Source organism: Gymnogyps californianus, chromosome 13, assembly GCF_018139145.2.
Source record: "Gymnogyps californianus isolate 813 chromosome 13, ASM1813914v2, whole genome shotgun sequence".
NCBI classification, from domain to species: domain Eukaryota; kingdom Metazoa; phylum Chordata; class Aves; order Accipitriformes; family Cathartidae; genus Gymnogyps; species Gymnogyps californianus.
The window spans coordinates 8410342-8554520 of record NC_059483.1 but is presented as its reverse complement, the minus strand read 5'-3'; the positions used below and the strand labels follow the sequence as shown (position 1 = coordinate 8554520).

The window sequence follows — 144179 nt, the reverse complement described above, 5'->3', positions numbered from 1 at the left end:
TTCTCCATCTCTTTATTAAATATGTTTGGTTTTGTCTTTTCTGACCTCACGCAACACACGCCGCCGGGGCTGGAGCATGTTCCTGGCAAGTGCCCTCTCCCTTGGCGAGGGCGAGCCAAGATGGGTGGGTGGGTGGGTGGGTGGCAGCGGGGTTGAGTGGTCCCCGTGCATCACCCCACCCCATCAGCCCTGGTCCTGCCCCGCTCCCCCTGCCCGCGGCAGGCTGCCTGCAAATTGTCTGTGCCAGATCTTATAGATGGGGCGTGTGGGCGCAGCATCGTATGCGTCCTCGTGAATTTCTGCGTGGGGAGTTGTTAAGGTTCAGCCCTGCGTGCTACCCTAAGTCAAAGCCCTTTTTTATCCTGTAAGGCACTACGAGTAGCAGCCCGTGTTTTCCCTTGCGCTTTTGTCTTTGTCATTTGTAACAAGACAAAAATGTAGTTGGTGCTTTTGGAGCGAAGCACGGCTAGCTGTTGTCATTGCAGTGCTGGCTGTGGGGTTGTTCCCCTGCCTGGGCAGTGCTGGAGGAGTGGGGACACCCAAGCTGGGCTGTGGGGCAGGCGCGGGGTGCTTGGCTCCTGCAAAGGGTGTTTTTGGGTGCCCAGGGCTATCCTGTGGGATGCAGGATCCCACCCAGCCCAGCCTGGACCACGCTTGCTTGCCCAGCTGAGCTCCTCCAGACACTGTTTGTTTTTAAATGATGTCTTTTGCTGGAATTGGGTTTTAAACACAACGCTTTTTGCTGGTGCCTCTATTTTGGGGTTGGGGTCTTCATCTAGGTCATGGGAGAAACTGTTCCCTTGACTGTTTTGGCACAGTGTATTCCTAAGATTGGTTTCTTTATATTGGGTGTGAATTATTTAGAAGTTTGCTGGAAGGAACTGTTGTCTGCTGCATTTTTGATAAGTGCTTATATTTGTTATGTCGATTCTGATTGTTTTTCCTTCATTTAAGTCATTGACTTGTAGTTCTAGTGTTTTAGAATGAAATAAAGGAGAATCTGTTTTAAGTTGGGCAGCTCCTTTGTTTCTTTAGGAGCAGTCTTTTTTTTTTGTCTTCTGTTTCTTTTTTTTTGAGTCACAATCACTTTTGTATTGATTGCACAATAAGGAATTGCTTTGATGCTTTGCAGAGAACTGCACATAGATCTTTTGCAGCAGTGTTTATGTTATTTGCCTGTTGGCCTTTACATTTGCTCAGAGGCCTATTAATTAGGTTTTTTTATGACAGACACTTTTAGGCCTCTTGCATATTTTTCTTTTGAATCTTGTCCCCAGCTATATTTCTTGGGCAGTGTGCTCCAGAGCTGCGGTATGCTGTTTATTCTTAGCGTGCCTTGTTTAGGAAGAAAAGGATGGTTGGGTTTTTTTCTGCTAAGTGAGGCTGATGTTTCGTACACTCAGGCACTGCGCACACGGGTGAGCGTTACTCGTGTGAGCAGCTGAGCTGGGATTAGCTCAGAAAAATTGAAGAAGAAAAAAAATTGAATCAGCTCCAATGTCCAGTTATTGCAGCCAGTCCCTCCAGCGCTGGGTGGAAGGTGGAAAGTATGTGCAGCTCCCTTGTAAGCAGATAACCTGGCTGTCACCTTAGCTCTTTTCCTAATCCCTAATAAAGATTGGTTTGCAACAACAGCTGGAGGTCTGCCTCTCTTCCAAAATTCACGTCGTTCATAACTATTATGGCTCTGGCCATTCTTACTGTCCGTAGAAATACCCACGCCCTGTCAACGTCGCTGTGTTTTTAGCATCCACAGTTCATTGTGGCAGTAAAAGCCACAGTTTCATTATGTACTGTGGGAGAAGAAGTTTTTCATTCTCCCATTTCTGGATTTGCCACTTTTTAATTGGCCCCAAAATAAGTTGCTAGGTGTGAGAAGAGTAAGGGAGCCGAGTTTTAATTTTCGTGGGTTTAGTTATTGCTAAAATGTTGTCTTTTGTTTTGTAACCATATGAAACACTAGTTAATTAAACCCCCCCAGCATTTATTGTCTGTAAATATTTGCCCACATTTTCATATTTATGTATATGTAAGCAATAACTGGGAGCAAGGGAGCCGGCTACACGCACGTGACATTCACTGCTAAACTTGAAAGGAAAGTCAGAGAGAATATTTATATCTGAAATATTTATATGAAGAAATAAGGCCTTGTCGTGACCGTAATTCTCACATGGCCTTACAACATTCAAAAGGATACAAATGAATAAAACCTTTTTTTTTTTTTTTGGTCAAAATGGACCTCAAATGATTGTTTCCTTCTCTGCAAGATGTGGCAGGGCTGCGAGGAGCCCTGTGGTGGCTCCTAGTAAATCTAATAATGCTCTTGCTTGAAGCGTGACAGTATGGATATGCTGCACGTTGTTTAAATGGCATAATACACCCTGGTTATCCAGCTGAAAGTAGGAGCCAGCCCCTTTTGCAGCTGGCAGGAGCTCCCCAGCACCTCCCTATGGCTCTGCACCAGCAAAGCACTAATCCCGTCCGCCTTCCTGCTCGCACCAACCCCAGGAGTGGCTCTGGTGGCATTCAGGGCATCCAAGGAGGTCTCCTCTGCCTGATGGTGATTTTGGGGGAAGACAGGTTAAGCTGCAGTCAAGCTTAAAAATAGCAAAATATAGTGGTATTTGCTGTTGACAGGCCAGCGCTGCCTGCTATGCAGCTGATGGCTGCGCTCCTCTCGCCGGGAGCGGAGGTCTGCCATCCGCTCGTTAAATCAAGGGGCATCGTAGCTCTCTGGTGTCTAAGAGGAACAGACACACTGCCTTTTCCTCCCTGTGGCAGAGGGCTCCCTCTCCCAGGGAGTTGCGGAGGACGGTGCAGACCCCGCGCTCCCCGCAGTGATGCTCACGCACACGGAGAGGTTCGGTTGCTCCTTGCAGTTCCTGGGTGGACACATCTTGCACGGTCAGTACCCCAGAGAGTCACAGGTGCTCATGGGCACCCCAAGTAATGCCACCCTCCCTGTTCTCATTTGTGCAGCCGTGGGAGGCCACAGACAGAGCTGGAAGTGCAAATAAAGATTTCCAGATCTCCTTTCCCAGTAATAGCTGTTACTAAATGCTACCCAGAGCAAGGTGGCTTTCCATGCCCCTCTCTGAGGTGCTCCTTGTCGTGTCCTGGCCAGCCCTTCGCCCTCAGAGCCGTGCCCAGGCCACCCCGATGTCCAGCAAGGCACATGGGCTGCAGCGTGTCCGACTGCGGCTGAGCTGCCACAAGGTGACAGTGTTTTAGAGCAATAACTGCGCCACGTCTCTGCCTCCTGGGTGTTTGGTTTGCTGGGCTTTTTTTTTCCCCCCGGCTTGCAAAGTGAAGCCCCGCTATCACTAAATGCTAAATGCTAACCGAAAGCTTTGGGGACCGCCAGCCTTCTGCAGGGGCACAGCTGGGACAGGCCACCCGAAACGTGCCGTGTCCCCCTCCCCAGCCACCGCCTGGTGTCCAGACTCCTGTGCCCAGCCGGACACTGACTTGCTGCTTGCTGGGAGCCACCCGTTATGGCAGTGTCAGGATCCGAGAGTTTTGCTTGCAAGTGCTGTCGATGGAGCCAGGGACCCTGGCTGTCACCGCTCCCTCTGCTTGTCCAGCCCCGCCGGGTGTGGGGGTTCCTCTCTCCTGGCCCGCAAAGGGAAAAGCTCACATCACCTCAGAGTACGTGGCACTTGCCAGCAGCAGGTCACAGAAGTGCTCTGCTTTCCTCTCCAAGGAGGTTCTGTGGCACTACGTGGCTCTCCTGGGCTTCAGAGACAGGGACCACCCCGGCACTGTGAGCATCCTCTGCCAGCAGATCAGGATCCGCAGCAGGGCCCGGGATTGGACCCAAGTGTTGCTGGGTGGCTTTAATTCCCATCGCGAAAGGCGTGAAGGGTCCTGGGAGCTGGTTGGCGTGTCTGTGCTCTAATGAAGAGCTCTTTGTGCACAACCATCACACCGCGAGCTGCAGGCTCACCACGGTAATACCAATTATGCTTTCTTACCTTGCTGCGATCCTCGGGCATCTTCAAGGCTGATGCATTTGTTTCATTTGCAGGGCTGTTTTAACTTAACTTCGGAAAAGATGGCACTTGAGTCACGTCTGGCTTCGTTCTTCATCCTTCGGTAGTGGAAGTGTTGACAGCGATACTCACAGCTGCGCTATGTAAACCTACAGGTGTTAGGCATTGATTTCTTCCGAATAAGCTCCTGGAAGTTATCTGTTTTCATAAGTAATTATTGTTGGCATAGAGATGGCTCTCATCTTTGCAAGTCTGGCTCTCAGAAATTATGGTCTGTATTAGCAAGGAGTGAAAGGCACAGGGTCAAGCCCTCTGCCAGCCCAGCTCGGCTGGCCGGCTGGCATTAGACAAGCCCTGGCACAAGTGTAAGAACAGTTAGAAAATGCCCTTGGAGTGGGATTTCTGCATATCTTGACCTCCCTGATGTTGTTTTGTCACCCTCTCCGTACTGCTAATTGCATCTGATCAGCCAGGTATCTGTTTCACAGCAATTAGTGTTGTTTATTTATTTATCTGCATATTTTCAAATCAATAAATCCTTCCCCACTAGCGCATCAGGATGCTTTGAAGGACAACATTTCACATAGTCCCCAAATTAAGTCTTTTACACCATTTAAGTCTGTTAATCGGGGTTTTCCAACACACAGCCGTGTTAGGGGGACTTTATTACCCTGGGAAGACAGGATGAAACCGCATCATTAATTAGAGACCTGAAAAGCTATTAATATCTAATGGCCCTAAGAAATCAAACTGGCAGGTAGGGATGGGACAGCGGGGGAGCCTCTTCCTTTGCCCCGTACCTGCGGCAGCCCTGGGTGCAGGGGAGGATGATGGCACGCTGCCGCCTGAGGCTGGATTTATTTAATGCTGCTGCTTCAGGAAATCTTGGGGGGAAAGCTCTTTTTGAACAGGTGAGACCCCACTGTATTTGGTGCCACGAAAACATATGTGAAGAGACAGCTCCTGGGTGCAACGACTGCAAATGAGGAGTGGGAGAGTGCTGCCGGCACGGGGAAGCGAAGTCCTGCGCCGTGTCTGTCCCGTCATCCAACCAAGAGACAGCGAAATGATGTTTGTGGACATGCATAAATATACACACACAAAAATGATTTATGCTTGAACCTTTTATTTTAGGTCCTGTATTCTGGCCTGCCTGGTTTTAATGAGGACTGATGGATGCAGACGTTGAACGGTCTGTACAAAATGGTGCCCTGTGAGCCTGAATTTCAACATGAGGTCTATTTACTGCATCTTTTCTCCTAAGTATAGATTTACTTTCAGAAAATTGGTACTCTAGACCAACCCGCTGGTGTATTTGTTTCATACACAGCAGCAGCACCCAGGACATAACCGGTGTTTCCCTTGACAAACGGTGTGAATATTGTCACAGGCTGGTGCTGGATCTGGCCCTTGCTTCCCCACATGGAGCACAAATATTGATACCTCCTCCAGACTGATGTGACAATTTTGCGGGGTGCCACCCACGGGGTAAGGTCTGCTGCTTTTTAAGGTATCCTATTGCATGTAGAAATCCACAAATCTTTATTAAGATTTGTCAGCTCCAGCTGTGTGTCTCTATCTGCCTTTGTTTTTTAGGTAATTTGTGCTGTACACTTTCACCACATGATTGCTTTTATTGTATGCGGTTCCTTCTGTTGGGCACTTTTCTGTTGACTATGATTACTACCACATCAACTGAAAATGCTCCGGTACTGTATAATTAACTTTATCTGCTTTGCTACAATGCCTCTCGCTGGTAATTACACACACTTCAGCTCTTTCACTACGTTTCTAAGACTTTAAGAAGTGCTGATTACTCTTGCCCAGTCTCTGTCCAAACTGGAGGGTTTTTACATGTCTACAATTGTATGTTTTTCCTTGCAACAGCTCTGCTGTAATCTGGATATTGATTATAGTACATATAATGTGATCTTTAAATAAACCATCTGTTTGGAATTCATTGGGGTTTACATGTGCTGGTAGCAAAAAGCTTATTTAAATCCTCAGGTTGTTGGCCGGTTGATGTGATAGTTATCAGTTTACTGAGATAATTTGAAATGGAGAGCAAGGATTTTGAAATCTTTCAGTCCTCTGGGGAGTTACTCCATTTTCCTCCTCCTTAGCTCAGCCTTGTCAGCCTTCCCTGCGGTGCCTTAGTGACTTTTGTCCTTTGATGATTTTTTAAAGCCTCTCTTTCTAAGGCAATAGCCTCATGAAATTGTACTCTCTGCCCATCAGTCTGTGTTTCTGTGCTCTAATGCATTTGAACTCCTTGGTCAACTTGAACCAAATTTGGTAGATGTCATGAGCTCTCAATAATGTCCAATTCCTTGAAGTTATGTGCAGATCAGGTAGGGCAGATCCAAACTGGAACCGATCAGCCGTTCTGGCTAACACACACCGTCCTGTCCTGCAGCGCCTGTAGTTCAGTGCCCTGCGCTAGCAATGCCTTTTGCTTGGCTGGTGTTCAGGGAACATGGCCAGCAGCAAGGACTGCTGTGTGGCCATCGCAGGGTACGTGGAGGGATGGGAAATACATAGGCATGAGGCACATAGGAAGGAAGAGCTGGGAGTATCGCCGTGGTGGGGATGGGGGTGAAGTGGGGAGAAGGGGTATGGGATCTGTGGGAAAGCAGCCTTCATGCGTGACTGCTCGCAGAGCAGCAGCTGCCGCTGTAATTACAAATATTGATGTACTTTCCACAGCTTCTTTTCAAACACACAGCCTCGTTTATTTTTTTTTTTCACTCTTTATAACGACAAGTCATTTTCACATCATGCAAAGAAAAGCGCTTGGCTGAGAAGCGTTGTATAACTTCTATTGAGATCTCGTAGCAAACCAGGCACACATTTATTAATCGAGCGAAGTGATGTTTGATGCAAACACCAGTGCGATGATTTACTATCATGTTGTCTTTTACCAGAAACCCAGAACTGTCTTTTACCACAGAAACCCAGTGGTGGAGTGGACACAGTCTGAGCGACCTGCTAAGTTCACGGGGCAAGGTACTTCTCTAAAACGTATGGGAATTTACCTCTGGCCATTGCTGCAGACTGTTGGTGTACCTGGAGAGCATCTACCAAATGCCCATTGACTTGAACATCAATTTAACTGAAGAAGGTGCTCTTGTTTCCTTCTCCTGAGTGCATTACGAGTCCAGAGCGAGTGGGATTTGAGGGTGCACACTCACAGCGCTGTGCTGTGCTGCCCCGGCACCGATCGCCCTAAGTGTTGCACTTTTACTAATGGGCAAGTCGCTAGCCTGAGAAACTTCAGTTAGAGTGAAAATAGCTGGATTATTACTTAAGGGGGTTTTGTGTCAGTTTTGATAAGTGTGCAGAAAATTCAAACCATCTGGAACTGAGAGTCCATCTCTGTGTGCAGTGCTGGAGGGTGCTCCTCGGCTGATGGAAACTGCTTTGCCATTGCACAGAGGTGTCTGAGTGACACTGGGAAGCGGAGAACTCGGATGCCCATGTACCTCCAGTATCTTTCTTTCTTTTATTTGGAAGACTAACCCTGCTTTCCCAGAACAGGAATATCCTTCATCCAATAGAGGTGAAGAAAACTCTCCAGATGATTTACATCATGTCTTGAGATCAAACCTTCAAAGGTCAGAGAGAAGGGCCTTAAGCAAGGAAAGCATGATTTAGCCCTCTATAAATGCTAGTGTTATTAGTGGTATTACAGCAATGTAGGTAACTTTTGGTTGCATATTTAATCTTCTTCAGCTGCAATTTGACATTATTGAGTAAAAAACCCTATGTAATTAGTTCCTTTTGGTGTCTTTCTATGTTGTAACTGCTCAGAAGTAAAGAAACCTGTGCCTCGATGGTATTTCATAAATACCTGGTTAGTGCCCTGTAAAGCCCCGGCTGGCTGCAGCATCCAGCCTTTGCTGCCGTGGCAGTTATCAGCCCGTCTCCATGGCACGCTGCTCTGCAGCTGAGGCTGTGTTTAACTCTCCTTTGGAGCTGACGAGAATTGCCTCTTAGGTGGGGTTCTTTTTCTCTCAACTTCCATTTTCCTTTCACCTCTCCCCTGACTTTCCCCTCCTCATCTCTTGCTCTCTGGACCTTTCTTTTTTCCCTGTTCCTTGCGCTTGGTGGTAGCAATCACCTCCTCTGGTAAATGAGATGGTTATCCCGCTCTTGCCTGCTTTTGGGGTGTAGTTTGAGTTTCTGATCGTTATATTTTACATGGTATGGATATGACCGACTTCTAAAATCCCCCCCACAACTCACGTGAACCCGGTGCGATGCTGGAACACCTCTCAGGTACTCGCCCTTGAACCAACCTCTTTTTGTCTTGCCTGCTGAGACATACCGCTTGGCAGTTACTAGTGCACAGACACCATTTGCTGTTGCAGGATTATTCCCATTTATTCACTGCTTATTCCAATGTGGCATAAAAAATGGAGCAGTATTATCCTGGCCCCAGCCAGCAGTGTGTGCTGGTGAGTGATATAACGTATATTCTGCTGCTTCTTGCATCTTCCAGCTAACATTTTTCCCTGCTACAACTCAATTCTTTCCTCTCTAAATGCATAAATTGCGCTTCAGTGTTTGCCTGGTTTGACCTGCATGACAGTACCTCCACATCTCATCTGCTTTCCTCCGTGTTCACGGTGAATCCTGCCCTGCCATTCCCAGCACCTACAAAGGTTGTACCTGCTGCTCTGCTTTCCCGACTGGCACCCCATACTCCTTCCCCTGCGCATGCAGCTCATGTGCATCAGCCCACCGGCAATTTTGGCTGGAAGAATAACCCCGGACGTGCCACCGTCCGTCTGGCACGGGGAGGTGTTCCTCCCAGCAAAGAAAAGGCACTTTGTGAAACGCGGTTTGCTGCTCTCTTGAGCAGAGACAAAGGTGTCCTGGTTTGTGGCCATCAAATGCTTGCTGTTAATTGCAGAATACCTCCCAGTCGGCTGGAGGCTGGACCCCCGCTTTCCGCCCATCGGGGCTCTCTGCAGACACGCTGAGCTCCCTGTTTCATGCATTTTCTGATTATTTCAGTTCTTTGGCATCCATCCATTCTGCTGTTGGGTGGCTGGATCTCACCCTCACTGTGTATTTTCTGGTCATAACCATCCTTGGTCAGATGCCATTTAGACACCGGTCCAAGTCATCAAACAACTTGCTTTCCTGCTCAAGGCCTTGGACTTCAGTCAAGTTAACTGAGAAACCCTCTCGTCTTCATTTTGATGCAGGAAGTATTTGTTTTGTGCTGGCTTCTTTTTTCAGTATTATTTTTTCAGTAGTGTATGTATATAGTGTATACATATATATGTATATGCACTATACTCTGTAGTTTTATATATAACTATATATGCACACTATACTGTATATATGTAATCACACACACATGCGTAAGTTTATCTATCTATACATATGTAGGTATGTATATAATAAAGCTTGCAGGTGTCTTTCTTACTTGCATTCATTTTCCTCTCAGAGCTTTTTTCTCCTGGAGTTTTCGCTGAGCCATAACTTTCTGGTTTGCTCCATTTTGCCCTTTAAAATCCATTTTCCAAGAATATCTAAAATTACTAAACTGTTTATTCAATTGACTTTTAATGCCTATAACCTTTGCAAAGAAACATTCCTGAAGCAGCTATTTTCAGCTACCTTTTTCATACCTACTTGTGTTTTGTGCTACTTTACTTGCAGTTTCCGTGACAATTACCCCCAGATTAGAGACAGCCTTGCCCTTAGTTGCTGTTTTGCAAAGCTGCCCTTGCTCTTGCCCGTCTGAGAATCTGACTGCGGAAGTTCATGCTCAATTCAATTTTTTATTTTCGTATCTCCTGTATGTCCCACTAGCACTATACGGGTGCTGCAGGCTACCGTAATATATATTGCATTCCGCATATTGCCGTGGAAATGATTTGGAGGGGAGAGCCATCTCATCCTCGAAAAGAGCAGCATATTCTGGCTAGTGGAAGAGGACACATCACCCACGGAAGGACTCATACAAAGGATTAGCTTCGCCTGGTGCAAGGTAGCCCACTGCCCAACACGAATTCCCAACAGCGCAGTGGAGCCAGGTTTGGTACCCGCTAGAATAAAAACGGAGGGTGGGAAGAGCAGGCTGGGGCTATGTGTGGGTGCCGGTTAGCGCAGAGCCTGAGCCCTGGCTGGCTCCTGCCCCCACTGCACCCCAGCACCAGGTCCCCGCTGGGCACAGCCTCTGCCCAGCCCCGTCCTCCCTCCTGGGCACATCACTCAACTGCCGCTCTCTTACTGCAGAGTTGTCCAAACATGAAAAAAAGTATATTGAATATTTTGAACTGTATATTGACTATTGCAACATCTTTTAACATTTTTAGCATCTTCTTGGTGTTTTCCTCTCGCTCATTCCCCTTTTCCTGTTTTCTCCGTCCCACAGCCATTCCTGAAGTGCCAAGCAGCAATCCTTTGATACATTATCCTTATATATTTCCTTATTATCCTTATCTATTCAGTCTGGTACATATAACTCTTGAGCTTTCTGTATGATCTACTCTCAATCCTGCCAGTACCTCCTCACCCTTTCTGTGCATTGTTTTTTTCTTCAGTTGACCGTTTCCTTCCATTTTTCCATGCGCTGCCTCCTTTCATTCTTACCTACTCGCATCCTTCCCTCCCGCCACCCCCAGCTTCCTCTCCTGAATCCACTTAAGTGTAATCTAAAACATACTGCATGAAAGTGGAAGCCCAGAGAAATATTTGCTCTGGCTCTCGCTAGCACCTCGCGATGCCAGTGAGCTCTGAGACGGTGGATTCTCAACCCTGCAGTAAAATGAGCCTTTCCCGTAAGTTTAAAATTTGAGTCTTTCTCACAAACTACAGTCAAAATGATTGTCAGCTCAAAAAGTGCCTTTTAACTAAATTCAAAGGAACGCATTCAGAGCAGATTTTTTAATTTCCACCATGATAAAACTAATTACAATTACCAGCCTGTTACTGAAACAGAAAACATCCAGAATGCCACAATATTTGAAGTTATATTTTAAGGAACAGACATACCAGATCAGAGAAAAAAGCTTCAAAGTCCAAAGTGGTCACCTTCTTAAACAATCTTAATTGCTTGTAAGACAAACGGGAATCAAGAACTAGGGGAAAGAGAGAGCCTTGCAGGTAATCCACGTGGAGAATTTGATCTGCTATAGCAAATGAGCCGTGTGTGATCCAGTACTGAATCGTCCCAAATTACCAACCCGCCTGCCCAAATGCCACCGCCTACCAACTGACTGACTTGGCTCGTAGCGTGCGAGGGAGACCGAGAGGTCCCGTTTCAGGTGGTTATGGGATAATGAATGCTACTGCTGGCTACTGAGGGCAGCTCTTCAAAGCTCCTTACGTGTTTATTCATCCTTGTAGTTGCGCTTACTCATCTCATCCTTAGTCAGATGAAACGCAGAGTTTTGCAGCCGTGCTGGGTGAATCGCTCTGCCCTGTGGGAACAAATTAGCCCAGTTCTGGGAAAATCTTTGGGTGCTTGCCAGCGGTGTGTGGCCCTCCTTGGGTGGGGAGGGAGATCTTGGTGATATGTGAGATCGAGCTGCTCTGTGCAGTTTTTTCCAGTTAGCTCAAAAAGTCCACTACTCCCTCTGGAAGGCTTTTTTTCTGGAAATAAGTTATTTTTAAATAACTCACTGATTAGAGCCTTGACTTGTTCCACTGTCTGCTGGAGGCGATCTCCACGGGTGCGCTTTGCCAGTCTGATCCTTGCAATATGTATTGTTCACCGTCAGGTCCAGCCCAGCCACAGTGGGGTTTGAGGTGATGTTCTTTATCCAACATGTCTCACCAGGACCCAGAGACTCCCCGTTGTGGGTAGCTCCGGCAGCGAGAGGTTAACCTCACTGTCCGAGGGTCACTAGTGTTTGATGCTCTCCTGTCCTCATGCTCCGTTGTGTATCCAACTCCAAACACCTTGGGACAAACCTCACTAAAAGAGCTGCGTTTTCAAAATGCCACGTGCTTAGGGCTGTACCCAGCAGCATGGCAGCCGGTTGTGCCGAGATGCCCAGTTGGGCTCCTCCACGTGCAGTGGCCGGTTGCCTGATTTGCACAGTGCCTATCTGCACCTCTTCCTGGGCCAGCCCGAGTGGTGGGATGGGCTATGGAGAAGTCCAAGGGGTGACAGACAAAATTAGAGGAAGGGAGGCAGTGGAGGACCAACCCCTACATTCACCACCCTACTACGCGCTGCAGCTTTGTTTCAAAGCATTAGGCAGGAGGAGGGCTGGGGGTGGGACCCCTAAAAACAGGGATGGGGCGAGTGATGGGGAGCAAGAAAGAGAAGGGGAAAGCAGCTGGGCTGGTGAGATGGGCCTGGGAATTGCAGCCGGAGCTGGAGCTCCCAAACTGCGTCTTTCTGCATGTCGTTGGCCTTGCCGCGGTGCCCCGGGGATGTGGATTTTGGGAGCGGTCACGGCTCGCTTCTTCTCGAGCTGTGGTGTTTATGGTCGGCTGTGGTTTTGGCACATGGTTCCTGTTTCAGCTTCTCCCCAGATGCGTGGTTTGGGTATGACCGTTCCCTGCGGCACAGGGGTCTGCTCCCAAGGTCCGAGGGCTGGGAGGGCGTTGTCGCCGGTGGCTTCCCCAGCTTCCCTTTCCAATGACGGTGGAGCCGAGGTGTGGCTGCTCTGTGGTCCCCTTCTGTCATTACAAAGCAGCTGATATTTTATTCCAAGTTAGACTAACCATGAAAATGTGCTGGACACGGGAAAGAGATGTCATGAGCACAAAAAGCAGCTTACAAGCCTGAGAAGAGAGGAGGGAATTTTTCATTTGGCAGAACGTCATGCATAGTGAGCGCTCTTGTTTTTAATAAGCTCACAAAGCTTTCTTGAAAGCCAGGGATTTTTTTTTTCCATCCTGAACACATGAGGTATTTTCATTTCATAATGAATGCATGTTATGTCCAACTTCCAGAAAGCCTTTCACATGAAAAAAATAGCAAAGAATTTTTCAGATGCTGAAGCGAACAGGGTGGAAGTAATCATGAAACAAAATACTGGAATATTTGCTCTGTGCTCAGAGATTGTATGGCATCTTGTATTGTCTGAAACAGCACCAGATAATAATCATACGTGCAAATCTCTCAGACTGGGGCAACAGGGAGAGGAGCCAATCTCTGTGTCTCCATAGAGCTGGAAGAAATCTCAGATATTTCTGTTTGTCTGCAGAACAGCTGGGGACTTCTCAGACATGAATCTAATTAAGCATATTCCTTGCCACAAACACTTCAAGTCCTATTTCTGAGATCCAAATGTCTTTCCAAAATGAAGCCTTAGGAATATTGCTTTCATGCAGCGTGCTTTTTTTTTTTTCCTTCGGTCTGGGCAAAATTAAATTACAGTTATAGGCTCAGCGCAAAATTTACTGAAGTCAATAATATTGATTGATATTTGGGTATCAGCAGAATGTCATGCATTAATAATAGCTGAATTTAATCCACAGGCCCACAGGGGCTCCCGGCAGTGATGTGGGTATTGGAATCAGCCAGGCTGGGGTGACATTTGAAACGCCTGGTCCTCTTTGCCCAGCGATGGGTGTCCTCCCCGCCACAGGTACTGGAGCCCTGTCCCTGCCTCCTGCCCTGCCCCGGGTCTGCAGGTGGTCAGGTTAGGACCAAAATTCAAATACTGAGCATTTTTTTCTCTGCTCACTATATCCCAAGGTTTACAAGAGAGCATTTTTTTTCTTGGTAGAGAAAAGGACTTGATACAGCAAAGGGCTTAACTGGAGCCTTTTCATTCTGCCCGGGATGCGGAGCGGTGCAAGCCTGGCTGCCTGGGTGCAGTGCGAGCAGCCGGGGCTCCAGCTTGCAGCACATCCCTGCTCCCTCCGGCACTGGGCATGCTGAGCTCCTTCAGCTGTTTTCGTGGTACAAATCCCCTCTTCGTGGCTCTGCGGGCTGGCTGCCGAGTGGGCAACCGTGCCCAGATCAGCCCTGCCGCCCCCTTGCCGAGACCCCGCAGGAGCCCCAGCCCCACCAGAGCTCTGCAAACCACTGATTTCCAGTCTTGCAGCTACTTTGTTTTAAATCCTGGGTTTCTAATCAACCCAAACCAGAAAGAACATTGCTGCTTACTTAATTCTGCTTGTTTCGTTTTGTGGCACAAGATTGCCACTGACGTCTCTGCTGCGTGTGAAAGCCCTCTCTGGATTTCTTGCAGATTTGGAGGAATCTTTTCCTGCTGATATTCCAGGGAATACATTAATCTGAGGAAAATCCCGGTATTGATGCACTACAGTTTTCATCCATCTGCCTTTTTTTCCTGCTCTCTTTAATTCCACTCTTAATCCAGCTATGCCAAGCATAAGGCTTGCAGGAGGCTGGTCCTAGGCTTCAGGTCCTGCTCTCTGATGCAGTTAAAGTACAGCCATGGCAAGGGTTGTCAGCAAAGCCACATACCCTAAGACCATCTAATACAACTGGAAAAAACAGATAAGCTTTCGGTTGCATAAGCTCTTCCTTGGGTCTCTTATATGCAAAGTTATTTGTCTGTGCTCCTCAGATAGTTTGATTTATGTTCATTTGCATATACCAAGTATAGCAAAACCCAGTGAAGTCTCCTAATATGTTTTCACTCTTGTAAGAAACATGATGGGAAGTGGAAGATATGATCGTCTCTCTCCCTAGTGGCATCAGTAAGTATCACACATATCAGACTAAACCCTTGACATTTTTCCAACAGTGTGAAATTTGCTTGAAGATGTTGGAAAATGAGTTATAGATGTGAAAGCAAGGCTTGGAATATGAATGCAAACATGTTAACCCTAAAACCAGTGTAATTTGCTTTCCCTGATATCCTGGCGCATGGAGCTGGAGGGGCTGTGGGGGAGAGCTCCCACCACGGCGGCAGAGACTGGGTGCGAGTAGGATGTGAACCATGAGACAGAAATGCCTTTTGGCTCTTGAATAGCGATGGATGGCTAAATCCTGCCCGGTGATCCTCAGGGATGCACCCCAGCAGTGAGATGGGACATCACCCACTCTAGCGGGTGCCCGGGTGGTGTCAGCTGTATTCCTGCCCCAAGGTCAGGGTGCAAACTTCTCCCATGGCAGCGCAGCCCCCGGGGAGAGCTGCCCAGCAGCTTGTACATGAAAAATACACTTTTCACTTAGCTGGAAAGACAAAATCCCTCAGGGGTTACTACAGCACGGTCACCCACCTGCAAAAGATTTCGGGAAGGGTGAAGGTTGGGGATTTGAGGTGGCATTGTGGGCAGGACTGAGTCTTTGACACAGAAGTTAAGGTCAGGACCCTTATATGTCTTATAATGAAGCTGGTTTTAGTTTTTTACTGCAAAAACTCTCCAGCAGGTTTTCAGATGCTTCTCCCTGCAGTATGCTGCAGTTGAAAGGTGGACTAGGTTAATGATGTTGGATTTTTCCATGCTTGCATTTGGGGTCTTTCACGTCCTGCTGGTGAAACTCAGTCCTGGTACGGTGAGCCTGTCTGAGCGTGGCACATCCCGCTTGGTCCCCTTCCACCTCCTCCATGGACGTGTGCAGGGCATCAGTGAACAACCGTAGCAGAGCAAAAACCGAGAGACAGAAGAAATATTGTGCATTTTAAGGAACAGACTGATTTTAATCCAGAGGAATTGTTGCGGCAATTACACTATTCAAAGCTGTTTCAATGCCTCTTATTAATTTCTTCTGCATTATCCTCTTGCCCCCTTGGAGATGACCAAGACAGAACTTGATTGCAACTGCTGCTTGCAAGTGCTTCCTTATGAGCCATTAGGAGTGCAGCATCCGCTGGAGTTGCCATGGAGATGCCAAGGCTGATTGTAAGCCAGGTGAACCGCTCCTGCCGCCGCCGGCTCATCCCTCCTCGGGGACACAGCTACATAGCCTGACGCTTGGTTGGGAGGGAGCAGTAGCCCCAGACTAGGCAATATTGCTACTTGGAGAGACGGTCATTGAAATCAGAGCGTGGACCAATAAAGATGAGCCCAAGACCTACATCTGCAGATGGAGATAGGCTAACAGGAGGAGTTCACCATGCCAAATCTCTGTCCCAAATATCCCAGGGCCAGTCTTTTGCGGATGCTCTCACGTTGGCCTCGCTGACCTGGCCAAGAGCTGCTCCAAGGAAGCTGCGGCCATCGCTGGGTGTTTATGCCCCCGTCAGAGGAGGAGGTAGCTCTTTCTGGGGTTGTGTTGTAGCACTGAGAAATCTGGTCTTTCAAAATTTGGCAAGCACGGTGTAACTTGAAGTACAGTATTAGCATAAATTAGCTGAGAACACATTTATCTGTGGCAGAGTGAAAGTTGCTGTTTGGCAGCAGGTGGCTTGCTTTTATGCAACAGATATTCTGTCTTCACTTAATAAACATCTATCAGATAAAAAGGTGATGCGGCTGACATATGGCTCATCTATTCTTAGATTTGGCATTTGAGAACATGGTTTCACCGCTCTGATCTGACTGGAAGCATGTACCATTTCACAGGCCGGAAGGTTCTTCACTGTTAATAAATTTTGACTCTGATTTAAATGCAAGATGTGCGTACGTCCTCTCTGCCCCGGCGTAAGGCTGCAGCGTGTGCTCAGCCACTGCCTGCATTTTGTGTGCTCAGGTTTGCCCAAAAAATCAGACTTCTTGCACCCAGTGCTGCGCCGGGGTGTGGGGAGCCCTCTCCTCTCAGGGTCCAATTTCGGGAGAGCCCATCGGACCGCTGGGGCACCAACTGGGGTGTATCTGCTCCATGGATACCATTACTTTATATGTATCCTACTTTATATATATAAAAAATATATATATACGTCTCCTACTTTATAGATATCCTACTCTGACACCATGATCGTCTCCCTCGAAATACGAAGTTAGAGCAGTTCTTACAAATTTCAGTCATCTGAGTGAAGGTCAAGAATCCTTTTTTTTTCTTCTTTTGAGAACGGTAATGGAAAAATTATTACCAGATATGGAAACAGGGTCAGAAGGCTGCGGATAAATGGGGCAGAGCATCGAATAAAGCGACAGGAGACCTAATTATGGGATTGAAGCTATGGGATGAAATAGGTAAAAATCTCACAGGAACTTATATCTCCTTGTATTTTTTGCAAGAACTTGAAAAGCTCTTTTCTCACCTAAGCCTTTTAGAAATCAGTACATTTTTAGCTGAAAGTTGGAGACAAGGACCAAATGGCCTTGGCATTAAACAGCACGTTTCAGTTGTCCAAGAACAGGTGGAGAAGTGTTCGTGTTTCCCTCCTCGTATTCAGGATTGGGTGGCTGACCTTGGAAATGTGGGTGAAGTCAAGGGAAACAGTTAGGCGTTTTTCCCACTTTTTCAAATTGGAGTTTGTAGTCACCGCCACCACATGTCCAATTGTACTTTCTACCATCTACCCACTTCATGTGCTTTATTTAGAAGGACAAAATTATATAGTACCAAGATATTATATCATAATTGCAGCAGTCAATTCATCCTAGCTGGTTGCTCTGCCTGGGTGGGATGGGCCACGTTTGCCGTCGTGTGTGCACGCCTAGGAGTGAGCATTCACGTTTCTGCTCAAGTGCTTGCCCATCCCAAAGTTCAAATTTGCTTGTGCAGATGGCATTTGGCAGGATGGATGGGTCAGCCAGCCCTAAAACTCAGAAATTCAGGCTTCTGAAAGCCTGAAATAGAGACCCACAATCTGAAGGAGGAAATCGGGAATCAGGTTAAGGTTGTGTTGAGCGAATGTCCCCACACCTCATGCTGTGCTCTGGGAGAAGAATAAGGAGTGTGTGTTCTGCAGGTGGGCAGAGGGCTTGGGATGCTGCTGGGCAGCGTGCTGCTGCTGGCTGGCAATTCGTTTGCTCATTCCTTTGCTGGGAAAGTCACGGTAACGCATTGGTGAGAGGAAAATACTAGTTTGCGGGTATGTAGTCCACTCCCACTGTTCATGAGGCTCTTCCTTTCCCAAGGCGCAATGAATAAATAATGCGGTGTGAAAATGAAGGCAATGTGGTTATCGGGGCTGCTAGATGAAAGCACATTGGGAACTGATTTAGATCTGGATATTCTGCCTATAGTTTAATGTAGTGGCTATTGGAGAAATCACTTCTCTGGAAGACCACGTGTGCCGGTGGGGAGAGGGTATCACGCTGGTCCTGGGATGTGCTTATCTTTAGGAAAGAGTGTTGTGGAATCTTGCTTCACGTTGGTGAAACTTGATTACTGCCTTATCAGTCAGAGCTCGAGGGATATATTCATGCTGTTATTATAATATGTTATTTCCTCACAGTTCCTCATATAAATGATGGATGCAGAACTCCATGTGTGTGTGTGCAGGAGAGGGAGAGCCTTGTGCCTTTGTAAATGAAAATCCATCTGCTTTCCTTGCTGGAGGTGGATGCTTAGTGCAGAGCAAGGGCTGCTTGCTTTGGCTTTCGCAGTGAGCAATGGTCAATGACAGTGTACAAGCTGCGTGCACCAGGAATGGGAAATTTGCAGTAACTTTGGGGACAGAGATGTGGCTCCCCCAGCATCCCGCGGGATCCTAAAGCTGCCCAAAGCAGCAGCTCAGGGTCCCCAGGAGATTCCCTCTGTTTCTGCAGCAGTGTTTGTTGCTGGTTCTGTGGGGACGGGACCCAGGTGGGAACAAACCAGAGCCGTGCTGGGGTGCTCACACCGCCCGGCTATTCCTGGTCCACAAGCCAGGACACCCAGCAGCCTGCTCCCACCGGCTCGTGGAGAGACACCAGTCCCAGGCCAGACCCTTAACCAGCTTCTTTATTCCCAGCAAACCCAGGGACTTGAACCCTGCTTTGATGCAAACAGCAGGGAACCTGCTGGTGGTGCTGGATGAGATCCTAAGCAGTACTGGCACATCCCAGTCCTCCCAGTCCTTGGCTGAGTGCAGAGCAGGGGGCAGAGCTGGAGGTGCATTTTTGGTTGGTGGTTGTGCTAAAGCTATTCAGTCTTTAGCTACTTCACTGGTGAGAAGCAGGTGAGTGGGGATCTATTGGGAGAACTTTTTGCCTTCTCCGCCAAGAGCAGAGTGACAACCCCCCTCACAGGCACGTGGGGGGACATTGCGAGCTCTCCAGCAGGTTGTTAAAAAATCATTTTCATTAGGAAGCAGAAATCCCGCTGCTGAGAAAGGTTGCTTCACGCGAGCAGATTTGGGCTTGCTAACCAGTGTTTTCCACTGCCAGCCAACCCAAGTCACACGGAGGGTGCTCTGGTTGTCTTGCCAAAAGACGGGCCCAGGCCACACAAAGGGAAAAGTGTTCCTGTGGGCAACAGCCTTTTCTATTTTTACCATAAACAAAACCTCAGACCTCCAGAGTCCATGTGTGCAGGGACAGCGGCACAGTTGTCTCTCTGGAGAGAGGACTTACCTCCTGGAGAGGGCCCCGTGCCCGAGCACTTGGCGCTTACAGCATCCCTGCAAGCGTTTGATCTTGGAGCCTCGCTTGCTGCATACAAGCTTTGGCACAAGCTCCTACTCAATTTTCTATTATTTTTGCCCATTCCTTAGCTTGTTTCATTCCTCATCCCAGTTTCCTCCTGTACATGTGATTGAATCCAATACCGCTCACTGCCCAGTTATGGAGAACTGGGATATTGCATTGAATTCTTTGATTTTAAAACTTTGTCACCTGTGAAAAAAATGTGCGTTATATGTGGAAGGAAAAGAAAAAGTAAAACTTCATTGAAAGGAAAAATGATTTTGAACAATTTTCATTTTACTCTTCATATCTTTAAACTGCCTCAATAATTTTGGGTTGTTTTGACCTGAAAGAATCAAAGTATTTCTTTTCTGACAAGGCTGACAGATGCTTTGACTGATGCTATCAAAAATCAGGTCTTTCAGTCTAAGAAATGTTACAACATCATTTGCATACAAACAGGGACTTAGACAAGCACTTGAAAATTTCTTGCACTTGGAAATCCTGACACTTGAGATGAATAAAAGGAATTTTACTCCCTGAGCCCAGCGGATGCTCAGCAATAATGACATTCTCGTCAACATTAGTTTGAAACTCCAAATTATGAAAGTGATACTGGGAGATTTTTGCCTTTCTTCCCCCCCCAGACCCAACACTCTCCTGGCTGTTAACAAGCAAGGAGCATTAAAGGCAGTGATCTCTGGGGCTGCAATAAAGCCTCCATGGGGAGCGACGCTTGTTTGCTCCAGTTCTCTGTGCATCCAAAATCGACTTTTTCTCTCTGTATCTTTTGCCATGAACGATTACGTTCATACACATGCAAAGATTTGCTTCCTCTGAGCAAAACTCTCCACCGGCACAACTGGGCCAGGTGGTGAAGTCAGGCACGCTTACTCCCATCATTGTGAATTCCAAAATAAACTGCTGGAAGCCCATGTGTCAGGAGAGGAGGCTGCAGAACAGGGCACGCTCCTCCTGCAGGAAACCTTCTGCTGCCCCTGCTCCTGGGGGTGCCCACCATGCTGCTGTAGACCCAGCGTGGGGAAGAGCTTCTCCCCCTTCCCCTTCCCATTCCCTTCCCCTTTCCCTTTTTCCCTTTTCCTTTCCCTTTCTTTTTTTGCCTTTTCCTTTTCCTTTCTGTTTGTCCTGGTTTCAGCTGGAATAGAGTTAATTTTCTGCTTAGTAGCTGATACAGTGTGTTTTGGATTTAGTGTGAGAATAATGTTGATAACACACTGATGTTTTAGTTGTTGCTAAGTAGTGCTTATCCTAAGTCAAGGACTTTTCAGCTTCCCATGCTCTGCCAGCAAGCAGGTGTGCAAGGAGCTGGGAGGGAGCAGAGCCGGGGTAGCTGACCCGAACTAGCCAAAGGGATATTCCATACCATAGAACGTCATGCCCAGTATATAAGCTGGGGGAGTTGGCCAGGAGGGTCGGATCGCTGCTCGGGCATCAGTCAGTGGGTGGTGAGCAATTGTTGTGATGCATTGTTCATCACTTGTCTTTTCTTGAGTTTTATTTCTTTTTTTTTCCATTTTTTTTGTTATATTACTTTTCATTACAATTATTATTATTGTTAATATTATATTTTATTTTACTTTAGTTATTAAACCGTTCTTATCTCAACCCGTGAGTTTTACTTTTTTTTTCAATTCTCTTCCCCATCCTACTGGGAGGCGGGAGGGGTGAGCAGCTGTGTGGTGCTTAGTTGCTGGCTGGGGTTAAATCATGACACCCTTTTTCCCTTTTTGCTTTCCCTTTTTTCTTTTTTCCTTTTCCTTTTTCCCTTTCCCTTTTTCCTTCTCCTTTTCCCTTTTTCCTTCTCTGTTTCCCTTTCCCTTTCCTTTCCTTTTCCCTTTCCCTTTCCCTTTCCCTTTCCCTTCCAGGCTGGCAGCACCCACTAGGGCTACCAGCAAGACCCCCCCGGGTTGGGGCCATGCCAGCACCTCTGGAGGGGCTCACTGAGGGCCCCCCACACTTGCAGACGCTGCCACACCAGGGCCTGGCCTCCCTGGCACATAAAAAAGTTGCCATTTCGCTCATGTCTTACCCAAGGACAAGGTTTTAATTTAACTCCTCGGTGGTGGGCGAGCGGAGGGGCGCGGAGCTGCAGGGGGACACAGGGCAGCATCGCATCTGCGGGCCCAAAATCTTGCAAATTTTGGCCCAAACCGTGAAGATTTTGCAGCAGCTCTCCCTGGCTCCCCTTTCCTCCCCTGTAGCCATGTGAACAGTGCGCAGCGTGATAGGCAAATATTTCACTCGGCATTTTTAAACTGTTTTTTACAGGAGTCTATGAATTTAGTAAAACTTCCTAAATATTCATAAACTGCTCACCAGCCACATGAGCTGATGAAGGATGGAGCAGGCTGGGGGGGGATTTACTATTTTGAAGAGTCATCACATAAATTATTCAGCAGCCCTAATCTGACCAGCTGTATTTACTGTCGTGGGCCAAGAGCTCCAGAGGCTGCTGCCTCCCAACGCCGACCAGAAATTTCGCTGCTTCGGCTTTTGGCGGCGAGTCAAGGTGAGACCTGATCCAGGCGGATGGGGCGGGAGGACGGGGGGGGCTCATCTGGAACCATCCAGCCCGACGGCAAAAATCTCCATCGGGCCAATATATTAATGGCCTTTCCAACAGGCACTCTGTGGAGCCCTTGTGCATTGCAAATGAGCAGTAATAATTACAGAATTGCAGCATCTCCAGATGTTTTGTATATGTTTCAGTCTTCATTTATTTGTTTTCTGTGCTGAGTTACTTGGGATACTGAAAAATGTAAATAATGAATATGTGATGAGCAGCAAGAATGGATCTCTGCCCTGCCTCGCTCTTCCAAAAAAGCTAATTAAACCAAGTACCAAAATAAAAACTGCTTGAGTCTGCTCCAGCATCAGCCATAAAAGAGTACTCATGAGCAAATAATTGACAATTAAAGCCCGACTTACAGAAAAGAAGAAAAAAGAAAAATCTTGTATACAGCTGAAGCGAGCTTTTTCGAGCAGCGAGGATCTAAGCGAGGGTTGTGTCGATAGGAAATAAGCTACGGCTGGGGCGGGGGGCCCAAGCGTGCTCGCACCCAAGTGCCAACAAAACTGGCTCAAGCCCTGAGCCAGAGCCACTGGTTTAAATTAGAACTGTTTTGGCAGCCTCCCTCTTCCGAGGTTTTTAAGCTCCTTGTTGGTAAAAACGTCATTGTGGTGGAAGTTTGGAGATGGGGAAACTGAGGCACGGAGCACAAGCAGGGCCGGCAGCTGAAGGGATCATTGCGGCTGGGGTGGGAGCGGATTGCCGGGCTGGGTTTGTTAAAAATCAGGGCATGTGCTAATATATACATTGCCTAATATACACATAGCCTGGCTTAGCATTAGTTTTCTCCTGGGGGTGATGTTGATATGGGATCCCAGTCCGGAGGACTTTGTATTTGATTGTATGAATTATGTGTGTGTGTATATATATATACACACACATATATATGTGTATGTATGTATATACTGTGATCTGATGTGCACTCTTCAGAGTTTAACGCTTTATTTAGACTGAATTAACTTGCTTCACAGGGCTTTGTTTATCCATTTTAATAAATCAGCTCTTCCAGCTAAATCTTGCCTTAAGAGTTGATCATATCCAGAGCCTCTAAGAGAGCAGCAGATATAAATATTTGCTTTTACAACGGGAAAACTCTCCTGAGAATGCTTTAGCAAATGACTGGGTTTGCCTAAAACAAGGACGCTGGTAATTTGCTGAGTTATTGATAAGAAGTGAAGAAGCAGAAAGGTGGAGCCATAGATAAGAGGTCTTTGGTCACGGAGCTAAGGGACAGTGTGCCGTCGGGCGGGTTAAGCCTGCGAGCTGGCTCCCTCTGCTCCTCCCAGGTGAGGATGAAGCCTGGAGGCAGATGAAGCTGATGCGGTTGCATGGAGGGAGGCACACAGCACAACGCTGGAGTCCAGTGTTGATGGACAGAGGCAGCAGACTCAAATAATTTAAACTTTCTCATTTTTTTTTCCTACTCAGAGGTCCAGACAGGCATTCTTGGCACTAGAAGTGACTCTAATAGCGTCTTGCTGCCTAACAAATGAAATGTCAGCATCTAGCAGTATCTGCCTGGTAATAAAAGCTTCCCCCCCCTCTTCTTTCAATATTGTAAAATATTGAAATAGCTGTGGAAAAAGGGAAGGCCCTTCCTAAGGGAGACTCAGGCAGGTGCCAGTGGGACTCTCCAAAGCAAAAATACCTGTGTGGAGAGCCCTCCGGCTGCAGAGCTGACACCCTTCAACTGGTTGGTGTTTGTCTGCAGCCAATTTAAAAAGGAATGGAAAGGTGCGATCTCACACTCAGAAAAGCCAAGGGAGCTGATCAAACCATGCTGATGTAACTCAGAAAACGGATACTGAAAGTGTCTGGGTTGGTGAACTCAAGTGTGGTGATGACAGGGTGGGAAAGGGTCGGCTCTCGGCTGCGGTTGCTCTGGGTCTCCCAGCACGGCGATGGGCTTGGCAGCACCTCATGGGAGATGGAGAGGTGAAACCTGGCTAACAAGACTCCCCCTTCGGAGGCTGAATTAAGATGCAGTCCTTATGAGAAAAAAAATGTTATTATTGAGTACAGTTTATAAATGCACTGATATGTCACGACTTGTGGATGCTTTTGGAAATGGGACCCAGCTCTCTAGTGACTCGTTCATAGCCCTTAGCATCCTTGGCCACCAATTCCCCTTTGTACTCAAACAGGAGCTGAATTCCTAAATAGTTTTAAGGATCTAGGTTGAAAATGTGTTGCATAAAAAAAAAAAAATCTTCAAAATAAAGTCCTGTGAAATTGCTCTCAGCTAATGAGCTTCCCCTGGCCGTGGAGGATGGTTGTCTAATAGGTGGCAGACAGTCTCTGGGAGAATGAGGGCAGCCTAGATTTCAAGAATAGCATAATTGTATGTAAATGCAAGCATCAGGGATCTTTTTTTTAGCCTGAAAGAGCAAAGTTCATCAGATAACATGGCAGCTCCCAGCCCAGGAGCCTAGATTAGCTGGAAGCTGGGGAGGGGGACAGGGAGCAGGGGCAGCAGCGGCAGAGCAGGGCCAGGTTTGGTCCTGCCAGCCCCATGCTGCACGGGCAGGTCTTTTTGGGGTATGGAATTGTGATGCTAAATGCATGCCCGTTTCTCAGCAGCCCTCAGCCTTCGTCTAACTGCTCTCATTAATTAAACCGCCACCCCATGCTGCTGTCTTTAAGCTGCACATAGGCACCTCTTCATGAGCAACTGGGTTTTCAAAGCCACTGAGCACTTTGGGCTCGTGCGCACCCCGGCAGCACAGGCTGCTCGCATCCTCGCTCGCTCCCGCGAGCTTGGCAGCGGTTGTGTAGCCAGAGCCATTTGGGCCGTTGGCAAATATGGGATTATCTGCATATAACAATTTCCAGATTAGGATGCTTCTGATTATTTCTAACCTCATACTTCCTATCTCTGCGTCTTTCCGCAGAGGGTCTGCTCATCTGATTATAATTTATCTGCACGGGTTCAAGGCTGTGTGGCTTTTGGCTTCCCGAAAAACAAGCCTCAGCGTGCTGGAAGCTTCCCTGCACAGCTCCAGTGGCATTGGGGCCAACACGCTCCCCACGCCGGGGCGTTCTGAGTGTTGCAGGGGCCTTACCGAGCCCCCCAGCCTGCTGAGGAGAGCGGAGATGAAGGATGCTGCGCTCCCGCTGCTGCCTGGGCTGCGGCCAAGCGTGCGATGCGGACGTTGGCTTTGCAATGGAGGTAACAGCAGCTGCTGAAGGGTCGAGGGTCTGCATACTCAGGACCAGCTCGCGGGAGGCGATGCACGCCTCGAGCCCAATGGCTAAAGGCAGCCTAATCCCCCATGCCTCACAAAGCCACGGTGAGCATCGCGTGGCTACGCCGGGATGGTCAGGATACCGCTGAAGCCAGCCCATCCCCTGGGGTCATACTGGGTGGGTCCTGCCACGGACTTTTTGGGGAAAAAAGGGAAAAAAATAAGATTTTTCATGGAAGAAAATCATGGCAGCAGTAGACCTGATCAGATTTTATTATTTATTTGTTTTAAGCATCATTGACAGTGTGCCAGGCTGACTCTGGCAACACAGCTGTCCGGGGCCCCAGCAAAAAGCTTCCTGCTCCCTCGGCCAAAGAGTGACCCCAGCACTGCGCCCGGTTTCGCCCCCGAGGGAACTGGACCCGCTGACACTCATCCTGAGCTTCAGGTGGTGTCACCTTTACTCAGTTCTCGGAGACATGAAAGAAAACGTCTGTACGTGCCCCCTGCTCCCACGGGGCGCTGGCACCCGCGCGCAGCGTGCACAGAGAGCTAAACCAGCGGGGCCAGATGGCGACGGAGCAAAATTTTACAGACTTATAGCTCCATCCCTCAAGCTCAGTGGGTTTGTCAGAAATGGTTAATCATACTCCAAATGGGCTAAGAAAAAAAAGATTTTTTTTTTTTTTCTTAACCATGTGTCTCAAAGTGTATGGGACTTCTGCAGCCCATATGAAAAATAAAAAAGGTTTGGAAGCTGCGTTTGCACTTTTATTGCTGAAATTTGTACCGACTCAGTATTTGCCAGCAATGTCTTTCTTACAAAATGTGATCTGAGACCTTTCTGTTGTGCTGGTGAAGGGCCCAATGGAGGGGAGCATCACCCGAGGTACTCTTATTGCCCCAATTTGTTGCCCGTCTGTTCTGATTCCAGCGTTGCATTAAAGCTGGGTTGCACAGCAGTAGTCTGCAGGGATGCAGAGATGCTCTCCAGCGAGAACCGGACTTTGAAGAGCCGCTTCCAGCAGCGAGACTGTCCCGTGCATGGGGGCACTGGGCCCTGGATTTTGGTACAAAATTGCATGGGAAAAGATGCTGCAATTCTGCTGCAAGGAGACTTTAAAGCTTGTTACGTTACCCCTGGGGAGAGGTAGCAAGCAGTTAAAGGCGAAAGGCTGGGGATTAGTTTCTTACCATTTGCCGAGCGATTCAGTCTCCTGCTGTACAAAGAGCAGCTCAGCTGTACTGGAGCTGACAGACAACATTCATTGTGCTTTTAATCACTGACAATGAATTAAATTGTACATATTAAATGCCAATTATATAATAACCTGTAGTTATAGTGTCATACTTGTCGCTGAAAGCAATACCCCTACCCGACTTACCAGGTCTGTTTTGGAAAACATGGAAAGATCTGTGATCTTTCTAAGAAAAACGCTGTTATTTATAAATTACAGGTTGAAGTCTCCCCCAGCATAAGCCGGAGGCTTGCCAGGGATTTTGGCTGAGCTGCGCTGACTTACACCAGGTGAAGACTTGGCTTTTTTAACACCAAAAAATGGGTCCGGGTCACCCACCCTGGGGAAGGCACGTGGTGTGCAGGAGATGCTCCTCCGTTGGCTTTCCCTGCCCACTGAAACCACGTCAGGGATGGGGCCGAGCTGGTTCTTGTGCTTTTATTGCAAGACCAGCTAAATGAAAATCAGGTTTTCTACTCACAATTAACCAACACTCCTTAAGAGCAAAAAACATACACAAGACTCTTCCCTTTGGATGAATACTTCCATTTATTCCAACTGGAAAAAACATTTTTTTTTTAAATATACTTAAGTGTCATTTCTTTTTTTTGTTTGTTTTTCTTTTTAAAGGAATAATAATTATCACATTGTCCTTTACAAACAACAAAAAAATTCCTAGCAATAGTCTGTGGTATGGAGACATCCATCTTGGAGATTTTTCTGCATCTGCTGCTTTGAGTAGGCAACGGGGCGTCCCCGCGCACGCCCATCGGTGCCAGCGCCGGCCCTGCAGCGGGACCCTCCTCCCCGGGGCGCAGGGCAGGGGCCGGCTCGGCAGAGGTGCAGGGGCACCCCGAGATGCCGGCAGCGCGTGGGGCAAGGGCGATGCAGCCGGTTAAGCCTCTCAGCCCTCCTGCGGCTCAAAGCCCAGCTTTATCTTAACACCCTCAGGCGCTATCCCGCATCTTTGGGTGCCAAGAGCCCCTTTTGTAAACCTGCTCCTTCCCGGGAAGCACCGGGACAACCAGCACTGGCTTGCAATCCTCCGGCGCATCGGCCGGGACGCGCCGCGATGGCAGTACCCCAATGGTTTAAAGCATACAGAGAACAAACTCACATCCACCATAGTACAATACAGCTGAGCCCTATTTATAGAACACTCTGCCACGGCGAGGCTGCTGTGGGGCTGCCCTGGCTCCGCAGGCAGGGGCTGAGCCCACCCGGGGGACGAGCCCCCCCGGCCACAAGCGGCCTCGGAGGGGCAAGGGCATCTCGCCAGGGCAGGATCAGGCCCGCGGGGAGCAGTTTGCAGTCGTTCTCTTACGTGTTAGGCAGTAGGCAATATTGAGACTTCCACTTGGTAATGAACAGCAGTTAACATAACCCAGGAGACTAGAGCACCATAAGACAAGTCTATATTCAAAACAACGTCATGCTGACATCACACAATTGCACCATTTACACTTTTATTTACTCCAAATAATAGTTCAATGTTTAGTAACTTCAGCGTTCTCTACAGAGGTGTAAAATTCCTTCTCCGGCTTTGGTCACTTACAACGTTGCAGACATTTGGTAGTTCTATTCTTTCCTATTTAATAATAAAAAAAAAAAAAGTCCCTTTTGCAGCTGTCGGGATTCCTGTATCTGACTGATGGAGCATACCTGCAAATCACAGGCGGGAGCAGACTTCAAAATGCCACCGAGGCCTCTTCAAGATTTAATGAATCAGAAAATGTTCTCTTTATTTACCAGGATCAAAACAAACGAACAGAAAAAAGGGTTAACCCCCCCCCCCCAAAATAAATGACAACTCAAACTCTCACTGATATACTTAAGAAATTTGATGATGAAATGGAAAGGGGGGTCCAAAGTACTGTTTGGTTAGCTCTGGCCGAAAACAATTCTGAATGTGCATGCATTTTCCCAGTGACTCCTAAGATATAGAAATTCCTCTGATATTACAAAATACAAAAATATTTTCTCCAAACTCTCATTTACATTGCATTTACAACAATCATGGAAATAACTTAGGCTCCCACACTGTCCGAGAGACAAATTACCTACCAACATGGCTAATGGAAAACAAAAACGTGGTGGAAAGCAAAAGCTACCGGCAAACTGATGCTGAGAGTCAACAGCGGTAACCAAAACGTACGGACAAACAGAACTCAAAAGGGTGGCAGTATCGGGGAGAAAGAGGAAAAATACTGGGTAAATATTACAGGCTAAAGTGAACTTTTTTGTTTTTTTTTTTCTCCAAAGTAAGATGTGCAAAATATATTCACCGTGCCCAGGATTATGACTATTTATACAAGCCAGTCTACAACCTTCTTACAAATCCCTACTCTTCAGGTCTTTTTTGTTACAATAAAAGCGCTTACATGATCTAAAACAGTGCAAGTTTGTGAGTTAATTTACATTCTCCCAAGGTGCCTGGCAAGGATGCCATTAGGATATGATACAGTTTTTGCTCTTCTGTCTTTTCCGGCTGTGCAACTGTCCCCTGCCACCCAGCGTGGAAGACTTGGGCATGCTGTACGAGCCGTATTTGTGCAGGAGCTCCTCGCTGGTCACGTACCGCAGGCGGGCAGGTTGGGGAATCGGCTCCCCAAGGAAATAGCCCTCGTTGTCGGACTCCGAAGAGGAGGAGCAGGTTGAGCACCAGTCGTATTCGGCAAAGTAGGGCCCCCATCTCTCGCCCAAGTGGTTCTGCAAGGCGAGATCAGACACCGTCCGGGGACAGTGGCCGTAGACATCCCTGCGGGGACCCTGCTCCACTGTCTCTCTGCAGCTCCTCTGGTGCATGAACTGGTCGTAGTCTTCCCTGGCTCGGAGCGAGGGTCTCTCCTTCAGCCGGCAGCACTGCTCGCTGGCCAGGTGCAGGGCGTTATCCGACCGGGAACGTCGCGACCGCCGGGGCCGGTGAGGGCGGTAATGCCGGTCATCATCCCGGAGGTTAGTTCGCCGGCGTGTGCGCTCGCTCATGGGGGCATGCCTTGAGCCCTCCTGCACCCCCAGCTTGCCCCCGGGCACCCCGCTACCGTAGTCGAAGCTCTGGTGCATCCGCCCGTGCGACGGCCGCTCTCGGTACCCGAGGGGGCTGGCGAGGTTGTGCAGGTTCGGCTCCATGTCCTGGTACTGCTGCACCGACAGCAGGCTGCGGACGGACTCGGCGCTTCGAAATTGCATGGAGGAGTTCAGGGTCCCCATGTTGCTCATCTTCTCTGAGACGTTCATGCCCGAGTCTTTGCTCAGGTCAGGCATCGAGAACCTGGAGAGATGCTCCTGGCGCTTGGCTCCACCGTCTGCAGAGAGGCCTTTGCAGGGAAAGGGGAAAGGAACAAAAAAAGAGAGTTAAGGAGAATTTTCTATCAGCAGACATGCAGGGAGAAGGCTGGGTTTGGCCCGAGACTTTTGCTTTAAAAAATAACTCAGTGGTTTAGATGCTGTCCTGAAGAGCCCTTCAAGAGGATGATTTTTTTTTTTTTAAAGAGCAGGCAGTTCCTCCTTTGGGGAAATCACACCAATTTAAGGTGTTTTGAGTTGGACTCCAAGTTGCTTTTCACGACTTCCTTCCCCATATGTCTACGCTGTCTGTGACTTGATAGGAATAACTAGCGATGCCAGTGAGAAATTATGCGTCAGAGGTAACCTGAGGCCTCCTGCACGCTGAGATAACTAGGGTGCCATGATCCAGCACCCACACCTTGTGCAACGACGACATGTTTTGAAGGGCTGAACAATGTCAGGGGCAGCTGAAAACAGGGCCACTAACTAATTCAGGCTTGTCACCGTGCTGCACCGCACAGGTCCCTTGAATGACACCCGTGGGGGGACCGAAGGCGCAGCCTTGGCCATGTGCATGCAGTTGGGTTTCCCAGGAGGTGAGGAAACACCCGAGCCCCAGAGGGTCTGCTGGAGCTCCCCGTAAGCAGCGGGACAGTGGGAGGGTCAGGCTATCCCTGCAGATATCCAGGGAGCTGCACGTAGGCAGGAGCCAGGAACATCAGCTCCAGCTTGATGGGCTGCCCTGCTCAGGAAGGTGGCCCACTGGCTCTCTCCCATGTGCCAGCCAGCCCTGAGCTCCTGCAAGGTGCTTTCCTCCAGCCCAGAAAGCCTTCACCTGGCAGTAGAGAAGTGGGGTGGCTGCTCAGCACCTGCCCGTCAATGAGAAACTCAATGTACCCCACGTCGTCCTAGTCCTTGGCCTGTTTTCTGGGTGTTTTCTATCTATTTTCTGACTATCTCCACGTTGGCTTGACAACTGGCAGCAGTCAGCGCTTGCATTGCAAGCTCAGGACAACATGTTTCGCAAGCTATTTCAAAGGAAATCCATTTTATCCCAAATCAAATGCAGAGTGTTTGCTTTGGCGCTCTTCTCCCCGTCCCTCTCCGACAACCTCCCTGTGCAGACCAAACGTGGAGAGCTGTGCACCATCAGCAGGATTTTCAACATGACGCACAGCCCTTATGCAATCACCGAGAATTTACGACTTTGTAAATTAATTAAAAAAAACAACAACCCAGCCCACAATTCAAGAATAAACTTCTTTTTCCCTTAACAAAAGCTGCTTACATTTCGTCGAGAGCTCAGCTCCTTCGGCATTAGCCACTGCCTGCCAAACCTGAACAAGAACAAGGGCTGCTGTCACTAACCCCGCTCATGAGCTGCTTCAGGGTTTCTTTGGACCCAGCTTTAAAAAAATCAAGAGAATCTGCAAAGATGGGTAAGGTTTTCCAAATCCTCCCCTCGGTGGCACCAGGGAGAGCTTTAGCACTTGAGCACAAGCCACCGCTGGGTCTCGCATGATTTGGCTTTGCTCCCCGCGTCCCAGCCGCCGCAGCCATTTCTCTCTGCTCCTTTGCTTTTCTGCTGTTAATGGGGATGTTTCTGGAGTTTATGATTACAGAGGAAGGTAAAGCGAAGGTGATCCCTGAACGCCGCAGGAAAAGGGAGAGGCTGGGTTAAAAAAAAAGTTGAAGCCATGTTTTGTTTCGAAAAGGACACACTTTTCAAGCCAGCTTCATGTCTTTTTTTTTTCCTAAGCCACGCTGATCTCGAGCCAGTTAACCCAACCCTGCCCATTGCCCTTTGGAAACAGTCCTACCCAGGCTCCCCATCCCCTCCGAGGACCTGCCCGCCCGCACTCCCTGCTCCCATCATGGCGCTCCAGTCTGACCACAGCAAGTTCAGAGGACAGCAATAACCATTTGTCTAAAAAATTTCATCTAGAAAATATAACCTAGGAATAAAGTTTGAAAGAGCAGAGGTTGTTTAGTCTAGAGAAGAGAAGGCTGAAGGGGATATAATAACAGCCTTCAAACGTGGAAAAAAATGCTTGCAAAGAGAAGGCGAATACATTATTCTCCAGGTCTGCTGAACTCTTGCAAGGAAAATTTCAGCTTGGAGAAGAAGAAAACTCTTCCTGTGCAATCACAGCAGAAGATTGCTGGGGCAGGCTCTGGCACCGGAGGGTTTCCTGGGCACCCAAAGGCAGCGGATGCCTGGGCACACGCAGGGCAGCTCCGGGTCTCCAGTCCCGCACTGCCCTGGACAGGGCGAAGGTGGCACCGACCCTCCTCTCCTGCGGTCATTTGCCATTTCAGAGCTACACCAGTGCGTTGAGGCCCCATATTCTTGAATTACCAGTATTTATTTACAGCCGCTGCAGCTCCCTCTTAATGAAGTGTTTCATCTGGGAACACAGCTAATAACCCGAGCGAGCCCTAACCTGGAAGAGCGAGCACGTGAGGGGAGACCCTACCCCGCAGCAGTGATTTTTTTCTAACAAGGAAACCTGAGAATCTGTTTCCTGAGGCCGTCCAGGGGAGCAGGAGCCCTGCTCCGGCCCATGGCGTGCCGGATGGTTGTCACCACATCACCGAGCCCTTTCCAAGGGTGCAAACCTGAGGGTGACGTGCTGACCCCACCAGACTTTCCTTCTGCAGAATGATGCTCTGAGACAGCGAGCGCATCCGTCGGCAGCTGCCCCAGAGGCTCTCGCACTGGAAGAAGAGAGATGGCACCAGCTGCCACCAGCGCGGTGCGTCGGCCGGTGGCCGGTCCCGTGGCCAGATTGGAGCCAGCACCATGGCGCACGTGGACACAGCAGGTTATTTTGCTGCCGTTCTCCGCTGCGTGGGGCTGCCAGGCTCGATATTTCACCCCGGAGCCATGGAAACGCACGCCTTTTGGATGAGCACAAGTGAAAGCTGTAGCTCGTCTGCGGGCATTCGATATAAAACTCGAGCTGGCTACAGTGCTGGGAACACAAAGCAGGTTTCTGGTTACCATTATGGTTTGCTAAGAACATGCTGTACTATCCCCTCTGAAGTCCTTCCCCACCCCTGTTAAGAACCATGTTTATCGCATAAAACATTGCCAAGGGAAATAACAACTGAGTAAGCAAAGCGACAGCACAAAGATATTCCTCGTGAGCATCACCTCTACAACCTTGCCACAACAAAGCACTCGGAGGCGCTTAAATCTCACTGCGTGCTTTGCTGAACCGGGGCTGCAAGTTGCATTAATTATGAATTATTAAACCACTCGGCAAATGACAGCAGAGGGGCCACAGAGAGCACGTAGGCTGCGTGTGAGGCTGGGAATGAAGCCCCTCGTGAGGGGAAGCAGCTCCCAGCCCCCATTAAATTAAACTCCCCGTGAAGCTGGGCTAACACGGGGCGAGGCCCTGCCGCAGTCAGCGTCCCACTGCAGAGATAGCATCGTCTGCTGCACCCCGGCAGCGGAATGCAAAACGACTTAGGATATTGTAAACAAACAGGGCTACGCTGATGCTTGCTTCTTGCCTTTACATTTACCATAGTGTACACATAGACCTGTGCATCGCAGCCCTCACCACCTGATACCCACATAGATGCCTGCCTGCACCAAAACCCTGCGCCCAGGCCAGACAGCCTGTGTTTAAGTGCAGCTATAGAGGCACAGGAGGGGATGGTACGGCATCTCTCGTGTCCAGCTCCCCATGTCAGAGCCTCCTCTCTCCCATAGCACCAGGCAGACACATCCTCGCCACACCTGAAACAGGATTTATTTCAAGTTCAACCCTGAGAACTAAAAAGGAACTTAAGGAGAAACAGCCTGCCCAGGGCTTTGTTTATAGCTCAGCCTCATCTCACTTCTGAGCGACCTCAGAGTGTGCAGAAATAAAGCAGAACCCTTATGTAAGTGGAAATCGTGGAAAGTAAACAATTTGGGGGAAAGCAGAGCGCTTGCCAAGTGGGTCGCAATCCCGACAGCCTCCCACAGTGTGCCCCCCCCACCGCGTGCCATCCCAAGGGTGTCAGGGCACATTTCCCACCCGATCAGTCCCTCTGTCCGGCAAGAAGTCCCTACACGGGTGCTGCCTGGGAAAGGGGCTGGATTTTAACCTAGAAGCACCCCTGTAACCCCACCTCGTCGGCACCACCAGCTCCTACACCCTCCTCAGACAAGGCAGGATGGCCAACAGGCTGGGATGGGGAAGATGTGCTATTGCTTCCCCCGACAACATCTCCTTCCAGAAGTCCATTTCGGCTCTCCCTCTGGTTTGGTCGTTACCCCACGTGCTTCAGCACGTCCATGTGTGACACCGAAGGGGTGAAGGCGTGCACGTGGCTGGCCCCCGCAGTAAGCATGCCAAACCTCCCACTGCTGAGCAGCAAAAGGCGGGTGAGGGGGAGAAGAAATGTTCCTGGCAGTTTTATAACATTTCAGCACTGGCCCTTTGGGATGGAAAACCTCTGTCTTCACATGTTGGGTTTCAAAATGACCCGGCTTGGGTTGGGGAATGTTATACCTGGGTCTCAAAATTGCAAGAAATCCCCCCAGGGATCCCATCTTCCCACTTGGAAGCAGTTTTATGCTGCCCGTGTCAGGGGGAATGAGGGTGGTAGGAGCGTGCTGGAGAGCTGGGAGCCTCCTTTTTCTTAGAAAAAGTCAGGAACAGCCAATGTGTCATTTTCTGGCTTGCATAACTCAGCTGAAGCGCCTGGGGCAGCTGCCCTCTCCCATCCATGGGGGAGAGGAGCACCCGCGGGATGCAGTGCCACTGAGGACACGGGGATGGGAACCAGCCCCCGGCCCCCTCACCCCTCACTGCCATCCCTGAGGGTGTTCAGGAGCTGCTCCCAAGGCCTTGGTGCAGGACAGGCTGGGCCACTGAGTGCTTCACTGGCAAATGTAACCCTGGCCCTGAGAAACAGGGCGTTTTCTTCCCCCTCCCACCTTTCAGCTCCTCCTCAGGCAGAGGAAGAAGAGGGGACAGGAGACAGACAATGCCGTCAGGTCACTCTGCAACTCAGACCCGCAGGGATCAGCACTGACCTGCGTGCATATTCATACATTTTTTCTCTCTGCTTTCTGTGTATACATCACAGTTGTTTTTTAGTCCTGGGGAAAAAAAAGCTATTTGGGGCGTCTGGACATCTCACAACACAGATGACACAACACAACACAGAAGAAACATGTGCCATACATGTGAAATCACATTCCACCCTGTAACGGCACCAGTTTAACATCTCTTCTTCCTGGATTTATGCCTGTGACAGATGAGGCTGTTACCTTCACCCACACTCATCTTCTCAAGGAATACTTAAAACCTATTTCTCCTTTTGCGTACAACAGTGTCACCGTTCAACACGACTTCTACCTCCAAAGCACTCCTGCTCTCTGCAAGCTGCACACAAACAGACTGTTCCCAGCGAATAACATTTAGCCCGCAGGTACTTTCTTAAGTGGGCTATTTGACCAGCTGGCATTTTGTGGAAATGACTGCTTGGAATCAGCAGAGATCAGCTCTTGATTTCTAATTCAGCTGCTAGGCACATACAGCGCCTGCAAAACCTTTTTAGAGGGCAACGCAAGCACAAGCAGAGCAAGGCAGAGCACAAGCACCGGGAGCAGGGCTGTGATGGACCAAGTATCTTCTGGGAAGTGATTAACCTCTGGTAGGATCAGGCTGCTCCTCATGAGAAAAACTTCCTGGACAAACTCCATCTTAGCATCATCCTGATTGCTTAATGGAGTTATACGGTAAACATTGCTAGAGCATCCACTGTTTTGTATTGTTGCTAATGCCATTAAAAAAAAAAAGGCAAAAGCAGCCAAAGGAAATAAAATATAAAAGATAATATAAAATCAGCAAAAATAAGCTCTCTCTTGGAAAATGTCTGGGAAATATTTTTTACTCTTTGCCCTCCATCTAATGGCCATGTTGGGCAGGAGGAGGACCCAGTCTGCAAGAAGCTGTAGCAGATCGGAGTCCGTCGTAGCCTTCAGTTGATGTCAGAAAAGGGATTTTCAAACAGAAACGTGGAAGGAAAGGAGAGGTGCCCTCCACCAGCAGGAAACTCTGCCCTTTGCCAGTGGATGTGTTTAAATCACATCAGCATTTGTGGCAATTACGGAAGCACAAACCAGCAGACAGCAGAGACACTCCCATCTAATTCAAACCCTGAAACTGAGCAGAAGGAGGGTCACCGCTACCTCTGCAACTCAAGGGTCTGCTGGTGCACTACTACCGAGGGTGAGACAGCAGAGCACAATCGAGCACTTTAAGGGCAAGTGCCCAGGATTAACACGGTGTCATACCTCTTTATTAACCCACGAGGAACTGGCTTTAAAGCGATTAAGTAGAGCCTGGTTGGTAAGGTGAAAACCTGCGGTCTCGCAGGAGACTTGGGGTCACATAGATCTTGACCCATTCAATGGGTGACCCCCAGTCTGGCACTGAATGCTTTACAAATATTATAGGGACAACATCTGTTCACAGGAGGCAGCCTTCTGGCCGGAGGACAGGGACTACTGCTGCACACCCCGTGAGTTATCTGCTTTTACTGACGTCTCCAGCTAATTAGTAGTTAAGTCATAATAGAAACATCACAGCAAAATCTGCTGCCAAGGAGGGACCGGCTTTTAACGTGTGCTCTGCAGGTCAGGGACTGTTTGCCCTTCAGCTCCCTATAAAAAAAAAAAAAAAAGAACGTTTTCAGCGATGCCATAAAATGTTAGATGGATGCGGTGTTAATTATTTCACTTCATAAGGTGGAGCAACTGTGCAGCATCAGTAGCTCCAAGGGACCTCGTACGTGGATGCCCAGGAGTATCTTGCAAAGCAGAGCTGGGGCATGCGGGGTGGAGGGCACGGGGTGAGCCAGACCCCTGGGCTGCATTGGTGGGAGCTTTGTGGGGGTGCTTGCTGGGCACCTTGCTTGGCCGTGGCGGGGAGTGCAGGGAGGGGAAAAACCAGGCAGTGGGGTGCTGCACCCTGACACTCCCCCCCCCCCCCCCCCCCAAAAACCTGCTATCCTGCAGACCACAGCCAGGTCACCAAATCTCCCTGTCCTCAAAACGCTGCCAATTAAATGGGATGATAATTGTGTCCTCCATAATTGCACAACGGCCCTGGGGAAGCTGCCTGTTGCTGCTGCAGTGCCCCCCAGCTCGAGCTAAGCCAGGTCCCAGAGCAAGGAAAATTATTAGAATCTTACACATTAATAAAAATGTTATCACCTCACTCTGCAGAGGAACTGCTTAAATTCGTTGCAAGCCCCATCACGCTGAGCATCTGCTCCAGAAGGCAGGAAAGAAGCGAGTCGTTAAGGCAGGCACTGCCCGTAAGGAAATTCATACTTTGGCTACGTATGGAGGACAGATGCCTTTGGAAGGTCTCCCTCCCAACATTTTAAAAAGACATTTCTAAAATGAAAGACAGAATGATTTTCACTCTAATATGAAGGCCTTGCCACATTTCCCATCTCTTGACCTGTATCCCCAATAATCTGTTATATTTTAGCTCCAAAGCATGCAACAACCCCTCCAATACTCAGGGATTGCTCATCCGAACTCACTGTTGCTCAAGACTCTTTGTACTGATGGGGTTTACACAATACAAGTTTTCAGGAACACGAGTGGCTTTGGAAACGTGGAGCTTTGCTTAGGGAAACGTCATTTCGGAGAGCAATTCCCAACTCCCTCACCATTTCACATCTATTTTTCCTCTGTGTATATCTAAGGCTGTTTGAGCAAAACCCTCTCCAGCTCATTAGCTTCTCCTCTCCCCCTCTGCTTTACCACTTGCCAGTTAGGGAGGTCCTGGCTGAACACAGAGATCATTTCACACCTTGGCACAGGGCTGGCAACTTCCCTAAACAAACACACTGAAACCCAGGAGCGGGGTGAGGAGGCACAGGCGTAGCAGAGCAAACCTGTCTGTCCAGGCAGGGCAGAGCACGGAGCTCAGGTTCAGCGGTGCTCAGCTCTCCGGGGGCCCGGCGATGCTCGCCGGTGCATCCCCACCACCCGGTGCCAGCATCCCGGGGTGGGGGCCCTTGGGACCGGGTACCAAACACCCCGCAGGCTGCTCGCTGCCGGTGACGGCAAGACAGGCGGACTCCATTTTGCAGGGGGCAGGCGCAGGACCTGCCCGAATCCAAGCAATGCTTGGCTGGAACAGAGAAAAGCTGGGGGAGCGGCAAAGAAAAAGCAAGGCAGTATCTCTGGCGAGCAAACTAGGCTCAGTATTTTCTTTTCCGAGAAGTTTTCTGCTGAGGGACTCGGAAGCAAGCAATAGCTGTGCCAGACAAGTGCAGCCATCCGATAATGCAAACTACAGCAGGCTGCAGAAAGACAGCGTACGCAGGGGGCTGAGCATCCCCAGCACCGAGCTGCAGACCAGAGCCCCGCCGCAGACACGTCTGTGCACGCACATCCATCCCCGCAGCCGCAAAATGAAACCCAAACACGTTTGGGATGAGAGGACTGAGAAATATTACCCTGGGATGTGCTCACGAGAAACGGGCTCAGCCTGATGGGACAAGCATCTCGCCTGGCTTTTCCCTGCAGTTTCTACCAGGGGATCGGGGAATAGGAGAAAAAGAGCTGTGCACAGAGGGGGAGGAATTTTTTTTAACTAGTCACGTGCTTGAGGACTGCGTAACATGCAAAAGGGGTTAACTGGGCCTATTTCAAAGCATTTAAAAATATTTTTAGCCTGCAAGGGCAGCTGACAGCAGTCCTTCAAGCACTGAAGGCTGGAATCTGCCTCTGCGTTAGCAGCTGGCCTTGATTTTTCCCCCCTCTTCACAAAAGGGAGGATTAAAGAGCTTGAAAACATTTGTTTTGAGCTACACGGAAAGGCCAGCCATCTATAAAGCCCTGTATTTGGTAAACAAGCAAGCAGAGTGAGAGGGGGCTGCCAGGCACACCAGGGCTGGGCAGGCAAGCCCGTGGCACCGAGCGGCAGGCCCCAAGCTGCTGGTCACTCTCGTAATGGGAAGACGCCTGCCGTGGCACTGACCCAGAGCACAAGGGACCCCATCGCACAGAGGAGGTCCCGGGGTGGCCGCAGGGTGACAGTAGCGGGGGTGACGTACCTGTTGCGTTGGAGAGCGCGAGGGACTCCATGGAGCCGCGGGGAGTCTGCTCGGTGGGCGTCAGGTCCTCTGTGAACTTGAGGGCATTGATGGGGTGCCGGGTGCGGCACTGCGGCGTCGGCATCCCGCCTTCCTCTTCCTCTTCGTACTTGGGGACTTTGAGACTTCCTCTGGTCTCAGGGAAGCTCTGGTTGGACATGTCGCTGTAGCTCTCCTGCGAGCGAAGCCTCCCCGAGTAGTAGTCCTCTCTGCAGTCCTGGATGAAGCTGCCGCCGTGGCTCTTCATCGCCAGCGAGGAGCTCCTCTTTGGGTTGCTGAAATGTTTTGCCCATAAATCCGGCTGCGAGCCCGGGACCTGGCTGGGGTTATAGGAGGTCCTTATGTTGCACTGGCTGAGAAGCTGCAAAGGGCTTTGGGACTGACTTTGCTCCATTTTGCTCCCATAGTGATAGAGCTCATCCCGGCTCCTCCACAAGTGCTCCCTGTTGAGGCTCGGCGTCTGGCTGGCCAGGCTCAGCAAATCCATCTGCAGGGACAGGGGGTCCACGTCGGTGGAGAGGCGGTTGGAGGTGACCTGCAGCTGGTTGCAGGGGCTGCGCGCCCCCTCCTCGCCTTTCCCCTTGTTCTTGCCGATCTTGGCGCTGCGGCGGGACTCCTTGGCTCGCGCGCTCTGGAAAGCCGAGTCGGAGGAGTCGGAGCCGTTGGGGTCGTCACCAACGCTGCAGGCCCTGGAGCAGAAGATCTGCCCCTGCTTGGGCAGGAAGGGCCGTCCCAGCAGGGACTTCTTGCACTGCGCGCAACAGAAGCAGGTCTCGGTGGCGTGCCAGTGCTGGCCATCGTACGTCATCTGGCCCTGGTCAATACCTTGAGGGGGAAGATGCACAGCATCAGAGTCAGCCCGCGTACATCACTTCACACTGCGCTTAACACGTGCATCCCCCATGAGTGACACGCACCCGAGCTCGCTCTCGAAAGCCCTTCAGCAAGGTTTCTCCGACATGTGAAGTTAAGCCCGTTTCTAACTCCTTGCAGGCTGCAGGCCTTTGCTCGCGAGTTACTCAATGTTGGGAAAGGCAGCAGAACTGAGCCTCAAGCTATTTCGTATTAAATGGGGATATTTCCAATCATAAAGCAAAGGAATGCACGAAGTTCTCCATAAAGTCCTTGAAGACAAAGCAATAATATGCTGCCTATTTAAAAAACCAAAAAGCCTCCAACTGAACCATACTGAGGAATATGTGCTGCCGTGGTTAGGTACGTAACAGAGCAGAATGACATCCCTGTCCCTCGCTGCTACCGCGGCCCCATCCTAACTTTATGTCGGCTACTGGGACCCCTTCTCCAAAAGGGAGCAGAAAGAGCCAGCCCCAGGGATCTGAGCGTGCACCCTTGCCTTGCACCCAGCCAGATTTCCCGGGTTGCCCCCACCAGCCCTCCTTGGGTTAAGTAAAGGAACTGATGCAGAGTCTATTCCCCGCCAGCAAAACCCTGGGGAGCACATGCTGGCTGCATGCACATCGCTCGTGGTCAGAGACGTGAGCAAAGCTCCCGAGGTTTCAATTATAACATTTATTCGCTTGTTCAAGCTGCCGTTCATGGCAAAAGCCCCCGTTACCTGAGAAACTGCCGTGCACGGCGCGGGCTGGCCGGCACAGTGGGGTGCTGCACCACACGTGTGCACAGCACGTGCTTGCACACCCGCCGCAGCCGTGTCGCTGGGGGGGGCCGAACGCTGCCGGATAATTTACAAATGAACAGTACGTTAACGGTCCATTTTATTCCAAGCTAAATTTGGTTTAGTGTAATTGGTTTTTGTTCTTCCCTTATAATGAACGAAATGATTTTATATAGACTGGAGTGCTACACTTGTGGACAAAAGAGAGATGAGAAGGTGGGTGGGATTTTATCAGCTCCTTTTCCAATGCCCCAAAGCCATCTTGCAGAGGAAGGAGCACAGCCTCCTTACTCCATCCTCAGCTACCCAACCCAAACCTTAAAAGTCTTAAGCACACGCTTACCTCTGATTTATGTGGCTCTTACACACAACACTCAGTGACTACTACAAGCAACTGGCAGCAAAATGGCTGCAGTCCCTTCTTTGCTAGAAATGTGCAGACATGCACCAAAACAGGCATTTTGCCCCCAAAACCTGACAGTCAGCAGGCTCCAGCCGGCCGGACGGAGGGGAGGGCAGCAGATGGGGAAAGCACGAGAGAAGGGAGCGTGCGAGAAGCGTTAACAGCTGCTTCTTCACCGCTCCGCAGCTGAGCTTTTGGGAAGGATGTGCTGCAGGTCACAGCAAACACGTCCTCCAAGTGCTTCGCTGAAGCCCTGAGTCTTCCTCCCTGTGCCATCTGGCCGCTGCACAAGAGCAAAACGGTTGGTTTTTTTTCTTTCCCTGCAGCCTATGAATTATTTGAACACGTGAGCTCACCTCCACGGACAAAGAAAGGGCTGCCCGCCCACCCGCAAGCAAATGCTCAGCCAAGTGGCAAACAGGATCGGGGAGAGCTGCGAGGTAGCTTCCCAGCCCGCCCGGCTTACCACCCCCCGAGTGCTGGGGGGACAGCTAACCCCCAGAATAAAGTACGTTTTCAATCACTGTTCTGGAAACGTAGGTTGACTCTGATGCGTTATTTCTTTCTGTCTGAGAACATCTATCTGCGGTTGATTAAAAAAGGCAAACAGAAACAATAATGATGCCTAATGAACAAGCATCTTTCTTGTCAGTAGCTCGTTAACTCATGCGATCCTTTGGCAAGCTTGGCTGGGAAAAACCTGAGAATCGAAGAGGCAGGCTGTTTACAGGAAAATGAGACTTAAAGGAAAAAAAAAGCAAGCATTATATTAGGCCAGAGAAAGCTTTCACTAGTTGCCACAGCTCCTGAGGTTGCTCTCTGATAGTCCTCCCCTCTCTGACCACAAAAATGAATAAGCAGTGCTTTAACGAAACAAATTACCATGCTAGCTCCTTGGCAAGATGTGAGAGGGGCATGAGCCTCTTTGGATGCCGCAGGGCTGGGGCAGACCCCAGCCACAGGCAGTCCTGCCTGCAGCCCCAAGTCGATGTCAACGACCTAACGCAACACCTCTTGCTGCCAGAAACAACCTGCCAAGCAGAGGTTTGCCCCGCTCCCCTCCTGCACCGCGCTCGCCCCGGGGCCGAGGGCAGGGGCACGTACCGATGTGCTGGGCGCAGGTGTCGCAGTACTCGGCGTAAAGGGACTCGAAGCAGCTGCAGCAGTAGGGTCTGCCATCCTTCATGATGTACCTCTGTCCTCCTAGCACTGTCTCGCATTCAAAGCAGCAGAAGTGCTTCATGTGCCAGTGCCGCCCTTCGGCCTCGGTGCATTCGTCGGCAAAAATGATCTGGGGGGGGGGCGGGAAACACAAACGTGGAGCAGAGTCAGTCAGAAAGGGGACCTGGGATGCGGGCACCAAGCTTTGTGTCTCCTGCCCATGCACGGCAGCTGCGCCCCTTTGCTCACACGACCTCCAAATTTTACAGCTAACCCCCCCGACCTGCACGGGAAACTCCCGTGGTTCGGCTTGCGGCAGGGGCACCCATCACTTCTTAAGGAAATCCATTAAAATGCAAATACCTCAGGACTGCGTTAGTGCACAGACTACAAAGTGTTAAGGCAGAGCTCACAGTAAGGTGCTTGTAAGCACATCCATCAGCAGGAGGGGTCGATCAGGGTAATAAACATGCTTATATACAACCTATCGATCTGGTGGACTTTTGAAAAACAGAGCAGCTACTTACTAAAACACATTTACCCATCTCTGAAGCAGGGACCCGAGTACAAAGGATGAGTGAAAACACAAGGAGAAGTGGCAGCTCTCTGGAGGGGAGAGAAGTCAGAGCTACCTGGCTCCTCACCATCCCCTCTACCCAGCCCGTGTGCTTAGAAAGATGATAGCTGTCATTATACCAGTGGGGAAACTGAGGCACAGAGCGCTGTTAAGAGTGGGTTGGTGAAAATAGCCATCTGAAATGGTTCCAGCAGATGCTTTCTTGCTGTCTGTACTTCCCAACCCCACGCCATCTCCACTCCCAAAGCCAAGCTGCGGGAGCAAGCAGCAGCCCAGCTCTGCTCCCTGGCTCTCCGCCCCGGCACAGGTCACACCAAAAGCTTTTCCTCTGCAGTTCCTTTTACCCCCGAGTTACTCTTTCTTGCAATTAGTGCGGATGTTTCAGGGGAAGAAGTGTGTGTTGAAGAAGGAGCTGAATGAAAGACTTATACCAGAATTTGCAAGGATAAAAAGTACATGAAAAAAAATTACCCAGCCTAAGCCACAAGGAAATAGGGCCAGTCGAATGGTTAGGAGTTGTTTTTTTACTGGTAACATTACAAATTTAATTGGATACATACGTCAATGTTCTTTATATGTGAAGTACATATAGGCTTCGATATTTGCTATTACACGCTTGCATAGATGGGACGTGGTATTTTATAGTACATATGGTTTTCCACACTATGGTTTTCATAACTTTAAAACGCCAGAACAATTTCCTTCACCAGCCTTTTAAACAGAGATTGACACTTGAGAAACGCTCAGAGGCGACTGTACGGTTTTCTATATTCATTTTGTATTCCATTTGTTCAGCTTCCTATAGCCTGTTAATCGCCTCTCTTAAAGCCTATTTCAGCTCGGCGTGTACTCAAACACAACTTTCTTGTACGAAACACAGCACTCATCTCACCAAAGGCTGCTTCTGGGGAGCCAGAGGAGAAGGGAGGACCACCACACACAGCTGGGCTAAAATCACACAGCACGGGGGGTGCGCTGTTACTGGAAATGCTCATGGAAAGCCTCCCTGGCTCCCTGCTTGTAGATGAGGACCTCTCTCAGAACAGCCCTAGGCAGATTGCAACTAAAAATCCCCGAGATGCTCACCTGAAACCCCAGGAAAAGCTTGCATGAACCCTTGGCAAAGCCAAACCATCGTACTTCGTGTGCATGCCTCCGTGCAGAGGCCAAGGCAGATGGAGGGGAAATACCATCCAGCTGGCAAGGGGAACCCTCTTGTGCCATCCCCGCGGGCAGCATCCGTGGCAGAAGCCGGGGTGAGCTGGCTCTTACCTCGTCGCACGCCGCGCAGCGGGGCTTGAGGCACTCGGCGTGGTGCCTGCCGCAGTAGATCTTCCCGTCTTGGTAGAAGTAGATCAAGTCGACCAGCAGCTCGTTGCAGACGCTGCAGATGAAGCAGGGAGGGTGCCAGCAAACGCCGTGCCCCGCTCGCGAGGCGAAGACGGCCATGTCCCCTCCGTTGATCTGGCCGCCGCACTGTCAGAAAAGCCGGTGTTCAATGGGGGTCGGCGAGCGCGCTGCCGCCCATCGCCAACCAGCTGCTTTCAACAACCGCGGCAGAAGAAGGTGCTAATTCACAGCTCCTTTCTGGTATCTCTTAAGCTCTTTTCATCCCCATTTTGTGGCCAGAATATCACCAGCTTCCCCCCTGCCCGAGGCCAGGAGCTGGCGTGACTGCTCCACATCAAATATTGCAGGGTGCTCTTGGCACGCACCCCAACGGACCCCAGCGCTCGCAGCTGGCGGGGGCACGGGGTGGGTGCTGCTCCCGCGACCTTCGCTTAACTTTGGTGATGCAAAAGCCGCCCTGCTCACACCAGTTCATCAGCCGCTACCCACCTGCTCGCAAATGGCCCCCGTCATGGTTACGGGGAATGGCCGGACATTGCCTCTTCCTAAATTTTCTCTCTTCCTTTGATTGCTGAAGAGTTTGAGCTCCCTCTTCTCCTCCTCATCCAACGAATTGCAATAGCGGACCTAAAAAACACAAGCAACGCTCGGTGTTAGGGGTGTCCCTGGCTCCCCGGCCAGCGAGCTGCAGTCCCGTGGGCTCTGCAAACCTCTGCAAGGGGGTTACACAAACAAACTCCGTCCTGGGCTTAGGGGAGGCTGGAGAAACACAGCGTCCGGGCTTCAGTCATCCTGGGGTTCGGCCAAAATTCCAAGAGGTAGAGATGAGAAGAAAGGGCAGGAGGAAGGTTGCTCTTTGGGTGCTAGGTTTGTAGGGAAGTCTTAAAAGTTGGGTCCTCTGAGTCCCACCCAGACCCAGCAATCAGACTGATGGTTTTCCTGCTTTCTCCTTATGGCAGAGGTCTTACAGCAGCTTCAAAATGTTTTATTGGCATTTCAAGAGCGCAGCCCGTTTTCCCTGTGTAAATGATGGAGTTCCAGCTATTTGGGAACTCCAACTGTTCTTCCAGCGTAGGGTCAAGTTTGCACATATGCAAAACCTCTGTGTTGGAAGGTAATAAGGAAATAAGTAAAATAAAAGGATATAAACAATGAACAACGCAATTTCCCCGAAGCTTATAAAACTCTGAGGTTTTCCTGGCTATTTTCATCCCGCAGGCTTAGCTCTTGGCTGATTGCATCTCAACGGAGAATACGACTGAAGAGCCAAGGTGGCCACGTGTAGCACTACTGCCCAATCCAGCCTCCGTTACTTTGGAAAGCAGGCTCGTGGAGCCAAGCAGGATTATTCATGTGAGCAACCAACACACCTTGAATTTTCAAAGGAGCAAAACTGAGCACGAGGGGAAACTGGATGCAAAATCTGCCAATTTGCAGAAAATACATGCAGGCTCGTGCCTCCAGCTTGCAGCAGCACAGGCTGCAGTAGCAGCGTTCATGTGTATTTATTCTTACGTTTTTCGGCTGTCGGAGGCTGTAGGTTTTCAGCAGCTGCCAGGGAAGGCAGGCGGGCAGGTTGGGGCCCGAGGGTGCACAGGAAGAAGCCCCTGCCCGGTGCCTGGAGCTCCCCTGGTGCTGGCAGCACCACGCTGCGCCTGTGGCACCCAGCCACGCGCAGGCAAACTCGTTAAAATCTGACCTAGATCAAACAAGTTACCTGCACCTATTTTCCAGAGCGGCTTCTTCAGAAAGCAGCATGAAAATAATTTTTTTTGTTTACAAAGGGAAATTTTGCGGGCTACCAGAAGCCAACGTTCTCACTGGCGAGAACAGGACGTCAAAGACCGGACCCTTTTTGCTGCCTCACATCTTTCTTGCGAGATGTAAGAAGGTTTATTTGCTCTGACTGGTCTTGACTCAACCTCCGGCTTGCCAGGCTCTCCCAGCTCCCAAGGCTCAGCCCAAGTGAAACCCCTCCTCGGCACACGCACTCCCACTCCCAAGGTGAGTCGGAAGCAGCACTTGGGAAAAGGCTTTTGCAGCTTTGGATCTGGCTCTAGCTGATCTCAACAGCATTTCAAGCCATGTTTAACATGGCTTTGGCCTCTGAGGGCTGAGAAAATGCTTTTATTTCAGAGTACAGAAGAAAGATGGTTTAAAAAATTTTAACTTTAGTAACAAACAACTCCCTCCCCACCTCCAACACAATTGAAGCAGGAAGCAAATATGGCACTTAAATAGCAACGTGACCAAACTCCAAGTAAATCCCCCCAAAAAGCAGAAAGGGCTGAGAAAGGACCAGCCATGCTTCCAACAAGAGCAACCCCAGGATGCGCGTCCCCTCCCCACCCACAGCCCTGATAGATGTCCGAGGATACTTTTTGGTTTACTAACCTCATTGTCGTGCGGCGGCAGCTGGTGCAAAAGCTGCTTTATGCGAGATTTTTCTCCCGGGCTGTTGACGTAGGGGACCTTGTCCTCGGGCAGGCAGCTGTAGTACTGGTGCACCTATGGAGCAAGAGAGGGGACTGCAGTGGGGCTCCCCGACCGAGCCCGTGCCCCCGTGCCCGGCCAGCAGCCACCCCCCAAGCCAGCAGGCACCGGGTCTTCCCAATGATTTCAAGCGGGGAAACGCGGCCAGGCGCTGCTTCGGTTTTACAGCCTTTTCTCCACCGAGAAAGAGGGGTGGCAGCCCCGGCGAGGCGGCGGAGCTCGTTACCGTTTGCTCGGTCAGCCTCCATAGCGTTAGCATGTTTCGCTGGCTGCGGGGATGTGTCGGCACCTGCCTCGGCAGGGGAGGTTAAAAAGGCTGCGCCCCGGCAGCCTCCGTGTTGCCGGCTATCTCAGCCTCCACCTCCATCAAAACCCTCCGGGCTTTTTTCTGCAGCAATTTGTGGAAATAAACAGCAGATAAAATCTGTTGGAAGGCTTGGTTTTTCTCTTTCGTCTCAGAGCATATAATTAAAACCAGCTATTAAAAAGGCAGCGTGGTGGGGCACGGCATGCCCCAGCGCTGGAGGAGCCTGGTGGCAGCCCGGAGAGGAAGCACACCCTGAACCCCAGCGCCTCTCCTCCGACTGCCACACCTGGGACGTGTACTCAAGGGCCGGGCCGGGCACCGGGATGGGACTCACTGGCCAAGGATCAGCTCCGAAATGGCCATGGTGACGTTGAACGGCTCAGGAAGAACCAGGAGAAGGTAAAGGTAAGGGAAATCTCGGCTGGGATCGGGAGTCTCTGCAGCCCTGGATGCCTCTGGATGCTCAGGCAGGAGCAGAGGGCTGGATGGCTTCCTTAAATCTGCGCTTGGCTAGAGAGATGCAAACTGTTTTCCTGGCGCATACAGCTTTCTGCCTTTGCCGCGGTGGGATTAAGCCCCTGAGATGTTCCCTTGGCTCTCAGACACTGCAGCAATTGATTTCAGAGCGGCTGCACTGCCTGCAGCTTTTGCAGGGCTTTTCCCAAACGACGCTTGCTTTGCAGTGGCTTCTGATCAGCTTTTTTCCTCGCTGTACGTTTTGGGCTTTGGCCTAGAAAGCACCACCTGGGCTGGGTTTCCCCAGAGAAGCCCTCTCTGCCTGCACAACCCCACATCCCCATCTGTGGGATGACAAGCTACCGTGGGTCACCGCAAGGGATGGGGACACAGAGGCAGGTCACACAGGGCTGGCGGGCAGGGGAGCTCGCCCACGGGCTCACAGGCTGCTGGAGGTGGCTCATACAGGGAGTTACCTTCAACAGGAAGAAATCACTTTTTATTCCAGAATAAATATCCAAACCCGGCATTATTCAGGAAGAATTACTCTGCGTTCAGCTCACTCCCTGGTCTCATTCAGAGCTACCTGTGAGGGGGGCTGCTCCAGTGCTTGCAATCACTTTTCCTCTCATTTTATGGTTCCCCTCCAAACCGACCCTAACATCCACCTTTCCCCATCATCAGGTTTTAGGGAAAGGGAGATTTTTAGCAGATTTCTGCCTGTAACTCTGCAGTGCTGACAACAAGAGAACTGCTCGTGTCACGAAGCTGAGGAACACGCTGAGCATATGCCACTGCGAAACCCTAAATTTGTTTTACTAAGGCACAGCAGAAACAGACCCACCAGCTATGGAAACTGTCAAAGAAAGAAAGGCTGCTAAGTATTTTGTTATGTTAAAAAGAAAACGAACTATGTACATTAGAATACTTACTTTGCATTTATAGAGCATCCTTCATCCAGGGACATCAAAGCAGATTAAAAACACTTAAATTCTTATGACATGCTACATGAGGTAGCAAATATACGCACTGGAAAGGACTATTTGCAGCATAATGATGTTGAATGAGCTCCCTGAGTTCATGCAGCTAGTTCATAGTAGAGCTTGCAGCTGAAAATCTCCCGGTGATGCCCCGGCTGCCATACCTTTTACGGGGCTGCCAGGCTGCCGTGCTGCCACTCTGCGCCTTCCCGGCCGGTACAGATGCCTGCTGACTTCTCTCAGCCAAATTCCCCACGTGCGGACACGCTGCTCACTTGCCCCTGCGCTCAGGTTGGTTAGTTTGTGTTTTTCTTTCTTGCAATGAAGCTTTTTTGCCCACTGAGTCCTTGAAGTTGGCGGAGACCAGAAATGACTTTTTTTTTTTGAAGAGGCGCCAAATTCCACCCAGCTGCTCTGGTCCCTAAAGCAATGAGCTGCAAGACGCTCATCCTGGGCGAAAAGCAGGGATGCAAGTTCTTTCTTCTGCAGCCTGGGCGCTGCCTTCCCGGAGCCCGATGCGGCGGACGTACGTGCCCAGCTCCGCTCCTGCTTCCGCTGGGAAGTTTTCCATTTAGTCTCAGCAGGTCCGCAGGAACTGGCTCCCATCACACCAGCAACATAGCTCGGCAGGGATGGGCAACTTGCTTTGAAAAGCAAAACAAAATAAATATAACAGGCTCCAACCTGTGTTCTGTTGCCTGAAATAACCCGAAAGGGTTTGCTTTGGATCCGCATCAGCCAAGGGGACCTTCTGCAGGGGTGCTCATGGAGGGGATGGAGAGGGGGCAGCTGCCAGTCCTTGCCCAGCGCCTGCAGGACATCTCGTGGGGAGAAGATCCTTTCCTTATGCCTGTTGATGGCTTCCTCCGCTGTTGCCTTTACACCCACCATGCCTCCTGGGGACATACCTGAACCAGGGGGACGCACGGATCCTTTCACCTGGGGCATCACTCCAATCCTGAGAGGTCCAGCCAGAGTGCAGACGAAGAGCAGAAGGACACCCCTTGCCCGGGCTGACATTAACCCAGGCTTGTGCAAATACACTCTCTCGTCCATCACCCATTCCCCACGGGATGCACCCAGCTCCCTGGATGGGAGAGCCGAGCCCAGGAGGGACAGGGTCACAGGCTGCCAGCGTCCCCTGCCTCTGTGCTCAGCCGGCTGCCGACAGCATTTCCGACCCCGCGAGCGAGCGGCTGGCAGTTGGGCTGGCACAGCCTGGTCGTGATGCTCAAGAATAAGGAAAAATAAAGAAGGAAAGGGGGGATTCTCAGATCAATCTGGTTTTTCAGGGAAAAGGCCTGCAGAAAATGTGAACTTGCTGGAAAACTAAAACTGCTCAGTCTGCACTTTGCTTTTGTACAAAAGGTCACTGTTTTCCATTAAAATAACTCCTCCTCCGTCCAGCTCTGGTTCGAAGCACGCACAAGCCTTTGTAGCTAGGGAGCCTTGCAGGGCCACTGCGGCCAAAGGACCTGATCCAGACCCCCCAAGCACCGCCAGACGGCTCCTCACTGACCTTACAGGCTCTGCAACATGAGCTGCACCCAGATAAGGAAAACAGTGTGGGGCAATGACCCAGGATGGATAACATTTCCCTTTTAAATCGTGCTGTATCTTTAACTGTTTTATTATTAAATACTTCTGCTGTACAACACAGCAGCTCCACATCCTGCTATTTCCCCTCGCAACAGATCTGTTCTGCCCATGATTATCTTAACAAGCATCATTAACACACAGGAGCCACGTGTGAGGCCGGGCTAGGTTTCATCCTCAGTTTCCCCACTTGCCCCTCTTCACTGTGACCTCTGCTCACATCTGGATTCAAGAAACCCCGGAGGAATCTGGAAAACATCAGGCTGAGTTAAAATAAGGCTTCAGACAATGTCACGAGGCACCGATGCCATGGGGACACGCTGGCCAGCACGCTGGAAGCCAGGCCAGCTGCGGGTGCTGGGTGCCGTGGCACGCCGGCCAGCCAGGCAAGCCCCGTCCTGCCCCGGGGAGGTCTCCCAGGCGCTCGGATGGGCTCTGTGCCGCGGGAAACCAGCGCAGCAGATATCCATCTTCCCAGGGTGTTATTCTCACCTTCAAAAGGAAAATGTCCAAATGCCAAGGTTTGCTAACAAAAACTGATACACGTTTTGGAAATTAACAGCTGCTTGGAGCTAAAAGGGATGGGCACGGGGGGGGGGAAGATAGAAATTAAAAAAGAAAGAAACCAGGAGAAAGGAAAGAACGTAATGTAAAACAAGGGTAGGAAAAAGCCTTTAAAGTGGAGCCAACTTTATTCAAAGGCACCGAGGAAAGTAATTACATTAGTTTACAAATGCCTTTGTGTTCTGCAGTCTTCCTAGGTTTGGGGTGTGTTTCCAGTTTAACTTTGACAGTTTACAAACCCACCCCGGCCCTGCTAAATAAAGGCAGGACTGCAGCTTCTCCTGGCGGTCCCACGGGTGACCAAAGACAAAACCCATGCAAGCGTATTTGTGAGCAAAGTCTTACACCTTCTCCTAGAAGGAAAAGTTCGCAAACAACCTGTGAATTTAAGCCATTGATGAAGGATCTCTTTGATCAATGAATTAAAGGAAGCGGAGGGGAAATATCATGTTTCTTATGCCATGAATTGCTGTTGGGAAGTAGTGTTCGGTTGTACTCACCCCGAGTACAACACCCCTACCGAGAGCACCCACCAAACCGGGCCGTTTGGGATGACTGTACCACTGGGATGGACTACAAAGGAGCAGGCAGTGTCCTGGCGCGGCTCAGCTGATGGGTGCTGACTTGCTCAGCCATAACAGCTCCGGCACATCCAGCTGGGCAATCCCACCTAACCTTCATGAAACCAAACAAACTGCAAAACCAGCTGCAAGGCTTTTGCAAAGAGCCCTGCGAGGGCAGTATGTGCTGGCCTGTGTGCAGCAGAGTGCCTGAACACGGATGCCCCGAAAAAAGGGGACCTTGATGGGTCAGCCACCACTCAGGCACAGCACAGTAAATCATCACACGCAGCGGAGTCTGTTCAAAATCCAGGCACGCTGACATGTTCTGACATCCCCCCGTGCCCAGGAGAGCATCATTTCCCCTGGGACCATGCCAGGGGTACCACAGCCCCAGCAGCCCACCCCACGCCACCCAGGGACGTACCACACCGGCGCGAGGAGCTGCCGGCACAATGATGTACAGAGCAGTGTCTGCCGGTGCACGTGTGCATGCGCTCGCTCGTGGCCCCGTCCCCCGTCTCACTGCGCACGAGCTCCTACGAGCTTTGGCTGCAGCAAGAGGAAGGCGGCCAGTGGCTCTGACAAGCCTGTGCTGGCCCGGGCGAGCGGGGCTGCTCCTGCGGCTCGCCCGCTCCTCCCCAGTGCTGGCTTTTAACCGCACGTCAGGCATTAAATGATCTTTTACACAAAGGACTTAAAATTGACAGAGAAATGAATCTGGTGCCTTCAGTATTTCTCTCATCCCTGCTGGCCTCCCTTGGAAAAACAAAGGGGAAAAAAAACCTGAACAAGCCACATGCAAATAACCCTCTCAATGTGTCTGCAAAACGTTGCGAGTGCTTGTACGCATAGGCGCACACACGAGCTCCACAGATGATAGCACGTGTGAAACTGGAAAACGGGTTCAGTGTGCTTTGGCCCAAGTCTGGCACGTCCTCCTTTTCCATGGCCATTAGGATACAAAGCACTTATTTATTTCTTGAAGCAAAACAATCCTTGCAGCAAGGCCAGATGCTCCAAAACGGAAAGGAGAGTGGGAACTGCTGGCCGGGTCTGCCGAGCGCGGGGATGCAGCCAGGCACGCACCCCAGGAAGGAGCCAGGGTCGCTCCCGAGACCCCACAGCCCTGGCTGGAAGAAGGCCATTATCACCCCCAGATCCGTGAACACGCCTGTGTACCGGCACGCGGCGGCGGGAGGCGGATGCAATCCCCGGCGCCAGGCGGTCCGGCGCCCCGCAACGCTGGGTTTGCTCTCGGAAACCCGCTCCCGAGTCGCAGGGACAAAGGCAGGGAACAAAGGAAAAATCATTTTCCTAAGTGCTATTTGTTCTGGCAAGCTTTGCGGCTCTCCGTGCACTTCTCTCCCACGGCTAACGGCAGCCGAGTCGTTTGAGCGTTGCTGCTCACCAGTTGAGAACGACATCCGTCCCTGCCAAGCCTTTGGAGCAGTTCTTGGGTCTGTAAGAGATCCCGCAGAAACATTGCTTCCTGCTGGCATCAAAGAAGAACATTTGAATGAAGGCTGTACATCCACAAGTTTTAGACTTGTGAAAGCGCATGCCATGATTTTTCTTTTTCAAGCAGGAATCGAATTTGGATTAAAAGGAGCCAGAAACGGCGCTTTCAAAAGCATCTGAGAGTGGTCTTTGTGCTGACCGGCAGAGCCGCTCTCACACCGCTCAGAGTCCCCTGAAGCACCAGCAATTATAATGATCATCTGCTGCATTGATCATAGCTGATAATTCCTCTGGGTATGCCACTTAAAGTGCTCTTGCATTTATAAGGCACGGGGTAGCATACTAGAATAATGCTGCAACAAGGAAAAGCTGTAATTCTATGCTCGAATAAAGCTCCAGGACAAGTTTATATTATGTAGTCCAGGGTTTTTTTTTTCTTTTCCACTCCCTGCTCTTCCCCTCCCTCTTACCTCTACTGACCACCACACAGCTACTTCAAATTTAAGAACCGAGCAAACCACATCAGGTGAGTGGTTTTGTTTCCATGGCCCACCAAAAGCAGCTGATTCCCTCCCTGATAATAAGATTGTTCAAGGATTAAATAATTTTAACAGCTTCCATCACCTCACCACGATCAGGCAAACACCCCAGGACACAGAAACGGAGCAAAAGCCCAGATGCATGGTTTTGTCATGGGGTTTTTTTGCGGCATGGGATGCACTCACACCTCCTCCATCCGCTCTGCTCCAGGGCAGAGGGAAGAGCTCCAGGATCTCCTAACCCGCCCCAGATGCCCCCAAGTCACGCAGCACTGGCATCGCACACGGAAAAAGTGGGATTGCTGCTCTGTCCAGCTGGGAAGCATTCGGCACGGTCCGATGCCTGAAGGCTGGATTTAGACACCTCCAGCCTTGAAATAAGAGCCGCTAACTGCTCGGCTATTTAGATACGGAAAGAGTTCACTGCAGAGGTGATGGACTTACCGCTACCTCAAAGTGAAATTGGAGAGCTTTTAAAAATGTGCTGAAATGCAGCTTTTGGGTAAAATACTACAGCGTGCATGTGTGCAAGGGGGCAGAGCGAGAGGCGGCTGCAGCTTCTGGCACCAGCATACCTGAGTTACAGCTCCTCTTCAGCGCCCTTGGCTGCATCCACCGTGCTCTGCTCTCAGGGTCAGGATCTACCAGGGACAGTAGAGCTCTTCATGGGGCTTTTGTCCTTCCTCTACCTGGCCATAAATTAGCTTATCTGCTCCCCATTACTACGCAGGCTTGGGGCACAGGGTTGCTTTGGTCTGTCTTGTTCCTTCCTTGCTGCATGCAAGACTTTAGTCTCTTGAGGAGTGAAACAGTTTGCTGAACTTATAGGGCTCAAGAAAGGACGAGAAGGTAAAATGCACTTGACCGTGACACATAGGCACAAGTGAGGCACACGTCCCCCAGAGATGACTGGCCCAGATAATGTACTTTCTACCACACCGAGGTGGTGAAAGTGGGTATCTTTAGGTAAGGTGTAAATGCATGTTCAGTGTAGGTTCATCTCCGCTCTCCTTTCCTCACTTCGTGACCTGAAGAGCAACTGATGAAGGTTGGAGGTTTTGTAACTCAAGCCCTTGGTATAGGTCTTGCAAAAGATCCAGAACAGGAATCAACACGTATGTTAGCCGTAGAATAAATTCCCTGTGACAGGTACGAGTTTCACACCACGCTACAAAGCTCTCGAGGTCCAAGCTTTAATGGTCACCTTAGAGGAAAATGGTCCCCTGAACCTTCATGCTACTAATTTTAGCTCAGATGAGACGTTCATAACTTTTTAAGGGACTTGATCAGAGCAACTGTGCTGACAGCAAGAGGGAATTAAGTTCTTATGGCACATACAAGCGTCTTGAATGTTGGCATGCCGGAGCCATACAGAAAGCCACACCACAGTTGAAGTAGAGCCCCATCTTTTGTTTAATTGGAAATTTGTGCCCATAACCAGCTGCTCCTATTATTGAGACACAATAAAGACAGAAATCCTCAAAAATCCCTTGTATTCAGAAATTCAAGCTGGCATGTTATAACCCCTTTGGATTTCTCCAAACCACAGGCCCAAGGAATTCAAGGCTGTGCATTCACATGTATTTACACATGCCTTGCCTAAAAATGTGAAAAACACATCATAAAAGTACTTATTTTTAAGCATCTGCCCTCAAACTTATGTCAGTGCAAGGAGGATCAGCTGTCGGACCGCCAGCCCCAGCAGACAAACTGGCTCCTGAAATTGCCTTCCCCCGTCTTCGCAGCCAGGCCCGGTCTGGGATTTTGCTTTGCTGAGGACACGTTTCTATCGGTGTCTGCCCATTTCAAGACTTTCACACTTATTTCTTTCTCCGACCATCCAACAGCAGGCAGGAAAAAGAGCATTTCTCAAAGCCCACATCCCGAGCTTCTGCCTCGCCTCCCGTACAGCCACCTCTCCCATTCCCATCTGCATCCTTATCTTCCAGAAGAGAAGTCCCTCTTCTGCCATAAGACAACTTCTCATTGAGGTCCAATCCAAGCGGGATTAGAGCCCACAGGAGCCTCCTGGCCATCCTGTGTAGCCGACTGCTATTACAAGAAACCACATTTTCTAATCACGTTGTAATTCATGGAGCTCAAGTCTTGGGTTTTTACCCATCGCTCTCCCTGTTGGCAGGTTGCCGCTGAGCCTTACACCTCTGATGGTTTGAAACCTCTTCCAATTTCCTGCCTGAATGCATTTGGAGCCAGTTTATATCTATGTTCTTGTGCCAAAGTTGGAGCTTGAATAACTGCTCTTCCTCCTCTAATGCATAGGGAGTGATCATAACCCTTCGATTTGCTAGGCTGAACAAACCAAGCTCTTCTAGGCTCCTCAACGAAATAACATTTCCAGTCTTCTTCCAGTTTATACCCCTCTTTCTTGAGCGGAGATGTCATAAATTTTAGCCAATTTTCCAGACGAATTTTTACCATACCTTATGCAGTGGTATTATAACATTTTTTTACATTACTATCTTCATCTCTGTGTTATAAACATATTTAGAAATATAGAATATTTATGGCTGTTGCATAAAGCACTTTTTAGTCCTGCACACTGATGAGCCATAATATGAGGGATAACTTTCAGCTCCGCTCTTCAATGCAATGTCTGGATCATTATCTGTGAACACTGGACCAACACTTTTTTCTCTTCAGTAGTGGGCATTAAGTAACCAAGATGATTTTCACATAGTTGACATGTACCACAGACCAGCTGATGCCTGAATTAGTGTCCAGGAATCCAGTGAGACCTTGTAGGTTTGAGTTGATTCCCCTTTAGATTATACGTAATAATTTAAGCTATGGATTGAAAGGACCCTCCAAATTCTGAAATCACCTGTGGAAACTGCCAAAAACCGATGTCACGTTTGCTGGCCAACTTCCCCCCGGAAATCCTGTAAATTGCTGCGTTGAGTGAGACGTGAACACTGTCTCCCAAGAATAGCGAGGTAGGAAGGCTGTCGTCCAAGTATAATAAGAAAATTGCATTAGTCTTTCAGGGGACCACTTACCTCCCCAGCTCGTATGCTGCGTAGAGATTTTAATAAAGCAGAATATTGCAGAAAAAGTTGTTTCATTTCATCTGTTTCATGTCAAAGAAATACGACAGTGAAACAGTGGAAGGCAGAGAAAAATGCACTGCCTGCAAATCTGTATTTTCAGCCCAGCCTGATGGCAGTGTCCTCAGCGGGAGCAGAGCCCACCAGCTGCTCCACGGCAGACATCAGCCTTCCAGAGGCTCCACATCACGTGTGCACACCTGACTCATCGACCAGAAAGCCACACGTCTGTCTGCAGCCTTGCACGGCTCCAGCAAGTTGCTGCAGAGGTACCTCCTACTCCCACGGGAGACAAACAGCACCCTCCTGCACCCCGGGGCACCTCCCAGCCCTGCGACACCCTGGGCCCGCGGTAACTCCCGGAGAAATTCAGGGTGCTGCTCTTCACCCAGGGACAACCCGCAGCCCTGCATCGTGGCTCTTTCACAGCCCAGAGAAGTCACACCTTGCTTTTGTCTCCTTAGTGGCTCATCTGATGCGTGAAAGGTCCCGAAAGGGCTGGTGGATGAGCTATGCTGGAAGGATTTCAGCGCCTGTCTTTGGCTCTGCTTACGGCTGCTCTTCATCTCCATGGTGATTAGAGACGGGTCTGAAGTGGCAAATCTGCTAAAAGGCCCAGCAACGCAGACAGAGGAGCGTAATTAGAAAGCAGGTGTTCGCATCGAGGAGCACCGTGACCTCTGCAAGAAACAGATGCTCGAAGAACCTAAAAATACATTAACCTAGGTGATGCATGAGATGTCAGTACCTACTCCTAGAGCTAATGGGCTTTTATTTTCTCCTGAGCATCCCAAACTCCCTGATGGCATGCTATTTCTTAAAAAGTACCTGAGGGATCAAAGAAGCATCCAGGTCTTCTGGGATATGTCACACCATGCTGGAAGTGGGTTTCAATTGCTGTCCATGCCATGCTCTACTCATCAGAGACCATGTCTACCCTGTCAGGTGCCACCTGTCATTAAATATCTGTATTTCCACCCAAAACTACAGGGACATGGGCCAACTTGGGCTCCAGAAGCCACCGACACACCTGCACAGAAGGCGGTGCTGAGAGCAGGTGGCACCAGCTTTGGCATGGTCCTCCAACGGGACTCCCAAAACCCAACTGGTTCATGTCCCTGCAGCATGAAGGACCAGCAGAGCTACTTCAGGACCATCTGCATCCCTCCATACACCGTGTCTTGTACCTCCTGGGAGGCACAAAGGGAGCCTCTGACATAAGGAAGGTGACAGAGAACAAGGCTGCTGCCTGATTTGCATGGTTGGATGGCACCAAACGAAACATACGGTGCTGAGGAGTTTCAAGCAAGCGCTGAGCAAGGCTTGTAAAGACAAGAACTAAAAAAAAACAACCCACCAAACAACTGGATTTTCTCTAATCAGACAGATAATATTTACAGCCTACGGGTGGTGCCAAAATATTTCAGGAAATTCCTAAGCCCTTCTGGATAAAAGCTCAGGAAAACACAATATTTAAAACTACAACAGTAAGAATGAAAGCTTTCCACCCTCTCCCAGCCTCCTTACACAGTTTAAAATGATTGCCATAGCAATTATCAAGGCTAAGCTCATTTTGCAATCTCCTCTGCAAATTGAGCTCTGAGTTGAACATGTAAAAGAGCAGCATAAAAACCAAACGAATCATGTAAACTGCAAGGAGCAGAAATCAATGTGCGCTCCGCACAGACAGCATGCTGAGGTCTAACCCACCCCGCTCAATTCCTGTACTGAGAGACCTGAACTTCATTTGAGCAATTCCTTCCAGTAAGGCACAAACATCATGCTTGAAAAACCCAAACCCAAAGACTTTGGTCCATTTTTGAGAGTCATCTACCAGCTTTGACTGTCTGCCCTGGACTTACCGCAGAGCAGAGTGGTCCAGGAGGGCAGAACACAAGCACTGAGTCCCTGGGGAACACTGGAGTCCCACCACTTTTTTCTCCCATGAAACAGTAGTAGGTATGTCTGTATCTGTTCCCTTGCACAACCACAACAAACCCCATCCTGGAAGTATTTTGTTTCCCTCCTCTCAATTACCAATTACATCTACAGACACAGAAAACAACAAGTCCTGCAAGGATTGCATCTCTATTTTGTTTCATTAGTGCATTCAGACCAGACTTGTCCCCCAAAGTCTCTATAGTGCACCCAGAAACAGAGCCGCATGCAACAAGTGCTCGCACCTCTAGAAGAAAAATCAGGGCAACTATTTCCATAAAGCATATTAAAACAATTTATTTCTGGTAACTCGGTGGTGTCATTGTTACCTGCTCAGGCTTCAGGCCAGGGGGGACCCATGCGTACTCTTCCAAGGCACAGCCCGAGTCGTCATCAGAAGTCGAATTCCTCTGGAAGTCAAACATGAGCTTCGTGACGGTCTTCTCCATCTCCAGAGGCATAACTGTTACGATGTGCTCTTCCTGGGAGCACTTACAGTGAAGGCAGATCTTCCTGCAAGGTGAGGAGAAAGGAGAAAGAGGAGATGCCCCAGTGAGTTGCATTTTAAATACGCAAGCAAAGCGATTCCTGCCAGTCGCTGGCCTGCAGATACTAAACTCAACCCCTTTTTATGCTCAGGCATTTTCTAATACAGGATTTGTCTCTTTCACAAGGAAGAAACAGAAGTCCGTATTTGCTGTAACAACACTTGGCAATCAAGCTGAGTCAAACTGCCCAATATTTGGGGATATGTAATTGCCTGCCCCTTTACTGCACCGTGAGGAGTATTTCCAGGGGCCAGCACAGGCAAGGGCCACGCGCCCGCCCGGTGCGGATCGGCATGCCAGTCGGTAATTGCAGAGCAGTTACCGAATTTAGGGCAGCTGAGCACTTGGCTAATACAGAAAATGGTGGATTCACTGGGAAGCTGTGAATGACAAGTCCCTTTAGCATGCTGATAGCATAAATTTGCTTATTAGAGTAGCATAAAAATTGATTATAGTCTGAACATATAAAGCTAAATTAAATTAAGGGAGGCTACAAAACCCACAGTCACACTACAACAGCATCTTAACCGCCCGGCTCGACAGCACGTGCCGCAGCTCAGCGGCACACTGGCTCGCACGCTGCCCGAGAGCCGGACCGGGGGGAAAGCACAAGAAGAACTGAAAGAACAGCCCACAGGTTGCCATTAGCTTAATTCACTGCAAATATCACTTCTCAGCATTTCTTTTAAGGGTCTGTTCCTGCAGCTGGTGGTCTGTGCGAGATTTTCTTCATGGGCTTGAACCTGAGGATTTATCTGCAGGGCTGCTAGGACATCGCACCACTTTCGCCAGGGGTAACAACGAAGGACTAACCTAGCTGAAAATATCCCCCAGCCCCCTAAAAAGAGGTTAAAGGGAATGTTGATAAATCGGCTTCTATTTCTGAAGATGCAATGCTCTTCCACAATATGGGTCAATGGTATCTATTTTAAAGTAACCATGCAGGATTCTGAATTAATATGCGCTAACGAAACGCCACTGACTTCTGAGGAATGAGATACGGTTTCACCTGTGTAGCAGAAGGGAGACATCTCAGAAATAATAAGGTACCACACAAAAAGCAAGGGAAAAGTTACCGTTGCCTTTGCAGGTTTCTCTGCTATAAGGTAAAGCAAAGAAATTCAGAGGGCAGCAACAGTTAAACACCGGGGGCTGTATTTTCAAACACCTTTCCTTCTTTGTCACCATTGTGTACAAGCCAGCTAAGCATACCAGTGCTCAGATCTAGATTCGAGCCTAAATTTCCATTTGGCCATTACAGCACAAAAAACGCACTCTAGCAAAAGTCAAGAGGCTCCGTTAAGTCAAGCCAGGGAGATTTGCCAGATTTTCCCATTTCCTGCTTTTCATCAGATCTAAACCACACAGCGACCCCCACGCACCCCCGGCGTCTGGTTTGCGTCCAGTCGGAGAGTCTTGGCATCGCCTCCGGCTGTTACCTTAAAAAATAATCAAGGCACCATTTCACGTGAATACTTTAATTAATCAGCTACTGTGGAAGGGCGCTCTGCCTCAGCAAAGCGCTGGTTTCTTTGCCATTTCCATCTCATTTCACGATATGATTAGAAGCAGCTCAATATGCAACAAGATGCTAAGAATAATTAATAGCTCCAGAGCCCCGGATTCGGCATTGGAAATAGTTATTCTAACGGAGTTTAGGTCTTCTTAGTCAAATTTTAATTTTCAGGATATCAATCACAAGCTTCAAAGGGAGATAAACCCAACAGTCCACGCTCGGATAGCAGCAATGCCGGGAGCATGAGCACTGCGATGGGGAAAAAGCCAGTCCACAGGTTTCTGCCCTCCTCCCCGCTCTAGACACATCCCCTCCAGGAGACGGTGGATGGCAGGAGAGTGTGAGAGGTCTTGGCTTTTAATAAATGAGATAAATCAGGCCATCGTGAGGACTTTAAATAACGGTGTCGAAGAGTTAATAAGCGAGATGTATGATCAATTAGACCCGACAGGTCACTCCACGCAACCACCATCCTACAGCTCGTACCACGTACAGCCAGGAGTACGCAGACCAGGTCGGGAAGCTGATTTACACCCACCCTCACTCCTGCCCCGTCCCAGGCAAGTGGGTACGGCTGGCAGGTGGCTTCTCCTGGTCAGAAAAGCAAAGGATAAAAAGGACACAGGTAGCCTCTCTACTCATCAGTGACATCCGCAGACCAGGACAATGGGCTCTGTAAAAACTCTGCACCATTAAAGACTGAGCATCTCCAGGCATGAGGTTTCTGCCACCTCCCTGGGCAAACCGTACAAACTTCAAGATCTTGCCCCTGAGATACTCAGTTCTCTTCCTTTCCCCTCATTAAAAGCAGAAGATTAACAGCTTTAATTACAATTATTTTCTTTACATTAGGATATGTTGTTTCATGGGAACAATACTCAGTGTCCTAGGAGTGTCTTTCCACTCCTATGATATGGTTTCCATGACTTCTTCGCATAGGTCTCACTTACTCAACTTTATTTTATCATCTTCCAGATCGCTATAATTAAAAATAATTCCCCGTAGTAAAAACTTAATATAAAAATGTACATTTCAAATGTGAGATGAAATTGAAAAAGCAGTATCCCCCCACTGCACTCAAAGCAGAGCGGCATGAAGTGAGACGATGCATGTGCCAACGCTCGACCGTGCGCACGATGACCGGAGCGACAATGTGCCATGGGTGCCGATGCTACGGCGGAGGGCTGGTGGGTGTTGGAGAGGAGCACGGCCACGGCCAGCAGCCCGCCCAGCTGCTCCCACCAGCAACAGCTCGTTAGTCATTAACACGGGAAGAGCGGCAGAGCCTGGAGATGCTCAGCACATCGGCGTGCCGCAGACCTGACCGTACAAAGGGGTGCCGTAGCCCAGGTGGAGTGGCACGTCCTGCAAAGGGAAAGCCATTAGCTTGGCTCTGGCCAGACACAAGCCTCACCTAACCACCACCAAAGCTTCATCAACAACAACTTCTGCTGCCTGTGCAGCCAAGGAGCCCCACACAACTTGAGAAGGGCACGGGCAGGTGGGTTTTTTTAAGCAAGAAGAAACTAATGCCAATCACTCTCTGGAAATCCCATCTTTGTTCCTGAGCCTTTCCATCTTGCTCTCATCCCAGAGAAGGGTCTGCAAGCTCATCTCAGGGAAGTACCTGCCCTAGTGATTAAGAGAGGTCTCCAGCACTGGGGAGAACACAGGGTTGGAGATCTTTCGGTGCTGTTGCTAAAAGCTGGGGACATCCTGGAGCATTATTTGACTCCAGGAGCTGAGGGCTGGCGAGAAGAAACCCAGTGATATGTTTCCCAATGAAGCAAGGAGAGCTGACAGCACGACCAGCTTCAGGCACGGAGGGTAAATAAAGGAGCCGTTAAGCAGCTATAGCTTGTGGACAGGGAGGAAAGAAGAGAGGGAGCCGGCCAGCAGCCATGCTGCTGCGGGAGGCACGGGCTGGGGAGCACCCGGCAGGGCTGCTCGGCACAGAGCTGTGCATGGAGCTACCCTGCAGCAGGGCCAGGATGGCGGGAAGCAAATGGGGAGAAAAAGAACATTTCCTGGTGTCAGATTTAGCTGGAAAGGAGCCTGCCTTGAATTGACTTCACATGGCACAAAGCAGCAACGGCTCGAAAACAGATTGAAAAATTTGTTCTACTCAAGGCCAGCGCTTCATGTGATGAAGTTACAAGATGGATGTATATTATTTTGCAACAGCTGCTTTTACGTGGTGCTCTTGGCACAGCAGCCAGTCCTCTCCTCAGAGGAGGCTCTAACCCCCGTCCTCGGTTACATCCCCACCCATCCGCTGGTGCAGGGGGACAGTGCAAACTGGATCCACCAGCCCTCTTCTCTCTACGGACAAAAACAGGCACACAAGGGGAATCTGAAGCCAACAGGACCCAACACACCAAGCGGAGAACCTGGCTCCCGAGTCCCTCTCACTTGGGATGCAGAAGCACGCTTCCAGCCCAGGTCTACCTACGTACAGCTCGACATGAGCCCAATTGACCTGCGAGGTCTCTGGGATGAGGCAGCCTCTTGTTGTACGCTGTGGTTAGCAAAGCACAGCCTCTGCCATCACTGGAGCCTCCCACAGCCCTTTCATCATAGCAACGGCACCAACAATAAGTTAAACCACACTGAAAACACTAGTGCCATGCAAGAGGCTCTGGAGAGAGCCGCAAGCGTGCCCCCAGCTTTCTGAAGAGAGCCGAGGTCTCCCTGCTGTGAAAAACCAGCAACAACTCCAAACTGGGAAAGCACAAGCAGAGCTAAAAAGCCAGGGAAGACGGGACCGGGGGGCAGCCTGAAGCCAAGGCAAAGTGGGTCCTTGCAAATGGTCTGTAGCTCCAGCAAAGGAGCCGGCCAAGCTGGCCTCTGCCAGCAAACAGCCTGCGTGTGTTGGGGTCTGGGGCAGCACAGGCAGGACCGGACTCCTCTGGGGTTGTGAGGGCAGCAGACCCCTGCCTGCAGGAAAAGCTCCTGGCCGCAGGGCTCTTCTCTTCCAGCCGTGGCTGCCGGCTCGGCTGGGTGGGCATGCAGGACCTAGCACAGCAAACATCACCAAAGCGAAGCCTGCCTAGGGTGGGCATCGCAGATATTTTGAGAAAGGGCAGCGCAACAGCCCAACCCCTCCTGGCAACAGCAGGAATGAAGGTAGAGTTTAAAATCGTGGCAGAAATGTTAAAATTCCTCTCGGACAAAGAAGGAACTTGGCAAACAGCCCTTATCACCCCCCGGTGCTGCTTATCTCTGCTTCTCACTTGTTTCTTCTGGGACGGAAATAAATGGGCTGTATCAGGGAGCAGCTCCGTCTCCAGACAATGCGAGGAGCAGGAATGCCACGGCCCGCGCAGGGCCACACGATGCCTCTTCTGAGCTCCGTAATAAAGGATTTGCATGCATTTATGCACACATTAACATGCAAGATTTGGAACCCCTCAAAAAGCAATTGTCTGCTCAGCTCAGATGGAGTGTGTAAGCGCAAAGGGGCCATTCCCTTCCTGCTTGGCTTAAGACGTATACGGCAGCCTGATTTTCTTCCAGCATCGTGCCATCATTCTGATTGCAATGAGGCTTTAGGGTCAGTCATCAGTCAGTAAATCACGAGACTTCTCAGAAACAGGAGAGGCTGAGGATTTGGGGCAGCTCATGCAACCCCTGAGTCTCTTAACAAGGGCGTCTTAATATCCCTGCCTGTTATCTCTTCCCCTCATTTGAGAGCTAATGAGGCATCTTCTCACCCTGAGCGAGCTCCAGCTACACAGACCCATTTCTCCAGACCCCACAGGAGGGCAAACATTTATCTAAACTGAAAAATTAACATAGTCCTTCACTGCCATAGGGAGAGCCCAGCAGCTCTTCTCCAGTATGGGCACCACTCTCCCATTTCACAGATGGGGAAGCTGAGGCACGGGAGTACCCACAGGCATCATCCAGCCGTGGCTTCCCCATCGAATCCCTGAACATCAGCTTCATCAGAGGAGCCCCAAGCTTTTGTGCTCAAAACACACAGTTGGAGCTGAAGCTCTGCCTCTTTCTCCAACTTCTCTAACACTGTATTTTGAACCAAACGCTCCCAGTAGCCCCAGCCAGCTGCTGCCCATGGCCCCGGGTCCCATGGACCTCAGTGACAAAGCAGCATCTCTCTGGCCAAAACATTTCTGCAACTTCACAGCTCTTCTGGTCACTTCAGCTGGAAGAAAACCTATCAGTGGGAATGAATTGCAAAGACTTTGTGCTACCTGGGTTGAAAAGGAAGCCTAGTGAAAGCTTTTATCTGCCAGCTGGGGTGCAGGAGGCTAAAGGAGGTGAATTAGACATGGGCATTTACTACAGCAGCAATTCAAAGTCTGAGGACAAGGTGCCCTTGGTGGCCTGCAAGGACAGCCAAGGGAGGGCAACGCACACTTGACCCAAGATGCTGTAGGAACAGTTGGCTTAAAAGATCAACATCAGGTGGTAGCAATAGAGCAGGCAGCACAGTAATGCCAGGATACCAAGGAAGAGCAAAATAATCCAGCAACCAAACTATTCCTATAGATGCAACTCCCCCAGATCTCAGTGGCCATAGGGGAGCACGTGTAGCTGCACATCTCTGGAAAGGTCTGCAGTAGGTGGGGAAACACTGAGAGGACGGAAGAGTTGCAAATTAGACTCTTCTCCATCTTCCCCATCCATCTTCTCTTCCCTACCTGCTTGACTTGCTCAAGCCAAGTCAGATTTTCAGTGTTGCTTTATTTTTAATCTTCTCTGACCTCCGCAGTGCCAACAGCAGCAATTGCGAAGGTATCCAGGGTGGCGTTGAAGCTTTTATTACAAACCCCATTTCCACTCCTGGAAAAATTCTCCTCTCTGGCTGAAGTTGTCCATGCTTGGTTTCAGGCTGGAGACTAATTTTTTAAGACTCTGTAAAAGTCCTTTACCATTGCAAAAGTTATTGTTGCTTAATTAAGAAAAAGAAAAAAAAGAAAAAAAGAACTATCCCCAGTATTGCCAGTTGCAGCCAAATATGAGCAGAAGCAGTCTCTGAGGATTTTCCAGTTGGTCTGCCTTCATGGTAAATCAGGATCATCAATTCGAGAAGCAGGTGGAACATCTGCCTGTGGGTCCCCACCGCCCTGTCCCCAAACCACTGCTTCCCTGCGGCACAGCCCAGGGCAGCCTCCAGGCTGCTTCCAATTTTGGTGTCTGTGGTCTTAGGCACCACGTGGCAGACAACAACCGTCAGCGCACAAGGCTGCGCTCCTCCCAGATGAGACCAAGCAATTAGGACAAAACACGACACAATGTACAAAAACCCACATCCCTCATCTGGGCCGTCTTGGTGCCCGCTTAGGCAAACAAAGAACCAGGACCAGATCTCTCAGCAACACCCCAGGATGAATTCAAACATGACCAACCTTTCCAACCTGTGGCTAAATCATACTGGGGGAGCTGGGGTGCACCACAGGTCATTTTGGGGAGCCCAGGTGCACCCCAGCACTCTGCAGTGAACACAGGTCCCCACTTGGGCTCCAGTTTCTCCTCGTGAGCTGGGTAAGAGCACCAGGGTGCTTAACCACCCTCCTGACCTGAACCACACTGCCAGGCTGCTCCCATGAGCTGCAACCCCTGACACAAACCACAAAAATTCTGACGCTTAAAGACGAGATGTTTAAGTTAAGGGATATTAATAACTTGGCAGGTCTCAGAAGAACTCTCTATTTGGAGCTCTCAAGATGTTTTGCAGAAGACGCAATATTTTTTTTCGTAATAGAGGTTAGACAGAGGTGGGAAAAGTGCTATACCCACGTGAGCTGCAGATCAAGCAAGGGAGAGAGAGAGAAGAGGAAAAATAAGGTGCCGTGAGCCCCAGCCTGTGACCCAGCCATGCTGCCAGGAGAAAAGGTGTTCAACAGGCTGCTCTGTCACATCCAAGACGATGGAGGCAGCCTGCCAGCTCACAGGCTAACCACTCATCTCAACATATCTGTTAGGGGTTTTTTTTCCCCCTTAAAGGTCCAGCTCTTAGCATACAGAAACAATAACAACCACATATTTTTCCCCGGTCATGGAGAAGAAATGCAAACCACTAGTTTCTAAGTTGAAGAGAAGAACAGGCTCAATAACAGCGATAACAACCCCAAAGCTGGTGGGCCAACAATGCTGAAGCCAATCTCATGATTTTGGAAGGCAGGGGGAGCCACAGGACGGGCAGACCCAGGAGCTGTGGACACCCGAGAGGGGTTTGGTGTACCCCGTGCCAGGACAATCCCAACCCCAAGGCCCCGAGAACCCAGCGGGGCCCCTGGCCGGCAGGGATGGAGCAGAGGAGGCAGCGGAGGGAGCAGGCAGCAGCCGGATCCTCGCCAAACTCTTCCCTCTGGGCTGAGTTCAGCAGCGCTCGCCACCCGAGAGCCAATGTGTGCCTGTGCTGCAAAGCCCCTGTCCTTCCCCATGGGTTATCTTGTCAGATTTTAATTATACTATTTGGTGGCTTTTCAGCCTAACAAGATGCAGAGCTGTATCGCAGGAGGTTTCTTTCTGCTGCTTAACTGAAGGAAGAAAATTGCCTCCAAGCCTGGGGTTCTAGCAAGATTCAGGCTCTCCCTCTGGATCCAAAACCAGCTCTCCACAAAGAAGCCTGGCTCTGTTCAGCAAGTGGGTCCTCACTGTCTTCTCAAGTTTGCATAATCCTGTGAAGACAGGCAGTATTTATCTTCCAGCCCATCTTTTTCCCCCACCGTGTTCGAGGCTTGCAGCCCATCTCTCCAGCACCGGTCTCGGACAGACAGGCTAAGCGGAGCAGGTTCCCGGCGATCTGCCCCAGGGCTGTAAGTGCTATTTTAAGGGACTTCACCAGTTTGCATTTGCAGCATGACAAGCAGAAACCACGGGAAGCAGTAAACACGCTGCAATTCGAGCATCTCCCAGGCCGTATGTCCTAAAGGAAAAAACCTGGCTGACAGACAAAATGCTCAGAAGCAGGATGAGCTAGGCTGAAAATTGTAATTATTTCAAAAGTTAAGGCTTAGACGGCATCCCCTGAGACAGGCAATACCGACCCGCTTGTGAAAGCAATCACCGCCAGCCTGATCCGTGTATGTGCCGGCTAAGCCCGAGCGAGTCTGCCAACAGCAAGTGCGCAAGGCTGGGTCATTTTGTTAAGCTGAATCTGGCTGGTAGAAAACACACAACGGGAGGAGATTAAAATACGAAGCAAAATATAATCTTGTTAGCTGCAGATAGTTTTACTCTACAAATCTTTATCGCAGGCTCAAGCTGGCACCCTTATAAATACAACGCAGTGATGTGAGACATCAAACTGCTCCCGCAGTAGGTGAAATAATCACTGAATAAAAATAAGTCAGATAAGTTACAAGATAAGAGAGCTAAAACTGAAAGGATGACACTGCATCTGGTGTGAATAATTATTTTGGCATTATTCTGTCCAGCGCTAATCCTCAACGGCTCGAAAAGATTCAATCAGTGTTTAGCACTGCCAAGGAATCATGACTACAAAACAAAGAGTAACTGGATTAAAATCTTTCTACGGTCACAGGTCACGTCTGTGTCACATCTGCTTAAAATGTTCCTTCAAGGAACAAGAAAAAAAGGAAATTTGACTTGAAAAGATTACACTGAAAAACATAACCCCCAGGTTGCAGTTCTAGGTTGGTTTATACTTAGGCATTCTGGCATGAAAAAGAAGGGTGTAGAAAAATTATTACTTTAAAACTCTCTGTCCTCAGGAAGGCAAAGCCACCACAATAAACATCTGAAGAGTAATGTCCTCATCCACAACACCAGCCTGCACGCAGTCTGCTCAGAAAATGCCCAGAGAACCCAGGCTTCCAGAAGCTGCATTTACCAGAGCAATAAAATTAACACTGAGAGATGAGGATTTTTTAATACTTATTACTATTTAGAGCCAGCTGAGCCTTCCTGCTTATTTTTAAAATGAAAAATCCATTACAGTGGCATCAGCGTTTCTCCCCGACTTCCTGCAGCTGCAGAAATGCAATTTAACAATTAACCTTTTACATCCATAAACAAGAACAGCAAAGGCTGGGAGAAAAGCGCAGCCCCCCTCGTAGATCACCACCAACAGCACATTGAGCAAAGTTAGCACACTGCTACATGCATCCACAGAATGCTGCTTATTCCTCCTCCTCCTCCTCCCTTCTACTTTCTATCCCTCCTAAAAATCCACGACAACTTTGAAGACGCTGGCAAAAGGCAGTTTCTTACCTGTTCCCACCGACGGCGACAGCGCAGGAGGAAAAAATCCGGCGGGTTGCTCAGCCGTCCTAGTTGTGCCAGTTGCCTTTCGGCTGGCGGGCTGCTCCCAGGACCAGCCCAAGCACCGCAGTGCCATAAAGCATCCCGCGCTCTCCCGGCGCAGCCCACCGCCCCGGCACACGCAGCCGGGGGCTGCCGCCAGACGGGCTTTTGTCGGAGCCTTTCAGAGGAGGCACGCACCGACCGCGGCGCGTCTCCGAAGGAAACCTGCCGTGGAAAAACGTGCCATTCCTGCCCCGCGTCTTAAGCTTTCGCTTAAATTGCCTCACTCTGTGAAATCCACCTCCGGAAGGTGCCCCCCTCTCTGCTCCCAATCCAAATGAATCCAGCAGCTCCCCCCCTCCAGCCTGCCTTTCACTAAATGACCCTTCGGATGTCCAATTTGCTCTCCGAGCGCAAGGCATTAACGAGGAGAGATGCAGCCCGTGGTGAATAATTGCCGGCGCGGGAGCGGTGCGGGGCTCTGCTGTTGCATTGCTCTCCTCTCCTGCATGCTAATGAGCAATGATGTCAGCAAGCCAAAGTCACCGCATCCAGACCGCGCGCCACGGCCCGGCCACCCTCCCATTTATTTACATGGAAATCAGCCCGCTCTTAGAAATCAATAAATCCTGTAGGCTGCTTAGGGAAAGGGAGAGGGGAAAAAATCCTTCTCGCTGGCTCGCGTGCGCGCGTTTCAAAGAGCTGGCTCCACGCCAGCAGCCCAAATTGAATGGTGTGAAGACACTAATTATCCTTCCCCAACTATCATCCTATTTGATGCTGACCGAATCTCAACTTGCTGTCAAACTTAAGGCACCGCTTCTTAGGTACGCGGGCTATTAAAGCAATGATCCGCTGGCTCTGAGCAACGTATCGTTTTTCTCCTGGCTTTCAATGCCCTCTTAATTATTTTCTGCAGTCATTTGCTATGATTCCCCACTGGTTTTTAGACGCAGCATGTTTGTGCACCAGCAGGGCTAAATATTCTGGGAAATACAAGTTATTAGCGTGGCATTTTGGTTACCGCATATTTTAATACATTTTCTTTCATACGGCCCCGAGAGGTGCACAATTCGCACCCTTTATGTGTACCTCAGGTAAGGACTGCGAGCCCCAGGAATACGCCACCCCAACAGGGATGCCGAAGCCTCCTTCCCCCATGTTTCCCTCCCCTCGAAAAGAAAAGAAAACGCAGAGAAGGAGCGACGCTGCCAGATCTCTTCTGCTGCTCTTAAAGCCCGTTGCTTGGGAATTAAGTGGTCACAAATGAATCTCTGCTTCAAGTCAACTGGAGGAGAGCGTTTTGCATTTGCACAAAGTGAGTGAAATTCAAAAACCTAGTTTCTGCAGGTTCAGAAAAATACAGAAAGCAATAAATCTTGCCCAACATGTAGCGCTTTTTAGCATGCTCCTGACTTTTGGGGCTTGGCTCTGGATTTCGGAGCCCTTGATTTTGGAAATATTAGCTCTATTTACAGAACACAGAAGGATGCAGAAACTACAGCTGCGAGTCTTTCTGCGGTCTCGAATGCCTTAAATTATTATTATTAAGACTCATAAATTAGGTTTCATTATATGGAATTACACTCAAAATCTCAAGGGTGAGATCTTCAGCTGGGACAAACCAGCCCAGCTCCCCCTCGGAGCCGCCCCAACTCACCCCGGCCAAGCAGAACAGACCAAGAACGTGCAGGGACCTCATCTGGCTCAGACAACTTCAGACAAAAGAAAATATTCAGGGCTGTTGATGAAATATTTGAGCATTTACAGTTCCTTTTTTTTTTTTTTTAATTATTTTTTTCCCCTCTTTGTTTTTTTTAATTAAATCTACAGCTGCAAGTCCAAGAGTTGAGCACTGACCGTGTTACTGCATCTAGCCAGGTCAGACCTTCTTTTCATGCAGGAAGGAGCAGCATCACCTCCACTTCTGCTGGGGATGGCCGCAGCACCGAGGAGGGTCCCCTCCAACTCCTCCAGCTACACAGAGCAACAGAACTTGCAGGGAAAAACTCCCCTGATCCTTCAGCTTCCTAAACTGGTACATTTTGCCTCTTCCAGCTTGCATCGGCGTTGCAGGCAGGCTGTCAGCTCGCCTCTCTATGGTTAACGTGCCATGGCCCCAAGATGATGTATTTTTCCTCTTAAATTCAGAACATGTTAATTACAATACAAAGGAAATGAGACAAAACTGAATTGGGCAAAAGTAAATAAAGAAGCCTGCTTACAAAATGATAATGTTGAGCAGAAATGCTGTAGAGCAGAAATTACCCATGTTTACTGCAACAATCCTCCTTGGAAATGTATTGCTAAAAGCACGCAGCAGTGACTAGGGGCTACAACCGGCACAAAGAATATGTATCGCTCCATACAGCAGGTCCCGTAGGCACTAATTTTCACTGAACACGAGTAAAATGCCTGACTTTATCTGCATTAACTTTCAAGGAGCAAAGGCCCTTTAGCTATAAACACTTGGGAGCAAAGTACCTATTAGTGCTCCAAGTGCCACTTGAGCGGGACCACCAGCCAGCCCCGTGCTCGGGGGAAAGGTTGGCAGGGCACGAGCCCGAGTGTCCAACCCCACTTCTTGTACAACGTGCTCTGTGTAACTCCATCTACAGCAGCTTCCATCACCCAGCACCAGCCTGACACGATCCCACCACAGGGTGGATGGCGGTGTCATCCCCACGCAACCAAGCATCCTACAGCAAAGGTGAGTTCTGCTTGGCTGTTTTGGCCAACTGGATCATCCCCAAGAAAGGGATCACACCAAAAATTGCAAACTTTTAACCTGATCCACAAAGATAAAATGGGAGTGAGAATCATGAGCTGATGTAAAAGATCAGCAAGACCCACGCTTATAACATCTCCGCTGCATGGCTAACTATGAGCAGAAGAGCTTTCTGTCTCCAAACAGCACATATAATCGTCATTGCTCCTGGCAGACTTCTTGTTCCAATACTTACAAACCTAAATATCCACAAAATCCAATCAAGAGGCTCTTCTGAGACAAGAAATCAGATTAGAAGCTGCCACGTTTGGACACACAACTGTCTTAGGAAAGTGGAAATGAGCCTTCCTGCTTTGAAAGCTGCCAGTTCGTTGGCAATTGCTCCATATTACTGTTACCTACTGCAAGGCTTGTGAAAAGGTCATGTGTTGGAATAACTCCAGAAGGCACACAAGATTTCTTGATGGGTTCTGCATGTTACGCAGGTGAAATGGGTGTTTCATTAAGCAGCAAGGAGAATACCGAGCTGGTGGAGCACATTATCAAAGGTCACGTGAAAGACTTGCACCATTGTGAGGATGGATGCTGACAACTGCCAGCAATGAAGCAAACGACCAGAAGTAAAACATTAGCTACTGAAATAAGGAAGATCAAGAGCAAGAAGCCCCTGCTTAGGTGCAGAGGTGTGAGATGGACAACTCTGCTTGTAAATGTAGCCACATCTTTCTGCCCTTTGCTGCTAGTTTTAAAGACAAAGACCCAAACCCAGTCAACTTTAAACTTTCTGCCACTTGCACAAACTCATCCCTACGGCTAATTTAACAAATCATTGTAAGAGCCCACATTTCATAAACGCTGTATTTTATCACCTTGGTGTATCGACCGGCCATCAATCAACAGGGCTCCATGTGACACTGTTGATTCTCTCAATGACAACAAGCTACACGGCACGGCCACATGCAGCGACAGCAGACTGGCGTCCTCAAGGTCACAGGGCTACTAACCTGATGAATGTCAGATCAAGTTGCCTTTCTGAATTATTTAGAGAGCATCCTCTGCTGCAGCTTCCCAGGGCAGTGTACAGCACTGCTACCTTGGGATGTCACAGAGGCTCCAGCCTCTGCCACCCCAAAATGCTGCCCACGGGGACAAAGGCTGTCCCCTGCGTGTCCCCTGTGCAGTGCGCACCACGAGCCTATCCGGGATCGGTGTGGTGGCAGGTCCCCCCCGTCACCGAGCCCGTCCTGGCTCACAGCAACAGGCACAATAACAGATTACTTTCCCATCGCTCTTTCTACCCACAGAAATGCAGAATTGGATACTCACAGTGGTTTTTCCCCCCCCTGTTCCCATGCTCGCCCCTGTAATTTGCAGAGAAATCTCCGCTCGCCGAGCCAGCGCTGCTGCCCCGGTGCCAGGACGGGCTGTGTTCAGTGTGGTCCCCGGGCTGGGGGACAGCCGGAGCCCGACTGGGGCAGGGACACCGGCGGGATGTGCTCCCACGGCCACGGGGCAGCGATAAGCAGCAAAGAAGAGGCTGGAGAGGGCATGACTTTGCCAACACCGGAGGGGAAAGGCAAGGTGACTGCAAAAAGCTGTTAGCAATGAGCAGGGAAAGGAGAAGACCCTACGTGGCAGGGTCTGGCTCCACTCCTGACCAAATGTTTGGCTCTTCAGGAGGCACATAGGGATGTGCCAAAGGTATGGGGAAAGCTCCTTGGAGAACCCGAGTCACGAAATACAAGTCAAGACTTTAAATTAGGTTGAGCCCACTTTTTTCTGCTTTTTTTTTTTTTTTCTTTATTCTTTTTAAGCAAGGCAGCAGACCCTCCCCATACCTCTCAACGCCAGAAGCAGGGATGTCTTATCTCCAAGAAAAATGGGATGGAGGGAGGTCCAGAGAGACCAACATCAGATGCAGATCATTAATCCCAAAAACTTGGCCTCCCCCGCTTTTCCTCAGGGCTGCCATTTGTACCTTCATGCGGCTGCAGCCCGAGAGCGAGACAGACCCGCTCCTCCTGCTGTCACCGCTGCTGCGTTCCACTCATTTTCGGCAGAGCAATGGATAAGGATCCGTGCTGTCGGTCTGCAAGGAGGAATTTAGTTTTTAAAACACCATCGAGCCCAGCAGCAGCTGACACAGAAGGGGAGCTACAGCCCATACGCACTGCGGCTGATTTTAGAGACAATTTTCTGTATTTCCTACCAATTTCCCCAGCGAGACAGGCCCAACCCTTGCTGGCATCCTCCAGTGCACAGGCAGAGCGAGGCTGCGGCTGTGAGCACACCCTGTGCCGTCCACGTCCTCTGGCAGCACTGAACCAGACAGCACCAAACCACGCAAACGCAGGGGTGATGCCGGGGAGGACCCGGCACGCCGCGCTGGCGCTCCCGAGCATCACTGCCCTGCACCCCGTCCCCCCCATGACAAGGCACCCCAAAAAGGACCCTCACCCACCGAACTGTCCTCACCCCACCACGCACCCCCAGCTCACAGACCGGCACCGCACGCTCCGGTGTGACATGCGGAGCACGCCGCAGACGGCGTTTCAATCAATCACTGTATCTCTTTCTCTCTCTTTTTTCTTTTTAGATCACCTTAATGCAAGAAGCTTTAGAGAGCATAACAACAATAAGGCTTTTCATAGCCTCTGGCTTTAACTCGGCACTACTATGTTTTTTATTTTTGTATGTTGAAATCAAATTCGTAACCGAATGTGAACAACAATCTGGATGCTCACATGGTTTTTTCCCCTTTGCTAGCCTGATAGTATTGTTATCTGAAGACTTTTTAATAGTGTCCCTTAATGATGTCTACAAAAGCCTCATTAAAGCACTGTATTGTAATTTAAGCTAAATAAACTCAATGTAGTTATTTTTTTAATGACATATTTTTCTTGGGGCCTTTCCACAAACAATAAAGCATTCACTGAAAATATGTTACGAGGGAAACGCATAAATCTTCAGCTTATCTGGTGGTATGTTTTCCAAAGATCTAAACCTTTGATCAGCAACAAATTAATTTTCCATTTACACAAAATAGAAGATGTATTTCCAAGATAACCAACTAACCCTGCAAGTCTGCATTAACATGTGCCTTGGCAGCAGCTCAGGACTCCCTCGCTGCCGCCCTTCTCGCTGCCTGATGCTGTCAGGGTCGCTGTCATGTTAGATGATTTTTATTTTATTTTTTGGCTTCAAACCTGTCTAATAGGGTGTTTCGGGTCAGTGGTTATGCCCTGAGGATTTCTTGCCTTTGCTTACCGAGCTCCCCTCTGCAGTAGCCATGCACCACCTGGTCCCCCCCCTCAAAAGCTGTGCGTCCCCCAGGACCGGCACACGGTGCTCAACCATCTCCGTGCTCAGAGGCGAGTCTCAAGCCAGCCCAGAGTCCTGGCCAAGCAACACAAGTCTGGTTTTTACCTCCCTAAACCAGACCATGCACATCTTCTCTGGCTGCCAGCAGGATTTCGGTGCTTCCCTCGCCCTGGCTGGGCACCGCGCGAGCCCCTGCTCCAAGCCAGGCGCCGCAGGCAGGTCCCAGGGCTGCACCAACCTCCGTCCAAACTCCTCAGAAACCACCGATGGTTTAAGATGGCCATGTTTCTGCTCCCACCCAGGAGAGACATGGCTGCCTGCTCTTCACCAACTAAGACAAAAGACCTATTTGCTGCTTGCTCCCAAACTGTGTTAAATGCACAAAGAGGTGGTAAATCCGGTGCATTTTTGGATCCACCCGATGCTCCTGTAACATGTCTGGGAGGAAATCAAGCATGTTGGGTCATGAACAGAACTGGGCTTTCATGATGCCTTCGAGTCTTAAATTTCCCAGTGTATTTGCAAACGCAGGGAGATCGGCCGTGGTCAGGACCGCACCTGGCTCCTCACCTCCTAACTGCTCAGTGGGAAGAAAGGTGCCAAAATAGGTTTTTATTTCATACCTGAGAGCATAAAGTAGACCCAGACGATATAAAACCAGCTAGTGCGAGCAGATGGACTGGCATGTGTTGTTTTGGTCCACCCCAAACTCCACCTATTACAAGACTTCTACAATCCAGCTAACCTTGACTTTAAATTAAAAAAAAAAAAAAACAAAAAAACACCAATAAAATTATGAAAAGTGGCATCTCGATTTAAGCCTGGGTGGCTTCCTGGCCCCAGCCCTCTTAGGACCACAGCCCCGTGCCCTGCCTGGAGTGCACAGAGTGGGTCAACATGTCTTATGCTACGGCGAGGTTTGCAGCCTGGCTGTCCCACTGGCTGAAGGTGGATGGAGCTCCCGTGTCCCCGAGACAGCCTGACACTGCACACAAAACACAAGAGATGTTTGCTATTCTTCCCTTTGTTTTAATTAGTAATAACAATTTGTTATCGTGGCTTGACATTTGTTCATACTTAGGAATAAATCGCTTCCTTGAATGATATGCTGAGATTACAACGGGCTTTCTGTGTTTGTGTTGGTTTTAGTAGCTCATAACAAACCATGAAATTCATTACTCTTGCCACAAGCACCCATGAGATGTGCCAACCAGGGTGTGATTTATACACAGCTCAACTCATGGAAATTAAAAGGTTTTAATGTTGCCTGCAAGAAGTCAAGGGTTTGAAATTTTATACAGCTGAATTACAAAAAAAAAAAAAAAAAATCCCAGACGCAAGCTACTGCATTGTTTTATCTGCCTAAGGAGCCTGAACATTAAAGTCAGGGCAAAAATAATTCACTAAATATTAATTAATTTAAGTGTATAATTTGGACAGTCTTTTTAGCGATAAGCCTTCTGGCCTGCAAGTTACTTCATTCTCATCTTTTTTTAACTGCTCGGAAGCTATATAAAGGAAGATATTTAACGGCAAAACTTAGCCGCTACAATATAATTTGGCAAAACATTCCCACTGAAAGAAATCACTGGAAAACAGCCTGTGCCTCACCAACCTTAATGGGAAAGGGCTGTCAGTCATACCCCAATCCCATTTCTCCATGCTGTGTCAAGCCTCATACATCAAACCCAATATACAAATCGCCAGCCCCATCAAGATCATTAGAGCCGCTCAGCCCGTCAGGGAAAGGTCAGCCCGTCGCCGGCTGACGGCTGCCAGCTCCAAACGCAGCATCAATCACAGCCCTCATCAAAGGCGGCCACGGCGGCGAGAGCGTGCAGCTGGAAACCCGCATCCCTTCCCCGTAGAACCTGTCATCCTCTAACCCCGCTTCCCTTATTGTAAAACATGGCCACGCTTTTATCTTATTGTGATCTATAGGGAAATGCAACTAAATTGTCTGCCGTAGGAACAGGGGGGATCAGGACCCACGGGGAGGGATTAAGACCATATCAGGAGAGGGTCAGCCAGAAGCATGGCCCCTGACTCCAGCGCTGGCTCCCTCCGCCGTGGGGTCCCAGCCTGTTCCTGCTCCCCTGGATGGGTCCCGTGCAGGCAGTGTCCCCGCAGCATCCCTCCTCGCTGCACAAGCCCCAGCCCCGCGCACCCAGTAAAAGTCTCTAGGCAAGGGTCAAAGCCACTCCGCAAGGAGATGCTGGTTGCTGCCATCGTAGCCACATCAAGGCACGGCTCGCAGATGTCCCCAGCCAGGGGACTTCAGGGGTGCCCCACACTCGTGGAGACACCAGCATCACTGTGGCGGGCTGCCGCTGCCCTCCACCAGCCGGAGCCTCAGGCGTGGTGCTCCCAGCTTGTACGAGCCCACGAGGGCATCCTGCCCACAGCTCGAGCACCAGGAGGGGTGGAGAAACCCAATCGCTCGCAATTAACGGGGGGACACCAGCATTATCGAATGCTATTGCTCCTGTCAGCCATTGCTTGTTAAACATGCTGAAAACCACAGGCCATTTCTTCCTCTTTTTTTCCTACCATGCCGTGCTGCACGCAGCATTATCTTCAAAGGGCGAAGCAAACATGTTTGCTAAACATGAGCAGACTAAATACATCAGCCTTTTAGAAGCAATTATTGCTGCTAGAGATTTAGTGAGTCCCATTGTTTTGTGGTTCAGAAGCATTTTGCTGGCTGCTTTGGAGTGGGCTGTTCTTCAAAGTGAGTGCCCTATGACAACGAGTAACCCCTCCCCAGTGAAATAAAAACCAGGTGGGCATCCAAAGGAGCAGTGCTTTCTTTTCGCTGAGCATTTAACTTACAGTGTCTCCTTGCAACAAAAGCACAGCAATTTGGGGGTCAGCTCAGCTGCTGCCAGCGGTGGTACCGAAGGCAGGGTTGGCCAGGCTCCCGTGGCAGAGGGGTGAGGACATTTCTGGAAAGCAGTGGATGTTCTTTACGTTAGAGCTGGCAACCTTCCTGCAGCATGCCCGGACTGGAGGGAATTGCTCTGACCAGTATTTAGACTGGTTGTACTGATATAGGGCAAAACCCAAAATATAGAGGAAAAAGGCAATGAAGCAAGTGCTGGACATCGTCCTCTTCCCTCCATCCCAAACAGGTTGGGATCCTCCAGATCAGGGTGGCTCACCTGGCTGAGATCCTTGGAAATGTGGAGTTGCAGAGCCAGGGCAACACCTCACCTTTCCGTGGCCTTATTTCAGGGCAAACAGCTCAATCCTAAAAATTCCTTCTCTGTGCAAACCACAATCATTCCCTTGTACCAGTGTGGGGAAGCGGAGGGGGAGCGCAGTTGGGCTCCCTGCGGTACCAAGCACTTCAAACACGTATCTCAAAAAGATGAGCAACCATGGATGGCCAAACAGACAGATGGGGGAAGGAGAAGGGAAGCTCACGATACCGGCGAGACTATTATAATTAGTGTAATAAGCAGCAATCACAGCTCAACAGCTGCCTTCCCATCCCTGAGCGCCTGCTACACGCACCAGCACAAACCCATGGCCAAGAAGGATTTTGACGCTTGCTGTACTCTGAACAGCTCTGCTTTGAAAAAAGTTTGAACCTTTGGTAAAGTTTTTATTCCATATAAGACTCAGAGGAGAGCACTTTCCTGCTCTCCCAGCCTCTCCACCTTCACCTGAGCAAGCAGCACCATGTGCTTACAGAAGGGTCATGCAACTGGGTTTAGTTTTGATGCCAACTATGATTTTGCACGTGGCTCTGAACAAAACCCCGTCACCTGTAAGTTGAGACAAACCTGCCATACTCAACTTTCTAAAGTCGCTGGAGCCTCAGAGAGGAACCATTCTACAGAAAATGGCAAAACATGACAAAAATCATTTACCGTGGGCATATATCCATCCTCCTCTGATGGGCATGTGTCCAACATCCTTCTCTGAAGCATCTCTAAGATAAATTCCTTTGAAACACACTTGTCCCCATCCACGCCAGGTTTGTAGAAAGTTGGCACTGCGCATATAGCATGGAAAAATTGCTCTACAGCTCACCAAAATCCAAAGCAGCCCTGGTTTACAAGAGAGGACTCCTTGATAGGAGAACATTTTAAAGGATTGGAAAGCAGATACAGTGACATAACTGGAGTGCAGTGATTTTTTATACCAATGGCTAATTGGTTTGGAAACATTTAAAATGGTGGAGAAGTTACAGGGTAGATGCTCCTTTGAAATCAGTTGGGGATTTAGGTGAAAACGACGCTTGCCGGCAGCTCAGCAGCGGGGCCCGTGCCACCTGCACGGGAGCCTGGCGCCAGGCATGTCACCGTGCCGCCCCGCGCTGCTCCTGGTTGCAGCCACAGCTCGGAACAGCCAACGCCAGATGCGCTTGCTGCTCAGCTTCAGATTTGTGCCCTGTGCTACGAATTCAAGTAAGCCTTCTCCAAATTTTGGGGAGCCGAGGACTAAGCTCTCCAAAACACCCTCTGGTACCTCGAACAACCGCTTGCTGCTGCTTTTCTCCTTTTGGGAAGCCCACTGCAAGGGAGAAGAGTGACCCGCTTTACCCGTGTTGCTCAACCACCCTCACCCCTAACCACCAGTTTTAGGGGTTGGATCATCATCTGCAGCCAGCGCTTACGTGACAGGCTCTGGGCCCTAAATTGCAAAATACACTGTGGCTTAGACCCAGACTAATTCTGAGTCATTTCTGCTGCTTGCGCTCCAGGAGGGATTGCTCTTCTCGCTTCCTTTCTGCCAGCCCTTGGTCTAACAGAGATGGTCAAGGGAAGCACTCAGATGCTCAGGATATCTGGATATTCTGGCAGTAGTTAAGGATTCAGGTCCCACTGATTTTTAGTGGGTGTTAGACACTGAGAAAGCGTCTAATGTGAAGATGTTTGGAGGTGTGAGCTCTAAGCTCTTCATGAAAGAAACTGTTTCCTACAGTGCTTAAGAAAATGAGAGCATGGAGACAACAAATAATGACCAGCTTGGAAAGCAGAAAATGCTGACATCGAGGAAATGTAATGCCTCGGTGAAAGAAGCCCCAGCCAGGCTGGGCAGGAGAGCTCAGGAGTAACTGCAAACAGGCGGTGATCTGCTGGAACCAGGATGTCAACAAACACCGCACCAAAGGGTTAAAAACCATGATGTGTGATTCCAGAACAAAGATTTCTTTAATTTCCCAGTGCAAAGAAACACATTTGTACTTCCCTGACAAGCGGCACAACAAAGCAGCAAGAGGAGCAAGAGCCATTTGCTGTGACTCTGATCCTCCCCAGCTCCCCGGCCGGGACCCGGCTCACCACATGGACCAGCGGCAGCAGCTCCCGCACAGCCCTCTTCTCCGTCAGCGCACCTTAACGACCAGTTACACAGCCGAAAGATAAGCGGCAAGTTAATCAAAGCCGTCTACGTGGGGTGCTACAAGGCATCGCTTTATGCGAAGTGACAAAACATGACACGCCAGAGGCTGAGGCGCAGCGAGAAACGCTCTGTGCTGCGCGTCTGGCACGAGCCACGCGACTCTCGTGACTGTCATCGGGAGCGGCGGGGCTCCTTTCTCGTGCACGGCGGGGAGAAAAAGGTATCAGAAAGCAAAGAGCACGGGTACGGTCGAGCCTTTCACTTGCCGCTCTGCTGTAAGGCGCCAGTGGAAATTAATGGGGCTTTCAAGTACATAAATGGATTGCAGAGACATCCGCAGTGAGTCTATTAGCTAATTAGTCAAGATGATAATTTATTTTATCCAACAGGCATTCAGGTAAAGGAGGTAGTTCTCCTATATCTGTCTATGTCCCTTTTACACTTGTTGAAAAGTAGGACAAAGCTGTCTCCCAGCAACAGTAATACCAAGACGAACTTTCTCTCCCCCAAGGGAGGTGCCCAGGGGCGCAGTCTGAGCTGGGCACGTCACTTGCTGTGGCTAACGGCATGGGACGGGGCCAGCACCACAGACCTTCGGCCCCAAAACCCAAATCTGGCAGACCTGTGCAACCAGTACAGCCTTTGGCACGAGCCTGAGGCTGGTCTTGGGCTCACACTACTGATCTAGAACAAGGTATCCTAAAATCTGACACAAGACCCTGTCTCATCTCAAAGGAATGTTTAATCCATCAGGCTGCTACTGCTTCAGACCTTCCACTTACGCTGTGGTAAGTCTAACGTCCTTTGCCGTGATCCTGTATCTGAGGATGCAATGGCCAGCAAATAAACATATTTCAACCATTTAAGTAGCTTCACTTAACAAACGTAATGCTTTGGATTTATAGCACCAGAGTAATTTGATACATTCTATGCTGTTAATGAAGCAAGCATGAATACCATTTTATCATCAGTTCTAATCTTCCTGGCATCATTTCACGCCCACAGATAACTCACTCCGTAACTCGGTACCTACAGCGGCTGTCGGACACAGGCCCCCAGTCGCAGACGATTTCCAGCGCCCTGAGAACTCAATCTCTGCTAATCCCTGTCCTTTACAGCAACTCAGACTTGAGCAATCTAAAAAGGAGACACATGAAGTCACTTAGGCTTATCTCCTAATTGCCTGCCTGTGAATCAGGGGTTCGGTGTCAGCCACTTGCACTCACATAAGACATGGCAGTCAGAAAAATCAGACCTAAAATATTTACCGTGAGCATTTTCAGACCTGTAAGTGAAACTATTGAAATCCTGCTTACTACTGCAACTCCAAATGCAATGCTAGCTATGAGGAATACATCGGGATAACAAAGCAAGCGTTCATGCCTTTCCGCTGCTGTGGCTCTTTCTAGGTCTGTGGCTGTGTAACACAGACTCCAGTTCTCCTGACAGCTTTCCTGCACTGCCCAGTGCCAACACAGTGAAAATGTTAATAAATACCATCCCATAAATATTTAATGCACATTTTCCTGCGAGTCCTGCTGTGATTAAATAGCCACCTCATTACCCAGGGCCATCTTTCTTTCATTTTTATCTTTGCACAGAATACCAAGAGCTGGAACTATACCCATGCGATCAAACTGCTGGAAACATCACTGCATAAACCAACACCAGCGGGGCAAAACCCAAACACAAACTTCCAAGGAATGTAAAGAGAAATCTAACCCTGTCAGAGCAAATATTTCATCTCAGCTACCTCCTCCCAGGATTTGCAGAGAAAGAAAAGCAGAGGGGACAAGCCAGCAATATACTTTCTTTTGGAGTCCAGTTATTTGTCTGGTTTTACTGTCTTTTTCCATTGTATTTGGAGGTCCCAGCCACAACGGGGTCCACTGCACATACCGTCCAGATACGGGTGTCCCTGGGTACCACCCCAGGGCTGGCTCTGCTCTGACACCAACCCCTGAACAGCTGCAACAGGAGCTCTGCTGCTCTCCCCCATCTGAAACTTGGAGGATGTCCATGATTTGTCCGAGGTTACACAAGCAATCCAGGACAGACGTGGATGGAAACATGAATCGCCCAGAGGCGTCACCATCGCTGCTCGGGCATTGCAACATCTGTGATGCTCATCTGCGGTGTCCAAAGCATAGCTGACCACAAGATCCACCACGTTTCCATTTGCAACATCATGACAACCATTTAGGAATTGTGATATAAAAATAGTAGGATATTGTTTTCTGGGCTATTAGAATTGATATATTCGAGTCCTTCCCACCAACCCTCAGCTCAGAAGCTATTTCACAAACCAAACCGAAAGCTGCAATTCTCGTGGGATCACCCAAGATCACGAGAGTAACGCCGAGCGCCCAGAGTCAGCCAACGCAGGCAGCAGGGCTGGCAGCACCGGGTACGGGGTTTGTGCACGCTGCCAAATGCGACACGTGGGATTTTGAGCGCTGCCATCCAAGCACGTCCCAGCCGGAGCGAGCACTGGTGCTGGAGACACGTTTGTGTCGCTCCCCGGGGCTCTGCATCATGGGGCGATGCTCTGGCTTTCACATGGGCCATGGGAAAGGTTTCTCCTGAGAAAGGAAAGTTGTACAGTCCAAATTCACGCCAAACTGCTAAAAATATAAAACACTCAAAGGAATAAAGCTTGTGTATGTCAGAACTCTTGGTAATTCCTCCCAAATACATAATTTTTTGGCACAGATGCTAAAATGTAACTGGAGGGCAAGCATTTAGTTCTGTTTTAGCTGGGAGAGTCCCAACTTCTGTCTCTCCAATTTATATATGGAAGCAGGCTCATTTCGCAATACGTGTTTCAGCGAGTTCTGCATCAGGGAGGGTGTGAAGCTAAGGCTAACGAGGGGAATATCATTAAGAGTAATAAACAGTACAAAAGCATGAAAAAATAGGCTTGTCTGAAGCACAGGCTGCTGTTGCATGTATCACAAGGAGTCTCCAAAGCGAAAAATTTGAGTCTCTCTACTCTGAGATATGGGAGAGAGTGCAACAAACGGTGGTGCGTGGGCAATACTGGTGAAGAACTGGTGCCAACTGGTGAAGCTGCTTTTGTAGTGCTGTGGAGAGGCACTGGGTGGTCAACGCAGTTCCATATGCTAATGCGTGGGAAACATAAAGGCCACTGGAGATTAAAAGATGCATTTTCTCCTCCAGAACTGGCCCTGAGACACCACCCCATCCCCAGCCCAGTTAATACACACAAACAGAGCATTCAGAAGACCACTTCGACATATTTTGTTTGTCTGCATAACACTGATGCCAGCAACAAATGTACATCTATACTGTCTTGTTTAAAATTTGCTGCCGCCAGGAGAGCCAGCCCCCGGGAAGCACCAACGCCCATCTCTTCGGCGTCACATCCGCAAACGCCAGCACATTTCCATAGCCAGCCTGAAACGGCTGGTTGGATTTATACGTCAGCACCTCCACGAATAAAGCGATGGTGCCGTCTTGCTCGGTCTCTGGAAGCAGCTCACTTCCAGCCCCAAGGCACCTCTGCTGGAGAAGGACCCGGCGGTGGCAGGCAGGATGCTCCGGCACCACCGCCGTGGTCCCCTCGTCACCACGCTAACACCGCGACCGCCCCACAGACCCCTGATGCAGCAGCACTGGGGAAGCCAGCTCATCGAAGCTCCCTTATTGACCTAAGATGACAGCTGCCTTTTGGAGAGGAAAAAAACCTTTTAAAAGGGGAAAAACAGGAGCTTCCCCCCGCCCCGGGTGAACAAATAGACTCATTTAAGGTGTAAGTAGATCAAGTAGCTAATTAAGGAAATAACCGATAACTTAATCAAGATCATTAGAGGAATCAGCATGTTGCTGCCATTATTTAAATGGTAGCAGAGCAAAAATACGCTTGTGCAACTGGAGCCTTCAAAACCTCCGGGCAGCCCGATCTACGCGCGGAGAGGCTCCCATGTCACCCCGTTGCTGATGCCACAGCCACCGAGGAAAATACTCAAAATCTCCTGGTAATTTCCCGCAGACAGAACATTTAATCATCCCCCAGCCACCACCGCAAAAATCCCGAGTGAATGATTTGCACGTTGAGAGAAATTTGCCATAAGAAGCAGCATGGTCTTCTGCTCCGGGACGCAGCCCCTGCCTGTTTTTGGCGGGGGGGGGGGGGGGAGAACAACCCCTTTGGAGAAATAAAGTCAAATACATTGGGCCATATGCCTTTTGCTTTTGGCATCTTGTGCTGACTTTGCTCCTCAGCCAGCTGCTCTTGGGATGGACTCTGTGATTTCTCTACCCACCCCCACAACGGGGTGTTTGCACACCAGCACCACATCTCTCTCTCTAATTACTCCACCAGTTGCACAGATAAAACATCTGCTGGAACAGCAAAGGAATCCTAAAGCACACAAATAATTTGCACTGCCTAAACAAAGGCCAACAGAGGATGCTGTTAAACACCCCTGACCAGCAAACAGCCACAGGACCTCTGCCCAGAGCAGGGGTCCGGCAGGCTGCGTGCTCCTCTGCCTTCTCCGGCAGGAATGAACCCCTTTTTCCAACCAAACGTTGTTTGTCACTAACACAGCCTCCTAGCTGCTTCATTCCTAAAGTATCTGAAAGCAATTGAATTCAGCAAGTTTGATTAAGTACTTAGAAGCCTTTGTTTTGCCTGAAAGGAACTGGACGTTTTCTCCTGAATTCATGTTAACAAAGACAAAAAAAATCCAACATCCCAAAGTTAAAAATAACCCTTTATCCTGTATTAAACACAGCTGCCGAAGGTTCAAAATTCGCATTTTGTCATTCCGCACAAATCCTTGCAACAGCTGAGAAGACACACAGCACGTTTGGAAACCCGGAGCTGAAGATAAGCTCCAGCCTCCCGCAGGGTTTTACTCTTCGGGGGTTTTTCAACAGAGTAAAAAAGCAGGAGCGGCTCAGGGGCTGGCGAGAGAAGTCACGTTTGCATCAAGGAAAAGTTCTACCGTCTCCTCAGGGTCAGATATTAGGAGGGGATACAGCACATCCCAGCTCCGGGGGGGGACGGCGGGGCTGTGCCTGGCCCCCCGGCAGCCCCTGCCTGCCCCTGGGCTCTGCCTGCAGCGAGAACCGGCGCTTGCAAAGGCAGGCAGGAATCAGAGCTGAAAAAGAAAATCATTTCCCAACGCAAACATTTGTACAGCATTAAAGCGGCTTATACTTTCATAGGCTATAAATCGGGTGCGACTACTTACCCAGGCTAAACAGGCATTCACTTCACACGCTGGAAAACCCCCATGTAACGGGTAAGGGCAGAGGGAAGGACGGGAAGGACGGGCGGCGGCGAGGCGAGCGCCTTCGGTGCTGTGGACCGTGGTGCATCCTCCGGCGACAGCGGCGGTGCCCGGGCCGGGAGGCTGCCTGCGTGCCGGCGAGCGGCTGCGGTCATTTGGGGAGGGAAGGCTCCCCGGCTGCTGCCCCAGCTGGCGGCGTGACGCCCACCGCAGTTTTAGCTTATTGGTGAAAATCATAAGCCCTAATCCAATCCTGTCTCTTTACCCAAATTTAGCTCTCCACGGAGCCAACATCCCTTCCAGTTTTGACTAGCGGTATGAAAGCAAAGTTACCTTGCCAATGTATAAATCACGTAAAGAGAAGCAATAAAAAAAACCCACGCTCAATTTGCTTCACCTCTTTCTCCCAAAACAGTTTCTTATCTACCTGCTTCGAGGGGACCACAGCCTTGTGAGCGCACTGAAGAAAGCCAGCAACTCCCAGCGTGTATCACCGGATCGAAAGTCAGTAAGGTAAATATCAGGATGCTAATAAAACCAGTATTTATCAGACTGCCCAACCGTACCGCTGACACATCTGGGTCAGGACTGTATCACATAAGGAGGAGGCTTATAGAAACGGTTAGCACGTGGCTCCTGAACTTATACTGAGTTTCACAAAGGTAACTACTGAATCATAAAGCGCGGCTGGCAAACAGCCTGGCCGGCCGACACATATGGTTTTCCTTTTTTTGCAGCCTGGCGCAGACATTAGCCGTAGAGACACGTCTTTCTCCGCTGCACGCAAATCTAGATGCTTGACCACGGTGTTTGCTTCTGACGCTTGGGCTAAGGTGGGGGCTATTGGCAGCAGCTCGGAAACCACAGAGCTACACCGCAGGCAGCTTCCTACTGCAGGCAGTGACCTAGGAACCCTGCCTTCATTTGCAAACAACGGATGGCCAGGCATAAAAGCCTCTCGTGCAACTGAACGTTTCTGCACTTGGTTACAGATGTGCAGCCCTGGAGCAGCTCCAGAACGTGGGCCAGCGTTTGGGTGAGCTTTCAATGCGCACACACAGCTACCTCCGAGCGAGCGGTATGTGCTCCAGGTGTCCCAGCCGACAGGCGGCAGGATCCAGATGCGGGCAAGCTGCTCCAGCCTTCGCAGAGGCTAGCGATTCAATGAGGTCTATTCATGGAGGAGCGAGCAGGGCTTCCAGGAACGCAGAGGAAGTGTTTCCGAGGGGTATTCCCATTGTAAGTCCAATAAGCCCCTTTGCATTTTACCCCCGCCGTTGCAAGCTTTAAATATAGAAATAATCAAAACATACATTAAAAGAAGAATTTATTTTGAACTTGGCAGTGTTGATCTAAGAACCGTCCCACTCGGGAGCGGGGCTCGAAGAGCACGGGCAGCCTTGGGGAGGGCTGAGCCTGGCTCTCTGGGAACAAAAGCAGCTTACAAACCAGGTTCACCATGTGAGAGCCTAATTAGAGACCGAAGCCCACACAGCAAACAGACAGACTACAGAGGAAATTGGAGTCTAATTTACATGGAGAACGATTACTTACTGCAACCAATTAGTGTCAAGCTGACTGACAGACTACCCAAAATATGTTGTCCCCACCCTCCCCTGCAAGTCTGAGCTTTCCTTGCTGCTTTATTTTCCCTGGGTTGTTCGGTAGGTTAGCAGTAGCACCTCACCACTAGACATCGGGCAGCAAACGGAGACCTTTTGAGCTCCTCCGTAACAAACGCAGAGTTAGAGCCACCCACGTCCCACTCGGCACGAGCCTCAGCCAAGCCAGAGATAGCAACACCGGAGAGCAGCGCGATATACTTTCTTTCCTGGTCTTAAATCCTTAAATGACATCCTGAGGGTCCCAGCAAGAAATTAATCATTTACAAGAGGTGCTCCCCCTTCCCTGGATGTGTATTCTGCATGGGGGCCTTCACCCCCTGGTTTGCAATCATGTAGGAGACCCGCGGGCAAGGGTTGCGTCCACGTAGCAATAGCCTTTGCGACTGCACAGGCTGCAGGTTTCGGGTCCCGACCCACGTTGCTGGCCTCTGCCACAGAAGGAAAGCACCATCCCACAGCATCGCTGCTGCTGCAGGGCAGTGCTGCCAGCCAGGATGCCCAGCTCCAGGGACCTGCTCAGCTGCTCGCAAAACAGCCCTTTCTCTGCAGACCAGTCCCCCTCCTCCGGCCGTGCCATTCCCCGCGCGCTTGCGGGACCATCGCTGCTCAGTGGGGAAATGGGGAATCCCACCGCTGCCGGAGGGAGCCGACGTGGACAGAAAAACTCCTCCTTGGCTGGCACCTCCTTGGCATGGAGGTGCCCACGGTCCCACCAGTGCCTGTGCTGGGGAAGGGCATGCCTTCGCTCAGGGCTTTCCTCTCCAGCTGCCCTGGAAGAGGACGACTTCATCGCGTTTCCCACAGTACAAACCGGTTGCTAATTCTGCATAAAACCTGCCCCTCCTCCATATCGGACTAGTCCCAAAACTGGTAAATAGACTTTAAAAACTCCTGAAGTGCACACATGGAACCAACCAAATGCCATTTATCTTCCTTTTATTGTTAAAGAAGAAATGACTCATTCTATCATCATTCTCCCCTTCCCAGCAACATGCTCCTTATTAACTGGACTAATTGCTGTCGTTTCCTCCAAACCCCGGACTGCACGTGCATTCTGAATGCACAAATGACAACAGCATTTCAATGCAACTTGCTGTGTTATTATTCATAAACTTCTAAGGACAGTTTCTCTGAGCAGCCTCTCTGACTGCTCTTCAGAGAGCTCTTGTGTATGCGTATTCAGGCACACAGGGACCACAGTCTGGATATTTAAGACCAGGCAATCAACTCTTCCTTTGAGAAGCACCAATATAAAGCATATTTAAGGACTTTATGGGTGTTCTGTACAGATGAGATGAGCTATTCTTTTAATGTCTGCAGGCTACATGGATATACGGCATTTTAAAGGAAACTTATCCTAAAAAGAAAACTTGGAGAAAATGCTTTGTGACATATCTAGTAGCTGTTTGGTAATATCTGGAGACAGCTGGGACCTCAGGTGGTGTAAAGCATCAGCAGGGATTGATTTCAGCTCACTTCAAGTCAATGGTGCTAAACCAGTTACTACCACAGGAGCACCATCAAGAGAGGCAATGCAGGACCGTCTCACCTGGGTCTCCTTCGGGTACAGCCACCACGAAGGCCGCAAATCCTGGTGGCCCTGGTCTCCCTCTGCTCCCTCCTGGTTAAATTAAAAGTCTCCATTAATTACCAAGTGCATGCAATGAAAATGCATGTGTGCCCATGCTCCTCGGAATTAGGCTGTTAATCTGGTGTTTATACTCCTGGAGTTTATCTCCTCCACACCCCCCTTCTCCCCCGGGAACCGACTCGCTGCCACTTTATCTGCAGCTCTAAGGACAACACACACTGCTTCGGTTTTAAATTCCCCTCCAGTGCTACGCCCTGAACCAGCTCTTCAGAGAGGGGCCTCCGCCAGCTGTAATTCCCATTAATTCCTCTTACGATTAACAGGTCAGCTCATGCCACCCTGATGACAGTGGGCTTCGGAAGTGCAATTCTATCAAAATTATCTATGCATAAAAGACGATCATTATAGGAGCAAATGCCTCGCTGAGACTTTTATCAGCTGTGCGCTTGCTGCTCGCTTTTGTGCCGCTAACGACTTTATAGAGAGCGGGGAAGGCTTCAGCCTCATCGCTCTGCGCCGCAGTGTCTCCAGGCAGAGGAACCTCTCCTCTGCAGTGGGCAAGATGTTGATTATAAACCTGTGGAGGCAATCACTCCTGGAGGGGGGTAAGGGCAGGCAGGAACACAGGGAAATGAGAGAAACCTTCTGAGGGCATCCCATTAGGGCTGGCGGCAATTACGCGTGCTGATCAAGTAGGTGGGCTTCCCAGAGCCCCCTCTGAAATTACTGGGCAGGAAGGGAAGGTGAGAAAAAGGAGGAAAAAGGAGAAAAACAGAGAAAAAGCAAAATAACCCTCAACAACAGTGGCAGACATCACCCTGGCTGCCTGGGAGCAGGGCATGGAGGAGCAGCCTCCTCCCTGCAGGCATCCCTGTGCTGGTGGTCACTCAGGGTAACCCAGAGAGATAAAAGGCAGCAAGACCAGTTGTAAAATACTTGTAAAAATGCTAATGATCTCCGGTCCTTTTAAGACATCTTGAGCACTGCTAAGTCACTTCTTTTATTAGCTTTCTGGTGGGATTTGCTTAGGTTTGAGCTCACCACGTTTATGCTGATACGCTGCGCATCCTGGTGTGCAGGTCAAAGCCAGTGTGGACCTGTGAGCCAACCCACGCCACAGCCATCACTGCCAAGCTCTGCAGACCATCCTTCCCCTCCTCTTTTCAGTTTCTTCAGTAGTTCCATGGGAAGAAAAGAAGAAACCAACTCCACATCTTCCTTTTAATATGCACTAACGGGAGCCATTGTAATAATAAAAACCAGAAGGAAAGGCAAGAACTTTAGTTGCAAGCACCGTGCAGCAGCCTTGCAGTCCTGACCCTGAAACTCCTGACAAGGTGACATGTTATTAAGAAATATCCATATTAATCCCAACTGTAAAGCACTATGTTCAGCCAATTAAACTGCCTGAGCTGCTGAGCGCTCCCGGAGACCTTTGTACTCTCCTTTTTTTTTTTTTTTTAAATGCCCTCTTAGGGAAAGGAATGGCTTCTGCAGAGATGAACCGCCCAGCTCCTTCCAGCCTCACCGTGTGTGTGTATAAAATGTTCTTGGCTGCTTTCAAACACTGCACATTAATCTGCGCAATGGAGCCTGTCTCCTTCAGCGTTCGGATGATTTCTCTTCGAGGTGGGTAAGACAGAGCTGTTCCACTTGGCATCACATCCCCTCCCTGCCCCCTTCCAAGCCTTTTATTTCTTTTTTTTTTTTTTTTTCTGGTGTTGCCAGAATAGCTCACAAGCCATCACTCCAGGCATGTGCAAACCTGGAGAAGAATATACTGCTGTAGGAGCCCACAGATACATGACGCAGCCAGGATGCTCAGAAACAGACCTGGAAGATTACGGTTTTAACACATCAAATTATGAAAAATACCACCGCTCCCTTCCCGCAGCTTTGGACACATCACTTCTCCCTCAGCCATTTCTTTGCCTGTGGCTGAACCCAGAGTGACAGAAACTGTTTCTTGAATCAAGGGCTGCTGGAAACGAAACCCCAGAGAGGTCTACGGGTGGTGATTACTGGAATTTGTTCCTGAGCAATGCGAGCTTCGCCGTCCCACCTCGACAAGCCCTGCGCACCAATAAATCAGAGCATCCTCACCACGCAAAGGACTGTCCGGTACAAAGCCAGGCATTTTTATTAACACCGCACTTGGGGCTTGGATTTTCATGCCTGTCTGCCCAAAATTTATGCAAGTGAGGATCCTCGTTGCTCAGGCTACTGCCAGCCAGGCACCTTGCTGGCTGCTTTGCACGTGCGACCACCGCAGTGGCTGAAGCACGCTTGAAACTACCCACATGCCACCGAGGCCCAGATTGGTGAATCATGACATTTCTTCAAGTCTTCATTAAATATTAAAATGTTCTGTAGTTGCCATCAACAGGCTTCCCCACGGTGAAAACTTCAGCTGCAGCTTTGTCTGCTGGGAAGCATAACCTTGGCTGCGCCCTGTGCAGAGGAGAGATGCTCGTCGCTGGACCGAGTGGTCCCTTGCCACGAGTCACGGTGGACATTTCCCTTCTTCACCCCGCTCTCATCACCTCGGGCATTGCGCTCCACAGAAACGCCCAGAGCCTGAGGGACGGAGCAGGAGCAGAGCGGAGAGGGACCGCAGACCTCCTCCCCGCCTGGTACCAGCAACCGCTTAATCACACCCGGGTTCACCATGAAAGGGATGAGCACCTCTCGCCTCCACCATGGATGAGGCTTCTCAGGAAGGCGGATGGATGGGAAGGACAAAAGCTGTCTAAGAATGTACAAGCACCCTAAACCCTGCCAGTCGCTGGAAACCCAGCGGTCTCAGGCTTCTGCAGCACAGCTCACGTTTTGGAAGCTGCAACAGGAACGCCGTGCACTTTCCCTTATTTCCAAGCATCCCCAAATCCCTGGCTCCTGGCATTTCTACACGATTAAACACACAGTTCTCAACACTGAAACCCCATAATACAAAAATCCATATGGGGACTGCTCCCACAAACCAGCCAATACCTGCCAGCAGCCGTAATCATGGTGCCATCAGATCTGCACAATAAACGAGTCCATTTTACCAGGACAGGGTTTTTCTACAACTAAAATGGAAACAAAAATTGGCTTGCGAAGATGAACGATGCCTGTGATAGTTTTTTGCTGCACTTGATTAAATACAGCACACAACAAAACCATTTTTTCCTCCTTGAACGATAAACTCAATGGTCTAAAATTGAGCCCAGCAGGGTAAGTAAGATCTTGTATAGATTTCAAAAGATACCACGATTTTTTTGGAAAGCCTGACTGCAATGTATACACACTTTGCAAAATCGCTCGAGTACCTCTGGCACCAAATATAAACACAGGGAAAGCTAAAAATCATGTAGTGTTTTTATCTCGATACAGCCTATACCACAGAGTACAGCCGTGGTTTTCCATTTCATGATAAACCAACTCTGCTTTTGATCATTTTAGTGTGTAAGCATGGATGTGAATGTACAATAGTATCATAAAAAGAAAACGGGAAGAAAAAGCCCAATCAAAGTAGTACAGCAACCTGAACCACATGCTTTCCAACCAAAGGGTATTTGTAGATACCAGAATTACCATTTCTCTTCAGGACAACTGATCCTTTTCATGAAAATGTAAGGAGCCCTAGAGAAATTCTTGTTGATCATTATTAAATGAACAGGCCTCATGCATTTTTTTCCAGGAAAATGACTGAAGCTTGGCTTTAGCATAATCCTGAAGATTATTTACATCTTCTGCACTTTTTTCCACTGCTGCTGAATATCAGGGCTCCTTAGAAAACCACTGCCAGAGAAACATAAGTCCTTTTTTTTTTTTTTCCTCCTTTGCTCTCTCTTTTACCTGTTTTTCTACATTATTCCTTGCACAGGAGCAGTAAGGAGGCTAAAAGTACTCGAGGCAAGCAGGCACGAGAGAAACCCCCGGGGAGCGGCTGGGAAGGGTCAGCGTTCCCACCGCCGCAGCACTGCCCGCTCTGGGGCAGTTCTCTTACCTCTCCTCGATCCCCAGCGCCATCTGATGAAATGGGAGCTTGGGTTGCCTTCCAAACACTTCTCTTTGTTTTTTTTCCAAGAGAAAGGCCTAAAGGAGGAAAAATTGTGGCTCCTCAGAAGGCAAGGGGAGGAGGAGCTGCCTCTCCTCTTTGGAGGAAAGGGCTCCAAAACACTGCAGGCTCCTTGAGTATTGGGATGCTTTGGGGAGGGAATCTTACAGGGATGCTTCAAGACAAGCACTTTGCTTTCTGCTTCAGCATCTTTATTGTTTCCAGTCACACAAACTCCCTTCCTCTCCTGCTTTTGCCCTATCCACTAAAACGGCTGTGCACAGGGAATGAAAACAATTAAATACTCTTAAACAGGCAGGGTTGCAATTGGCATGGTAATGAGGTCATTATGCTCCTTAACGTGCTTTCTAAAAATAAAATTACATCCAGGTATACAGATCTCCTGGCTGCAGTGTGCCCAGGGAATCATCTTAATGCAAATTCTCTAACAGCCTGGTTTGGTTTTGTTGTTTCAAAGCAAACCTGGCCCCACCAGGACAACAACAAGGGCTTGGCTGATGTGCAGGGTCCCAAATTTCAGCTCCTCTCAGGTCAAGGGGAAGCCAAGAGACCTGGTGCTCTGCATGGCCAGACCCCGTGTTAGAGCCAAGGGTCACCTCTCAACGCACCAGGGCACAGCCAGGCTAAGGGCCCTCTGCTCCACTGGTCAGAGGTCAGCACCAACGTCTTGTCCCGCTCGTGTGACATGCTCCCTGTCACCGTCGTGGGGACAGACATTGCCAAGGTCTAGCCTGGGAGGGATCCCATCTGGCGAGCAGCGTTGGTTTGAATTACACAGCAGCCTGTGCTGCAGAAGGCTCATTTGCAGTAATTAGAAGCATCGTGCGGGCACACGGGAGGACTTCAAAGGACACCGGTAGCCTCGACACTCGGGCACAAGTCTTTTTTAGTGGTCAAGAGGCAAAAACTCCCCCGTGCCCTTCAGCATCTCTTAATAAACCAAAATTACACAGAATTCTTTTTTTGGGAGGAACCAGACAGGTCACTGCAAAACCCACTCCAGGGAAAGTTAAAGGTCATATTTTTTATATATCTTTTAATACATACAATTCACATATGCACACACGTCCCCCACCCAGACGCACAGCCATACGTGCTGCTTTGCTTCCGCTGGTCTCCCAAACTGAATACAAACAAGGGTTCATGTATATTGAAATCTGTAGGAAGCTTAACATTTACTTGGCTTTTGTGTAAACACTTACGTGAATTACACAAGTTTCAGCCAAGAGGCTCGGCACCCCGCCATGCCGAGCCATATAATTCATTACAATTAAAAGCAGAGAGCGAGGCAATCAGGCTCGCCCGACACTGAGCTGGTATGGATTTGCTCTTCCAAATGATTTCCAATTTGTCTTTGCAGCAGCTCAGCCTCTCTGGGAGAACCCCCACCAGTGTCTGCCCCGTGCTCCATGGGGATGCTGCTCCTGCACCCCCAGGGCAGCCCGTGCCCGCGGGCTTTGCCGGCTGACTTGCGCCCACGCCGCTGAGAAACCTGCGGCGAGAAATCGGCTTTGCCGAAGCCACGGCACAGCGGTGGCACCCAACCGCAGCCAAGCTGCGGGCAGCACGGACCCAGGACACGTAGGTGTCCCAGCCACAGCTGCACCACGCCACCAAGCCAGGACATTTTGGGCCGTGCATTTGCCTGCACCATCAGGGTGAGGCCAGCGCTCACTGCAACTCACCTTGCAGGGAGGTGAGTGCTGCCCTGGGTGCAAGTTTTATACATACAGAACATCGCTTCCTGACAAAAGTACTTTAATAATAATAATAATCATCAATAAAAGAACCCCCCACCTAAGCACATGCATCACCCCAAACTGCAAGGCAGCGTCTATTCCCCAAGTCTCTGCCTTTCTTACTCAGTATTCATTATATGCTAAGCTATTAAACTATCCTACGGAAAGTGCTGCGGCTTACAGTGCTGCAGACAAGTGGTGTTATCATTTGGTATTTCTTCTTTTGTTATTACAGTGAATCTTCCTACACCTCTGAAAATAATCCAATTATTGCTTACCACTAGTAAGGTCACTGTTGCTTTGAACAGAGATTCGGGTAATACTCTGATTGCTCTTAAGCAAATATTGCTGGGACTTGGGCAGAAATTTCAGAGAGATTGAAAATCCATTTTACTGGAAGCCACAGATGGAAAAATATTCATACTCTAGAGGATATAAACAACAAAAAAAAGGTATCATTTCTCCACCTTATTAGAAAAATATTGGTTTATCTGAAATCAACAGCATAGATATATTCAGCTATTAAAACAATATACAATTTCTCATATCATACAACCTTCAAAATATGGCAATCATCGAGTCTTTATTAAATGTTCCCATACAGGCTCCAAAAGGTATTGAACTACTTAAGTGCAATATATGGAAAACAGCACAAGGTTTGTATCACTTGTGGGAATAAAAGAGCTCCCAGAGAAAAGCAGATATCAAAGATCAATCCGCAATAAGGAAAAGGAAGTTAACATCCCTTACAGTGGCCTCAGAGATAATTTTTCTGCATTGAGCCAACGAGATAACAGCAAAATCACAGAAAATACAGATGATGCCAAGAAAAGGTGTCTATTATATTTCTTTTGGTGCAATTAATCACGGGTTCTTTACTGTCAGACCATCTTCAGGTAATGGCAAAAAAAGGGAAAAAAATACACAACCCTTTTTTTTTTTTCTTTAAGAAGGAATTAATCATATTGTCACTGAAAGATGGTTTTTCTGACATCACTTTTCTTGTGCCGGCCAACTGATATTAAAAACAAAACACTGCTAGGGCTTGCTGTCCTTCTGCTGAAAGAGTGGAAGGATGCTCAGAATTAACCCCTGAGTGTCCTGCCAGCTGGGAATGGGCCCGTCTCAGCAATACCACCAGAAAACCCAAACTGGTGTCTCTGGACCAGGGGAAGGATGACAAACGCCAACAGCTCTGGGGGTGGCCAGTGCTGCCTGACCCACGGGTGGCTTCTCCTCCTCCTCCTCCTCCTCTCCTCCCTGCAACCGCATCGCTTGCTGGAGAGTTTCCACCCAACACCCCCACCATACATCTTTATCCCACGGCTGGGATCTGTACCAGGGTCCCGGCTGAACCCCACTCAGCCTCGGTGGGTTTGGCACAGCAACACTCCTATGCCCTTTTCACAGCTGCATCTTTTTTTCCCCTGACTCCTTCAGGCTCATGAGGTTTCCAGCGCCGTGGGGGGGACAACGCCAGGGTGGGATGTCACGGTGCTGCGCGAGTCAGCCCTGCCGGGGAGCCGAGACAGCCGGTGACATGTCACCGGGGACGGGCGAGTGGGCGCAGCGCCGCACCGTCTCTCTCCTAGGAAACCTGCTCCGCCTGCCTCAGACACACCAAAATCTCGAGGGGATAGGGAAGAGTGGAAATCGCATCAAGAAAACCTATTTAAAGCGATACCCCACTATCACGCAGCAAAGGCAAAACGTGAGCGTGCCTCAGCCCTCCTGATGACTCTATTCACTCCAGCGAACTGCCTGCCAGCGCGGGGCATGCCGCGGGGCTGGGGGAGATGCCCAGCATCAGCGACACGGCAGCACCATCGCAAAGCCGAACCCTGCCTTTGACCTGCCTGTCTTTGCCTCCTGCCTTCCCGTCTTGGACCAAGAAGGGACCAAGAAGGCTTGGGGAGGAGGGGACCACTGCTGGGGCAGCCTCTGCCTAGAAAGGATGCCCAGGGGACGAGGATGCCCAGGGGATTAGCGAGACCCCAGACAGGCTCGTTCCCTGCCGATGGCTAATGAGCACCATGGGGTGCCCATACACCTCCCAGCACTGGCCTCACACCTCTCCCCCTGGCCAGGAGGCAGCGAGCGGCCGCATGGGGCTTCAGGCACGTTTGGCAGCGGGAGGCAATGTTCTCATCCATACACTTAAGATGTTTTCTATTTTGAACCTCAGTCCTGGTGCCTTTCTCCTGTTTGCTTCTTAATGCTTCACACGTTAATGCCCGCAACCCACTCTGCAGCACGGACACCTGCACGCTTTTAATTGCTCCTGGATTACCTTAATTAGACAGCTTTCAGGGACCTTTGACTTTTCTCTGAAGAGGTATCCAAGAGACGGGCCATAAACTAACGGTGCCAATCCAGATTGCTGGGCTTTATTTCTTCTTGTATATACACAACAGCCAGGGCTTGGGCTCTGCTTAAACCTTCCCTGGGCATCTACAGTGCTAAGAAATCAGAGTGCAAAGGGTAGAAAATACTGTTTAACAGCAACTGCACTTCCACTGGGCTAAAGACTCACGCCCTGTGTGCTTATTCCTACAAAAACATAACTAAGTTGCCAACTAATCCTCTCTTTCCTAAGTAACAACTATATTTGCATTTTTTTGCAGCACACGACCTGGTTTTTAGAGAAAAAGCAGCAGCCTGAAAAACTGAAAACTGAATATTTAACAAATAAATTGTATTTGTGCCTTAGGAAAAGCGTTGGCTATTTTAAGCACATTAGATTGTTAGGTTAAATATCAGGAAACACAGAGAGAAAAACACACACAGTTTTGTGCTCCCCGTTAATGGTACTAAAATCCAGCACACAGGAAAGCCCGCGGGACAGGATTTTTAAAACCATTCTGTGAGCTGCAGAATAATCTCCAAGTTAAGAGTGCATCCCTGTCACCTGGCAGTGTCTTGGACAGCAAGCGAACTCCTGAAGCCGTGCCTGCATGAAAGGCGTCTGCCTTCCCAAATCCACGTCCAGGGATGGCTTTAGCTCCCCGGAGAGCGAACAAAACCAACCCGCACCATCGTTTTGCTGCCAGCTGCAGGAACAAGTTATCCCGGCCGACTCACCGGGGCCAGTGCCGGCACAGGGACCCAGGACCCGCTGCTGCGGGATGCAGGCGCTGCGGGGGAGCCCGGCACGCCGAAATGCCCAGGTGGCTCCTCACAGCAGCCCCCTTCCAAACACCAGCCTGGGTGAGACAGGCTGAGATCTAAGAAGTGATGGATGTGTCTGAGATAAACGAACAGATGCACCATCCGAGGAGAGGCAGGGCAAAATGCAGAGCCAGGTAGCAAGCAGTGCCCGTGATTATACTGGCACAGCGTGGCCTTGATGCTGGCAGGGTTTTCCAGGAAAAAAATAAAAAATAATAACAATTAAAAAAAACAAACTCAGCTGGCAGACCCCTTTCTAAAGAGGCTTGCAGAGATTCCAGATGAATACCAAAAGTATAGTTGTGTTTAATATTGTCAGTTTACAAACAGCACCTGATAGTGCTGACTGGGTACACCACCTCCCAAATAAACTTCAGAATCAGGAGGACCAAGAGAGGATCATTACGCTTGCATCTGCACTGCTGCTTTTAAACACGGCTGCTTAAATGAGAGGAGCCTGGGGAGGCCGGTAGCACGAAGAGAAAACAGTACGGGTGGATTTAATGCAGAAACCCAAGACGGCTCATTAGCACGGAAGCGAGCATTGTCAAAGAGCTCACGTCTGCACCAAAGCACCAACCTGGCGTAACTGAGCCCAGCTATTTAACCGAGAGTGAATGAGACTTTACCGCACGGCGGTGAGACGAGAGCCTGATGCAAACCCCGTTCTGCAGGTACCACAGGGAGGGGACGGTGGCCCGGGCCAGACCTGCAGCACGGGGTGGTACGGTGCCACCATGCAAACCTTACACAGCCTGAAACAGCCAGCAAACACCATGTGTGGTGGTTTCTCTTAAATCTAGTCAAATAACCAGTTGCATAGAGCAAATGCACATTGAAGTAACGCCACTCACACTATCGAGGTTCTCATCAGGGACAAGTATGTCATGAATCACTGCTGAAGCCAACATTAAAATGATATTGATGTTAAGAATCCCAGGCGTCCCATTTGGTGCTCATACAACATATGGCACATGTGAATTTTATAGCTTTTGTATTAATCTGCCCAGAATGCCATCACTCTGCAAGATTTCATGAAATATTAAAATTACTGAGGATAATTTATTTTATAACTCTAGGCAAAGGCCCTGGGAATGATGAGAACCTCCCCATTAAATTCACGCAGGTCTGCGACTCGCAGTCCTAATATCTTGCATCTGTTTGCCGAGTGAGAGAAAGATGCGATGTCTTTCAGCTTGGTTATTTGATGGATCGGCCTGAATTTGCTTATTAAGGTTTCTACAATCCATTATCACTGCAGGAAACAGAGAGGGAGGGATGATAGACTAAGCATGTTTATCAAACCATGTGAAATCCAGAGAGACACTCAAAACAAATCTCTACAGCCACTGCAGGAAAGTGCTGGGCATCTTTATCGACAGCCCAACTGTGAATTGCACAGTTGGCTTTTAAAACCCAACAGAAGGTTATGACATATAAGGACAGTACAGAAAAAGACTGACTTTCTCATGTCTTATGATTAATATAGCACTGCCAGAAGCATTTCAAAAGGACTCTGCTCACCTGTGTGCAAAACAGTATTTGAGATATCAGCAGATGGCTGAAACACTCGTGCACCAATGCACAAACCCAAGCAGTAACGGACGGCATTAGAAAGCAACCAGGGCCAAGATACTCCCTGCTATAATGATTACTGTAGAAGAGAGTGATTTCTACAATATGTATCAGGAAGATTCAAAGCCAACAGCTGCTGGGAACTTTGAACAACCACAGAATTCAATAGTAAATCTCTGATGAATGGTTAACACCTTGCAAATCTCTTTTCAAGAGCAGAGAATGGTATAAAACTAGTAGCCTGTTGCAAAACTACGTGCACACAAGATATAAAGTCAATATTTCAACCAACTAATCACAAAAAAAGAAGGGTTCATGCAAGGTCCCTTAGTCCAGCCCCATGCCCCAAGGGGTAGGTGCATTGACCGTGTGGGTAATCATGCACGTCTTGGACCTTGGCTACATCCGTGCACGCAGGAAGAGGCAGCAGAAGAAATCAACTGCAGCATCACATTGTCATGCACCGGTGTGTAACAGCCTGGGTTATGCTGATGTCTGAAAAAACAGTTAGTAATTCCTGTACCTTAAACACAGCACACACAAACTTCTGCAAAATTTATTATTCCCTTATTTCTTATTGCAAATTGGGCTTATTGAAATCCTCCAAGCCTCGCGACCAAACAAATCATCCTATTAAACACGAACTGAAGGGAATGGGTGGAGATGCATCTGCTTAAATGAGCATACAACTGGTAGTTACTGAGCATGCAATTATGAAAACTTGAGTCTGTATCTACAGAGATGTTTCCCATTAAAAAACATCTTGGTAATACCAAATACTCTTGGATCACTTCTCCACAATGTAAAAAATCATGTGCAAAAGTACATTGTACTTCCAAGACACCATAAACACGAACAGCAGAAAAACAATATTATGAAAAAGGAATTTCAAAGGTCATGTTATTGCCCCAAACGGCTGCGCTGCAACCAAATACACAAACAGCACCATCCACAAAACAGCCATCATCTGCCCAACAGCAGCCCACAGTCAAAATCGCAAATGATAAGGACAATGATGACGATAATTGAAGTTGGACCGACAACGGCTGCGCTCTGAATTACACTTTGATTCTATTATTTCCAGCTCCTGCGGCACATATGCGAAATATATTGAGAACGTATCATGGTGACATGTGGATTTGCACATCGATTTCAAAGGTATGTGGATTCACATAAACAGAGCGCGAGCGTGTGCTCACTCCAGCCAAGACACTCGTTTATTCTTCATACGCATTTACGGGTGGGAACGGGCTCGTCAGCATCACTGCTCGGTTCATCCATAATTAACATCTGGATGCCAAAAGAGAACAAAAGCTGACACAAGGCCTGAGTCTTCCAAAACTTTGCGAGCTCTCTGGATCCTTGAAAACTAAACACTGAATTAAATAAGGTATCTCTTGACCTGAAAAGGAGAATTTTAATTTCCAGTTTAAACGTGCTAAATTGTACAGACGCTTTGGTCCAGGGTGTTGACCCAATGTCTCAGCTGATGAGGGATGACCTAGCAGATGCAGTGATCACACAGCACTGCAGAAACAAGGAGAGATTTTGCTTTAACAACTCTCTTCTGGGAAATGATCAAGTGGAAACAGTCCCATTAAATTAAGGGGGGGCTGGACAATAACAAAACGGGGGGTGGGGAGGGGAAGAAAGCTTTCATGCACCACCAAAACGTGACAAGGATGCAGATGGCCATTGCAGCTCAGGCTGCCTTGCTCCCACCGGTGCTCCCGCATGGGATGCACCTTAAAGAAACACCCCCTGAGGGATAAATTAAGCCCTTGTTCATCACACCCCAACCTGGGGCCCTGCTCTCTCCCCAGGGTAATCACAGTGCTCAACTGGCTGGGATGCAAAATTTCAACTGGAACCAAAGAATCATGAATTGGCTTCACAGTTTCATTTCTGGAAACCTCAGAGCAGCTCTGTCCTTCCCCGTTAGACAGCCCTGTGCTGCTCGTGTATGGTTTCACTGAGTCTCCTTGCTTTTACAGGTCCATCAGACATAACGAAAAGCAGGAAATGGACAAACGCACCTGGGAAAAGTCATTAAAATACTTGTAACGTTCCCTTAAACATTCATTGTTGTGCTTTATTGGAGGACGTCACATGCTCTCTGCATGCTAAGCTCTCTGGCAAAGGAAGTAACCCTGGTCCTTCAACGCTTTAACCCACAGCAAATCGACCTGGATCACCACGTTATACCTGTCCTGAGAAATAAGGAGGCGTTTCACCAGGGCACTACCCTCTCCTCAGCTCAGTTCCTCTGGGAAGCTCCTCAGCAGGACTGGCTGTCCCCAAGCACAAGCAAAGCCCCATCGCCCATCCTTCCTGGAGACTTTCTTCAAGCCTTGGGCACCAGAGGTCCAGCCGGTGTGATTTACTCCAGACAGGGCTCCCTCTTCACAGCACTGCTTGTTCACCGCACCTCCACCAGCCACGTATCATGCCACCATGACTATGCTTACGATGCTCCAAAATTATAAGTTTTTTCAGAGTTCCTGGCTAGGGTTTAAAGGTTTATTGACCCAGTGTCAAAACCCCAGCCATCACCTTCGCGGTGCAAGGGCTCTCAAACCCATGTTATGCACCAGTGAGGTGCGATTACCCATTGGTATAACTGAGACGCGAGCAGACATGATCCCTGCTAACACCTTGGGGAGATGCGAGGTTGAAGCTGGCGCACAGTTTGCTTTCGAGTAGCTGTTGGAGACGGAGGTGAAATCGTCATGAAGCAGTGGCACGTGTGACTGGCAGCACTGTGGTAATTGCAAGGCGAGAAGGAAGGCATACATCTCCCCTGAGAGCTCACAGCCATGCTTTTATGCTAAGCAACTAGGGATAGACTCCATCCACCATAAACATCCTTGTTGTTTGCAAACTAAACTAATGCCACCGCAGAATCTGTTTTTGCTGATGCTTCTTAAAACCAAAGCTGGAAGAGCATTTCAGCTTACCCTGAGCAGACTTGCCTTTTCTGTGCTAGACAGAACGTCTACACAGGTCTTTGAGATACATTTTCTCCCCCTCCAAAAAGAAGATTCACCATAGTACTTTTGGCAACTTACATTTCAATTAATAAGACTACTGCTCTATCAATAAAACCAATTATCACCTACCAAAATCCAAAGTTTCCTACAAGGCGGGTTTCAGCAAATGAGGAAAACAAAGCCTCACCTGCTGTTAGCAGAAGGATGCTCCATCTTCACCTTCCCAGATGCTCTGGACATTTGACATCACAACCACAGTGCAATAAGTCAATATACATATTATATGTATTACATATTTTTTATATATATATATATATATATACACACATTATCTCTCTCTCTCTCTCTTCAATGCTCTGGGTCTCCAAAGGCATAGGACTATAGACCAGTCATCAACAGCAAAGCTTATGCATGCTGTTTTCCACGCAGTTCATGCTTTCAATCTGCCTAGTGTAACTGTCTCGGGTGATTTAAATAAGAACTGAAAATCTTCCCACAAGACTGAAGCAGCACCATCGAATTTGTAAATACCTCGGGCTCCATGGAAGGCTGTTAATGTTAATACAGGGAATCTGTTTGATGCAAATGAAAAAAGAAAAAAATACTCATTACAGAGTTTCTTGTAATGACAGTGCTCAAATATAACCACAACTGTCTGCTTTTGATTAGAGCAAGCCATTTAGTGCCGCTGTTATTATTTGTTGTTTCTATAGTTCCTTGGGTGCGCATCACTCCTCCCAGACAAACACGGAGACAGGCTCAAACGCTTCTTCGCTGAAGTAACAAATCCTGCTGGATTTCAGCAAGGTCAAGCCTACGTGCACCTTCGCCCTCCTCCCGCCTCCAATACGGCTTTCCATATTGGTTTAGTTTCTTTTCTTTTTGGAGCAGGAGTGGGGTTCCCTTACACATTCATCCTCCCTTGGAACTTCCCATGTTCTCCTGTCCACTTCCAGAGGAAAATGTTCCCATTTTTATCATGTATGAAAAAAAGTCATTCCCACCTTACAGAGAACCGTTTGGGGTTCATTTAAATCAGCTCAGTGCCATGGATGTCAAAAAGGGCCCAGATGAGCATCTCAGATGAAGTGCACGGTCCCCATCCAGCTGCCTCTAAATTACATCTTCTACTCGGACGGCACACAGTGACCCTGCAGGCTGGGAAAGCCATCTTCAGCCATCACAGAAGGACACTTTTCTTCAGACTTCTCAACCTGAGGCTTATTTTGGCTTTTTTTTTAAAGAAAAAAACCCCAACAAAACAAAAACCTCCAGCAATCTGTCAGGTCAGAGGGTTAGAAAATAGGAGTCCAACTTTAATTAGCCGATGGTGGTTAACGGCCCCATAAGCATGTTGCACGCCCAGATTTGCAACCTCAGTTCCTTGGCACGCACTTTCATTTGGCTGCAAGAGATGACACCAACCACACAAAAGCGGCTGCACAGCTACAGGGTCAGTTTGTGCAGTATTAACGAAGCAATACAGATGATAAGAAACACACCCAGTGCCTGGATATACTGTATGCTCGGGGGAACTGGACTCATATTAAACAGCAAAATAGTGATCTATTGTGTAGGATGCACGTCTGAAAGAATGGTTTCCAGATGGGACCACACCATTTGTAAACAGAGATTGCGAAAAGCTCTCTTTTTAAATAAAATAGAATAAAAAGAATAGTATATATACACATAGTATATCTATAGTACACGTATATATTGCTTACATTTTTCCAAGGAGACTTCATCACAGCTCCCCTTTAATTTGTGCCTCTTTTGTACCTAGACTCCTTTTTTGAGCATAAGGTGTTTTATCAACACAGAATGGGGCTTTCCACCTTAGAAGAGGAGAATTTAAATGAGAATTGCCACACCTTGCTTTTGCCCCGCCAAATTCTCCTCCCAGCTCTGGATGGCTGGGATGGATTGCGAGGCTGGAGCTCAGACAGCCAGGAAAACAAATGTAAAGTTGTTTTAATTTTTATAGTACTTCCATGTGCAGTACATAAACCCCTATTCAGAGTAAACAAACCCATTGTGGAGCTGGAGGGGGTGATAATCAGAGTACAAAGATCTCAATAAATACGTCAAACCATCAAACTGTCAGAATTGGCTCTTTCCTTTGCTATCTGAAAGGGAGAAAACAAACGCTTGGAATTAATAAAAAATCATTTAGAAAGGCCATATAATAACGAGGCCGGTAATAAATCACTTTAGCGAAGCATCCCAGTACAAACTGGCACTTGTGTATTGGAGGAACCGATCTTGGGAGACAAATGCTGTTCTCCACCCCTCTGTAAACGTTACTAAAACTTGCTTAGTTGCCATTGACATATTGTTCCCAAAGCTGTTGAAAAATTTCCTCCTCGTCAGTGATTTAACGAAATGTTCACCATGGGTTGAAATTCCCACCAGAAGCCCCCTCGGGTTCCCGTGGGGCAGGTCACCCAGTCCCCGCTTCTCCCGTCCCTGGATGCCGGACTAGAGGTGGAGGGGAACCAGGACACCGAACATCCTGAAACCTATTTTACTTATTATTATAACTCCAGGATTTGACTTCTACTCTGTTTCTCGCATGTGTTTGCCAAATCCAGCTATTTGCTTATCCGTTTCATTTAAACATTATTTTCCTCTTCGATATAAACAGTTTATCACTGGAGAGCTACTCTACACCAAACAAGGGCTGTAAGCAATATTCCACCCTCTTACTTATGTAAATACCGTTTATTAATGGCAGGCACAAAGTGCAATGCCTGAACCGAGGCCTGCGAAGCTTTGCACCCACATTTTGGCAGAAAATTTGAGAAATGTGGGACGGTTTGATGGGGTATAAATCAGAGGGAACCCCAGCCTGCTACCAGGGAGCTGCCAGAGCTCTAAGCACCTCGCCACGCCAGCCAAGGATCGCCGTGCTCCACGAGCCACCCAAAAATGCACAGCCATTTTCTGCAAGTCCCAACTGGTTCTAAAAAGGCACATTTTTCTGAGTGGAAATGTCAGATTGTGGTGAAGTCAGGACAGCTTTTTGCTTTGTGTCACCATTTTATCCCAGAGTCAGATGGAGCCTTGCAAGAGGAGTCAAGTGAAATGACAGCTAAAATATTATGGCAACCAATTTGTACTGCAGATCAGCTGCTGAGGTGAAGAAGAAGAATATTCCCCAGTAAAATGGTATTCCCAGAATGACTGACGGGCCAACTGATACAAGTTTGGTACCAAAAAGAACCAAAAAAACCCACAGGAAAAATTATTTCAAATCCTGTCTAATCCCTGTTTACTTCACTAATGACTCCAAACTCTTTCACTATTCGTCTGTGTTACTACTTCTGTTTATCAAATATTTCAATAAAGAGCTTTTTTCTTTTTGTTTTTCCTGTTTATCTCTACTTCCTATTTAGAGATTTCAGACTTCAGCTTTGAACATCAGCTCCGCTTTGCTGCTTTTCATCTTCCACACAAGCAGATTTGCAGCCGATGGAAACAAGGTAACCTCTCCTCTACCTGCCCCGGGGCAGAGCCCAAAGTAAGGTGCAACTCCCGGGATAAACACCCTGTGAGTCACTTCGTTAATGAGGCTGGGTGCAAGCTAATTAATTGACTGTATCTGTTCCTCTGTACTGCATTTATTCAATGCAGTCTCCCCAGAAAGGCTGGCTGCCTTGCAGTTACAACATTCAGATGTTGTAAGTTCATGAGCCAGAATCAGTAAACATGATGCAATTATAAAAATAAGTTGATGTGGAAAATCAACTTAAAAGGTCCTCGAGAGAAAAAGCACTTCTAGATAAAATGCCTCATAAAAACGCATGTAACAGCATCCTGGCTGCAGCACAACCAACAACCCGGGATCACATTTTATTTCATACTGGGCGAATTACACCCCGAGACATCTCATTCTGCCTTTCCCATCACAACTGTGTATCAGAGGTTCACAGCCCTGGACCTGCTCCCGCTTCCCAAGCCACTTTGACTAGACCAGACCAAGCACTCGCGAGCACACAGCCGTTGTTAGGAAGATGGACAGGACGGGTCTTCTCCTGTTGTGCTTCTTACTGTTTCCCAGGGTTTCTTTTTGATTTTACTGCCATGTTAATTCTCCTAAAATCCTATGATAATCACCCTTAATCCAGCTGCCAGGATCCCAGCATTTGCTACCTTGCCATTTACTCTAAGGAAGGTGTGAAGCTGCTTTATCCCACCAGAGTCACACACAGATGAGTTTCTAATTGCAGAACCATTCCCAGGTTCCTTGTTTCTACTTGCAAACCAATTTCCACGTGGGAGACAAGAAAGCCTTTGCACAAACCCTGCGCTTTCACACGGTCAGCACATTTTATTGGCTCTCCTGGCAGCTCACAAAACCACTGACCACCAGGTTCACTGCCCGCCTGCAGGACCGGACAAGAGAGGACAGGTCTGTTCGCCAATGGCTTCTTCCTTTTTCGGAGGTCTCAAGAAATTCGAGTCGGTAAATCTCTCATCTCATCAGAGGGCTCCTGTGAATCACGGCCTCTCACTCACAGTCTGAGGTCACCAAGATGTGTTTTTGGTTGCAAGACCATCACTTCAGGATGCTCTGCCCTACATCTCCAACAGTTGGTGCACAGGCTGAGGGAGGGCATCTACACCTTAGGAGAAAGCCCAGCTGCAAAGCAGGCACCATACAAACATAAGCCCAGGGTGATACCTCTACCCTTAAGACCTTGTAATCCTCTTTAGGAGAGAATAAGTTTATCATAGAATCATTTAGCTTGGAAAAGACCTTTAAGATCATTGAGTCCAACTGTTAACCTAACACTGCCAAGTCCACCACAAAACCATGTCCCTAAGTGCCACATCTACACGTCTTTTAAATACCTCCAGGGATGCAACCACTTCCCTGGCCAGCCTGTTCCAATGCTTGACAACCCTTTCGGTGAAGAAATTTTTCCTAATACCCAATCTAAACCTCCCCTGGCGCAACTTGAGGCCGTTTCCTCTCGTCTCCCAAGCTTGTTACTTGGGAGAAGAGACCGACACCCACCTTGCTACAACCTCCTTTCAGGTAGTTGTAGAGAGCGGTAAGGTCTCCTCTCAGCCTCCTTTTCTCCAGGCTAAACAACCCCAGCTCCCTCAGACGCTTCTCATAAGACTTGTGCTCTAGACCCTTCACCAGCATAAACCCAAAAAGCAAAAGCGGTTAGGCGCGCTCCTCCCTTTCACTTCTACCAGCATCTTCTAAAAGAGTCCTGCAAGCACTGTGAGGAGCCTGACCTGGCTGGAACCAGGATTACACCCTCCTCGCCCACAATTCACCCGCAGGAAGAGCTGGCAGAGCACGTGCAGGGAGACACGCTGATACGATGATTATCTGAGCACTGGGACAGCCACGTAGATCTGGCTGAAGGGGGTCCTGGGGCAGGTGCTGCAGCACAGCACAAGGTTCGGGGTCTCCTGGTAGAGAATCATCCCTGTGCCCCCTCCCCGGGCTCCTCACCCACCTCAACTCCCAGTGCTCTCCTCCTCCTCATGCCGAGGAACCACAAGCTCTTTAGGGATCAGGACTGGGGGCATCTCCTTTCTCCTGGCTCCAAGCGATGAAACAAACTGGCTGAGCATTTGGGCAGAGAGCTAACCCAGCGCTCATGCCAACGTGTGCCAGATGCCATGGCAACTGGTGTGCTGAGCTAATTATGTCCAGCCACAATGCTTAATAACGAGGCATTATATCGCCTCATTAGAAAGCCTTTGCCTGGCTCCGTCCCCGCTCCCTGTGCTGCCTGCAAGGGGAAGGGACCGCTCCAGCCATCGCTCTGCGGGGCCCTCCCACCCCCTCCTTCCAGCAAAAAAGGGCTTTTTTGGTGACAGGCACCCCATCGGGGCGATGGAGCCAGGCCTGGCAAACTCTCCACTGCTCTTCTAGGAAAAACTCTGTGCCACGAGAAAAATAGAGATGGGCGAGCTGGAGGGGCGATGCTTCCCCTTGCATCCAGCATGGCCCCTTTGCCTCTCCCCACCTCGTGCTTCGGGCAGCTCAGCAAAGCATCCCGGACTCGGCGCTGGCTCCCACCCGCCGGCATCCACGCAGGACCCTGCTCGGCCGGCCTGGCCAGCACCGTTGCTGCAGGTCTCTGTGTGTGGTCCCTGTTTAAGCACCATCTGTCTCGAGTTCAGCACAACAACGCTGCAGCCCCACCAATTAAAAGAGGCTGCCGGAGTTAAATCCTGAATAAATGCAACGTTAAGCAAATGATCAGCAGTGAAGATAAATAGCACAGGGATGGGTCTGATGGGGGGTGGGCGTCGGAGGGGCCAGGGCACCACGGGAGGTGAGGGCACGCACCCCAAACCAACCCCAGGTAGAGGCAGTCCCCTTCCTGGCCCTTAGACTGGTGACAGTGACATCAGGACATCGCTCGCTGTCCGTCTTCAATGCAGACTTAGCTGTTCATTGACTGCTGCGCTGCACCTTGCTACACCAGTATCACAACAGGGAGAAAGCAGCAGAACATTACAAGTGAAAATGCAATTTACTGCAGATCCCTGAGTCAGGGGAAAAGCCCTGTCAAAATGCAAATCCCTGTTCATTCAAGGGTAGAACAAGTTGAAAGGCTGAAATGCCAGATCCAAAGGGTATCCCCTGCATGTTCTCCTCTCATCACCGCTCACCAACAAGAAAGCTAGCAATGACGCAAAGCAATTGAAAAACAACACAACCACGTGTGGGCACACCAAGAAAAGTGCAGCCCTGGCCTTCACTGTGTTCACAGAAGCAACCAGAGCGATACGACATGAAACAATGCCCTCAAAATGTAAATAGAGAGTGGACCATCTGCATCGGGTTGGGAGATGAACTTCCCAGCATTCATCATCACACTCATCTTACCATTTGATGTGGCTTCCAGAAACCCTTAATAAAATCCAATGTGCAGCTGACCTCGATTATTTTCTCCTGCTTAAAAAAAAAAAAAAAATATCCAGAAACAACAGTTTCATCCACAGCTCTCTGAAGTCTTGAACAGAAAAGTGAGAGGTTCTTAAAACGAGCAGAGGGTGGCTCAGGCTTACAGAGCCAGAGATAAACAGAGTGCGTAAAGCAGTCATCACAAAGCGCTGGGCACCAGGCTGACCTGCCAGCACCCCACCGTCACCCAACCCCTGCAAATTAAGTGTCATCTGAAAAATATCAACTGCCACGTGCTAAAAATCTGCAGAAGAGCACACTGCAGTCCGTATATCGGAGAGTCCTAAGGCTGCTGGCTCCCTGGCTAACTCTCCATGCTCTCAACCCACCACGTGCAAGCGTCAGGAAGACTCTGGTACACTGCGGAGTGCTTAGGCATGCAAGGACGCACATACACACACAACGGTAAAAATTGTACAAACATGCTAAAGCATGGATTTCCCATATACGTCAAGACCCTGAGCCACTCAGCGCTTGGAAACCTGTTTGCAGTAACAGGAACGATCTCCATGAGGAATGAGCAGTGGCGAAACAGCGTCAGGAAGCAACAAGTTTGCCAAAGTACCATGGGACCTATTCCCGGCTGGTGTAATTGAAGCAAGCAGGAGATGAATCTGATCGTCTTCACTCGAGCGAGGCTCCACCAGCAGCCAGCAAGATGTCCTCCTGCGGCAGAGCGGGGACGGTGGGGAATGCTGAGCCAGCCCCTCTCGTGCCCGCAGGCATTACAGCACATTGGGGCCACTGGACTGGTCAGAGGAGGAACTGGATCTGGTTTGGGGTTTGTTGGGAGTGTGTGGAAAGTGAATTAGCCCTCGTCTTTCTTGTCCTGTCATTATCCCTCCGCCACCCACTGCCAGGTCCTGGCACATGAAGCTCCTGTGGTCCCCACCATCCATGCCACAAAGCTGTGTGCGCGTGGATGGGAACACTTTCCTTGGCTGTCTCCACCAGTTCAAGCTCTGGATGCCATGCCAGCAGGTCAAAAAAAGCCTAAATCACCCAGCCTGCCTGGCATCCTCCCCATTCCAACCCCAGGCCATGTTGTACTGGAGAACAGGGTTGGATGCTCCCAGTGCCTGTATCCAGCCCCGGCTGCGCGCGACAGCCTGTTTCATGCACCAAGCCCTGCAGGTCCTGCCTGCTTCCCAGTATCACATCTACCAAGGATTTTAGGAGATGCAGGAGCTCTACAGATGCTTTCAGAGGAGCAGCCCCACACCATGCTCCTGGTGCACCGGCTGCCCAGTTCACCCCATGGTCCATCCACCCCACGGGCAGGACAGGACGCACACCCTTGCAATGGCACAGCCCACTAACCCCACTGGAGACATCCTGCTGGCTCCGGTGGGAACGGGACCACATCCTAACCCAGGGGATGCAGGTGGAAGCTGCTAAGTGGGGATGGTTTAGATAAACATCATATAAAATAGCTGAATCCCGATTCCTGCGCAGAAATGTATCTGCTTGTATTTACCACCCACATACTATTTTATTAAGACATAATCTCAAACAAGAATTGTTGCCATTGCTGAAGTTTATTTTAACATATGGCTAACTGAGCCTAAGAAAAACATGTAAAATACATTTTAATGTGCTATTCTTGCCTAATGGTTTTTATAATTTTTTTAATGCCCAATATATATTTATACATTCCAAACACTGGGGGGTGGGGCGGGGGGGTGTACGTTAAAAAATTATATCAGTCACATGGTGACTGCTAAATGAAAAAAGTACTGTGGTTCCTTTGTGTTAGTCCAAAACCACTAGCGCTGTTTTAATTTTCAATAGGCAAAAGGTAATTTGTGGTTTCATAAATTCTGTTCAAGACATCGTAATTCTTACCTGGTCACAGCTGTCAGATGTTGATATGCTATACCGTGGTCACGGGTTTTTAGAACCAGAGATGGATGTCTTGTAAAAATCCTGAGGTATTTAAAAGGCAGAAAAATTCTTTCAGTCCAGAAAAAGCCCAGCTGAAGTCCTGGCTGGGGTTAGCTGCTTTTGCTACAGTACACACACCCCTAATATTATACACAAGGTATATATATAATACATATATATTATATATATAAAATATATACACAAGGTACACACACACCCCTAATATTAAGCACAGGAGTAGGCTCTGCTGCCTTTGATAAACCATCCATGTACACAACTTTAAGCACACGATTTGCCACATAATCACGGATATCAGGACACCATTAACTGGAAACCATTTGCAGAATGAGCGTCCCTGGGGTCTCCAGCTCCCTCGTCCCATTTACACGTACGCAAGGTGCGCGTGCCCATCCCGCTCCTGCAAACGGGAACGCCGTTTGCCTCCTTGCTCCCAAATTATTCCCCCAGGCCTTAGAAGAGTGTCCGATGGTGCTGATCATTCCCACAAAAGCGAAGTGCAGTAACACATCAGACTGATCACCCTTCGGCTGGCACAGATAGAAAGGTGTTTCCACACGAAAGCAGCCCCTCTGCCCAGGTTGTTCAGAGCCCCTCACCCTGCCGGAGGAGCACCCTGATGAGGGACCGATGCGTCCCACCCAGCCGGAGAGATGCCTGTGCCTCGGCGGGGTGCAGCCCATTCAGAGAGACCGCAGAGCAGCCCAGGCTTCCCCTGCTGAAGTGGTTGGGCTGCTGTGGCCCTCCAACCCTTCACAGCTTGGTTTCTCATCCGTATGATGCAGATACTGCCCCAACCAAGGGTGGCAATCATAGAATCATTTAGGTTGGAAAAGACCCTTAAGATCATCGAGTCCAACCGTAAACCTAACACAACGAGTCTTGCTCCTTCCATGAAGCCATACAACTAGAACATGCCAGCCGTTCCCAGGTGGAAGACGAGCTCCCAACTCATGAGCAACCACACCCAGGGCTGGAAAAAGCCCTTGTCAGAAGTGTGGATGAAGTTACACCAAAATACCCCTTCAACAGTCCCTGCTTTTCATGCTCGGAGAGACACAGCCCTAAATGTATTTATTCTCACGTGAAAGCCCACTCTGCAGAATTTAATTGGATATATTCTAAAATATCAGCTTTGTTTCTTCGCCAATAAACCAGAAAGCCACTCTCTCACATGTTTATTTGAAATAGGGATTTAGCAAGTATTAAATGCTCTCCTCTTAGCTACGGTTCCAGGCCAGGATTTAAGTATCTGTGTTACAAGATGAATTTGAGTTTTAACTGCAGTAAGCACATTCTAAAAATGGAATAAAATAATCAATTCCATGTGCAAATCTCTGCCCCCTCCGTAACCCTCCTGACCCAAATACAACCGATGCTCTGACCTGCGCGGGATGGTCCCCTTGCCATCTGCTTAAAGAAAAAGAAGCCAGAAAGCCAAGACAGAAAACACTCCCCAGTTTTTGCAGTTTTCAGCTGATTTCCCTCAAAGGACAGACCGATGGGGAGGATGAACTCTGAGACCACTTGCAAAGGCCACTTTGCACACACGCAGCATTCTTTATACAGTATTTACATATTGACTCGCATCCTGTTTTGATGTAAACCGTAATGCTACTTCACCGCTGTCTGCAAAACGACCGAATTCCAGCAGATCTGGCAAAACACTTAAGCCACCGCTTAACTTCCAGCCCAGCAGCTGCTCAATGGGGCTATTCATGGGCCCTGCACAGACTTCGGTCCTTCCTGCACCGAGCGGTGCTGAGCTCTTTTCCTGGCTGCAGTCTGGACTTGCCAGCAGGAGATATTTTCACCTCTGCCCTCTGGCTTTATCTCCTCTTTTCGTGCTGCACGTGATGCAATGGCAAAAAAAAAAAAAAAAAAAAAAAAAAGGAAAATCATACAGAATGCAATGACTTTGATTTGTTTTCAGTGTTTGCCTGAAGGCACCCATGGTTCAGCACAAGTAACGGGCAGGAAAGGATGGTATTGCTGATCCCAGCCTGGCTCGCCATTACAGACGTAGTATTTTGTATATTCCTGGGACACCATTCATGCAGAAAACACTCAAGATTAACCTTACGTCAGCTATGGGGTTATCATTTTATTATAAGTCTTTTTTATTTCTATTTTTTTAAGAGAAAAAGAAGAATAGCTTTTTACATCCAGTGAATCAAACTCCTTATAATTAGGGCTGCTGGTTTCCACGGTAACGAGGATCCAACTCTGTTTTGTGTGTGGGGAAAAAAAAAAAAAAAGAATAGCTCCACTCCAGCTGTTGGTGTGGTCTGGGCACTGCAAGCCAGCGAAGGGATGGTGCTGTAGACGTGGTGGAGCTTGGCAGCGCTCGGGGCGGATCTGCTCTGCTCCCGATGCCACCGTGCCGGAGGAGGGATGCACGTTGAAACACTCCATCTCCGTCTGACCAAAATCATGGACGTGAGCAAGAGGTAGACGGGGATTTCTCCAGTCTTCCCGCTGGCGCCTGTGTCCCCTTGCCCGGTGACACCACCACCACTGCTCTTTCTGCAAGAGCAGCATCGCCCACACCCTTCCCCAAGGGTTACAGCCTCCTCTGTGATGACTTCACCTCTAATAATAACTTCCACGGCCCCATGGACTCCAGAGGAAAATAAACTCAAGTTATTTTTTCCTTTTACAGTGCTCTTATTTTAAGAATTTGATGTGGGTGTAAAAGAAAAAAGGCACACCTATCGTAGCTGGAATAAAGCGCTGTGGGTATGATGTGACTCTGGCAAGCATGAAAGTGAATCACACAAGTATCTGTGCCGACTTTCTAAAGCAGTAATTTGCCTGGGTCAGGCTTCCATAACAGATGTTGCCATTTATATATGTAATTTTGTGTTGCTTTTTCAAATATATGAGAAAAAAAAAACCCCAGCGATATAATAATCCTCATCGGCATGCCAGTACTGCTCTGCACATACACGTCTGTAATACTGAAGCTGAACACATGCAAAAAACAAAATGCACAACGAATGTCTGCTGGTGCGGAGAGGCAGGCGCTCAGCAGCATCGCTGCCTGCAGGCAGCTGCCCATCTGCGGAGGATGCAGGTCCCCACAGCCCCAGCATCGCTGCAGACCTCAGTTTGGGGAAAAGAAGGAGGATTTTACCAAAAGTGGGTGATAACCAACCATGCAGATACGGTCTCGGTGTCACACCGCTTGCAGCCTGCCATGAACTCCACGAAAGCCACGTGCAATGGAAAATCGATGTTGGCATTGACTTTCTCCATCAGCTTGTGGCAGATAATGACGATGTCGCCCGAGCCTGATTTGATTTCACAAATCAATACTGAGTGCTTAAGAAGGGAGCTGGCTGGAAAAGGCTTTGTGCGCGGATTTCCACGGGGAAAAAAGGGAATTTTCTGTTCTAATTTCAACACTGACATTTTGAACAAACAAGCCCTTTTCTTTTGTCCTCCTTTCTTGGAGACGTAGTGGCACGCACATGGGACGTGGGGCTCAAGGCTTCCCCGGGCCGGGCACGGGGGAGGCAGCATCTCCCACAGAGCAGCTGTGTGTCCCCAGGGACCGAGTCCCTTGCAGAGGAACAGGGTAGAAGAATAAAAATAGAAGCTTATTACAAAAATTCACCACTTTTGAACCAAGACCTGGGCACCTGGAAAGCTGAGATGACCGAAAGCCCACAAGTCACTTCTAGAAAACGTGGACCTGGTTATTTTCTGGGTGGCTTCTCCCTCTCCTCCTGCTTCTGGCAGCCCAGCGCCAGAGCCTGTCTAGATAGCAGCTCAAGGGACACCGGCCGACGGGACTGCCCCTCTCGCCCACAGCTAGACTTCGTGCACCCCACATAATCTGGAGGAAGCTCCCGGCCTCCGTCTGTCACCAAAGTTTGGGAGATCATTTCCAACCAAAGCACCATGGACTCATGCAGCCCTCGTTATGTTGTGCGCCAGATGTCAGGCCAGAGTTGTTCATGCAGCCAAAAAGCCTGGTTACATCCACGAACCACCCGTGCTAACAGGATGTCTCTTGAAAAAAACAAAACCAACCATTTGCACAAGCTTGGACAGGGGCTTGTTCGCTTCTGCTGAAGAATGCCTGCGATTTTTAAACGCTTTCCAAGAAAAACTTTTTCCTTTTTTCACTCTACCTTCAACCAAAAAGCTTTTTCCTTATCAGTTAGGAATCTTAATTAGAGATAAACTGATGAGAGAACCAGTTTGGCTGTAGTAAATCTGCTACCGCCACTATACTATAAGCCACTAGGGAAACAGATACGACTTGCTCAAGATTCCGTGTGCTGCTTTGAGAAGAAATGTGGCCATCAGTGCAGCCCCGGGGCTGGCACGGACCTGTGAGCTGCCTGGGAAGGTCTTTCCCTCTCACTCCTCGGTTTCCCCACCTGCAGGCTGAGGATGGTGTGACCTTGCCAGAGGAAGCTAACCGGGTTCAAAGCAACCCAAGCAAGGTGGTTCCCCATGCTGGGGCACCGAGTCACGGCAAGTGATGCTGCAGATGCCAAAAAGTTGCATGGACTCAAAGGGAGAACGGACAACTCATGGGACAGAAAGGCACCCGGGGCCACTGAATACCTAGAAATCATGTCTGGCTTAGAAAGTCTCCGAGCTTTCACACCTGGAAATACTTCAGGTGTGGGAGAGCATCAGAGAGATATTCATGCCGCTCTCCTCTTCCCAGCACTGCCGCAAACCCTCCCGTTTACCTGACTCACCTCCTCCTCTCCGCTCTCAGGTTGTGCTCAGGCTTGTGTCCCAAGAACCAGAGCATCTCGTAAACCGCCAAATTACTGTTTGTTCGTCTTGTTTTTTAGTGGAAAGAATAGAAACACTACCTTTGAGGAGTCATCCCTTTTGCTTCCAGACACTAGTCGGACCTGTTTTTTCCCCCCAAGCTTTAGCAGGTTACGAGCACCAAGGAAGTTTTGCCAAGGAAGTTTTTCAACCTAAGCCTAACATTAAATAAAGCTCAAATTCACAGGACACTCTACATAAACCCAGCAGGGACATAATGTGGCATGAGGCATTTGCAAAATCCACTTCGGAAACCCACAGAGGTGCTTACAAAGATATCTACCCCAATCAAAGTGATTTATATTTTTCACAAATGAGCAATTCGCTTACTAGGAAAGAGACAAATTTAATTTTTAATTTGATCTCCATCAAAACAATATTTTCTTGTTGCTATGACAGCTGAAAGGAAAACCTCTTACCTCGGCGACAGCCAGCTAACAGCACTGCCGCACGTCCCCCAGCAGCAGTAGCTCGGGGAGGGAACGCAGCCATGTGCATCATTTTTGGCTCTCAGTGTCTTTGATTTGATGGAGATTTTTAAAAGGACATACTGAAGCCAAGGACTAGAAAGCCTCTTTGGAGAGGCTGAGGGGAAATAGCTACAAAACACAGGAGCCTCATAACGCCCGTAGGACTGGGGACCCACCAAAGCCCTGGGGATCCTTCCAGGGACCCCCCTGGGTTTCACACCAGGCTCTGGAGACCAGCTGCCCTGCACCATAACCCAAGCTGCACCTCTAATCCAAGATGCACAATGCTGGGAGGGGAAAAAAAAGACATCTGCTGACCATCAGCAGATATGGCAAGAGTCCAACAACAATAACAGAAAGGGCTTAAATCCATAACCGTTTCTTTTCCTTACACTCCTCCTCCATGGCTACCAGCCTCGCAGTACTGAAGAAGTGCCCTGATGAATAAATATCTTCTTTCCCTTAGCAACAGTTAGCAACAGAGTCAAGTTTTTTTTTTCCTTGCTCAAAAGAAACACATCTCAAGCTAACACAGACGATTTAAACGGCAATAAATATAGGACGTGGGTGTAATCAAAAATCGCTGAAACGCAAATCGCGCTTTTTAGCCTGGGTTATTTTAAAGCACAAGCAGAGCTGCCAACGATCTGTAGAAAGAGAGCGGAGAGGGCTAGAGGGGAAAGGAAAAACGCAGCAAGATTTTGGGGGAGGGCAGAAAGATACTGTCCATTCCTCCTGAGCAAAGCCCAGCCCAGGAACAGCGATGATACCCCAACGTTTGCCTTCAGCCTTTAGTACAATTTGAGTTTCTGCAGCAGATTTCTCTGTCTACAAACTGCAAAGGTCGCGTGTAGTCACAAATCTGTTAAATGCATAACCCCGGCGCACAGCAAACGTATTCTTTTCACAGCTCTATTCCTTTAACAGTTCATTTAAGACGTCTGCCTTGCATTTTTCCATTTGGTGTTGGGAAAATGTTTTCTTTCACCTGGCGTAGAGCCCGATTCAACAGAAAAAGAAAGCCCTCCCCGTTTCCATGGGGCCCTGCAGTATAAGACATGAGACTAATTTTACCCTTAACTGGGCACCTTTCAGCTCTGTCACCAGGTATTTCGTCCCCTTCCCTTTTGCCCAGGATCTTTTCCTCCCCTCGCCATTTAGAGGATGAGTTAATCTTTCGCTGGTTCGCGTTGCCCTTTCCCTGATGCTACCAGCAAGGGCAATCCCCTACCACCACCTCTGCTCCTCCAAGTGCCATCACCACCACCCCCCACTCCAGTGCCCTCTCCCCGCAGCCCTTCCCCATCCCACCTCTCCAAGCCTTGGTCCCAAAGAAAGCAAACCTCTGCTGCCACCATCCCAGCAAAGCGCCGTGAGATGCGGGTCTGGCTTGGGTTTTTGGTGACACCTTGCTGCTCTTTCTCCACCAAGAGAAATATTCCCGATCTTCATACGAATCACAACGCCTTAAACAACAGGAATCGCAGCTAGACCACAGAACGCAACCTGCTTTCTACCCAAAACCGAACAAAGCCAAATATCACTAATTGCAAAACAAAACCATGGCGTGGTCCTGCTGATAACGCACTGCTAGAGGGTAGCGGGCGGGCCCGGCGGTTCCATGAGGAAAACCAGCTCTTCGGGATGCCTGGCTCTGGGGATGCGGGGAGGACGGCGCGGAGATGGTGATGGAGCCAGGCAGCTCCAACGTGCCCAGATTTTATTTCTCTAGAGACCCAGAGAGATAACAGCATTTGGTTCCTGCTGCCTGAGTTTTTCAGGATAAAGGATTGTTTCAATTTTATTCATTTATTTTTTTTTAATGGAAGCTGGAGATGGCAGAAGGCAGCTCCACAGCTGAGGAAGGCCAGCTCCCCTGGCTGACACTACGTAATTCCACATCACCTTCTTCACCCTGTTCTATTCCAATAATGGAAACCTATCAGGTGCTTTTCTCTAAATAGCTATCGACTTCAGAGAAGGAGGAGTCCTCTACTTGGTGATGAACCGAGGGCTGATTCCCATCCCATCCACCGTCAGGACAAGACATCGCGCTGTAACACATGTTGCAAGGCCGTGCTGTACGGATTTGTAGCTAAAATGACTCGGTAGAACGATGCTGGCTGTGCCGACTAAGAATTGGGCTCCTTCCTATTTATCTATAATATGTAGATATTTAAATCCCTAAGCCTGAAGTAAAATAATTTAGAACCTCCAGCTATAAAAGATCTGCTCCCAAATCCTCATCGCTTTTCTTAGTCTCCGACACATTATATTCTTTCCGCATTTAATGTGCCCTTAAGGTGGGGATTAGGTAGGCATTTGATTATGTCTTTTATGTTTACAGCAATTCATTTCCAAACCTTTACAAACTTTAATTAAATGCTACATTTTTACCACCGTGTCCTGAATTGAGAGAGCAGCAGAGAAAAATCTGTCCTCAAACAAAATTTACATTTCTAAAGCATCTTTTTCGGTGCAAGCACCTCGGGGCTACTGCATAAAATCATCCTGAGCTGCCTTAAGATGTATCAGTGCAGACATCAAAGCAGCTCTAATACCAAGCCTCACGCAGACCCGCAGACAGCTGAGATCACTACGTTCGCAAGCAAGAAATAAAACAGCTCCTGCCAAAACCAACCATCGATCCCCTCAAAAGGTGACCGTGGGGAAAGCGAGAGCAGCAGCCAAACTCTAGCAGTAAAAACCAACCTTCGCCTTGGAGAAAACCCGCAGGAAGGGGCCCAGTAGCCAAAAGCATGGCGGTCCAAAAGCACTTCATCCAGCCCTACAGCCTATTTTTTTGAGCATCACTATCCACGAGAGGAGACACTGTCATGTTCCCATGAAGCCAAAGGGGAGCTGAGCATTCCCAGCGAGGAGGAGAGCTCAGCACAGCCACCTCCCCAGAGCCGGGAATGACCAAGCCACCTCCAAAGGTAACCCCCTCTCGACTGTAAAGACTTCCAGTGATTGAGAAATGTAACGCCATTTCTTTATGCCTTCTTCTCTGGACCCTTCTCTTAGAGATGGTTGCAGTCGGGGTCACCCCATCCCTGGCTCAGTGAAAGGCCACACACCGGCAGGCACTGTCTCTGCGGTCATTTCGCAGAGGGGACACAGTCCAAAATTTGTCTCTGCTCAGTATTTAGGAGCTGAGAGATTGGATTTGAAGCCAAATTTTAACTGCAGGTTGGAAATCAGGAATTTGCCCCATTTTAAAGCCTGGCTGCAGCAGAAACCGTTCTCAGGAACTGTCAGATCAAAAAGACATGGATCTCGTAAGATTAGCTGAGCTCTGCAGCTTTGCCCTTTGGGGCCAAGATAGAAGAATGGTATCAAATTTTTATCAGCTAAGAAATTCAAGCCTAGCTTGAACAACACCACCACATCTCTGCAGTCCATCGGACTTTTGAATAAAGTCAAACTGCACAAGGAGAATACTAAAAAGATTTAGTTAAAAATCCCACAGGTCGGGTAGCATCAAGGTCGAAGCTGCAGACACTCTTGTGCACAGACATACAAAATGTTGAACTGGTAGCAAGATCCCTTCTTCTGCTTTCCTGCAACTCCCTGCCTGTCCCTTCAATGATAGGAAGGGGTTCAGCGTCCAAGGATGCTGTGCCTCATTTGCTGCCTCCCCATCCTACGGGCTTCAGGGTAGCGCGGGGAGACGAGATCTCTGCAGCTATGGATGGTGCACGAAATCCACCCGAGCTGGCAGGGCATCCGAGCTCCCTGCGCCACAGCCCACTTCACGCCCTTTAAACAGCTTGGGGGGGGTTTAAATCATTGATCAGCCTTGCGCTTGCCCTCTGCGCTGGGCTGAAATTTCACTCGTTGGGTTACCGTGGTTAGAAACGCCGTGTGCGCACGCACAGCCCCGCTGCTGCAAACTCATCCATCGCTCAAATCCAAATGGCTTACTTTTTCCTGGATCACACAAAGGCATTCCCCAGCGAGAACCACAGTCAAGTCAAATTTTGGCCTTGTAGCTGCAGTTGTTGCCATCCAAGAGCATTAAGAAGAGGTAAAGCTGTATGTTACCTTGCCTAAAACACCCCGCAAAGGCCAAACAGTTTTTGTTTGAAGGCTGTCATCACAGGTCTTGCACTGAAGATCACTTTCCAGGTCCCTGAGAAATTCATGGCATGTCTCCCAGTGACTTCCCCAGGGCCAGGATTTCACCCCAAACTTGGAAGAGCTCAGGCCAAAAGGAAAGTTTAGATAGTTACTGCGTGTGCTCGAAGCGAGCAGCTGGAGCAGAAAGCCAGTGTTTAACAGTGCTAGCAGCCCTGCAAAATTTTACAAGACACAACCCTCGTGTTAGAGGATCCATTTCTTTCTTCATAAAATATATTGGGCCTTTCCACAAACTCCTTTTATTGGTCCATTTGGCTACTTGCTCCTTTTATGAACTACTCAAGTTCCCGGATCATCTGGAAAAGCCCAGGAAGACGGCCGAGCTGAACCACAACGACGTGCTAGCCATCGGTAACAACCTTCTCTGCTACCACAGCTTGGGCACCGTGCATGAAAGCACGGAAGAGAAAAGCCAACAGACGAGGCAGCTGGATTTCATCACCTGAAAGGAAGCATGCAGCATCTTTTTAACCTGTTTCTTCTTACTGCCTACAAGGTTTTGGAGTCGCAAAGTTGATAGAAATACCCCAAGCCCAGGTGCCTTTCATCTTAGCCCAAAATCCACTTGGCAGCCAACAAGCGGTTAAGACTGGGAATTTTTTTTTACCAGCCTCCTACATCTCTTCCATGGGGGTCCTTTAATGGATACAGTTAAAGAGCAACCTTGCACGGAGGTCCACATGCTAACATAACAACATATTTTAACTGTGTATTTAAATAGTTTCATTTCTATTGACATTGGCTAAGGTGAGTCCTAAGGCTCGCCGGTCTCTAGCACAAGGCTGGGCTGCCCACGAGCGCAGCCTTTCGAGCTACACGTTGCCAAATCTCCTTTAATGACAACAAGCTCCTGCAAAACATTTCATAACCGTCATTTCCCAAGGAGCCAGGTGCCTGAAGCACTCGGTGTGCTAAATCCAGTGCTTTGCGGCACGGTCAGCACTGAAAAAAGACCAGTGAAGCCTTACAAGAGAGGAAAAGCCAAGCAGCACGAGCAGAAACATGCCTGGCTCCGCACGTCTGCTTCTGCCCAAAAACCTGGAGCCAGTGGGGCAGAACCAGAGTCCTGCAGTCCAGGCTGTGGTGTTGCATCTTGCTTTTGGTCCGAATCCCAGAGCTGCGAGAGTTCATTCCCAGTAGCGTTCTCCCAGTACCTCCCAGCTCACCAGCCCAGGCAGGAGCATCTAACTGGCGGTGGCAGCACCAGGCTGTTCTCACAGCTCCAAAACGTGCAACGCAGGAATCACCATAACTGGACAAAACACCCCTTTCCCAGAGCCCAGCTCCAGCGAGACCTCCAGAAAAGCAATTATCCATCACAGCACATCAATATAACGGCATTTTTATCCTAGTGAGAAGGTGCTTTACAGCACGCAGGCCAGCTTGTACCCTTGAAATTACCCACATATTTCATGTCTTAGCTGTACGAAGCTCTTGTGAAATAACCAGGCAAGGGTGAACGCAGCTTGCAACAATCCCATGGAGAGGCTGTTTTAAGCCCTATAACAAGGAGCACTGCTGCCCTCCCAAATAGCAAGGGCTATTTTAAAAATCCTTACTATTGTAATCTTGGATTACTCCCTACCACCCAAATCCATTTCATCTTAATTAGCGCCCATTATTATAAGGCCCCTCCGACATTTCCATATTTCTCTGATCATTACCGTCCACAGATACTCAGTAGCAAAATCCACCCAGCTGTGTATTTTGCATAAACTGGTTATCTTGAACCACATGCCCTCTCACTCTTGTTACCGGCCCCATATTTTCTACAACGGTGTTGACACTTCCAGCCCCTTGCGGGAGTATTGCTTTGAGAGATTTAGATTAAGCCCAATCCAAGCAGCTCGCTGGGGGAGACAGAGAAAATCTGAATTCCTCTCGAATTAATGACTAAAATCTGAAAATTCAGCATGGCATCTTACGGTTTCACCAGGAAACACATCTCCCAAAGCGCGGCACAAAATCCAGCTGCCCTGAATATTTTAACAGTGCCACAGCGAAGCCAAAAGCTGAGCACAGACTTGGTACTGGGGTTCTTTATTCTCTCTTAAAAGAAACACAAGGTGCATTAAGAGTTCAGTGAGAAACATTTCTTGGTTGTGTCCGTGCAATTAGCTACCGGGGGGGGGGGTAGTCCATTTCTGTCGGAAAAACCTTATTACACAAGGTGAGGCCCCAGTCTCCATGACTGGCTCTGGACAACGAAGCACACATCTCCGTACCTGCAGGATGGGGTCCCTCACTCACAAGCAGGCGCTTCATCTTCCAACTAACAATGCTCCAGCCAGCGTCCAGCCCTGCCGCCGGGGCTGCTCCCTGCTCCATCCACCAAACTCACTATTTCAAGTTTCCTTAAACAGCTGATTAACTTCTAAAGGAGGGGAGAAGAATCATCTCAAGGACTTTCCTAAGAGCCCTGCAACTCCACCAGCTTTGGTGCTGCCGGGAATGAGACCACAGCACTGCAAACTCCAGCGCAAAACCCCCCAGCCCCCCGATGTGCTGCTTCTCTTCCAGAAAGAAGGACTCATAATTCCGCATACCCCAATATTATCCGTCTTTCAAGACCTTTCCTTGACTTGGGGTAGTTCCCAACGTCATAAGATGTCTCCAGACTCTGTGTCTTTGCAAGGAAGATGAAGATTGCAACCCTTCACTAGTCGGGGCCTCTTCGTTTTCTCCTCTCAGCATGCTTCAATCCCCTCCGAAGCTTAGCATAACACCAGGCTAAGCATTAATCAACACAACATGCGCTTCGTCCGACTTCAGCAACCACTGCGAATATTTAAGTTTTATATTATGTGCTGGGATTATTTTTATATATATGCCACCCTGTGCCTTTTTATATACACACTCACACACATATATAAGCAAACACACACACAGAGTATTTCATTTCTGCAAAATATAATTTAAGCACAGGGATTTTTTTCCCCTTCAGGCAGCCCCGAGCAGCAGCCTCCCAGCGCAGCGATGCCGAGTGCCCTCTGCTGTACACAGACCCAAATGCTTCTTTATTTAAAAAGAAGATTTATTATTTTTTTAAAATACTTATAACTTTACTTTGGACAAAATATTTATTAAAATTACGTTTGATCATTTTGAGCGCAACATGCAATACTACTGCCACCAGATTTCTCCTGTCAAGACTGAAAGATTCATGTCTCCTATAGGTTGCATCAGCAGAAAGTAAATAGTCTGGGCTGGAACTGCATGGAGTACAGTGTGAAAATGTTTTATTTATATGTTTGAAAATAGCAAAGGGAAATCAGAACAAACCATATAGCTTTATTATTCAGGCATTTATCAGATAGCCTTCACACTTCAGCAAATTGCACATCTATTAGAGGTACAAGCTGAAACTATCACATGGCAACATGAAATAATTTTTCTTTTGTAAAGCAGCATTGTTCCTGCTACTGGAAGGAAAGACAATATTAAAACATATTCAAATATATGTATTTGAAACCACTACATCTTGTAATAGATTATGCACTTGATATTAAAAATCCAAGCTACACTGCACAAACCCGACTTAAGAATATTAACTTTTATTGTCTTCTCACGTCCCAGCTCTTCTCAAATCTGACATTTAAAGGGGCTGCATTTCCAGCACGTGGCCTTTATGGCACTGAACGCAGATTTAATACGGCATGGGCGCAGCTCCGTGATGAGCGTTCCCATTTGTTTGGCAGGCAAGAAGAGAAAGGGAATCAGCCTTGTCCCTGCCCCACTGCCACTTCTTCAAATGTTGCGTAATCTTAAGCAAAAGCCTGACTTCTGTAGAGTTGTGGGTTTTGCAAAAACAGGGACTAAATCATCTGCAAAGAGCCAGGGCAGGTTACGAACAACAAGCCCAGCAGCATCTCTGCAAAGGGGTCCACCTCCACACAAGGCAGATGGGTCAAAGACCAACCAGGTCTTCCCCCGTGGGGCAAACGCTGCCACGACGAGCGCGCGACGGCTTGGGGAGGACGGAGTAGCGCCACATGCCATGCAAACATGAAAATTCCAGTTATTGGCATCATGATGTATTTTTTTTTCTCCCTCTGCTTCATGCTCCCGCAGAAGGAGACGTCTTTTTTTAACCTGTCTCTGCGCAACACCTCGGCTCCGCAAGCGGGGCCCATCTGCTCTGCAAAGCTACGTGGGCATACCTCCACACTGCCTCAGAGGGTGAGAGGGGGTCGGTGGGGTCAGAGCACCCATGGGTGCAGTCTCCAGTGATGCCCAGGCCCCCAGGTGCTCCCACACAGCTGCCCTGTCCCCATCGGTCAATGAGCTGATTGCCAACTGGCACAGCCACACTGGCACAACTGGTTCCCCATCCCTTCCAGTGACTCACTGCAAAACCTCTCCATTTCCAGCATTTGTATTCGCTTCACAGCTTGGATTTCCTAGAGTAGGCAGTACCCAGGAAAACAAGCCTCCTCTTACACCCTCCTGTAAATGTGTCCACATGAAGCTGATCAAAAATATTCCAGTTTATTTTTTTAAATGAAATCTTTTACCAGCATTTTTTCCCAACAAAATGTTGGTATTTTTTATAACTTTTCATCTTGCTATTCTCAGGGATTCTTGTCCTAGATTCCCCATCTTGGTTGAAGGCCAAGCATCACTAGCTGAGCCAGAGGGAATATAAAAGCATCTTTCTAAGACACTATAGAAAGGAAGAAGAATTGGACCCTGGGAGCCAATTCACTTTCATGCCTTGGGTATTTAAGGATCAAACACGCATTTGTGAGCTGACACAAGGTAAAAAGGTGGCTTTGAGACTTTACGGCATCTAAAGCAGCCTCTGAAAGCATCTTTTTACCAACTAGAGTGCAAGAGAAAACCAGGAGCAGCGATGCATCCCGGAGTGTGGCTGCCGAGCCCCTGGGGACAGCCGGTGGAGGGGACAGCCAGGCTCACCGGCCACTCCTGGTGGCACCACGGGCACAGAGCGCTTGCAACCACTGCTCTGCTTGCAAAGCAAAGGGCTGAAGCCAAGGAAACAGGAACCACCCAAGACACGCTGGGGAGGTTTCCTATGGTTACTGCTGCCATGGAAATATTTTTTTGTTGGCTTGATCTAAATAATATCTGGCTCCTCGGCTGCAGTACGCTTCCTGCAAGGTTGGGTTGGATCCTTAGACCTGCACCCCGCTACCGGGGTGCAACTGCATTGAGCACCGGCCGCCTCCGAGCTGGCCCAGGAGCATCTCAAACCCAAGCTGCTCAGGGCTTTCCTCCCGGCTCTCCCGGGGCCTGTGGCTTGGTTTCAAGGAGAAGAGGAGGAGGAAAGAAAGTGGAAGGGGGGGAAGAAGGGGGGAAAAAAGACATCTTTTACTAATTGCTCACAGCTGCGGCCAAGCAGCTCCCATTCCGGCTGCCAGGAGCTGCAGCCAGCAGGGAGCACACTGGGGCGAGCGCTCCCGCTCTCCCCGACGGGCTCCGGAGCGAGAGAAACCCCTTGCAGGGAGAGGGACTCTCCTCCATCCAACCACAGGCTCTGCGTAGGGATTTCAATAATTATATTTATATACGCCCCTTATCAGCGAGAGCAGCCATTACGTCTTTTATCACCGCGGCGGCAGCATCTGCACGAGGGCAATTGATAGGGGATGAAATATTTGCTGCGATGGCTGAGTACAAAGTGCTTCCCTCCGCGCTAAGAATAATAATTGTAGTACTTAGCTCTCGAAGTGTTAAGCTCTGGCATCAGGACCCTGCGGAGAGCAAAGAGCCACACACAGGGGAAGAAACCGCCTCTCCAGCAGCAGAGAGGAGCACCCTGAATTTTATATATGCCTCTTGGCCCTAGCATCGTTGAACCTGAGAAAGGCTCTGGCCGTCGGCTGCCTCGGGGCTGCACTGATGCATGCCCGGAGCCCACGAGGACACAATAGCCCACAAGAAAAAGGCTCTTTACAGCCAAACTCGTGAGGCTTACCCCGAAATTAGTTTTCCTCGCATCAGACAATTCTGCTAATGTTACAAATTCCTCGGACATTAGATAGTGACCGCAGAGATGCTGTGTGCGCAGGGAGGAGTCCCCAGCCCAGCTTTCCACCACCACGGCTGGGAGATTATTCATCGGAGAAAAAAAGTAAATATCCAAATGAGCATCGCGAATTGCAAAACCATCTGCCAAAGGTCTAAGCTGATACTATCGGCCGTCCTTAAGCTCGGTGATAGACTTACAAGCCAGACAATGAAAACGCAATTGATTATTTGAAGAGTGACTCACTGGTGTAACAAGGATGGATTACTGGGGAGGGGGGAAAGAATGTCTTTGAAAAAAAAATAAAGACTGCAGATTGACTTTTTAAAGGCAAACAGAAAGGGAACAAAACCCTAGAAAAACTCTTGAAAGCACTGAACAGCCCTCTACAGCGGAGAGCAACAAAGAGGAGGGCAGCACTCGGCAGGCATCAGCCGAATAGCTGCACCCTGGCTCCCTCCAGCTGAGGATCTCAGGTACCAGCCTTTATCCACCCAATTCAGCCTTCTTTCCAAATTGGTGGCCGGGAGCTTTTTCTTTCGAGCTGCACCACGCTTGTGACAAAGGCCTGTTGCAAACCCTCTATTAAAGGAGTAGGAGTTTTCCCTCCCCTCCGAACATGTGCCGCACGCCCCGGGTGGGTGACCGTAGCCGCAGGCGGCACTGCCGGGGCTCTGCGCTCTCCGGGGCTCCGGGGGGTCGGTGGGACGCATCCTGTGGGGAGAGTGGACTCTGTGCACTCCTGTGGAGCCAGCAAGGAGGACAAAGAGGGCTGAGGCCGCACCAGGGCAGCAAAACTCAATAAGCAGAGAGGGATGCTGACGGCAGGGATGACAGCCCAGTTTTGCACGCCATAGGACCGATGTGACCCTTCATCTCTCACCTCCTCCCTCTCATCAGCTCAGCAGAGGCTTCAACAACCGATTTAACCCATTACCCTGGGCTCGGGGGGAATGCACAGGGAGCTCAGGACGTTACGCATGCAGCAGCGCTGAGCTGTTAAATCAGTTCACCACGTCCCACTAAATCACACCCTACACGGCACCCAAATCCATAACTGCAGCCTCCAGCACCGACAGCTGTCTGCTTGAAGAAGATCCCCACTGCAAGCCAATTCATCCTGCTTCCCAGTTTTGCAGGTCTGTCTTGGACAATTCCATCCCGAAGGCTCCGTGAGGAAGCTGTGCTTTGCCGGTGTCCGGCAGCACAGCCCCATGGCCGAGGCACTGGGAAAGCACTTGCCGGCGGCCGTTCTGCCTTCGGGATGGCAAACCCCAGTCGCTCACACCAGACAGATAACATTTCACTCTTTGCATACCAAGAAGCAGCTGTAGTCATTTTTCCAAGAACATAGTGCAAAAAAACCCCACCAACTTTTAAAAACATGTTTAGTCTAGGAGTAAAGTATCAGGTAAAGCCAGAATTCAGTGTTTGTCCGCTCTGCCCTCTCCATCATCGGTGTCATTCACAATCACTCCAGAAACAGAATAAACCCCCCAAAACCAGCCCAAAACCCGCAACAGCTTATTAGTGGTTTTTCACCCCATTCATAAAATTAGAACTGCACAAGGCTGCTTCAAAACAGACAGAAAACATACCCACACTGCCCCTTCTCTAGGAGAAATTCTGCTTTTTTGGCTTCTGCTGGCAGCTCAGCTGCAATGGAGCGGGGCAGAGCCCGGCTGCAGAACAACTCCAGTTACAGCAGCTGCAGACTAGCGCTCTGTGTTCAGCTGAAATTTAATCAAGAAGTGTCTCCAACTCCTTTGAGTTCTTGCAACACAATCCTGAGTGGCTTGTAAAGGACTTCAAACAGGCTCCCCGGGCTTGCCCGGAAACAAGTACATACCTCACCTGCTCTTTTGTACATCGCATACAAAAAATTAAAGAATTTATTTTAGGCTTTTCGCCAGGGACAACACTGCCTCCAATATTGTAATGCTCTGTTAAAGTGGATATTGTGTCTCTCAGCCAACACAAACAGGATACCTTATCAGTCTCGACTGTTTTAAGTGCTGTTTCAGCAGCAGGGCATGAAGATGTGGAAGGGACAGGCCAAAAAATGGGTTGGGAGTTCCTTAAATGCAACTGTGTGCTTGACATTTATGAAAAGATAGATTGTCCCAGGGCAGGACGAAGCTGATCCCTACACTACAACCCACCCAAACTCCCATCCCGATGGCCTGGCTGCCCCTCGGCAGAGACGCTGTGGGAACGGTGGCAGCAGCACGAGCCATCACTAGTTACCCTGCTCTTTCCCTGCTGCCACAGGGGTTGAAAACTCCAAGAAAAAGTAGACCCTGATTTGTCAAACACTGACACAAGTGTTTAATCTCGCAGGTGTGAGTACATAGGACAGCTGAAGTCCTATGCCAAGCAAAGTGCACGCTCCAGCATCCTCCTGAGCTGAACTTCAGTGCGCACAGCGGCCACCCATCCCAAACCACCCTGGGCACAGAGGCTGAAGGACACTGACTTTGTCAATGAGTAACCTGGCAGGGAATGACTTCTCCTTTCTGAACTGCTTACAACAAAAAAACCCAAACCAAAACAAAACAAAAAACCAACATTAAAAACAAGCTAACGATACCAACCCTTTTGTGAAAGGCTTTAAAATCAAAACCCACCTTTTCTGGTTTTTTTTTTTTTTTTTTTTTTTTTTTTTTTTTTTTTTTTTGCATCCCTCCACCAGGATGACAGCATCCTCAGGAGGCAGGTGACTCCTGCCCACCCCTGGGGACAGGCACAGGTCCCCTGGGGACAGCAGCCTGCTTGTCCCCTCCGCGGTCCCTCAGGATCTCACCTCCAGAGCACCAGGATGGATCGCACTGGCCGAGTTTTGCCTATTTCAGCAGGTTCCCCATTGAAAAATGAAAAATTTGCTAAAACCCACCGGGCCTGGTACAGTTCACCGCAGCAACGATGCAAGCATAAGCCCATTCAAGATAAGGTATTGCTATTCTCACATCTCCAAAGCCTTTCAAATAAACATGCAAGGAAGTGTGGAATATCTGAATCCTAAAGGAGAGAGAGGCACAAAGCGTGTTATTCATGAAAGGGAAAAGCTAGAAGCGTGTGTGTGGAAGATACATAACCTACGAAAAATGCTGAAAACATATGGAAGCAATAATCTGTACTTTTTTTTTTTTGAAAGTAGAAACAAATGCTTCAGAATTCGGTGCTATTCGTTCACGTGCTGCATTACAAATATTATTGTTTCTGCTCTCTGGATGAGGCACTAGGCATCAAACCAGAGACCCAAACGCGCCCCGGGATGCGTACACGAGCCTGCTGGGATGTCCCTCCTGCGGGCAGGGCCAGCACCAGGCGAATGCAGATTGAGGCTGCAAACACACGGAGAGTTTTTCATTGCTCGCCACACACGAGCAGATAACGTCCAGAGCACTGGGCAATGGACAAACACACAAAGAAAACAAACATCCACTGCCACTAGCAACTCCCTGCCTACAGTCAACAAGGCAGGGATGGGAGTTGCAAAGCGACCTATCCGCCATCACCCAGCAACCTCAAACATCTCTGGGCTTCTGGTCAACCACCTCATTTACCAGGTCACCCTCTCATGACACACATCTCCTCTTTTTCCTTGTCCATAGGTTTTTGTGATCCAGTGGTCAATCACAACCCTTTGGGCTGATCCTGTATCATCTGGGATCTCCAGGTGGTCTCTTCTGAGAAGCTGAAAAGTTTGTCCTTGCAGATACTCCCAGATCCGATGAGGCCAGATGAGATCAGATTTCTGTCGGACTGGCCGCAGTAAATTACAGTGAGATGCTGAGTTATGGAAACAAATAAATGCTCGAAACAATTGTACGCACCAAAACTTCACTTGTTAATATGGAATATTACTGAATATTAAGCCAACAGTCACATAAATTTGCCTTGGAAGGGAAGGGCCAGGCACTACGTGATGTACAAACACACACCGCTGAAATTAAGACCGTGATGCATGACGGCAAAACGTGAAGAGAAGCAGATCTCTTCCCCACCAAAATGTGATTTCAAGGGACAAAGATTACACGGCATATGCAAGAAAAAAGAGACTTCAAGAAAAGATGTAAAACAATCTCACACTGAAACTAAAACCCCAGTAAGCCAGTCTTTGTCTTTATGTCATGTTTATTACTGTTATTTAAATGCTTCTGCAAACCAGAAGAATAACTATGGCAACAAAGACTTCTCCAAAGGTTTTCAGACACTATTTTTAAAATTATCTTATCTGCCACAGCATCTGAATGCCTTCCCTCTGAAATCAGCCGCACGCCACTGCCTCTGCAGGCTTTGCGAACCAGGTGGTACATCTCCCCTCCTCAAACCAGAGCTCAAATACCGTCTTGAGACTTAGGTGTCCTGCATCTAAGGTTTTAGCTGATGTTTTTGGAGGAGAAGGTAGAGAGCAAGGGAACAGCAAGGTCTGTTGAATTGCAAGAGTATCGTTTTTTGCAAGGCTTTCTCAAGGAGCAAACAAACCATGCCTCTGTGTGCTAAACACATGCCAATCTCCCAACACGAAGGATCCGCTATTTTAAATACGGTACTAAGGCTGTAATTTTACTTCGCCCAGAGTAAATCCAAAATTAGTTCTTCACAGTAGGCTTAACAGCAGCAAAAGCCACTCACTCCCTTCCTGGAGCTGCCAACCATTTGTCACCTTTAAGGTTTGCATATTCACACTAATTGCACCAGGACTAGGTTATAAATTCCCTTCCCTGCTCCTGGACCACCTCCCTCGAAGGCTTTTCTCTGCAAGACATTATGCAAAAGACACTCCTAATGGCTATTCATTCACCAAACTCCAGTGACAGCTTTATTTAATGCCAAAGCTTGTTAACAAGCTGAATGGCATACAGTTTAATGTAATGCAGATCTGATTAGAAAACAGCAACTGGGCTCCTAAGGAGTTGGGAGATTTTTATTGAATTTGATTTCACTTTTTCCACACAAAGCCACCTTTCAAGTATCGACCTCTATTAATGAGGATTTGGTTATGTACACTCAATTTCCATCCTCCAGACCGCAGCCCACACAGATGAACTTTTCAGTCCTTACGTACTTTACTGACAAGCTACCATAAAAGAAAGCGATGCGATTAAAGGAGTCATTTTGCTGTTCAAGCCATGAGAAGTTGGGCGTTATACCGGTTATAGTTTGACAGCCGTGTCCTCGCAGACTTCACACCCAAGGATGACGGAATTCAAACTTCAGTCTTTTCAGACCAGCCACTTACTTTCTCCTCTTTGGGGCTAAATGATTTAAAACTGAAAATTGAATTTCTGCCTCACAACAAGAGGCAGGGGTCTGTGGCACGCAGGAAGTCCGAGAGCTTCAAGGAGGTAAGACACAGGCAGTGGGCTCCAGTTTAACCATGTCTGTAACACGAGGTGTTTTCAATTCCTTGCTTCCACCAAAATAGTATTAAATATGCTGACACTTTTACAGGATAATTCACCCACCACCTGGAATTTGAGATTATAATTTCAGAGCAAAATTAAGAAGATTCAAAAACAAACTTTAAAACCAGAGACATTTTTTAATTACTCAGCAATCCCCTTTCATCTTCTTTTTGTACATCACCTACAGTACAGAGACCAGTTTTATTCTGAAAAGAAAACAGTTCTGCAGAATACAATTTATTTTCGAGTGGTTTCCCTGGCTCAGGAAGTATGCATGTGCTTCCAGGAATGACAAATTCAACCAACACTCAAAGCCATCTCCCCATCTGAGAAAAGAGGCTTTTAAGACAACGTACGGGCACAGAAATCTCTGGCATTTAACAAAGCAATTTGCCTGCTTGATGGAGTAGCTGCACAGATCACACCTAAAATCACAGGTAACTAGAAAATACACAGTCCTGCATAATTATGTATATGACAATGCCTGTATCAGCAATGCTTTCAGTGCCTGAAAGCTTATAAATTCTTTTCCTTCTCCCTAAAGCATATCACCAGTTCCCATCTTTCAAGCAAAAGTCCCATTTACATTTATCAGCAAAACTCTGCTATTAAAGGATTATAAAAAGGCTTACAAATCTCTAGCGGTTAATTGATCTGGGTTTGTATCCTTAATCTGCCGATCTCCTTGCAAACCCTTGTTTTCTTCCAATCTCATTCTGCACGTTAAGGTGTTGGTGAGCATCCCCAGCAGGAGCTGGCTACGCTGCCTCGTGCGCAGAGGGCACAGGCTCCTGAGCATGTTTTCGACCTACAAAACTACTATCAATAATTTGCCTGCATACATGTCCCTGACATTAATACACCACTGGCTAGTAAAAAATGAATGCGCTTCCTCTCTATTGTGTTCTGGCAAATAGGTTGCCTTTATTTGTTTTAATTGCCTAATTACTCTTATATCAAGGCAATTAAATGTGAATGCGTGCAGGAGGGCTCTCAGCTTGTCCAGTCCCCGCTGTAAGGTCTAATTTGGCATTGCCTGCCCGCTCAGCGGGATGCAAACCCGGAGCACACAAGCTGCAATGCCTCTGGGGGCTGACCCCCACCCGTACCCAAAGGGCCCCCATTCTTCTCCTGCCCCGGGGGAGGTAACCCCTTTCTTCCTGAGAAAATGCTGCTGGAAAAATCCACGTGGTTTTAGCCAAAATCCTTGCCCGTGTCCAGGGTCCCTCAGAAACGGGCAGCCAGGAGACAGCTACGGGTGGTCCCGGCAGGCTGGAGCCTCCTGCTCACCTCCTCCTGCACGTGGGGTTTTGTCGGATCTGGCGCAAGAGGCACAGCGTGCCGGCGCAGAGGGCACAACCTGAACAGAGCCGCGACACCGCTCATCTGACACTCCCCAAGCAGCTGGGTGCCTCTTCTGCTGGGCCCTTTGGCCTTTGATGGGATGCTATCAAAATTCACTTAATTCTTCAAAAGCCACTGGATAGTTGCACCCTCTGACATAACGAAACACAAACCGCAGCACCTCGTAAGTCCTTGGAGCAGAGGAGAAATAGCTTTGGTGACCATGGCTTTTCTTCTTATCCTACATTTGAAAGTTCACCTTGACACTTTTAACCATTATAAAGCGGCTCTGCAACAACACGAGGAAACTTGGGACAGCTCGGGAAAGCATTTATATGCCCCAAAAAGAAGACAACTCAGGGGTGATCTTATGAATCTACTAACGTACACGTGGCAGATTCAGATCACTGGGAGGGTGTCAGGAGACCGCAGCTCCTGCAGCCCAGGAGGAAGGGACACCTTCACCTTCTGAAGGTCTGAGGTAGGACACGGTGCACTTGGATGTGCCACCAGCACCTGCGGAGGGCCAGGCTGGAGGACCACGGCCAGCCCCATCTGCCGCTGCGCATCCCTCGGGGCAGACCTCAGCCCACAGACCCCACCCCACCACACCTTGGAGCAAACGCCACCGGGAACGATGATTTGCAAGGCTGAAGCTTAAGATACAACTCAACGGGAATAAATCAATCCCCTTCCTCGCTCTGAACCCGTGCTTTAATCTGCTGAGACGCAGCTCTGAGAAGTAGGGCAGAAGCCGGGAGGAGCGCCAAGCACGGCGGATGCTGGAGAAAAGGGTATACCCTATAAAATAAGGTTAAAAGGTCGCCAAGGGCTCCCTGGCCTACTAAGTTTGTGCATCAGCTCCCAGAGCCCACAGCCCAGATTTAATATCGCCAAGTCCCAGATCGCCCATGAGCAGGAACTCATTTCCAAGCAGCACAACACGGGGAGGGGAGAAGGGGCTGATCCAGCACGAGGCCAGGGCTTGTTGTGCCTCGTAGGCACCAGCACTGTCGGTTTTGTAAAGAGACACAACAGAAATAGCCAAAAATACTTGTTCATTCCTACACACATCCCATCCATTTCAATAGCTAAATCTCTGCTTGGCATCACTGAGAGGAGATAAAGCCCACCACGAGGTCACGAGGGAAGGCAGGAGTTTCACGCAGCGGTTTGGTACAAACCACCCAGCACCCCTTCAGCCCCAATCCCCCTCCCCACCCCACCCTAGTCTGTCCCCCCCAGGCGAGGGTGGCTTCAGCCCCCAGCACGACCCCGGGCAGCAGGACAGGCCCCTGACTGCGGCAGGGAGCGGACCGGCTGCGAGGTGGTAATTAGCAAACCAGTTACCCCAGTCCCAGGTCTGGATCCTGCTGTGCCCCGCACCAGCGGCAGGCACGGGCACACCTGTGTGCTGCTCGGCAGGGCTGACAAACCCACTCGTGTCTCCAGAACCACCAGCCAGGGTGGCGACATGTTTAAGACTAACACAAGTGCTCCCCAAAAAGCCACATTTGCACCCCGGATGCGCACAGAGTTGGGAGGGAGCCCCAAAACCCTGCGAAGGGAGAGTCAGAGGGAGATCCATCGGGGTCCCGCTGCCCTCGGGGGGACGGGGCGATGGGATGGGGTGACGGGATGGGGCGACGGAACGGGGCAGGGGTCTCACCGGGCCTTACCTCCACTTGTGCAGGGCGAAGCCGGGACACTGGTCCCCGCAGGTGGTGCAGGGCTGGCCCCGCTCCGGCTCCCCCGCCGTCAGCTGCAACAAACCGCAGAAGTCAGCCCCGGCCCCCCAGCTGCGGGACAGGGGGGACGCACCCAGGGGTGGGGGGCACGCCCGGGGGAAAGGGGGTACTTGTGGGGAAAGGAGAGACCCGCACAGGCTGGGAGAAGGGGCAGGGGAGGGAGCACGGCGGCGATGGGGGGGGACACACGGACACACCCGGAGAAAGGGGCGCTCGGGGGTGGCGGGGGGACGACGACACCCGCACCGGGGGCGCAGCCGGGCGGCGGGACGGAGCCACAGGTTGGAGCGGAGCGGGGCGGGGGTGCGGACTCCGCGGGACGGGACGGGGCAGGGGGTGAAGGGAGACGACACGACCCCCCACCCCCCCCTCCCCCGGCACTCACCGACCGGCCGGAGAGCCGCTTGCGGGAACCGCGGCCGAACATGGCAGCACCGCGCCGCGCTCCGCGGAGCCGAGCGGAGCCCAGCCGGAGTGCGCGGCAGCGGCCGCCCCGGCCCGCCCCCCCCCGGCGGCCGCCCCTCCGCCGCGCCGCGCTCCCGCCCCTTCACCCCGCCCCTCGGCCCGGCAGGCACCGCCCCGGGAGAGCCCGGCCGCCCCCCACCGCCCCCCCAGTCCCGGCTCGCCCCGGGCTGGCGGCTCTGACCGCCCCGCTTCAGCGGAGCGCCTGCTGTCATCACTCCGCTTCAGAGTTAACGACCCTGCCCCGGCCCTTCCTGGCGCTGGCTCTTGTCCCGCCGCACTCGGGAGTAGAGCGCTCGGCCAGCTCTGCCCGGCAGTGCGGTGTGCTCGTAACGCTCCAGAGCACGGGTGTTAATAAAAAACCTGAGCTCCAGAAGAGCAGAGATGGGATTCTGCAGCGCTGAAGGGGCACGCGCTGAGGTTACAGCTCTGAGCATGTTGCAGCCTGTGCTGCACGGGGGGCTTCTACTGGCATAGGGAAAGGCAGGGGGCAAACAGCCTGGGTTCCTGCTGAGCTTCTGTTCCCCTCCTCACGGAGGACACATTTAGTCCACAAACACGAGCAGGGTGCAGGAGAAACATAGTCACGTGAAATATATTTGCAGCCTGAGATGCCGGGCCAGGACACAAAGCACCTGCTACACCCCTGGAGCTACACGTGGGCCAGCGGGGCTGGGAGCCATGGGGCCGGGAGCCGTGGGGCTGGGAGCCGTGGGGCCAGGAGCTGTGGGGCAGCCCACGCATCACCCTGCTCTTGTCATACATACAATGCGCTACAAAGGCATCCCCACAGCCAACAACCAGCCCGTACCCCTGCGGGTTTGCAATCAAACAGCACATCTGGCGCAAGGCAGAGCGAAATGAAACACGGGGAGAAGGGGGAGCAGCAAACACGCTTCGTGGAGCGCAGGGGTCCTTGGAAACTTGTCCCCAGTGGGGATGGAGCAGCTTTGCCATTAGCATTTCACAGCTTCACCCCGCGGTTGTGGTTGTTCACAGATCCTGTCATCTCCTTCCCCTCCTTACCTGCCTCTTTGTTCCTTTGCCTTGCTGCCTCACAGCTGGTTAAAACCATAACGCTTTGATAATTTTTTTTCATTTAATCAGTTCTCATTTTTGTCAATTTTTCATTTGTATCTTCCTCTCTAGGAGCCTGAGATGAGGCTGGGAGCTGTGTCGCTGCCTTTTTGAAGAGTCTCAGGGAAAAAGTTTCAGAGAGATTTTCACTCTTTCCCCTCATAAATGTTGGGCTTTCTTAAAAAAAGAAAACAAGCAGGGAATTTTATCATGGAGAAATTTTTTTTTTTCCATGGTCTTTCTTCCTGTCAGTGGGAAAATATTGACATCCCTCCCTGCTCTGTTTTTCTGTGGTTGCTATTTTTGCTCTTTCAAAACCCTCCAGCTTCCCTCCATTGCTCCCTTCTGCTAAATTTCCTCATCATTTTCCTTCTCGGTTTCTCTCCCAGTTTCCAGCTCATACTGTGGTGCATGAATATGTTAGAAACTCTCGAGGGAGGAGGCGATCTCTTCAAATACACACATGTTTCATCACCTGGTGGGCAACTGGTTGCAGACTGGGATTTGACCTCTGTCGTGGTTTAACCCGAGCCAGCAACTAAGCACCACGCAGCCGCTTCCCCTTCCCCCCTCCCAGTGGGATGGGGAGGAGGATCGGGGACAAAAAAGTAAAACTTGTGGGTTGAGATAAGAGCAGTTTAATAACTAAAGTAAAATAAAAAATAATACTAACCAATAATAATAAAAATATAATGATTGTAATGAAAAGGAATAGAACAAAAAAAAGGAGATAAATAAACCCCAAGAAAAGACAAGTGATGCACAATGCAATTGCTCACCACCCGCTGACCGATGCCCAAGCAGCGATCTGCGCCTCCTGGCCAACTCCTCCCCTGTTTCTATACTGGGCATGACGTTCCATGGTATGGAATACCCCTTTGGCTAGTTCAGGTCAGCTGCCCCGGCTCTGCTCCCTCCCAGCTCCTTGCACACCTGCTTGCTGGCAGAGCATGGGAGACTGAAAAGTCCCTAACTTAGGGTGCGTGCTACTTAGCAACAACTAAAACATCAGTGTGTTATCAACATTATTCTCACACTAAATCGAAAACACAGCACTGTACCAGCTACTAAGAAAAAAATTAACTCTATCCCAGCCAAAACCAGGACAACCTCTTATTAAAACATCCCTACCTGTAAGCTGTATCTAATGTCAGATACAGTAATATCAGGGGTGCCAAGTTACTGTTAACTCTACTGAAGGTCAACAGGATTTCAGGGAACGAGCATTGTGCAAGAGAGGGCCTGAAAATCTCCAGCACTTTGGGTGTCTTGCATAAGATTTAGAATATTTAAAACTCCAATTAAAACTGCTGAAATAAAAGCATTATTGGATACAGGACTTATAACAAGATTCAACGTGCTGTGGGAAATGCTTTAAAGGTGACCTGCAAATCCTTTTTAATTGCTTTGCTGTTGCAAGAGATGCTGTGTGCCCTCAATAACAGGGCTGGTGAGGACATCTGCTATAAGTTTAAAACAGCAAAAGTAAGTCAAAGTTGGAGGGTAAATTCCTTGGAGGTGTGGCTGTGCTGAATCACGGCTCCAGTCTTCTGATGAAGAGGCAGGTCCTAAATAGCTTCTAAAAACAAGGCAGGTTGCTCCCCTCCCTCCATCCCAAGCTGTCCATGGGGCCACCAAACTTGCCTGCCACCCTGTATGGCTTGTATCCTCCAGCCTCATTTCAGTAGATACTGTGGACGCTGGTGGGCAACTCCTCAATACACAGGCAAAAGGCAGGGAAGGCTCTGAGCATCAAGACTTGCACCAGCGTGTTCGAAAGGAGAGGGAAGATGAGGGCTCAGCCTGGGAGTGCAGAAGATGCAGATAAGAGGGTTGCTCACTGCTTCTGCCCTGGTGTGCCTGGAGGGGGATCTGGGGAAATCACGTACACCCAGAGCAATAAAAATATTCGGGTACCAAAGACCCCAACAGAGTCAAGTCCTTAGTGACTCCTAGGCATCTAGATATCTCATAGGGACAGCAGTTTCCCTCTGGCCCAAGACATCCAGGGCAAATGAAGGGCTAGTCAGGAGGACTCGATCCACATTTTAGGGATGCTCAGATGCTGCATCTACATAAGGAAACAGCCAGGCCAGAACATCATCTCTGGGATGTATTTGGGAAAGGGAGGGGAGACATTATCTCACTGGTCTGAACGCTCCTCTTCTCTTTCCTCCCCCAGAAAAGCTGCCAAGAGTAAAGATCTCTCAGGAAATAAACTCCCACTCCCTTGTTCTCACCGTGTTCAAAGGGGATGATGCACGTATCCTGGCATGGCTGGGCAGGCAGGGGACAGCAACACAGCTCCAGCCCTACCTGTGCTACCATGAGAGGTACTTTCAAAAGGGGGTTTTGTATTTTTGTTTTTATAAACATGTAGATCTTCCTCTTGAGAGGAGACAGACTCGGCTTGGAGGTGGGGGGTGTCAGATACTGCTGTCAAATAGGCTCAGAAACAGAGACATGGATAATATATGCCAGACATTTTGTCTGACAAATTATTGTTTCTGCTGTCACTTAAATTGTTCCATACGTCATCTTCCCCTCCCATTTCTGCTTCAACCAAACCTGCCTAGAGATGACACTTCTTCCAGCTCTTCTCATGACTAAACCATTTGAAAACCCAGTTTGCTCCATTTGTGCACTGTGAGATGGACCCCTTTTACTTTTGAAGTTTTGGATGCCTGAGAGGAGGGAAATGACAGGGATGCTCTTCTTTTCCTGCTCCCTGTTGTACTTGATACTACAGAAATAATTATGATTAAAATCAAAGAGCTCAGGGAAAGGTAAAATGCAGCTCTTGCGTTAGCTTTCGGTCACAGGGTGGGTGGTGCAGGGGCTGATGAGGGATCCGTGCAGGAAAGCAGCCCTGGATGCAGGGCAGGCGCTGCAGTGGCCGCAGTGTACCCAGGCTGCGTTAGCCCTCGTGGCTCAGCAGCTCTGGTCACAAGCCCTGCAGAGCATCTTAGTCCAACATGCACATTGTGCTACGCCTCCTGGTCAGATAAATGCACTTCTTCAAGCAAATTCAGCCTCTGGCAGCAGCAGGTGGAAAGAAGAAACCCATGTTGCTGCAGAGCTGTTCTGCTTGCCCGGTCCCAGGGTATGTACCCAACCTCACGCTCTGCCGAGTCTCGCCTTGTAGCATGCCCCACCGCTGCACATGGGGGAGAGGAGATGCTATTAGGGCTCTGCTCACCTGGTGACTTCCATCCCCTTTGGGACACCAGTTTGAGCAAATAGCAGGAGCAATCACTGTGTCCAAGCCCAGTGGGCAGCTCCTACCACCCAGGATGAGGAGCTGCAGGTCCACAGCAGTAGCTTCAACCAGGGGACAGGAAATATGGGGACAACTTGTGCCACCAAAGACCATGGAGTCTGTGCCTCCGGCTCTGGCCCAGCACTTCTGGGTGGGAGTTAGCTGGCATAGACAACACTTCTGTGTACGGAGCCAGGAAAGTTTGCTAGTCTTTCCAGGAAAGTGCCCCCAGCTCATCTCCTGCCCTGCAAACCATGCGTCGTGTTAGGAAATCACCTCCAAAATACCTGCAGAAAGCTCTTAGCATCCCTCCATCAGCTCTGACACCCCTGTGCCTCCGGCGGTCCAGCCCTGACCATCAGCAATGGGGCAGCAGTACCACCAACAGAAAACACTGGAATAAGGCAGAAAGCAGTTCTCATTTTGTCTGCTGGACCCATACATTTCTCCCCTCTGAAATGTCAAGGTGAATTTGGCTGTTACGGACCGAGTCAGTCCCCTCGCGGTTCCTCCTGCCAGCAGCCTGCGCAGGTGAATTACAGCTCAACATGAATCCTGTCGCCATCTAGTACCCTGAAGGTAATAAATGTCTGACTGTTATTAGGCGTTTATTGTCTGAAGCCTTTCAACAACAAAAGGAGGGCTTAAAAAATGCCTCTAGGTGCCACAGCTGCTGAAGGAGTGTGCTAGGGACCAGGCATCTATTTTACTGCATAGTTCTTCCACCAAGCCTCCTCCTTCCTGGGTAAACGTGCCCCCATGAGGGTCTTTTAGGAGGGAAATAATTCAGTGTTTCCGCTCATTCCGGCTTCGAGATTTGCAATTACTGCAGGCAGAAAAGGCTGTGCATAAACCCCAGTTTGAGGTGGGGATATGGAATTTCAATCTGTGCTGTGCATAACAGGAACCCAGGCCGGGATGAATCATGCTATGTTACTTCAGTTTTAAATTTTTTTTGCAATGCGTAGGTTTTTCTAGGGCATATTCCATCAGGCACATACCGGTCAAATTCACTTTGAACATGTATTACACTGTTAGTCTGCGGTACACACACTTCAGATGTCAGAAACAGTAACAAAGTGGGCTTAGCAACTTAACAAAACCATTCCATCATTTCTGCAGATCGCCATACGTTTTCCAAGTGCTCTTTATCACAGCCATTTGACTACTATTTTTTTGTTAGATTTGTCAGTTCTGAGGTATTTTGATTAAAACCACACTGAGTAATTTCACCTTTTTTCCTTCATCAATACAGTAATTTGTAAATATCCCAGGAATTTTTTTTTGTCCTCCCACCCAGGAATGCAAATGGCCATTATGTGCTCCCCAAGGTATCTCCAAATAATCCTTCTCCTTTTAACCTGAGGATTTTATTGTGTTAGTTGCTAGGTAACTGAGTAAGATTTATAGCCATCTATTGTTAATTTTGAAGGCAGTCTTCAATTTCCCCATAAATAGCATTTGGGAGTTGGAGTCCACACCAAGAAAAACTTGCAGGCCAGTCCCACTCTGTGGAGAGGAGCACCTGCTATGAAATGCGGAGCCAAGTGGATACATAAAATTTACCCCCCAAAAAAGGGCCCTGCCCCTCTCAAACCGGGCAGGCTGCACACCGCTGGGGTGCTGGAGGGACCCCGGGCTCCCGGGGCCTCTGGTGCCGGCATGGCAAAGTGTCGGTGCTGGGGCATGGGCTGTGCCAGGCACCGAGCGCATCCTGGCTGCCACTTCGCTCCCCTCCCTCCTGCTCCTTGTCCTCGTTTCGGCTGGGATAGAGTTAATTTTTTTCTTGGTAGCTGGTACAGTGCTGTGGTTTGGATTTAGTGTGAGAATGTTGATAACACACTGATGTTTTAGTTGTTGCTAAGTAGTGCTTATCCTAAGTTAGGGACTTTTCAGTTTCCCATGCTCTGCCAGCAAGCAGGTGTGCAAGGAGCTGGGAGGGAGCAGAGCCGGGGCAGCTGACCCGAACTAGCCAAAGGGGTATTCCATACCATGGAACGTCATGCCCAGTATAGAAACTGGGTGGGGTTGGCCGGGAGGGGTGGATTGTGACTCAGGCATCGGTCAGCGGGTGGTGAGCAACTGCAGTGTGCACCACTGGGGGTTTTTTTCTTTATTTTTTCCCCCTTTCTTCTTTTTTTGTTATATTCCTTTTCATTACTATTATTATATTTCATTATTATTATTGTTAGTATTATCTTTTACTTCAGTTATTAAACCGTTCCTATCTCAACCCACAAGTTTTACCTTCTTTCCCGATTCTCCTCCCCATCGCACTGGGAGCCAGGGGGGAGTGAGGGAGCGGCTGCGTGGTGCTTAGCTGCTAGCTGGGGTTAAACCACGACACTCCTCTTCCAGCCCCCTCCTCGTCCTTGCACGCTGTTACTCACTCCCCAAAATGCCAGCGCTGCAGTTTTTTCCAGAACTGGATTTCTTTGCTGTCAAGCTCAAGACTCCCCAAGCACAGCTCTACCTCGCCTCTCTTTGAGGAGAGGTGGGTGGTAGATGGCCCTGGTTCATGCGGTTCCTTAATGCTTCTCAATTTGAGGCTAAACAAAGCAATCAAGCGGGGCTCTGCCAATTTGCACAAAACCTCCTTGCGCTATAGCAACAAGTAATTTTCTACTATCCCTCCCTCACTCCCTCAAGCTGTCTTGCAAGCCAGCAGAATTATTTGCTTTACGCTGTAAATTCACACTCCTTCCATGCTAATTTTGCTTTTCAGGACCATTCCTGAAGATGAGGAAAAAAAACCTATTCGGGGTAACTCACAGGGAGGCAAGTGTCAGCAGCCAAGGCAAGAGGCGAGCTGTCAGCAGTGAAGCCATCCTGCCCTTCGCTTGCAACGGCACTGGAAGCATCACAAATGTTGTTCAATCCCTCACATTAATCATGCATTTGCCATCCCACAGGTGGAAAGGTCCTTTTATTCATTTTTTTTAAAGCTGCTTTATTGTCTCTTCTCATTGAGGGAAAAGAAAATAGCCTTTTTCTTACCGTTTCGTAAGATTGAAACCTGCTGATAAATAGGGGAGTGAGATACCTGACAAACCCAGACTGCCAGTAGTTGTGGCAGGGCGGTAGCTCAAATCAGGCAGAAGTTAGGTAGCTGCTTTAAGAGAAAATTCAGAAAACTACGTCTGTGGTCCCTGAGATGCCAGAAAAGGTTTCTCTTCTGGCCACCAATGTCAGGTTTTACATTTGTGCTATTTTCACCTGCTGGAGATACCGATTCTTTGGCCAAGGCAAACAGCCCAGGACCTACCTGCTGTCTAAAGCTTCCGATACTCACAAGTTAAATGCTTCTGTACATTTAGGCTCTTGAAAGGCCCAGGCCATTAGGAATGATCAAATGGGAAAATGCCATTAGCGAAATCTGAGTGCAAGTCGTATCTGGAAAGCTTCACATACCACTTGCACAACGTGGAGGGAAGCTGATGAAGAGGAGGATATAATCAGATTATCTCAGGCACCTAAGGAAGGCAGCCTCTCCCGGGGCGGGCATGCAGCTCCCAGGGGTTATTCCAGGTGAGCTACGCGCCAGCACAAGGCACACCCGCTGCCTTTTCCATATAGAGCGGGATGAAGCTGTAGGTGTTGACAAGAGCTGTGGAAGGACTTTAGGACTTTATGCAATTCGGTCAGCAGAATTTAGGAATATCTCTAAAAAATGTATCTGAAGAGAATCATCTCTCCATTTGCCCCATCTGGATGGGGACAGCAGCTCAAGCGCGAGTCAGCAGAGCCGTCTGCTGTGATGCCCGTGGCTGAGGTTTCCTTAGATCATCTGTGCCACTGATCCGGGTGGATTGTCCCCTGAGACACCTGGATTTGAAGAGACCTGGTAGGCTCAGGGATCCCTGGGGAAGAGAGCAGTGAAGGAGAGAGGAAGACAGCAGCTGAGCCCCAGCGCAGACGGGAAGAAAGGCCACTGGCTTCTGCTCTCGCAAGGCAAGGCTTAGACTCACCGTGTTATTCCCTGCCGCTGCCAGGAAGCAAACCTCCGTGGCAACTGCTGAACTACGCCTCCTTCCAGCAGCTTGGCCCGCGCCATATGCGGTTTATTATTTCAGAGCTCAGTTATTTGCCGGTTCAGCTAATGCGGGTACGTTTTATCTGTAGCTGCATTTTCTCAAGCAGGGCTAGATTGCCACCGGTGGGTACGTGTTTGTTCGAGCTAAGCTCCGGCAAGGCGCCAGCCTCAGGGGCAAGTGCACAGTTGCATGCTCCCGACACCACAAATCCAGCCCCTGCTCCAAACGGCTGGTCAAACCTGAGACCCGCAGTTGAGAGAACTTCATCTGGGGAGCCCAAGCCATGCATGAGACCAGAGCTCCAGCCCCTGGCAGCATCTGGTACCTGCTTGCATCCTTTGCTGCAGGCAGCTCCACACACGCCTGCCGGAGGGATTAGAGAGGCATGGGAGCAAATAAGCCCCCGCTTGTATTTGCCAGTCACAGTGGCTAACCTGGACACGTTTGTTCTTGCCAGTCAGTTTGCAGGGAGCCATTCCCGCTTCCCTGCTACTGTGAGTGGGAGCAATTAAAGCATTTCACAGCAAATACTCCTTTCTGCGTGGGGGTGGGGGAAGGCAGGCAGCAAGCAGTGAATAGCTTCAAAGAGAAAGGTCAGCAAGCCAGTGAGGATGGATTAGTAAGGGACAATGGAGCAAAGACCTGATTAATTTAATTGCTCATCTGAAATGTAGTCACAGATGAAAGAAGGATGAAGAAATTATAAGCATATGAATGGAGCCAAGTAATGATTTTAAGGGAGAAAATACACAGAGCCCTGCCTCCCCCTGCACCCTCTGCCCTGCATACAAAGGGGTTTGTATTCAGGGATTACTCCAGCCTTCTGGCTCTTCTCTTCACGTTGTCTTCTCAGAGATTGAGACACTGACTACCAACAAACGTTTAAGTAGCTGCAGCTTGATATCGCTGCTGGCAGCTCAGATCGAGCAGGAGCATTAAAGCTAGGCATGTGCCCGAGCCTGCGAGGAGACGTAAACTGGAAACCATTTGGGC

General features: G+C 49.3%; 1 protein-coding gene across 2 annotated transcripts; it reads right to left on the bottom strand.

The window, feature by feature from the left end:
- Window positions 1–28217: 28217 nt before the first annotated feature.
- PRICKLE2 (prickle planar cell polarity protein 2) lies at window positions 28218–134781 on the bottom strand. Of its 2 annotated transcripts, XM_050904912.1 has the most exons (10): window positions 134740–134781; window positions 134490–134492; window positions 134286–134368; window positions 58225–58408; window positions 46331–46444; window positions 44426–44563; window positions 43859–44062; window positions 41953–42139; window positions 38771–39634; window positions 28218–29712 (listed from the first exon to the last, which is right to left on the bottom strand). In XM_050904912.1, the coding sequence occupies exons 1-10, from the start codon at window positions 134779–134781 to the stop codon at window positions 28844–28846; spliced, it is 2688 nt and encodes an 895-aa protein (XP_050760869.1). In that variant the 3' UTR covers window positions 28218–28843. The 2 variants fall into 2 exon arrangements, with proteins under 2 accessions (XP_050760869.1, XP_050760868.1); XM_050904911.1 differs by lacking the exon at window positions 134490–134492.
- Between the last annotated feature and the right edge of the window lie 9398 nt (window positions 134782–144179).

Coding starts and splice junctions, on each gene's coding strand:
- PRICKLE2 (XM_050904912.1), bottom strand. CDS start 134,781: ATGTTCGGCCGCGGTTCCCGCAAGCGGCTCTCCGGCCGGTCG. Junction 44,063..44,425: donor CGGGGGCCATTTGCGAGCAG/GTGGGTAGCGGC, acceptor CTTTTCTGACAG/TGCGGCGGCCAGATCAACGG. Junction 29,713..38,770: donor CGCGCTCTCCAACGCAACAG/GTACGTCACCCC, acceptor TTCCCTGCAAAG/GCCTCTCTGCAGACGGTGGA.